Source organism: Acomys minous (assembly GCF_964271855.1).
Source record: "Acomys minous genome assembly, chromosome: 13".
In the NCBI taxonomy this organism is placed as follows: Eukaryota; Metazoa; Chordata; class Mammalia; order Rodentia; family Muridae; genus Acomys; species Acomys minous.
In genome coordinates this window covers 90,211,583-90,319,562 of record NC_140495.1, presented here as the reverse complement: position 1 = coordinate 90,319,562, position 107,980 = coordinate 90,211,583, and the positions used below count along the sequence as shown (strand labels likewise).

General features: G+C 45.2%; 3 protein-coding genes across 5 annotated transcripts in view; all 3 read left to right on the top strand.

Moving 5' to 3' along the window:
* The first annotated feature begins 24,323 nt into the window (after positions 1-24,323).
* SRGN (serglycin) lies at positions 24,324-59,900 on the top strand. Of its 2 annotated transcripts, none has more exons than XM_084751986.1 (4): positions 24,324-24,342; positions 44,542-44,742; positions 55,763-55,910; positions 59,217-59,900. In XM_084751986.1, exons 1-4 carry the CDS (start codon positions 24,339-24,341, stop codon positions 59,461-59,463), a joined length of 600 nt encoding a protein of 199 aa, XP_084608112.1. In that variant the 5' UTR covers positions 24,324-24,338; the 3' UTR covers positions 59,464-59,900. The 2 variants fall into 2 exon arrangements, with proteins under 2 accessions (XP_084608112.1, XP_084608113.1); XM_084751987.1 differs by lacking the exon at positions 24,324-24,342 and adding an exon at positions 43,408-43,548.
* Positions 59,901-65,502: 5,602 nt separating this feature from the next.
* On the top strand, positions 65,503-93,351 carry VPS26A (VPS26 retromer complex component A). 2 transcript variants are annotated; one of them, XM_084751967.1, is made up of 9 exons: positions 65,503-65,637; positions 70,816-70,965; positions 80,695-80,770; positions 81,751-81,907; positions 82,705-82,869; positions 85,832-85,938; positions 87,326-87,394; positions 89,670-89,812; positions 91,798-93,351. In XM_084751967.1, exons 1-9 carry the CDS (start codon positions 65,635-65,637, stop codon positions 91,909-91,911), a joined length of 984 nt encoding a protein of 327 aa, XP_084608093.1. In that variant the 5' UTR covers positions 65,503-65,634; the 3' UTR covers positions 91,912-93,351. The 2 variants fall into 2 exon arrangements, with proteins under 2 accessions (XP_084608093.1, XP_084608092.1); XM_084751966.1 differs by lacking the exon at positions 65,503-65,637 and adding an exon at positions 65,698-65,912.
* A 9,749-nt stretch (positions 93,352-103,100) lies between these two features.
* SUPV3L1 (Suv3 like RNA helicase) overlaps positions 103,101-107,980 on the top strand; it is a 21,697-nt gene continuing 16,817 nt past the window's right edge. Inside the window, exons 1-4 of the mRNA XM_084751945.1 lie at positions 103,101-103,437; positions 105,081-105,158; positions 105,877-105,984; positions 107,757-107,871. Coding sequence (XP_084608071.1) covers positions 103,167-103,437; positions 105,081-105,158; positions 105,877-105,984; positions 107,757-107,871 — 572 coding nt within the window. The 5' untranslated portion in view covers positions 103,101-103,166. The remainder of the gene's footprint in view (positions 103,438-105,080; positions 105,159-105,876; positions 105,985-107,756; positions 107,872-107,980) is intronic.

Genomic DNA, 107,980 nt, shown 5'->3' with positions numbered 1-107,980 from the left:
CACAACCATCCGTAATGTGATCTGATGCCCTCTTTGGCAGGTTAACCACTCATATACAATTAAAGTGGGTTTTTGTTTTTGTTTTTGTTTTTAAAGGGAATGGAGGAAGCTCAAAGCAGTCAAAGAGGGCTGGGTGGCTCTTGAGGACAGAGATGTGACAGGGAATCTCAGCCCCTCTGTCTCTTCACCTCTGAGAGAACAGATAGTGAGATGCACCTCCTTGTTCCCTGTCTCCCTTTCACAGATGATGTGTGTGGATGTACGTCTATGCGCACCACGTGTGTGCAGTGTCCTGGGAAGTCAGAAGAGGGTATCATATGCCCTGGAGCTGGAGTTGCGAATGGTTGGGAGCCACCATGTGGGTTCTGGGAGCCAAAGAGTCCTTTGTAAGATCAGCAAGTGCTCCTAACTGCTGAGCCTTCTCTCCAGCTCCCTCCACCCCCAAGGCTTTCTTGATATGGTCATTTTTTTTTTTAACTTCATTTCAGTGTTTATTTGTTTAACAGGTACCTGCTGAGCTTTGAGAATGACTTTGCCTTTCTTCTTCTGAGTGGTGTTAGCTTTGTTTGGAAGGACAGAACTGCAGCTCTGCTCACTGTCACTTGTTCCCTGTGGCTTTTCAGACTGTAGTACTTGCTCCTGGCTCGTGCCTCCTGAAGGCACTGGGGGGAGCACCATTGCATGGGCTCCCTCTCAAAGCTCCTTGATCCTAACATTACAGAGGACAGCAGAGAGCTTGTGTTTGTATGGTTTAAAACCGCGTGCCTGGCGGTGGTGGCGCACACTTTTGATCCCAGCACTTGGGAGGCAGAGGCAGGTGGATCTCCATGAGTTTGAGGCCAGCCTGGACTACAGAGCGAGTTCCAGGACAGCCAGAGCTGTTAAACAGAGAAACCCTGTCTCAAAAAAAAAAAAAAAAAAAACCAAAAAAGAAAAAACAAAAACAAAAAACCAAAAAACTTACCTGTGGTGGCGCACGCCAATAATCCTAGCAGAGGCAGAGGCAGGCAGATCTCTGTGAGTTCAGGCCAGCCTGGTCTAGAAAGCGAGTCCAGGACAGCCAAGGCTACACAGAGAAACCCTGTCTCAAAAAACAAACAAAACTAAATCCAACAAACAAAAACCCTATTCTATAACAATTGAGCAGTCATTGAGTGGGAGGCCTGTTTGAACCATGGATCTCTTAACAAAACTAAGCTATTGCTCCTGTCCGGTTAGTGAGAGCAGACTAGCAGACTAGTAAGCGCCTAAGAGTAAAATTCCTCACAGACACTAAGTCAGAAGTGAGAAGGGGAAAATTGGCCTAAAATTCCACATTATCTAAACCATAATTTTTCAGTTACTAGTTTTGTTTCTTTTTTTCCAAGACAGGGTTTCTCTGTGTAGCCTTGGCTGTCCTGGACTCACTTTGTAGACCAGGCTGGCCTCGAACTCACAGCAATCCACCTGCCTCTGCCTCCCAAGTGCTGGGATTAAAGGTATGTGGCACCGTGCCTGGCTGTAATCATGAGTTGTGAAGACAGAACTCTCAAATGTTTGAACAATATTATTTTTAAATGGCCCAGCGTATATGGATGCATTTGTTTTTCTTCTCTCTCTCTCTCTCTCTCTCTCTCTCTCTCTCTCTCTCTCTCTCTCTTTTCTTTTTTCTTTTTTGGCTGTTATTGGCTAAGCTATCTCTCCAGCCCTGTTTTTTCTTTTGTTTGTTTAGTCTGGTTTTAGTTTTTTTGAGACAAGTTCTCTCTACATAGTCCTGGCTATTCTGGAACTCGCTATGTAGACCAGGCTGGGCTTGAACTTACAGCTGCACCTGCCTCTGCGTTAGAGTGCTGGGATTAAAGGTGTGCGCCACCATAGCCAGCTAAAACTACTTTCCATCAGCATTTTGATACCCTAGAACCTTGTGTGCATTAATCACGGTGTCCATTGCACTGTGACTCCAGGCCCTACTAGTAGATTTTGCAGAACCCTAGGATGGGAAAACAGTTTCTAGAAAGTAACCCAAAACTGGACTGGGAGTGGAGGTCCTGCTATGTTCAAGGCCCTCGGTTCAATTCCCAGCACTGCACCTACCTAGTGTGAGGGCGCATCCCTGCAGCCCAGCACTTGAGAGTTGGAGACAGGGGAAAGGAGGTCAAGGCCACCTTTGGCTGCACAGTGAGCTTGCACATAGCTATAATCCAGCCAGATTCTTCAGGCCAGTCTTCCCTTCTTAGGAAGGTCATGACCCAATGTGACATGCTTATCGACAGGAAATAAGGTTTATAATGATGTTCTATGTAAAAAACAAAACAAAACAACAACAAAAAAAACGGGGCTCAAGAATACAGTTAAAACCTGAGGTGCCTGCTGGGTGTGGTGAGCTGCTGAGTGCACTGTGACCTGCAGCCGCCACCACCAGCGCTCTCTGTGCAGAGTTCTGCCTCGCTTCTGTCTAAAAGTCTTACTTGGGGTTTCTGGATATCTTGTCTTTCCTGTTGTCAGCAGACTTGTCACTATCAGTCATCTCTGATTCAGTCGCCCTACAGCTGTTCTGCAGAGACTCAGGCAGTGGCATAATAGTAGGAAGTCTCTCTCTCTTTTTTTTTTTAAAGTATGGTTTTAAGTATGGTGTAGCCTTGGCTGTCCTGGACTTGCTTTGTACACCAGACTGGTCGGGCCCTGAGTGCTGGGATTACAGGCATGAACCACTGTACCCGGCAAAAAGTGTGTAGCCCAGGTTGGCCTCAAACTCACGATCCTCATGCCTCTGCCTCCTTCAGCAAATCCTATGGCATACGTCACCACAGCTAGCCAGTGGGAAGTCTTAATAGTGAAAACCCAAATAATGCTGTCGGCCTGCTGATATGCACGGTGCTGGGGTGGCTTTGTGTTAAGAACCTTCTGTGTGGCAACTAAAAAGATGATACTTCTGCTTCTGTGCAGTTAATCTTTCTTTTTTTCTTTTCGTTTTTTAATATGCATTGGTGTGAGGGTGTGAGATGCTTTGGAACTTCAGTTCTAGACAATTGTGAGCTGCCATGGGGTTGCTGGGAATTGAACCCAGGTCCTCTGGAAAAGCAGCCAGTGCTCTTAACCACTGTGCCATCTCTCCAGCCCTCATTCATTTCTTTTTTAATATTGTGCTTTAAAAATCTAACTCCCGCCAGGCGTGGTGGCGCATGCCTTTAATCCCAGCCCTCAGGAGGCAGAAGCAGGTGGATCGCTGTGAGTTCGAGGCCAGCCTGGTCTACAAAGTGAGTCCAGGACAGCCAAGGCTACACAGAGAAACTCTGTCTTGAAAAACAAAACAAAACAAAAATCTAGCTCCCTCGTAAGGGGAAGTGACTCCTGGTTTGTCAGAAAGTAGCTTAAATTTTGCTCATTGAAGATACATCAGAGTCCCAAATTGTTAAAAAGTAGATAATTCTGGGAGCTGGAGAGATGGCTCAGTGGTTAAGAACACTGGCTGCTTTTCCAGAGGACCTGGGTTCAATTCCCAGCAACCACATGATGGCAGCTCACAACTGTCTATAACTCCAGTTACACATATACATAAAGGCAAAAGCACCAGTGCATGCTGGGCGTGGTGGTACAAGCACTGGGGAGACAGAGGTAGGCAGATGGCCATGAGTTTGAGGCCAGCCTGGTCTACAGAATGAGTCCAGGACAGCCAAGGCTACCAGAGAAATCCTGTATTCAAAAATCAAAACAAAAACACCAATGGACATAAAATAAAAATAAATAAACCTGTAAAAAAAAAAAAAAAAAGTAGGCAATTCCAAAGCCCCACTCTTCACTTTCTTAGTTAAAAAATAATGTCTTAGGCTCCTCAGTAGGCCGAACTTGATGACTGGAGTTCAATCCTGGGACCAGCTCCTGCGAGTTGTCCTCTGACCTCCACATACCCTGCCCCATACACTCACATAATAAATAAATAAGTAAATATCAATTTATCTTTTTTAAATGTGAGGCATACAAAGTAATGAGTTTTATTATGGCATTTCTATACATATATAAAAATAATAGATTTGGCGTGTAAATTCAACAAATGTTTAACAAATCTAAAAGCTATGTACGAATGCTCTGACTTGAAATTTGCTTGTCTTAAAGGAATTGTCACTCTTATTGCTTCAGGTGCTTATAGAAACAGCCAGGCGCCCAGGTGTGGTGGCGCATGCTTGTAATCCTGGCCATGGGAGGCAGAGGCAGGTGGATCACTGTGGGTTCAAGGATAGCCCAGTCTACAAAAGCAAGTCCAGGACAGCCAGGACTGTTATACAGAAAACCCTGTCTCAAAAAACCTTTAAAAAAAGTAAGAAAGGCCTGTAGCAGAGGCTGTTGCTTGCCTCACAGCACCCATCAGCTCTTTCTCTCGCTTCCTTCTGAATTGTTTCGTTCACCTTTTTTCTACTTGCTATATTAATAACTGTGCCTTTGTAGGGAAAACAGATTTCTTGTCTTTCTTTTTTTCTTTTTTTAAAATTGAGACAACAGGGTTTATGAGTTTGAGGCTATCTTGGTCTACACAGTGAGTTCTAGGACAGCGAAGTCTAATAAGACCCTGAAAGAAGGAGGAGGAGGAGCAGAAGGAGGAAGAGGAGCAGGAGGAGGAGGAGGAGGAGGAGGAGCAGGAGGAGGAGAAGAAGAAGAAGATCTGTTTTCTCTACAAAGGTAAAGGAATTAATATATGACTGAAGAATTGTTGGGCCAGGCATGCTGGCACACATGTGAAATCCCCACACCTGGGAAACTGAGGCAAGAGGATTTTGAGTTGGCGGTAGCCTAGGCGCACACACAAACGAACATTTCCAGGCTTGGACTCTGATGGGAAACTCTGGGACTGGGTCCAGGATAGGCCTGGTAGACTTCCGTGTGATTCAGATGTACAGACGCCACAGCCCTGAGCCCCTGCTCTTGGAGTGAAGGAAGCTTGAGCTTTTACAAACAGGGACCTGGAACCAGAAACTCCTTCTGTGCTTTTGGTTCCCAAAGGGAACCTAGCCTGGGGACAGCCTGTGGTAGCCTAGCGGCTACCCTTTGTACTCAACTGTCCCCCTTTATACTCCCTGTCCTGAGAGGATTCTGCCAGTGGCACATCACAGCCGTCGGTCTCAGCACCCAGCACCTGAGGGAAGGTTTCCCGGGTGATAAGTCTCTAGACATTCCGTAGAGACTCCTGAAGAATATTCTAGATTGCCTCAGGGAGGTGAGGAAAGGAAAAGCGAGTTACTTAGAAACACAGCACACAAGCTGCATGCCTTGAGTCCTGGAATGGAAAAATGCAAACCATTGCCCTAGCGGTGGCACTAGCCATTGGCTGCAGGTAAAGCTGTCTCTCAGGACTTGACATAGTTGAAATGGAGCAGATAGTGTAGGATTGCCCAGTTCATACCTCACATAAGAAGGGCTGTGTTCTGGTGAGGCCTGGCCTGGAAGAACTCCCCATAGAGTAGTTGGTGCCAGTTAGCACATGCAGTACCACCACCATCCTCAGGGTGGAGCTCAAGGGTGACCATGTCTTCTGAGAGCTGCTGGAGGATGCAGCACCAAGCTGTTCTCCAGGCTGGAGGATTGAAGCCACCAGCGGCTGCCAGTGAGACAGCTGCCAGACTGTAGAGAAAGGATCACCAGTGGGCTCTGCTGCTGAGGCTCACACAGAGCAGACTGTGTCACATACTCCTGAGCACCTCACATATGAGCCCTCCAAAATGTTATGAAGCACACCAAGGGCCCAAGCCAAAGCCCACTGGGTATCTAAGATGGTGAACCTTGTGTGTTGTTCTGGCTTGGCGCTGGCGTCAGCTGTTGGAGCAAACATTGTTCCAAGGCTGAGGCTGTAACTTAGTGGTTAACTTGACTCCAATGTCCAAGACCCTGAGAAACACCCTAACTCCTCAAAAGGAAACAAAACCCAAACATTGTTTCCATGATGCATTTGGGAGATAGGATTTTCTTTTTTTAAATCAGTAGACTTTGAGTAAAGCAGATTACCAAGGTGGACCTTGTGGTACATGCCTGTAATCCCTGCAGAAGCTCAACGTCACGTTGATTACATTTGAGTTTCAAATAAGCAACAGCAACAAAACAAAACACAAAGAAAAGCAGACTCCCTTCTCAAATGCCATGGCCCTGGTCCAATTAGTCGGAAGGCTGCAGGTCCCCAGGGGGAGGGAGGAAGGGCTTTGTTCCCAGATTGCCTTTGAACTAAAGACTTTAATAGCAGCTTTGCTAGAGTATCTGTCCCTCCCTAACTGCCCTGCAAGTTTCAGACTCATCAAGCTCCACGATGGCATGGCCCTTTCCCCTCAAAAAGTTAAGCTGTCCTAACCAAGACCCAAGCCAAAGCTGATATAGAAATACAGATCCAAACACTGCGCCATACACGTAGGATCCCAGCCCTTTGGAGGTGGAGGGAGGAGGATCAGAGAAGGTCAAGAGAGTTCAAGGCCAACATCTCACTGGATTGGAGGGGAAGTGGATCCTATGGGAGTGAGCTCCTTGCTTTCTTAACTGTTTATAATTGAGGCATCACAAACCGAACACTATTCTCCATTTGTGCTTAAAATGTTAGTATAAGCAGGGCGGTGATGGCGCACACCCTTAATCCCAGCACTCGGGAGGCAGAGGCAGGCTGTGAGTTCAAGGCCAGCCTGGTCTACAAAGTGAGTCCAGGACAGCCAGGGCTACACAGAGAAACCCTGACTTGAAAAACAAAAACAAAACAAAACAAAACAAAAAAGTTAGTATAAACTGGGCTGTGATAGGGCATACCTGTGGTCACACGCCTTGGGTGGCTGAGGCAGGAGGATGGTGAGAGGCCCATGTCATGAACCATCAGTACACAGGAAGAAAGACCCCCTCCCCACCCCTAACTCTCTGGTCTGGGAATCCATCCACTGATATGTTGGCCTTGTGGGTGTGATATTATAAGTCCAAACTTATCACCTGTGCCTGTATCTCAGCCATGTCAGTCAACAGCTGGGACCTTGGCCTCATGACTTCTGCTCTCTCAACCTCCTATGCCGTGTAGTTTTTATGTCTACTTGACATAAGATAAAGTCATCTAAGAGGAGGGAACCTTAAGAAAATACCTCCATAAGAGCCATCTGAAAAGCATTTTCTTAACTAGAGATTAGCTAGGGAGGGCCCAGGCCATTGTAGGTGGTGCCATCCCTGGCCTGGTGATCCTGGGTTGTCTAAGAAAGCAGGCTGAACAAGCCAAGAAGAGCAAGCCAGTAAGCAGCACTCCTCCATGGCCTCTGCATCAGCTCCTGCCTCCAAGCTCCTGCCCTGTTTGAGTTCCTGCCCTGACTTCCTTTGATGTTGAACAGTGATGTGGAAGTGTAAACCAAATTAACCCTTTTGTCATCAACTTGCTTTGGTCATGGTATTTTATTGCAGCAATAGTAACCCAAAGTGAGACACCTCTTTTTCCTTGTCTGTAATACTAATATCTAGAAAATAATAATTCTGAGCTCTGGTGGAACAGGTGATGGTTTGGTGGGAGGCACTGACTGGGGAAGGGCTATGCAGATGTCAGCCTCGGCCATGTTGTCTGCCATTTAGTTACCTAGTGCTGAGCACTTGAGAGCAGGGACCATTTCACTCCTCTTACTCTCCACCTTGCTCTATTTGTTTTGCTGTTTTGAAAAGAAAGGTCACTGTGGCGGCACATGCCTTTAATCCCAGCACTTGGGAGGTAGAGGCAGGAGGATCGATGTGAGTTCGAGGCCAGCCTGGAATACAAAGTGAGTCCAGGACAGCCAAAGCTACACAGAGAAACCCTGTCTCGAAAAAACAAAACAAACAAACAAACAAACAAAAAGTCTCATCTAACCCAAGTTGGTCTCAACTCTGTCAGCCAAGGATGACTTCGAACTCCTGATCCTCCTTCTTCAACCTCCCAAAGGCTGGAATTACCATCCCGAGCCACAGCACCCAGCGTTCCCTCATCAAAAGAGCCTAAGGCAAATCCCAGCAAGTTAGCAAAGGAAAACAGAGACATGAGCCTGTAACGGAGCCAACCGAGAGGGATTCAGAAACAAACTGCTCTCAGGCAGTAGGGCTGCCTCAAAGCTTACTGTAACTGCTGAGAATGGGGAAACTGGACAGTGGTTACACAAGTCTGCACTGTTGTCAGTGAGGTAAAGGCAGCTAACGGCTGTGAGAGAAACCCAGCCTGGCAAGACCCTCCTCTTCCTCTGCTTCCTTCTCGACCTTGTGATTCCAAGGAAATGAAAGTGTTTCTGAGTCTGAGGGAGGCTCCGTCCTCTCTAGAGGCTCCCCCCCCTCCAGTTGAGCCAATAGAAAAGGCTTCTGAGGAGAGACCTAATCTCAAAATAAGGCTATAACCTTTAGTTTCTGAAACTAAAAGTCACGGGGAGAGAACGGACAAGACACGGGGGGCACTGTGGTTAGACTGCTTGTAACCACGCTTGGTTCCGCTGTGTCTCCATTTCATGATCAGAAGGACCTTGCCCAGCACTTGGGCTGCCTCAGCTTCCGGCTGGGCCTCCAGTCAGTGTCAGCTCGCATTGAGGCCGCCCAGGTGTGCTTTATCCAATCCAGCACTCAGCAACAGTTTCCCGACTGTTTCTCTAGCGCAAGTCTCCAGTACCGAGCCCTGTCCGGGAACCCATGCCCTCCGCCTCTGGGAAGTCAGAGGAAGCTTGCCAGCTCATGAGTTGGAGAAGCATGGACATTTCAAGGGAGAAGTGGGACTTTCTGGTTAAGAAGGAACCAAGGGACCAGGCGAAGGAGAACAAGTATGATGCAATCGAGCCTGGGGTCAGACACCAGGGGGTGCTTCCCTGCTCCGGGAATGGAATTTAGCATCCTTTGGGAGGTACAGGGACCTTCAGGCATCTTCCTTGCGCCCAGCATTCAGGGAATCTCTAAGAGTTGCCAATCTGGGACTTTTTGAAGCAGGTTGTCACTCGAGAATTCATGTACTTTCTTTCTTTTTCTTTTTTTTTTTTTTTAATTTTTATTTTTTGGATAGGATCTCAGTTTATGGCTCTGGTTGGCCTTGAAGTCACTATGTAGTCCAAGCTAGCCTCAAACTCACAGAGATCCACTTGCCTCTGCCTCTGTGGTGCTAGGATTAAAGGTGTGTGCGACCCTGCCGTGCTGAATTTATGTACTTAAAAATCTTTGTTATTTAGTGTAAACAGTGTGTTTTTTGCAGCACTTCCCTCCATGTCTCACATTTGTCCTGGGAATTGATGTCATTTTTAAAATGTGTCACCAACCTGGTAATGTAAGCCAGTTGGTGGAGTAAGTTTGAGGCCAACCCAACATTCAGGACCTGAGGCAGGATGTTCACAAGTTTGAGGTTAGCCTGGGCTAGACAGACTGTATTTCAAGAGCCATAGAATGGACCATCTCTCAGAGAAGAGGCACGGCCACGGGCTTTGCGGAAAGTCTGCGGGGCCAGCATTCAGTGCTTACGCTGTAGCTAGGGCTAGACCATGCGGCTTTGTCAAAGCCTCCAGGTTAAAGCTGTGGTTTCCTGTGCCTTGGCAATCTTGGAGATGTGTGTTATGGTTTTGCTCTCATATATTCCCCCAAAAGCTTATGCACTGAAGGCTTGGTACCCGTGCAACTTTAAAGTAGGCCTTTGGGAACCACCTGGATCCTGATGGCTCCAACTGTGGAAGTAAATTCATCCGTTTATGGGGTTGTAGCTTAATGGACCTTAAGGGACTCCCCCCCCCCCCACACCTCCAAGCTTCTGAAACTGCACTTCCTAGCCTTCCCAAAGCTGTGACCCTTTTATACAGTTCCTCATGTGGTGAGCCGAAACCATAAAATTACTTCCATTGCTACCTCATAGCTATATAACTGTGCTACTGCTGTGAATGGTTATGTAAATATCCATGTTTTCCCAACAGTCTTTGGGAGTCTCGACCCACAGGTTGAGAACTGCTGTTCTAGAAGGCGAGCAGTTTTCCAGTGCTCCACACTTCCACAGTGACGTGCTGTAGTGCAAAGCCTGAAACTGTCAATCAAAACACTTTCATCTTACGTGTTGTCAAAATGTAAAGTGCGTACTTTGTCCCAGTGAAACGCAAGACCTACAAGTGATAATGTCTGACACATCTGGTCTCTCTTCAAACCACCAGGACGCACTCCCCTGTCACGTGGGAGAGGCTGAGGTAGAGAGGAAAAGGGGAGGGGGGAGGTTCTGGGGGCTGGGACCTGTGAAAGCCACACCCCAGCTCCTCTTACAGCTGTGAATAATTTAATTCACATCGACGACAATCTTCGTGGAAAGAAATAGTTTCAAAAGGGTAAAGGAGTCAGGCGGTGGCGGCGCACGCCTTTAATCCCAGCATTCAGAAGGCAGAAGCAGGAGGATCTCTATGAGTTCGAGGCCAGCCTGATCTACAAAGTGAGCTCCAGGACAGTCGAGACTACACAGCGAGACCCTGTCTTTTTTTTTGGGGGGGGGGGGGCGGTTTCGAGACAGGGTTTCTCTGCATAGCCTTGACTGCCCTGGGCTCGCTTTGTAGACCAGGTTGGCCTTGAACTCAGAGCCATCCGCCTGCCTCTGCCTCTGCCTCCTGAGTGCTGGGATTAAAGGTGTGTGCCACCACACCAGGCTGAGACCCTGTCTTAAAAAAAGGAAAGAAGGAAGGAAGGGACTCTCCCCCGTCCCTACAAAGTCCCAGTGCTAGATAGTGGCAGTTCTCTGGCTCTGTGGAAGAGATGGCAAAGCCAGGCTTTCTTCCACCAGGGCCATCTCTCCTAGGAACCTGCAAACCAGACTCCACATCAGAGGCAGGAAAAGAGCCAATTCCATGATTGGCCAGGTGTGGGGGAAGGGCCTTCCTTGGAGAAGGTGGGGGGGTTTCCACCTGGAGCCCATCTCTCTCTCTCAATGCTAGATGCAAGCTCACAGAGAGGAAGGCGGCCTTGGTGAGTAACCGTGAAGAAAAGAGGAAGCCACTGCCTTTCTGTGGAAACTTCTCTGAGAACTGTTGGGTACAGGATGTGTGTCGCTGGTCAGTGCAGGGGTTGTGACAGCGGCACCACGCTGACTTCAGTGTCTCCCCAGCCCCTCCAGCTGCTGATGTCATGTTGACAGCCTCAGCCTTCCTTGGTCCTGGGATCTGAGGGGCAGGAGCAAGCCGGCAACAGAGATGCTGAAGCATCACTTCCGGTGCAGTGTTCCCTGGGCGTGGTGCCTGTCCTGGCCAGGGTTTCTGTTGCTGCAAGGAAACTCTATGACCAAAAGCAAATTGGGGAGGAAAAGGTTTATTTGGTCTATGCTTCCACGTTCATAATTCATCACTGAGGAAGTCAGGGCAGGAACTCAAGCAAGGCAGGAACCCAGGGGAGCTGCTTACTGCCTTGCTTTCTCATAGAACCCAGGACCAGCAGCCTAGGGATGGCACCACCCATAATGGGCTGGGCCCGCCCCCACCAACCACTAATTAAGGAAATGCCTTACAGGCTTGCCTACAGCCCAGTCTTGAGGAATTTTCTCAATTGAGGTTTTCTCCTCTCAGATGACTCTTAGCCTGTGTCAAGCCGGCATAAAACTACCCAGCATAGTGCCCCAGTCCCTGGTGACAAAGGCCTGTCACACAAAAGGAAGGCTCTTCCAGTGTATTTGCCTGTAGCCACCGTACTGATTCTCTGGCTTTTCAAAAGCCCAGACATCTTTGAGAATTTTGTAAAACTGCCCACCCTTGCCCAAGGAAAAAGTTAGGGCCTCCTAGTCTGGGTCAGTGATTTCGGAGAAATTCATGGGATTTCCCCCCAGAAATTTCAGGAAGCCCCAGAGCCCTTGGGCTTATGGTAAACCCCTGCTAGCACTCCTGGAAACCCCTGTTTCTGAATGGCCCAGTGTGGGAGCTGTAGCTTTGAGAGGCCCAGGAGTGCTTGAAACTCCACACTGAGAGGTGCTGTGTGCACCAAGTGGCTTTCAAGGGTTAGGGTGAACGAAGAATGTATCTGTTTAACTCCCAGTGCCAAAAGAAAAGCCAAATGTGAGGTGCGCACCTGGCACCCCAACCCTGGGAGGCTGAAGCCAGAGGACTAGCACAAGTTGGCCGCCAGCCTGGGCTGTACAGCAAAATTTTATCTCTAAGAAAACAAAATAGAACCATTTTTTAAAATTGTTACATAATAGTACAAACGTAATTCTGGGGATTTAGAAGTGGAGGCAGGAGAATCATGAGTTCAAGGTCACCCTCCACCGTGAGCAAGTTCAAGGCCAGCCTGGGCTATATAAGACTTTTTTTTAAAAAATATATAGAATGCTTAATGTTTTTTATTAATGCATTAAAATATAAGTTGACGCTGAGCCAGGAGGTGGTGGTGCACACCTTTAATCCCAGCACTTGGGAGGCAGAGGCCGGTGGATTGCTGTGAGTTCAAGGCCAGCCTGGTCTACAAAGTGAGTCCAGGACAGCCAGAGCTATTGCACAGAGAAACCCTGTCTCAAAAAAAACAAAAACAAAAACACCTTTATTCCCAGCACTCCAGAGGCAGAGGCATGTAATCTCTGTGAGGTCAAGGCTGGCCCAGTCGACACAGTGACTTTCAGGACAGCAAAGGCTACATAGAGAGACCCTGTCTCAAAGACAAAATGAATAAATGGAAAAAATGCGGCTGGGGTGCAGCTCAATGGTAGAGTGCCTGCCTAGTACGCACAAAGCCCAGGGTTCAACACACACACACACACACATGTACACACACACGTACACACACACACACACACATGTACACACACGTACACACACACACATGTACACACACACACTTTCATCTATTTGTTTGTTTGAGACAGAGTTTCTCTGTGTAGCCTTGGCTGTCCTGGACTCACTTTGTAGACCAGGCTGGCCTTGAACTCACAGCAATCCGCCTGCCTCTGCCTCCCAAGTGCTGCGATTTAAGGTATGCACCATTATGCCTGGCCCTTTTCATTAAGAAAAAAAAAAATGTGTCTTGAGCACTGGAGCGTTGGCTCAGCAGTTAAGAGCGAATGTTGCTGTGGCAGAGCACTAGGGTTTGATTCCCACACAGAGGCTCACAACTGTCCACTTCCAGGTCCCCAGCACCCTCCTCGGGCATCAGGTATGCATGTGGCGCACAGGCATACATACAGGCAAAATGGTCACACAGGCAAAATAAGACAAATATGGTGAGAACAATTTAAAAACATATAAAACTGTGTCTCGCCCATTTGCACGGCAAGCTGTGACTGGCGTTCGGTGGCCGTGGCCTCGCCATGCTCCTTGATGGCACCCCTCCAGCAGCGGGGACCACAGCCCTCCCCGCTCTGCGCTTCCGTGCGCCTTTTGCTGTTAGCTTTCACTTCCTCTTTTTGGAGTAGGAAGCTGTGAGAGTGCACAGGGAGATCATTGCAGAAACCTGCCGTAAGTCACGTGTTTGCAGCAGGCTGCTAAGTTCCCCAAGAGCAAGATGTCCTGATGTTCCAGACTGTGGGGATGGACAGCTGGTGGATGGGGTGAGCCAACTCTGGCCATTGAGGAAAGAGTCACGCCCCAGGGGACATCAGGGCGTTGGTTCCAAAGTTGTTCAAGCACGGTCCCATAAGCTGGACAGCTCACCACCATAGGAATTTACTCTCTCCTTATATGCAGGCTGGAAGTCCAAAATCAAGGTGGCACCAGGCTGTGTCCCTGTGCTCAAGGAAATGAATGTCACTCCTCAGGCTTTTTAGCCACAGGTCCTGACTTACATCCCTTCTCTCTGCACAAAATTTCCTTTGTTTGTTTCTTTTTGCTTGTTTTGTTTTGTTTTGTTTTCGAGACAGGGTTTCTCTGTGACCTGGTTGTCCTGGACTCACTCTGTAGACCAGGCCGGCCTGAACTCACAGCGATCCGCCTGCCTCTGCCTCCCCAGTGCTGGGATTAAAGGCGTGCGCCACCACCGCCCAACCTCAAATTTCCCTTTTCTGACAGAGATTAGTCAATTCATTGGGGCCATCCTAGTCCAGTATCACTTCAATTTTTTAAAAGAGATTTATTTATTGTTATGTATACATTGCTCTGCCTGAGTGCCAGACGAGGGCGTCAGATCACATTACAGATGGTTGTGAGCCACCGTGTGGTTGCTGGGAATTGAACTCAGGACCTGTGAAAGAGGCCATCTCTCCAGCCCAAGCATCACTTCATTTTTACCTTGACTACATCATGTAAAACCTATTTCCAGATAAGGTTACATCTTGGGGTCCCAATAGCCATGGCTTGGAGTAACATGCAGCTAGCTCCCTTTCGTATAGCTAATGAGTATTTTTATGAAAAGCAAGCTGGTGTGTGCTTGGGTAATTTCCCCGCAGCTTCTAACCCAAAGAACGGGAGTGTTGGGTGTGCAGTGGGTGCTGGGAGCAGCTCTAGAAGCCAGGAACACGAGGATACAGCCTCTGCCTCCCCGGGGCCCACATTGTAGTGACAGAGGCAGGCCGCTGATGGGTCCACCTCGCCGGGTAACTGACACGCGAGGCTGTAGGAAATGGCTGGAGCAGGCGGGGAGAGTGGTAGACTGTTTTGGTAGGGACAGAAGGGCTCTCAAGAAGTAGGAGGAGTGGCAGGAGTGGCAGAAGTATCTGAGGGCAGAGAGCCAGGGCAGAGGAGCCAGCAAGATGGCTCAGTAGATAAAAAAGGCACTTGCTGTCAAGCCCTACAACCTGAACCTCTATGGAAGAAGGGGAGAACCCATTTCTGAACATTGTTCCCTGCCTTACACACACACACACACACACACACACACACACACACACACACACACACACACACACTCTTAATAGACCTAATTAAAATGTTTAAAGCCCTGGGCAGAAATGAAAATACAAATACCCAGGCGTGGCCTTCCCAGCAATGGGGACAGAGCCAGGAGAGAGGAGAGAGAAGCCCAGGCTGGGAGCTGGGCATCCACCTGGCTGCGTAGCCAGCGATGCTGGCCTCAGATGGGTATGGCACTGAAGGATGGACTCCCAAGCTTCTGCAAGTGGCGCAGGAACGCATCTACTTCCTCCAGCTCCCGGTCCCTCATTGTTTGGTGGGGTGGAGGCTCCCTTGGCCCTTGCCTAGCATTGGAGCGGTCACACACCATTGTCCTCATCTCCTCCAGACAGTAAGCACGGAAGTAGGGTTTCTCCGCTGATACCTTTTCCCTATTTCTTCTTGTTTTTTTCCCAGAACTGTACCTGTCTCCTGGTGGGGTAGAGGCTGGCTTCTGATGTCCTCCGAGAAGTGGCCAGCAGTCTTAGGGCTCTTGCCTCTGGTGGCAGAAGGACAATTCTTTTTTTTTTTTTTAAGAGAGTTTCTCTGTGTAGCCTTGGCTGTCCTGGACTCACTCTGTAGACCAGGCTGACCTTGAATTCATAGAGATCCTCCTGCCTCTGCCTCCCAAGTGCTGGGATTAAATGTGTGCACCACCACTGCCCGGCTAGGAGGACAATTCTTTTTGAGGGGCAGAGGACGAGACAGGGTTACCCTGTGTAGCCTTGGGTGTCCTGGAACTCACTTTATAGACCAGGTTGGCCTCAAACTCACGTCAGTCGGCCTGCCTCCGCCTCCCGAGTGCTGAGATTACAGCACCTATCCAGCTCTGATGAGCCCTCTGCCCTCCTTATCTAAGAAGCAAGCACTCCACTGCTGAACACCGGTTTTTACTTTGTTCACATCCCCATAACACAATATATAGCTTCTTGTTTCTTGGTTTGTTGAGACAGGGTCTCAAGTAGCGGCCTCAAACTAGCTATGTTGTTAAAGATGACTGAACTCCTGATCCTCCTGTTGCCACCTCCCAAGTGCCAGGATTATAGGCCGTAAGCCAAAACACACAGTTCCTGCCGTACTGGTGATTGAACCCTAGGGCTTTGTGCATGCTGGACAACTGGTCTACCAACAGACTCCCACCCCCAGCCTCAGGAAGAAACTCTTCAGAGGAGCAGGGGAAATGGGTTTTCACAAGGGGCCTGTGGTCAAAGGGCTGGGGCAGGCAGTGCTGTCTTCTCATGCAACTCTGGGAACTCTGTTTTTATGGATCACAAAGTCAGTGGCACTTTTACAGCTGTGTCTGGGGGTGAGGTAAGTGGGGAGGTGTGTGTGTGTGTGTGTATGAGAGAGAGAGAGAGAGAGAGAGAGAGAGAGAGAGAGAGAGAGAGAGAGAGAGAGAGAGAGAGAGAGAGAGCGCACAGCTGCTCAGGTGTGGCAGCTCCTGGTTACCTGGCTGTCACCTCTAGCTGTTGTCCCTTCTCTCTGGCTGCTTAGAACCCCCTAGTGAATTTTGTTGTTTCCATCTAACTTTTATTTTATTTTATTTTTGAGACATGGTATCACTGTGTAGCTCTGGCTGGCCTGGAACTTGCTATGTAGACTATGCTTGCCTAGAACTTGTAGAGATCCACCTGCTTCTGCCTTCTGCCCTTGTCCTCCTGATCATCTTGCTTGCATCTCCTACGTGGTCATAGGCAGTGGGCCCACACACCCTCTATGCCATGCTGATGACTGAACCCTTGGGCTTTGTGCTCGCTAGACAGCTAGACAGTGCTTGGATAAAAGGCATGTACAGCCACATCCAGCTTACGTCAGTTTTTGGTTTTTCAAGACAGGGTTTCTCTGTGTAACTCTGGCTGTCCTGAAACTTACTCTGTAGACCAGGCTAGCCTTGAATTCACAGGGATCTGCCTGCCTTTGCCTCGCCCCACCACTGCCCAGCTAAGTTTATTTTATTTTTAAGTTTACATGTGTCTATGTCTTTGTAGATGCCTGCAGGAGTCAGAGCTGTTGAATCCCCTGGAACTGCCGCTATAGGTGGTTGTAAGAAACTCAGTGTAGGTTCTGGAAACCAAACTTGGGTGCCGGTGCTGGTGCGGGCTTAGTTTTATGTTAACTTGACACAAACTAGAGTCATCTGAAAGGAGGGAGCCTCAATTAAGAAGCCCGTAGGGCATTTTCTTTTCTTCTCCCACCCAAGGGCATTTCTTAATTAGTCACTGATGGGGGAGGGCCCAGCTCCTAAAAAAACAGGCCAAGCTAACCATAAGGAACAAACCATGCTGAACAGCTTATAGCTCCAGTCTTGTTTTCTTCTACAGCCACTTCTTGGATCTGACACTTGACAGAGTTTTGTGTACACTGTTCCCTCAGGCTTGAAGTTTAAACATTTCCTATGACCCCTATGACCCAGGACCATCTTCTTCTTCTTCTTTTTTTTCTACTTTTTACTTTTTAAAGCTTTGGGCCTGAGATGGCTCAGCAGGTACAGGTGCTTGCTGTTAAGCACCTGACCAGAGTTCAATCCCCAGGACCCACGTGGTGAAAGGAGAGAATTAAGTCCCACAAGTTGTCTCTGATGTGCACAAACATTCTGTGGCACGTACATGCTGTTCTTCCCTTGGGGACACTGGTTTTAAATACATTCATAATAAGAATAAAATACATAATTATATTGTAATAGTTATATAATTATAATAAAGCAATAAAACTGTTGTTGTTATTATTGTTTTTTAAAAGGGTTTTCCTTTCCTTTCCTTTCCTAGACTCGTTTTGTAGACCAGGCTAGCCTCTAACTCACAGAGATCTGCCTGCCTCTGCTTCCTGAGCACTGGGATTACAGGCATCCTCCGTCCGCCAGCACTGCCCAGATACATTTATTATTAAAATAACTAAAACATAAACAAAATGTAAACAATAAATAAAGGAAGCCTTGGTTGAGTTTCCTGGCTAAGGGGTTACGTTCCTATAATGAGGATGTTGCTCTTCACTGGTAGGACACAAATGTGAGTCAGGACAGGAACTCAAACAAGGCAGGCACGTGGAGGCAGGAGCTGATGCAGAGGCCATGGAGGAGTGCTGCTTATTACTGGCTTGCTCCTCATGGCTTGCTCAGCCTGCTTAGAACCCAGGCCCTCCCCTATGAATCATTAATTAAGAAAAATACCCTAAAGCAAGGCATGGTGGTGCACACATGTAATCCCAGCACTTGGGGGGGCAGAGGCAGGCAGATCTCTGTGAGTTCAAGGCCAGGCTGGTCTACAAAGCAAGTCCAGGACAGCCAAGGCTACACAGAGAAACCCTATCTTTAAAAAATGAGGAGGAGAAGGAAGAGAAAATGCCCTACAGGCCTGCCTACACCTGGCATTTTATCAACTGAGGGTTCTTCCTCTCTCATGACTCTAGCGTGTGTGGAGTTAACATAAAACTAGCCAGTCCACCCACTGTACCATCTCAGCAGCCCAGACTCAGGGATTTAACAAGAACCAAACCACAATAACCTCAGAATATCCATCTTTGCTGAATCTGAAACTGGGCCAGTGGTTGACATGTGCACCAGGAAGTGGTGTCCCCTCAGAAGGACAGGCACCTCCCAGGACTCCTCTTGGCCTTCCTAGAAGGGCTGCTGGGAACACAAGGAACCTAAAACTAATGGATAATATTTCACAAGCTCTCAACTGCCTCTACCTACAAATAAGTGGAAAAATCGGGCGTTGGTCCTTTCTCAGAACTGGGCTGACCCACATCCCAGAAGGGTTCTTGAGTGATCAGGGATGCAGAGGTTCCAAGCTGCACCCCAGGGATCTGTGTCTAGAGGCCCAGGGTGTTCTTACTTAATATCCTTGTTGTCTAAGCTGTCACCCTTCAGGTAGGGATCTGGGGGTCTGGGACCCAGCCCTGGGGTTACCTGGCATGGGCAGGACCTGGGGCAGCCCTTGTAGGTGTGGCCTGAAGATTCTGTCCCAGCGGCTCTGCCATCTGGGGCCTCCTTGCTTTCTGCCAAGCATCAGCTCAGTCTGTCTTCTGTTTTCTGTATTGCTTCTTTGCCTTTCCTTTTTATTATTCAGTTTTATTTGCTTTTCACCATCAAAGGGAAGCCAGCTCTTTCTTCTTGCCTACAAACTGTTGTTTTCTTTCTGTTTTGTTTTTATTGTTGTTTTCAATTCTGGAATAGAACCAAGGACTTTGTTTATGCTCAGCAGCCACAGGCCCACACTCCCAGCCTCTATCTAGTTTTATTACTTTTTTCTTTTGGTTTTGAGGGACAGGATTTCTCTGTATAACCTTGGCTGTCCTGGTCTCTCTTTGTAGATCAGGCTGGCCTTGAACTCACAGTGATCCTCCTGCCTCTGCTTCCCTTAGTGCTGGGATTAGAGGTGTGGGCCACCGGGGCCTGGCTGGGCACTGCTTTCGAAACCACACCCCCACCCTAGAGAAGCTCGCAGGGTGGGGTGGGGTCAGGTGGTCGGTCCCTAGCTTCTTGAAATTGCCATAGGAACTGGATGGACTTGGCTCACACCTGTTATCCTAGCCCTTGGGAGGCTGAGGCAGGAGGATTACCACTGATCTGAGGCCAGTCTGAGCAATATAAATTTGCAGGTCAGTCTAGGCTACAAAAATTTAAAATAAGGAAAGGAAGGAAGGAAGGAAGGACAATAAAAGAAAGACCAAAGACCACATTTACCACTGGAAAAATATGGGAAGCCACTTAAATATTAATGTGTGGTGCTTCTTCTTTTTTGTTTTTTGGGGTTTGTTTTTTTGTTTTTTGTTTCTGGGGACTGGGCTTCTCTGTGTAGTCTTGGCTGTCCTGGAACTTGCCCTGTAAATCAGGCTGACTAAAATGTATATTATAAGGCAGGCCCAATCACAGCAACAGGTGACAAACTTTACTACAAATGAAGAGACACACACATACACATTTATACACACATAACACACATACAACATTCACACACTTTCACTCACATTCACACACTTACACTTATTCACATACTCACAACATATTTATACACACACATTTACACACTCATACACTTACACACATTTTTACATGCACACACTCACACGCACACACTCACAGAGCAAAACAACCCAGAGACAGAGTCCCTGCAGAAGAGAGACAGCCTGCAATACATCCATCCCCCAAGGTCCAGGGGGTTTTAGGTGTTCTTGGTGGCCTGGGATTGGTTCCCTTCCCTAGTCTGGGGTTGGTCCACTGAGACTAAGAAAGGGGAGCTAACGGGCTCCCAGCTTCAGGTACACAGACTCAGCACTGGTCTTGCTTATGGCCAGCTAGCCTGGACTGGTCAGCGGCAAGGGTCCTGCTGAGGGGAGAACGGGCTCCCCAGGCCTTCAGCGGGGTGAGGGGGAGGAAGAAGCCAGAGTTCACTATCTTTGTTATCTGTGTGTCCCCTACCCCTATCTGTCACCCTGCCTAGGATCTGTCACCCTCCTGGTTCCTTGGGATGACCTTGAACATCAGATCTGCTTGAACCCATCTTCTTATTTCTGGAGTCACAGACCCACACCACCACAGTAGGTTTTATATCAGACTTTTAGCTTTTCTGTTTTTGAAACAGTCTCATGTAGCCCAGGATAGCCCAACCTAGAACTCATCCTATAGCTGAGGCTAGCTTTGAAACTCTAATTTTCTTTTTTTTTTTTTAATTTTTTTTTGAAGCTCTACTTTTCTTAAGTTTTTTTTTAGGTTTGTGTATTTTATATGCACAAATGTTCTTCCTGAATGTCTGTATGTATACAACCGTGTGTATGCCTGGGTTATGGGGAAGGCAGAAGAGGGTGTCAGGTGCTCTTGGAATCAGAGTTGCAAATGGTGGATGCTGGGAACTGCACCCTAGGAGATTGCTGATCCACTTCTCCAGTCCTGCTTTTCTTTTTATTTTATCATCATCATCATCATCATCATCATCATCATCACCATCATCATCATTTTGGTTTTTCAAGACAAGGTTTCTCTGTGTAGCCCTGGCTGTCCTGGAACTCACTCTGTAGACTAGGCTGGCCTCAAACTCACAGAGATCCATCTGCCTCTGCCTCCCAAGTGCTGGGATTAAAGGTGTGCGCCACCACTGCCTGGCCTGCTTTTCATTTTAAATAAATGTGTTTTTAAATTAAGTTGTATTATTCAGATTACATCCCAACTGTTATCCCCTCACTTGTATCTTCCTGTTCCCCCCTCCCTTTTTCACCCTATTCCCCTCCCCTAGGTCTGTGACCGAAGGGGACCTCCTCCCCCACTATATGATCACAGCCTATCAGGTCTCATCCTTATAGCCTGCCTCCCCTTCCTCTGAGTGCCGCCAGGCCTCCCCACCAAGGGGAAGTGGTCAAATAGGGGCCACCAGAGTTCATGTCAGAGTCAGTCCCCACTTTCCACACAACTGTGGAGAATGCGCTGTCCATTGGCTAGATCTGAACAGGGGGTCTAGGTTCACTGCATGCATTGTCCTTGGTTGATACAGGAGTTTGTTCAGGCCCTCCTGGATCCAGATCTGCCAGCCTTGATGGTCTCCTTGTAGGCAGCCCTGTTTTTTATTTTCAGATTCTTACTTGTAGAAAACTTCTGTGATAGCTTTTCCCCCCGTGTGTGTGTGTGTGTGTGTGTGTGTGTGTGTGTGTGTGTGTGTGTATTTCAAGACAGGGTTTCTCTGTATAGCCTTGGCTGTTCTGGACTCACTCTGTAGACCAGACTGACCTAGAACTCATAGTAATTCTCCTGCCTCTGCCTCCCTGAGTGCTGGGATTACAGGCCTGCGCCACTGCGCCCAGCTCAGTAATCTCCTTTTAACACAGACAGCAACTAATTCATCCTTAGTGAAGTTTCTGAGAAAGACCCCTCCAAAAACATGTCTCCAGTCCTCCCACATTAGAGAAGAGAAAACACTTGATGGGCACTTCTGATGCCTCGTGGCTTCCTGTGGCAAGGATTACTATACATATACTCTTGCTCATAGCTCTCAAATAATGCAGGAGAGTCAACTCTGGAAATTTCTTAGGAACTGAGGACTGCTTCGGACACAGATTCTCGGACGAGTGGGCTGCTGACAAGGCACGGCTGCCAGGGAGTTACTCTTAGCTTGTATGGGTTTTATAGTAATCATCGTATAATTCAAAGAAAACTTTCTGTTCCTGTTCCTACTTAATAAAAATAGCAAGAGAAGCATACGTGGGACTAGGAGAGGAAAAATCTGAACTGCAAATTCCGTTCCATTCACATCTTACATGATAGCCATCAAGGGACAACTCCCAAGAACCTTTTCCTTCTGACCCTGTGTCCTTCCTGTTGGGTGTGTGGTCTAGGCAGGACTCTGTCTACCATCATCACTGCCCACCAAGTGTCAGTGCTTTGTACAGCGCTGACTCTCGGTGTTTGCACTTTGTGCACTGATGACATGATTGATGGGGGTGGGGGGTGGGGCTTGGACAGTCTTCGGAGGATGTGTGGGTCAGGCAGCCACTGCAAGCAGAGTGGGATTTGTAGCCTCAGGTCCTTCTGTCCCCAGACCTGAACCACCGTCAGCCTTCCATCCCACTCTCTGCTCCGACTTTAGGAGCAAAAGGACTTCAAAAGACTCACAATCTGGTTAAGGGGAGAAGATGAATTACATAAAAGCCTTTCCTTCTCTGCACATTACGGGTTCTAATCAGAGCATCATAGCAGATGCCCTTAAATGCAGGGATTTTGAAAACAGAGTGTCTTGGCTAATGTCAGAGCTGTCTGTGTGCCAGGTGGTGTGCTGATGAGAAGCTGGACCATCCAGCACTTCTAAACTTGAGCTGTCAGCAGTGGTGGCGCACGCCTTTAATCCCAGCACTCGGGAGGCACAGGCAGGAGGATCGCTGTGAGTTCGAGGCCAGCCTGGTCTACAAAGTGAGTCCAGGACAGCCAAGACTACACAGAGAAACCCTGTCTCAAAACAAAACAAAACAAAACAAAACAGAACAGAACCAACTTCAGCTGGGCGTGGTGGCGCTCGCCTGGCAGAGGCAGGAGGATCCCTGGGAGTTCAAGGCCAACCTGGTCTACAAAGAGAGTTCAAGGACAGCCAATGCTACACAGAGAAACCCTGTCTCACAAAACCAAAACCAAAACCAAAAATAAGAACCAACTTCAGCTGGGTAGGGCATGGCGCATGCCTTTAATCCCAGCACTCCGGAGACACAGGCAGGTGGCTTGCTTTGAGTTTGAGGCCAGCCTGGTGGTCTACAAAGCGAGTCCAGGAGAGCCAAGGCTACACAGAGAGACACTGTCTCAAAAAAACAAAAAAACCAAAGCAAAAAAAAAAAAAACAAAACAAAAACCCAAACATTTTTACCAGGCACAGTGGAGCACACCAGTCATCCTAGCACTCAGGGAGGCAGAGACCGGCGATCTCTGTGAGTTCGAGGCCAGTCTGGTCTATAAAGTGAATCCAGGACAGCCAAGGCTATACAGAGAAACCCTGTCCGGAAAAACAAAATATTTCATTTAAGTGTTTATGTTTGAATGTATGTGTGCACAGACGCATTATGATCCTAAGAAGTGGAAGTTATAGGCTACTGTGAGCTGCCATCTGGGTGCTGGGAATTGCACCGGGGGCCCCTGGAGGAGCAGCCAGTGTTCTTAACCATCAAGCCATCTCTTCAGCCCTGGTGTTATTTATTAATCTGTCCAGTTTCCATGTTGGAAATGGAGATCTGAAAGAAGTGAGGGTTTAAAGCAAGGCAGAGACCAGTAAGATGGTTTAGCAGGTAAAGGTATTTGCAGCCTGGTGATCTGAGTTTGATTTCCGGGCCCCATGTGGTGGAGGGAGAGAACCAATTCCTGAAGGCTCTCTTTTAACTTCACACACATGCCTCGTGTGTATGTGTGTGCACATACATAAATAGTATAAAGATAATAAACATTGATCTTGGCTTACTGCCTGCAAACTTGACCTATATTTTTGGAGACTTTGTTGTTGTTTTTTAAAACATGGTTTCTCTGTTTAGCCCTAATGTCCTGGAACGCCCTCTGTAGACCAGGCTGGTCTCAAACTCAGACCTCATTTTTCAGCCTCCCCAGTGTTGGGATTAAAGGTGTGCTCTACCACTGCCCAGCTTTTATTACGAAGGAAGGCTTTCCTTGGGCGTGCAGTCTGGAAGGACACAGTCCATTACAGGGAGGCATGTGGCAAGCAGTTCCACAATGCAGCAGTGTCACTGACATTTTTCACACTTGTCAGGACTGCTCTAAACCCAACACTTTAATCGCTACACAGAGGTCAGGATTGGTTGTCATTTACCTCTCAAAGACTCCCCACCACCCTGGTCAGAACTGTCATCGTTTTTTTTTTTTGTTTTTTGTTTTTTGTTTTGGTTTTTCGAGACAGGGTTTCTCTGTGTAGCCTTGGCTGTCCTGGACCCACTTTGTAGACCAGGCTGGCCTCGAACTCACAGTGATCCACCTGCCTCTGCCTCCCGACTGCTGGGACTAAAGGCGTGCGCCACCACGCCCGGCTTGTCATCGTTTTCTTGTTGTGTGTTCTTTCCTACAGAATGTATCTTCAGGAAGTCAGAGAAGGCAGGACTACAACTATCTTCCTATCACAGGTGCTCATGGGTAATTCCAGCACCCACGCACTTAAGACGTTCTCAAAGGCTTTCAGAACAGATGAAATGCATGGAAGGAAGTAGAGGTTTCCTTTTCGTAAACAACCCCCAGCTCCATAGCCAGTGAGTATAAACTAATTGTCACACACACACATACACACACACACACACACACACACATATACACACACACACACATACAGACACACACACACATACACACACATACACACACATACACACACACATACACACACACATACACACACACACACACATACACACACACATACACACACACATACACACACACATACACACACACATACACACACACACATACACACACACACATACACACACATACACACATACACACACACACACATACACATACACACACACATACACACACACATACACACACACACATACACACACACACACACACACACACACACACACACACACACACAATCTTTATAAACAAAATGAAGAGGATAACGGAATCTTCCCCAACTTTAAAAAGTGAACATAATCCCAGTACTCAGGGGACAGAAGAATCAGAAGTCCAAAGTCATCCTCAGCCACACAGTGAGTTTGAGACAGGCTTGTGATACCTGAGACCCTGTCTCAAGAAAGGGCAAGAGAGTCGGGCGTGGTGGTGCATGCCTATAACCCCAGCACTCAGGGAGGCAGAGGCAGGAGGATCGACCCTGTGAGTTCAAGGCCAGCCTGGTCTACAAAGTGAGTCCAGGACACCCAAGGCTACACAGAGAAACCCTGTCTCAACAAACAAACAAACAAACAAATAACAAAAAAGACAGGTGGTGGTGATGCGTGCCTTGAGTCCCAGCACTTGGGAGGCAGAGGCAAGCTCATCTCTGAGCTCAAAGCCAGCCTGGCTTACAGTGCAGGTTCCAGGACAGCCAGGGTCATACAGAGAAACAGTGTCTTGAAAAACAAAACAAGGGAAAGCAAAGCAAAGACAAAAAAAAAAAAAAACAACAACAACAACAACAAAACAACAAGAACAAAAAGAAAGAAAAAGGAAAAAACATAGATCTGCTCAATGGTTCAGAAGTCATGCTGGAGAGATATAAGTAGCGTATATCCATATAAAACCACATGTGATGAGTTCATAGCGGCAATGCCCACCAGCTGGTGAACGGATGAAACCATGTGGTACAGCTGTGTGATAGCGTATTTGCCCATAGAAAATAAATAAGGGGCTGACACAAGCTACACCCAGAGAACCTCAAAAACAGTAAGCCAGGGCCAGCGAAATGTCTCAGCTCTGACAAAAGATGCTTCCTGTGCAAACCTGCAACGGATCCCTGGGACCCACATGAGGGTAGAAGGAGAGAGCCAGCCCCCCCCCCCCAAGGTTGTCCTCTGGGATCCCAGTATTTGTGACCCCACAGGTTAAAGGGAAAGTTAGGAGAACTGCAGCTGGAGGCTTGCTCAGCCTAACATCTCAGCGTTTGGGGGCTGGGTCTCCTCTGCTACTACCTTCCCCAACCCCACCCCCTGAACTCGCTATATAGACCAGGCTAACCCCAAACTCACAGAAATCCACCTGCCCCTGTCTCCTGAGTGAGTGTTGGGGTTAAAGGCATCACTACTGTGCCCAGGTTCCTTTTAACTTTTTGAGATAAGGTCTCAGGTGGCTCAGCATGACCTCGGACTCACTATATAGCCAGAATGGCCTTGAACTTCTGATCCCCTGGTCTTCACCTCCTAGACAGTGGAATTTTAGGCATATTCTCCTACACCTGGCCTTCCTCCGTAACCATCCTCGTCACACCTCTGTCGTCTTGTAGCTGAAGAGCTACGCTACCAGGAATTGTTCACTTCCCTGCAAACACTGGGCTGCTCACTATTCCAGACAGTAAGCAATCCATCACTGATCTTGTCCTCTTAATTTGTGACTGCCACACTGGGGGGGAGGGGTGTGGTCCAGTTGACCCTCGTGATGTCAGCAGCCTCTGGGCTTTTGTTCACATCCTCAGAGTTTGCCTCAGTTGTTATTTACTGGTTGGACTTTATCTCCTCTTGGTCATTGTCTGAGGGAAAGGCATGGCTTCTGGCTATCACCCACAGCCCAGGCCTGACAATGGCACTTATTTCTCTGTGATCCAGGCAAACACTGATAAAGGGAAGGCTGACAGTATCTGGTGTTGGGACAGGCGTTCTTTTCTCTTATCTCCTCCAAGGACCTGGCTTGGTGCCTTTTACGTGTTTGCCCACCAGGACTTCCAAGACCTCCTGAGCACCTCTTTCGTATGTGACTTCTGAGAACTGGGGCACGCAGGAGAACTGTGGAACTGCCATCTTTGAGATTGCCAGTCGGCTGAACCCAGAGACTTCCTGTTACAGGTGGGGAAACTGAGGCCCAGACTGGAATAAGGATATACCCATGAAAATTAGCAGATGCGCGTGCAACCCTGCGGACCGTGGAAGCAAACTGCAAGTTCAATAGTGCTGCTACATTACAAATGCTACAGATAATTTTATGGGTGTGGTCCGTTTTCTGGGAGTGTTTTCTTTTGTGAGAGCTGGGAACTAACTGGCTTGGTAACGTGGTAGAAAAGCATGGTGGCATTGAGCTCCCCCTCACTGTCTTATGGGGGCTTCTGCTAGGTCTGAGGGCTTAATAGCAAACTGTGGGAACAGGGCTCTTGTGATAAGATCATAATTGAACTCCTTGACATGTCAGGGTTGTGGTAGATGCTTAACACCCTCCACCCCCACACCTGTCCACGTATTGGGTGTGGCTTGGGCCCCAGAATGAATGAGAAAAAGAGAATGTGAAGTGGATAAAAGGATTAAGAATTAGGTTACATGCTGGGCGTGGTGGGGCACACCTTTAGTCCCAGCACCCGGGAGGCAGAGGCAGGAGGATCGCTGTAAGTTTGAGGCCAGCCTGGTCTATAAAGTGAGTCCAGAACAGCCAGGGGGACACAGAGAAACCCTGCCTCAAAAACTAAACAAACAAAGAGAAAGAAGTACTTTCCATCCTACTTACATTTGGTACCACTGCCTTTGTGTTTTTATTTATTCGTAATGCTGAGGATTGAACCAAGTTCCTCCCTGACGCAAGGCAAGTGCACCAAGCTGCATTCTGAGGCTTCTGAGGTGTCCAGGACTCTTTAAAACACCAAGTCCCCTGGGGGACTGAAGACATGGCTCAGTGGTTAAGAGCACTGTCTGCTTTTCCAGAGGTTTTGAGTTCAATTCCCAGCAACCACATGATGCTCACCAACCATCTATAATGAGATCTGCTGCCCTCGTCTGGTGTGCAGGCAGAACATTGTATATGTAATTTTAAAAATCTTTAAAAAACAACAACAACAACAACAAAACACCAAGTCCCAAATGTAAGAAATAAACCCTAGCCAATAGGGTCTGTTTCCTGACTGCTGCCTCCCATCCCCCAGTTGGGTAGGCCTTGAGACATAATCTCTGAGCCCCTCTGTAGGGTCAGAGGGTCAGCTGACCAGAAGACAGCCCTATTGTATGTAAAAGACTCTTAGGCTTTGTCTATTCCAACTGTGCCCAGGGGCAGACAATTTAAGATTCCCCACTCCCCCAAGGAGAAGTGAGGCAGATCCCACCTTGACTGCAGCCCAGGAAGGTCAGGCACGAGGCTAGGCTCGGAGACAGGTGAGTAGCTGGAAGTGTAAACTTTCTCCTGGAGGATTCTCCTGGGGGATGGATTGGTTTAGGCTAAAATTGGGTCCATTTTCCTTTATAAGAGAAAACATTACCAGGTCTTAGGCCTCTGTGTTTCAGAGTTCAGTCAGTCTGCCTTAGATACATCCATGGCTGCACCATATTGTGAATGAAATGTGGGCCCTACAGAATGCTGTGCGGGCTGAGGGATTGAGGTCCGGGGTCATGGGCCTCTCCTCTCCTCTCTCATTTTTGTTGTTGTTGTTTTGTTTTTTTGTTTTTGTTTTTGTTTGTTTGGGTTTTTTTTGAGACAGGGTTTCTCTGTGTAGCCTTGGCTATCCTGGAAACCTCTTTGTAGACCAGGCTGGCTTTGAACTCAGTTCCACCTGCTTCTGCCTCCCAGACACTGAGACTGAAGGTGTGCACCACCAGGCCTGGCTCAGGCTCTTCTTTTTCACTGTTGCTTCTTTCTTCTGAGGAGACCTTGGCTGTAACTTGCATAGTGCTCTGAGAACATCTGGCTTTGCCAACAGCAGAAAGAGCCCCTGACTTGGAGTCTGGAAGCATGGGTTGAAACGAGCGCCGCCCAAAAAAAAAAAAAGAAAGAAAGAAAGAAAGAAAGAAACGAGCCCCGCCTTTGTAGACACGTAGAATTAGACCCTGGCTTTACCCTTCCTAAGTGTAATCTGGGACAGGATGCTCTCCTTTCAGCACCTCTGTTTCCTCACCTAAAGAGGAGGCCAGTCCATTTTGAGCCCCATCAGTCTATTCACTCTTTCTAGATATTTTGTGACAAGCCTGGGGGTGGGGGGAGGGGAGGAATATCACTTTGTCCATTAGAATGCCCAGGAGGCAGCACTCCTGGATTAGGCAGGGGGACCACCTCCAGTTCCAGATTTGAGGGAGAGATTGATTTGAGGTAGAATTTGAGTTAAACTATTGAAACTACATAAGAAACACATTTCCCTTTTTCTGTTTTTGGTTGGTTTGGTTTGGCTTGGTTTTTCGAGTCAGAGTTTCTCTGTGTAGCCTTGGCTCTCCTGAAACTCTCTCTGTAGACCAGGCTGGCCTCGAACTCACAGAGATCTGCCTGCCTCTGCCTCCCAAGTACTGAGATTAAAGGCGTGCACCACCACTTACCCGCACTGTTTTGTTTTTCAAGACAGGGTTTCTCCATGTAGCTCTGGCTGGCTTGGAACTCACTCTGTAGACCAAGCGGGCCTCAAACTCACAGAGATCTCCCTGCCCCTGCTGGGATTAAAGTCATGGTACTGCCACTGCCGCTGCCACTGCCACCACCACCACTCTGCTGGATGCTGTTTTCTTACACTGTTTTACAAGCAGTGCACTAAGGCATGTACATGCAGCCTCACCTGATAGGTGCAGAAAGAGAGTAGTGGCACAGCCAGCAGCTAGCAGATACATTAATGAGGAGAGTGCTGCCGCCGCTTAGTTCTAACAGGCCAGGGCGCTACAGCCCAGCTTTCCTAGGGGCTGGGATTCAGTGCAGCTTGTAGCGTGACCAACTAGCATGTACAGGGCCCTGAGTTTGATTGCCAACCCTGAATAGACCTGGAGGCATGCCTGCAATCCCAGTACCTGGGAAGTAGAGGCAGGAGCTTCAGGGGTACGTGGTTGTTCTTAGTTGCATAGCAATTGAGTTTGAGGCTAGCCTGGGCTACACAAGACCCTATCTCAAAACTTCAGGAACACTCAACCCTTTTAAAACAGCTGTGAGGAGGAGGAGAGGGGGGAGGAGGAGGAGGAGGAAAAGGAAGAAGAAGAAGAGGAAAACATCCTATTTTTATAGGTGTAGACACTGAGATCAAGTAAATTCACTAGGCTTCCCAGGGCATTCATGTGACAGCTGGGGACAGGTCACTCTGCCAAGCTCTTTGTGCTCACGCTGTCCGTAGTCATGGATGCAGCCATGTCGGCGCCCCAGGCACACTCAGAGAGCCTGCTGTATGCCAGGCCCATACAGCTGTCCTGGATTTGGACAGCCCTTGCTCTAGCGCAGTGGTTCTCAACCTTCCTAACGCTGCGGCCTTTTAATAGAGTTAGTTCCTCATGTTGTGTTGTGGTGACCCTCAAACCATAACACTATTTGTGTTGCTACTTCATAACTGTAATTTTGCTACTGTTATGAACCATAATATAAATATGTGTTTTCCGATGGTGTTGGGTGACCCCTGTGAAAGAGTCTTTAGACACCCCCCCACACACCACCCACACCCCCGACAAAAAAAGGGTTTGAACTGACGCTCTGGTGGGTCTCATGTGCTGACATGTGGCATTAGGTGAGGTGGAGGATCGTGGACATCTATGAGATACTGGGCCAACACACAAAGCTACCCAGCTCCAATCTCCCCTGCCTGGGAAGGCCAAGCAGGGTGACCCTAACTTTATCAAACCTCTCTGCCCTGAGGTAATGATCACCCCTATATGGGGAACTGACACACTCCATTAGGTGTCTGAATGCCTTCCTTATCTCTGGACTTGGACCTCTTTGGGGCCTGTGTCACACAACCTCTGGGGGACTTTCCCTATCTCTGTTTCACATAATCAAGCTCAGGATAGGAGATGCCATCCCAGGGTGTTACCAGGATAGCTGATCCCACAGCATTGTGCGCAGGATTAGGAGATCTACCTGGAAATTTCTGCACAGGTATTTGGGTTGGGCTAGAAGCTTCTGTTTGTGAAGGGTTGGGAGATGGTAGATAAGACCTCCCCTACCCACTGTGTGTGTGTGTGTGTGTGTGTGTGTGTGTGTGTGTGTGTGTGTGTGTGTAGAGGTCAGCAGGCTCCATGAACAGTTTTGGAGATAGTTTGCCATTGGCTTAGAACCTGTTGATTCAGATAGGCCGATCAGCCAGCGAACCCCAGGAATCTGCCTGTCTCTATTTTCCCAGTGCTGGGGGTTACAAAACACATGTTACCAATCCCAGTTTTTTTGTTTGTTTTGTTGGTTGGCTTTGGTTTTCAAGAGAGGGTTTCTCTGTGTAAGCCCTGGCTGTCCTGGAACTCGCTTTGTAGACCAGGCTGGCCTCGAACTCAGAGATCAGCCTGCCTCTGCCTCCTGAGTAGGAATTTTTTTAAAACATGTGTTTTTGGGGCTCATACTCACCCTCATGCTTGTGAGCTGAGCTGTCACCCCTGCTCTCTGATTGCTAGCTGACTTGGTAAGTGATGTGTGTGTGTGTGTGTGTGTGTGTGTGTGTGTGTGTGTGTGTGTGTGTGTGTATGTGTGTGTGTGTGTGTGTCTGGTCTAGACTCTCCTCCATTCACAGAGGCCCTGAATGAAAGGGGTTCTCCCCTCCCCCAACACTCCATTTTATCACCATGAAGATCAAATAATATCCTTAGCTTATTTACCTGTACAGTCCCAGAGGACTTCAGAGAGAGTCAAATGCACTCACCTGAGGAAAATGCAGAGATAAGCAAGGGCTGCCCATGTTTTCTGTGGCTGATCTTAATTACACCCAGCCTCCAGAACAGAACAGAGCTGGGCACACCCTAGCTTGCCCCCCCCCCCACTGTCAGCCAGCCTCAACCCGCCCCCTTCACAAGCACGCGGAGATGTGTGGTCAACTTGGCAGATGTGGCTGAGGAGTACGTGAGATCTTCCCTGGTACATAAAAGGCCCCTCCTCACTTTCCTTCAAAAAAGAAAAAGAAAAAGAAAAAGAAAGAAAAAAAGCTTTTAACTCCAGTACTCAGGCAGCAGAGGCAAGCCAGCCTTGTCTACAGATCGAGTTCCAGGACAGCCAGGGCTATACGGAGAACTCTTGTCTCAACCCTACCTCCCCCCCCCCAAAATAGAAGACGGTTTAAGATTTCTTTCTTTTGGCTGAGCAGTGGTGGCACACGCCTTTAGTCCCAGCACTTGGGAGGCAGAAGCTAGTGGATCACTGTCAGTTCGAGGCCGGCCTAGTTGGTCTACAAAGGGAGTCCAGGACAGCCAAGGCTACACAGAGGAACCCTGTCTCAAAAAACAAAATAGCTCTTTCCCGGTCCATGTGTCTTCTTAGAGTTCTGTCTAGCTGTGGGTGTCTCTTTAGGCCCCTGTTCTCCACTTACCTCTGAGAACGGTGAATTACTTACAGAACTTTGGGCTTTACCTCTGTGTATGTGGTAACAGTGACTGTGGGGGTGGGGGGACTGAGAGGATGGGGTGGGTTGGGATGGGTGAGGCACAGCAGCCGACTCACATGGCTTGTATCTGTTTGGTCCTTACAGGGTTCACATGAGGGTAGATTATAACCTCTGTTTAAAGGATGGGAAAACCAGGGCTGGGGAGATAGCTCAGAGATTATCAGTACTTATTCATCTCCAGAGGACCCAAGTTCTATTCCCTGCCCCAACAGTGGCATCACTCACAACAGTCTAACACCAGCTACAGGGGATCTGACACCCACTTCTAGCTTCTATAAGCACCTGAACACATATGTATCTGCGTGCGCGTGCGCATGCACACACACACACACACACACACACACACACACACACACACACACACACATACACACACACACACACACACTTTAATGTTTTTATTTTTTGTTTTTTTTAGATTTATTTATTTGTATATGTATATGTATATAGTGTTCTGTCTGCATAGAACGCCTGCAGTCCAGAAGAGAGCATCAAATCTCATAATAGATGGTTGTGAACCACCATGTAGTTGTTAGGAATTGAACTCAGGACCCCTGAAAGAGCAGCCAGTGCTCCTAACTTCTGAGCTATCTCTCCAGCTCCCTTTTTTTTTGGCTTTTTTGAGACAGGGTTTCTCTTGTAGTCCTGGCTGTCCTGGACTTGCTTTGTAGACCAGGCTGGCTTCTAGCTCACAGAGATCCGCCTGCCTCTGCCTCCCAAGTGCTGAGATTACAGGTGTGCACCACCATGCCCAGTAAAAATTTTCAAGAAATTAAATATTTAAAAAGACAGGGAGTTAGCTGGGCGTGGTGGAGGGAGCTAGGTCGAGAGATGGTTCAGTGGTTAAGAGCATTGTCTGTCTGCTCTTCCAGAGGACCTGGGTTCAATTCCCAGCACCCGCATGGCTGCTCACAGCTGTCTCCAGTTCCAGGAGATCCAACTCTCTCATAAATGCAGGCAAAATACCAATGTACATAAGAGAAATATATAAACAAATAGTTAAAAATAAATAAATAAAAAGACCGGGAGCTGGGCCTAGTGGCACACACCTGTAATCCCAGGGAGGCAGAGGCAGGTGGATTGCTGTGAGTTTGAGGCCACCCTGGTCTACAATGCAAGTCCAGGACAACCAAGGCTATGCAGAGAAACCCTGTCTCAAAAAAGAAAACAAAATAACAACAACAACAAAAAGACAAAGAAACAAAGACAAAAAAACGCCTGAAATCACAGAGAAGCCAGGAAGTCTGCCAGGAAGCTCCCATTCACATACTCTGCCTGTGATGTTACAATTCACAATTTAGAGAAGGACTGAAGTCTTGGCTCTGTAAACCGCAGTGCTTTTTGTGCAAGCAGGTCCAGGAACTCCTGACTCTTCCTGCCTTCCCCACCCTGATGAGGGATTGCAGGAGGGAGCCACCATGCCTGGACTCCTCTCTTTTCTAATTAGAAGATCTGTTCCTGGGAGGCAGGAATTCCAACCCGTGTCCTGGTTACACTGGGCTGCAGGTTCATCTAAGTGAGGCATCACTTTCACTTTAACCTCTGATCCGAACTCTCCTGTGCTCCAAAACCAGGCATATCGTCTCCTGCTCCATCACCTGTGGAGAGGGCAAACTGCTGACTGGGATGTTGCTTTCAAGGCTTGAAAACAATCTCTTGGTGGCTGGGAGTCTGTCCAAACTATTCTTCTCTTAAGGTAGGGGACCTGGCTCCTTACCTGGGCTGGTCCTGTCACCAGCCAGAGAAAAGCATTAGAGTTGCCTGGTGCTTTCTCCTACTGCACACAGACTGCACACAGCTTAGCGATCGCCAGCTTCTGGAGCACACCACACTCACCGGGCTCTTCTGTCCCTGTTTGGAATTTTATTTGGGTTTACTATTTTGTTGTTGTTTTGTACTTCCTTCCCCTCTCTGTGTCTCTGTGTCTGTCTGTCTGCCTGCCTGTCTCTCTATCTGTCTATCTGTCTGTCTCTCTGTGTCTCTGTCTATCTGTCTGTCTGTCTGTCTCTCTCTGTCTCTGTCTGTCTGTCTCCTTTCTTTGCTTTTTGTATGACAGAGTACGGCCATGTAGAACAGGCTGACATGGAACTTGGAGTGATCCTCTGAGACTGAGATAATAGGGTGGGCATCACCCGACACCTTATTGTTTTTATATTCCAAATTTTGGGATTAAATAAAAGTATAAAGAACTAGGGAGGCTAGGAACAGAGGCCTTGCCTAGCTGCTTAGGCCCTGAGCCCGATGCCCAGCATTACAAAAAAATAAATAAATAATAATAATAAAATAAAAGATGTTTGAGAGAGGTTGACAAGATGGCTTGGTGAGTAAATGTTCCTGCTGCCAAGCCTGGTGACCTAAGTTCAATGTCTGGGCTCCATGTGCTGGAAGAAGAAAACCGAGTCCTCGAAGTTGTCTTCTGTCCTCCACATGCATGCATGGACTGCTCTTTAGAAGATTCCATTTCAGTCCCCAGCGTCTATGTCAAGTGACTCACAATCATCTGTACTGCCAGCTTCTAGAGACAGGATGCCTACACAAACACAAACACAAACACACATATATAATTAAAAATAAAATAAAAGGTATTTTTGTCTAGGATATAACCTATCTGGCTCAACGTGTGTGTGTGTGTGTGTGTGTGTGTGTGTGTGTGTGTGTGTGTGTGTGTGTGTATTTGCAATAGGGAAAACTGATCTCTAATCCCCCTACTTGGGTGCTGGAATCAAACCCCAAGTCTCAGGCACACAAGACAAGCACTCACCATTAAGCTATAGGCCCAGGTCCTCCCAGCATTTTAAACAGATTAGAGTTTATTTTGAACCCAAGGGCCTAACCAGCCTGCCAGGTACTCAGGGTGTGTGGAAGAGACACTCTCCTTGATCTTACCCTGAGGTCCTTGTGGTAGGAACTTTTGAACATTAAGCACAGGCTAGACCATTTCCATGTCAGTGCTTGTGAGCTCCTGGGGCAGGAAGGGACTCTTCTAGGCTTTTGAAAACATACCAGCCGGGTGTGGTGGCGCACACCTTTAATCCCAGCACTTGGGAGGCAGAGGCAGGTGGATTGCTGTGAGTTCGAGGCCAGCCTGATCTACAAAGTGAGTCCAGGACAGCCAAGGCTACACAGAGAAACCCTGTTTCGAAAAACAAAACAAAACAAAACAAAACAAAAAAAAAAAAAAAGAAAACACACCAGTGAGCATAGATTTCTCCTTCGTGTGCTTGGCATCCTGTGGGTTTTGTGTGTGATGGGTTAATGCTGGGGAGGAAAGCTAGGGGGCTATGGCTCCCTGAAATCAAGGTTGTGGAGGACGTCAAAGCGTTAGTGAGGTGCCTGGACCTGCTTCCATAAGATACCAACCATTTCAGCCAAGATCTGGAGATGGTGTGGGACCAAACCCTGTCAGGATAATGGCGTGAAAGCTTTTCAGGTCTGGGGAGCAGCCAGAGTCTGCAAGAAATAAAATTCAACACAAACAGGAGGAAGGGGGCCACCCAAAAGATAAGGAGTCTGAGAACGGGCCAGAGGAAGGGACGACGGTGCTTATTGTGTTGTGGCTGCCCCATGGGTGGGGTGATTTACTCCATCCTGGGCCAGCTCTGTGCAAAGCCCCGGGCTAACGGAAACCAGAGCCCTGTGGCTTGTGGAAATGGCTCGCATCCCAGATCTTTCACAAGCACCACTCGGCCTTGAGTAAGCAGCTGGCTCTCTCCTGGACCTTAGTGGTCTTGATGTAAAAGAAGATGCTCAGAGTCTGCAACCCCAGCTTTTGGGAAGCCAAAGCAGTTAGGTCTAGGCCAGCCTAGGCTACATAGTAGCCACACAAGCCCTAAACGTAGGTCTCAAAACAAACACTAGGCCGTTCATTGACCTTGTGCTTGCTGACCTTGAGTGTCCTTAATGATGAAAACAGTGCTATTAATAAGGCAACATGTGGAGCATCTATGTGTGTGTGGGAGCTAAGCATAGGACCCTACACTTGTTAGGTATACATGCTACCACAGGATACCCCCAGCCCTTTGTTCCTCTGAGACACCAGGTCTCCCCAAGTTGTCCATCCTAGCTTTAAACTCACCCTGTAGCCCAGGCAAGCCTTGAGCTCTCAGTCCTCCTCCCTCAGCCGCCTGGATCATTAGAATGACAGGGATTGATGATGCTGTATCTCGCTATTGACGCTCTTCTGTTTTGCTTTCTTGAGACAGGGTCTCACTGTGTAGCCCGGGCTAACCTCAAACTCATTATGTAGCTTAAGATGACCTGGAACTCTTTTATTTTATTTTATTTTATTTTTGAGACAGGGTGTCTCTGTGTAGCCTTGGTTGTCTGGGCTCACTTTGTAGACCAGGCTGGCCTTGAACTCACAGCAATCCACCTGCCTCTGCCTCTTGAGTGCTGGGATTAAAGGTGTGTGCCACTACACCTGGCTGGACCTGGAATTCTTGACCCCTTCTACTTGTACCTCCCAAATGCTGGTGTTATAAGTGTGTGATGCCGTATTCAGCCTGCTAATATTGAGACTAAAAAAGTGTATGTGTGTATGTGTGTATGTGTGTGTGCATCTGAGTGCATGTGTGTTGCATGTGGTGTGTGTGTGTGTGTGTTTCTCAGAGCACAACTTGTGGGAGTTGGTTCTTTCTGTCCACCAAGTTGGTCTCAGGAGTTGACTTAGGTCATTAACTCTGGTAGCTGGTTACCTGCTGAGCCACCTCAGTGCCCTGTATTGAGACTTTTTAACTTTAAAAGCAAAACCAACTGACTTGGTTTGGTAAGGGGAAAAAAAATAATCTATGAGAGCCAGGGGCTCTCTGGGGCTCTCTGGAGAGGACAAGGCCCTGGGGTGATCCTATAACTGAAATTTAATAAATAAAAGGTGAAAATCCCCTTCCCACTGCACCACAAGGTTTGCATTGTGGGACGGTTCCTCTGCAAACAGCTAACTGTCTGTCTGTCCGTTGGGAAGGTTTAGAAAGTATTGTGTAAGTGGTGGTGGTGGAGGGTCTTTAACAAAAAAAAAATTTTTTTTAAAGCAGCAAATGTCTTAACCTTTAGCTAATAAGGAAACCAGTGTGTACAGATACTGCCAAAGAGGCACTGGTGACATTGTTTTGGCACAAGCTCCACTCTGTTTTTCCTTGCCCATGACAGAGGGAAGCATTTGGTTTTCTTTGTGTTGTTGTTTTTGGTTTTTATTTTTAAGATTTATTTTTTATTTATTACATGTACAGTGTTCTGCCTGCACACCAGAAGAGGGAACCAGATTTCATTATAGATGGTTGTGAGCCACCACTCAGGACCTCTGGAAGAGTAGACAGTGCTCTTAACTCCTGAGCCATCTCTCCAGTCCCTTTGTGTTGTTTTGTTTTGGAAGGGTCTTACTTTGTGGTCCTGGCTGGCCTCTGGCTTACAGATCCACCTGCCTCTGCCTCCTAAGTGCTAGGATTAAAGGTGTGTACCACTATACTAGGTACATGCTTGGTTTTTCACTACCAGGACAGAAGTGAGGTGGACTTGCTGGGAAATAGGCCTAATAAAGAAGATCCCTTCCCCCTACAAAAGAGAGCTCATTGCAAGGGCCACAAAATGTGCCGTATGAGGTCTGGAGACAGAGTACCAGATATCAAATCCCAGTCGTATGTAAGCCTCTTTGTGACTCAGTTTCCTCGACCGTATCATAGGTATGAAAATGATGCCTAAGGGCTGGGGATGTAGTTTTGTTGGTCAAACTTGCAGGGAGCTCTGGATTCCGTCTTCAGCTTTGCACGCACTCTGTGTGTGTGTGTACATGCCTTGCAACCCCAACCCTTGACAGGTGGAGGCAGGAAGATCAGAAATTCAAGGGAATCTTTGGCTACATAATGAGTTGGAGGCTAGCCTGGGCTAAGCTACAGGAAACACTGTCTCAAAAAAATTTTTGTAGGTTTTTGTTTTTGTTTAATTTTTAATTTAATTTTATTAATTTATTCTTATTACATCTCAATGGTTATCCCATCCCTTGTAACCTCCCATTCCTCTCTCCCTCCCATTTTCCCCTTACTCCCCTCCCCTATGACTGTGACTGAGGGGGACCTCCTCCCCCTGTGTATGCTCATAAGGTATCAAGTCTCTTCTTGGTTTGTTTGTTTGTTTGTTTTTGAGACAGGGTTTCTCTGTATAACAGTCCTAGTTGTCCTGGACTCACTTTGTAGACCAGGCTGGCCTCGAACTCACAGAGATCCACCTGCCTCTACCTCCCAAGTACTGGGGTTAAAGGCGTGCACTTTATACATATAGCTCATCCTAAGTTGGACTTTCATGCCCTTGATAGCCATAAATGGCCACCATGTTAAAAAGTGCAGTTCTAAGTGGTTGGGCTGGCTCTTAGCAGCAGGCTTGGGTGGGCTGCTCAGCAACACACACTCCCCAGTCACACTATGACCACCAGAAAGGCCTCGGAGGGAAAGGTCTGATGGTTGTATAAAATATGAAGGATGCTGCGTGCGCTCTACGATCCCAAGGCTGAGGTTTTAAACTAAACCAAGTTGAACGAGATTTCATTCCCTCAATGTTCTTTTTCTTCCGTGGTGTTAACCCCAGCCTTCTACTTCCACCTGTCTTGGCATTTGTTGTTGTTGGTGTTGATGATGATGTTGTTTCAGACAGGGTTTCTCTGTGTAGCCTTGGCCGTCCTGGACTTGCTTTGTAGACCAGGCTGGCCTCGAACTCACAGCGATCCGCCTGCCTCTGCCTCCCGAGTGCTGGGATTAAAGGCGTGCGCCACCACGCCACCGCTTCAGTTGAGTTATTTCATGGTGCAAACATATTCCAAAATGTCTCTTTGATAAGTAAAGATCTTTTTTTTTTTTTTTCAGAAAAAAAAAAAATCCATGGTTTAGTGGGTAATGGAAAAAGAAATTTAACATTGTTTGTCAACCTGAGTGCAATTCCCGGACACACATGGTAGGAGAGAACTGACACCTGAAATCTGCCCTCTGATCTCCACAAGTGTGCTGTGGCACCCATACCTGCATGTGCTCTAACACTAACACACACACACACACACACACACACACACACACACACACGCAGACATGCACCCAGGCATACACAATGGAAATTATGGGACTATGCCTTCAGTGACTGTCCGCAGAGACTAAAGTAGTGGGGTAGAGGTTATAATGGGGGTAGGGAGAATATTTTGGGTTCAACGTGGAAGCTGAGAAAAGCTAGCATTGACAGAAAAGCTGTCAGAGGAGGTTCTTCAGGGTCTGAGTCTTGAGTGAGCCCCATGACCTCAAGTTGCTTAACTAACAGTGACCTTCTTAGCCAAAGGTAGCAGGCGTGAGTGTGAAGAGCATGTGCCGGCATTCTGGGCACGCTCAGTACACATTTTTCTGCCTGAGTGACTCTGTATTTGGAAGCTATCATTCCTCGGCACATTTAGAAATCCCACAGACCTGTCCTGCTTGCCCACCTTCACCAGGCCAGGAGAGCCGGCTCACCCACTCTCTTTCCAGAGCTGCCCTTTGAGCCGACACAAACGCATCCCTCCTTGGTCTTCTGTGAGGTAAGATGTACCTTGGGGAAGCCTGGCTCCCCAGGCTTGAAGATGGGGCCTCCTTCTCATCCCTTCGTCTTCCTAGCTATCATTTTAAGATGTGTTTCCGCATCTATCTTGTAATCTCTTATGAGTTTGTTGAAGTAGGTCTCATTTTCCTATTTCCAGGTTCTTGGCAGTGGTGGAGCACGCCATTAATCCCAGCACTCAAGAGGCAGAGGCAGGTGGATCTCTGAGTTTGAGGCCAGCCTGGTCTATAGAGGATAGCCAAGAGCTACATAGAGAAACCCTGTTTCAAAAAAAATAATAATAATAATAATGAAAAGCAAGTCTAACCTCCCTTGAGGCTCAACGAGACTAAAGAAGTTAGTTAGGCCAGAGACCAGGTCTTATTTTTGTTTTGTTTTGGTGTTTCCAGACAGAGTTTCTCATTGTAACCTTGACTGTTCTGGACTTACTTTGTAGACCAGGCTGGCCTTGAACTCACAGAGATCCACCTGCCTCTGCCTCCCAAGTGCTGGGACTAAAGGCGTGCACCACCATGTCCAGCCTAAGATAGCTTTTTTTAAAGTTAATTTTTTGTACACTATCAAATGATTTGGGGAGAAAGGGAGGCTGGGGTTAGTTTCCAGCACTCACATGTTGGCTCACAACTGTGTAACAACAGGCCCAAGGGATCTGATGATGTAGTGTTCAGATCTCCTTGGGCACCAGCCACACATGGAACATATACATACCTACATCACTGAAATTAAAAAAAAAAAAAAAAGGATGAAGCTGGGGGTGGTGGTAATGTACCTGCAATTCAGTATTCAGGAAGAAGAGAAAGTTCAGGGCCAGCCCTGGCTACATAGCAAGTTTAAGGTTCGTATGAGCTACATGAAACTGTCTCAAAACAACAACAACAGTAACTGCTGTGGAGTCTAGACTAGAGCATGTGAGACCACAATCACGCAGGCACAATTCATCCAGTATCTGGGGGGTGGGGGGGGAATAGACAGAGGTACCCTAAGGCCACAAGCAAGCTTAGTGTTTGGGGGAACCTGAGAAGGTGGCAAAAAAAAAAAAAAATTAGAGAAGTGTCAGCAAAATTCACATCATTTTATTACAACTAGAAGAGAGGCAGGTATTTTCATATTTCCTTATTGTTTAATGGGCATTAAATTTTAATGTACCAGGAACCGAGCGTGGGACTGAAAGGCCAGGTTGGCCTGCTGTACAGCAAATTTGAATCTACCCTGGCTGCCGTCTAAGAGACTGGGGACACGATCTCCTCGATTTTTGGTCTGTAAACTCAGGCCCCCTCCATGCCAGGCAGATGAGACACTCTTACATCTCGAGCCCCAGAAACCATTACATTTCTAAGTAGCGTTTCGCTAAGTGAAGCTCCTTTTTAATGTTTGCAATGAAGACAGAGGGAGAAAAAAAAAATCCTAGAGTCTAGCATAAAATAAGACCCAACCAGATGGGTGTGGTGGGTGCGTGCCTGTAATCCCAGCACTCGGGGAGGCAGAAGCAAGCGGATCACTGTGAGTTCGAGGCCAGCCTGGTCTACAAAGTGAGGCCAGGCCAGCCAAGGCTACATGGAGTAAACTTTGTCTCGAAAACCAAGAAGAAGAAGAAGAAGAAAAAAAACCCAACCAACCAAAGTGTAGTAATTTAATTGGTCAATGCGGTCAGCACCTGGGGTTGGAAACAAAAAGGCCGTTGAAGAGCTACTCAATGTTCTGTGGTTTACTCATTAAGGAGAGAGCTTCCTTCTTCCTTCGTATCTGGCAGCTCCAATATAATGCCCGGTACTATGAACTTAATTTTGGGTTCTTTTGGGCAGAGAAGGAATCAGGATGAGGTTGCGTTGTGAGGTCTAGACAGTGCTGCACTGTGAATGAAGCTGGGTATGGCTGGCATATGCCTGGTAATCCCGGCACTGGGGAAACTGAGGCAGGAGGACCAGCAGTTCAAGGTCATTCTCAGAGACATAGTGAGTTCAAAGCCAGCCTGAGCTACCAAAGACCCTGCCTCAAAGAAGATAAAAGACCGGGTTTGGTGGCCCATGCCTTTAAGTCTCGGAGTTCAGGAGGCAGAGGTAGGAGGATCTCTCTCTCCAGTCTGGTCAGCCTGGTCTGTGTAATACATTCCAAGCCAATCACTGAGTTGAAAACTTGAACTTGGGTAGATTGCAGATCCCAGAGGATGTTTAGAGTCTGAATGAGCTACAGCACTGGCTGGGCCCCACAGGGTATCAGTGGGGCTACACAGTACCCCAGGGTATACAGAAAAGCAATGAAAAGCGATGAAGAGGGGCCCAGTACGGTGGGTTCCGTCAGGGACAGCAGCATAGTGAAGCTTGGTTTGCCAGTAAGTCAGCTTCAGCCATGATCAAACCAGTGCGCGCACCAGCCGCGGACTATTTAGAGCAGATCTGTCTTTGATCACCGACGTTTAGCAGATACCCCTAAGCAACAATGACTAGAAGGAAGCCTTCCTTTTCCCACACCTGCCTTGTTTCCTTTTCATCGCTCATCTGTCTTTGGACCATATGGGTTAGGCCGCTTGTGTTCTAGGCCAGGTCTGGCCACTCGCTCCAATGTGTGAGCAGAGGGGGCTAGAGACGAGGGAGCCTTCCATATTATGGGAAGTCACTGCAAGAGGCTCAAGGCCATCCTTTACTATGCAAGTTCAAGGCCCGCTGGGGATTTGTGAGCCCTGGAAGGAAGTGAAGAAATACCATTCCTGTGACTCAGAGAAGCAGAGGTGGGGAAAAAAAGTCTCCAAGTGAGAAAATCCCCCAGTGACCATTTTCAGGTGCAATTTCTGTTTCTTTCAAGGTTTTCTTTCTGTTGCTATGATTAAAATACCAAAAAGCAGCTTAGGGAAGAAAGAGTTCCTCTTAGCTCACACTTCCAGTCCGTTACTGTGAGGGGGTCAAGGCAGCATGACCTCGAAGCAGCTGGTGGCACCACAGCCACAATCCAGGTCCTTACACCAGGCCACCACGCTGCCTGCTGTGGGATGGGTCGTCCCACATTAAAAAAAAAACAAAAACAAAAATGAAAACAAAAACAAAAAGCAAAAGACAATCCGGCCGGATCCCCCACAGGCCTGCCCTGACCAACCTGAACTAGGCTGTCCCTCACTGGGACACTCTTCCCACGCGATTATAGGTTGTGTGAAATTGACTGATCTTCATCACTACTTTAACTGCCTGGGAGGGGCTGTGGGAAACTTACTCACGCTATTAACAGGCTCTTCTGTTTCCCTATCAGGGCTTTAATTGAAGGGTAGGGATGAAAAGGGACTGGAGAGAGAGGACTGAAATTCTGACAGATGCTAATATTCCACACAGGGCGGGTGCGGTGTGTGTGTGTGTGTGTGTGTGTGTGTGTGTGTGTGTGTGTGTGTGTCTGTGGTTTGGGCTCTACAGTTCAGGATTCCCTGGCTGGGGGCGGGAGGGGGCAGTGGGAGTCTGAGGAGAAGCTGTGCGCCATTATCGCTACCCGGGTTCCTGAGCGATTAGATTCTGAGGCCTGTCCTTAGCAGGAAATGGTAAGGAATCAGCAGGAAACCCAACACAAGGGAAGGGAAACTCCTCCCTCCCATCAAAGGACCGCCAAGGGGTGGTGGGGGTGGGGGTGGGGGTGCATGAAATGGAAAGTGGGCCAGGATCTGAGTAGACCCAGAACAGGCTCCCTGAAGTGGATGGAGAGCAGTTGAACCTTCAAAGCAGAGAGGAAAGCTGCCTGGGTAAAGATCCAGTAGAAGCCGCCTTACCGCAAGACTGGTACAGAGCGGTCATCCTCCCGAGGGCTGCCCTCTCCCCAGGATCAGGGAAAGGCTAGTCCTTTATGTGCAGGTGTGTGTGTGTGTGTGTGTGTGTGTGTGTGTGTGTGTGTGTGTGTATGTCTTGTGTTTTCACATCCCACAGCCCTCTGAGAGGGGAACCTGCCCTTGTTCCTGATTTCTGCCTTACTCAAGGCCAGAAAGATCCAAAAAAAAAATACAATGTCAAAGTAAACAAACAAACAAACAAACCAGGAGAAAACATGCATGGGACCAACCCCTGGGACGCAGTTGAGGTAAAGGGGGAATGCTAAGTATTAATTACTGATTACTGGTTTACCTTTTTTTTTTTTTTTTTTTTTTTTTTGGTTTTATGAGACAGGGTTTCTCTGTGTAGCCTTGGCTATTCTGGACTCGCTTTGTAGACCAGGCTGGCCTCAAACTCGCAGCGATCCGCCTGCCTCTGCCTCCCGAATGCTGGGATTAAAGGCGTGCACCACCACGCTCGCTCGCTCCTTTTACTTTTAAACCCAAAGTCCTTAGCTATCTGTGAGGTAGAAGGAAAGCTAGGGATCCAGTGAAAATACTGAGTCCCAGCAGAAACTGGATGCTAACCCACGGTTCATCCCGGTGGCTAAGACACCAGCAGGAAATGTTCCCAGACTCCTTGTGCCAGGCTTCCTTTTGATGTGCGATGTGGACCAGCAGGTGGTACCGAAGCTCTCTAGCCTGAGCTTGGACTCGCTGAGTTCTCATCTGTTTAGATTTGTTACCTGAAGAAAGGAAAGGGGAAAAAAAAAGTGTTCTTCTGAATGCTGACAGAGCTTTTTTGATGGAGAAAACTTTTTTAAGTTAAGGGGGAAAAAAAAAAGGAAAAGAAAAACTTTTTTAAATGGCAAAAATTTTTGAAAAACAAAACCAACACAAAACAAGAAAAAAGCGCCTACAACAACAAAGGCTTGGGGAGAGTCCGTGGTGTTTCATCATGGGTATGAATAGGTTTTTTTTTCAGCTTGCTTTCCTCTTCTTTCTGGGTGTTGATGTGGATCTCTTTCTATTTGTTCAGGAAACTGTGACGTGTGTTCTTGGGCAGGGTCTGAGGTTTTGGAACCTTTTTCTAAAAGGGACAGAGAGAGCACCCTGCTGCATTTGCTAATCCAGAGGCTGGCGTGCTGGGCTGAGCTGGTCAGGATGCAGCAGGTTCCCGTGGGCAGCAGGCTGGTGCTGGCTCTCGCCTTCATCCTGGTTTGGGCATCTTCAGTTCAAGGTAAGACCCAGGAACTTTACTCCTCCACTCTCTGCCATGAAGGCATCAGCAAAGGGATGTCTTCACTTGAAGATGCAGGTTGTCCTATTGTGGGAGAGAGGGATTTGAGGTGGATGAGTTCCCTAGTTCACTTGAATCTGGTCTAAAATATATATAAATAAAACAAACTCTAAAGCACGTGACAGCCGTAAAGCCTATTGGAATGACCGAAAAGTGCTCTTACTTTTGGAAAAAAAGATGTGTGGTTTATTCATTTGAAGAGTTCAGGAAATTAATCCCAGCACTCAGGAGGCAGAGGCAGGCGGATCGCTGTGAGTTCGAGGACAGCCTGATCTACAAAAGTGAGTCCAGAACAGCCAAGGCTACACAGAGAAACTTCTGTCTCCAAAACAAAAACAAAAACAGAGTTCAGGAAATAAACAGAAAATTACCCAAGTGATTTACAGAGATAATGGCATCTTGGAATGTTCTGGAATATCATCCTATCTGTGAGTTGTCTGCATGTATTCCGTCTTTGTTTCATTTTGAGGTAGGGTTTTATGGAGCATAAGATGGTCTTCCACTTGCTATAAAGCTGAAGATGACCTGGGATATTTGCTCCTTTTGCCTCCACCTCCCATGGCCTGTGTCGCCGTGCTGTGACCCAAGTTAGAGGGCATTCTGATGGCATTGTTATTTTAACGGCAGGAGAGGCTTTTTTTTTTTTTTCAAGACAAGGTTTCTCTTTGTAGCTTTGGCTGTCCTGGACTCACTTTGTAGACTAGGCTAGCCTTGAACTCACAATGATCTGCCTGCCTCTGCCTCCCGAGTGCTGGGATGGCCCAAAGAAAAATTTAAAGACAGTCCAAAAAATGTTAGCATCTGTGGCTCCTGTTCAGAAAATAGCTCATTTGAAAAACCTCTCCTTCATTTTGACTGTCATTAAGGCTGTTTAGTCACACTGAATCAACCTAGAAAGAAGATGAAAATGAAAAGTTTACATATGAAAAAAGGAGGACGGTGCCTTCTTTGATATATAAGTAACTGTGTAGACGAGGCACAAGGTCAGGGCTTGATAAATTGGCAGCAGAGTTTATGGCTGAAATGGTAAAGGAAATGTTGAGTCACAGTGACACACAGGTCCCAGGGTTGTTTCTTCGAAGTGACTCCAAGCCACGGTGTTTTACTTCCGGTGGAAGTGAAATCTCACAGGTAATCGGAAATCCCTTATATATTGGAAGCTTATAAACTCATTTTATCTGGTTATGCTAATGTTGGAGGAAAACAGGAAGTGACCTTGCCAAGGCTTGGGTCTGTGCATGCAGCTTTATGATGAGGCTGGAGGGGCCTCACGCACAACTAGTTCTCTACCTCTGAGCTTGAGCCCCAGTTCCCTCTTTGACAGAGAGTGCAAGTTTACTCAGATCTCTTAGGGGAAAACCTTTGGCTTGATGTAATGAGTCCCCGTAACCACAGGCTCTGACAAGTTAGACAAGCGTGAATTCCGCATTTGTGATACGCTGGTGACCGGTTGGCTCTGGGCACATCTCTAATGGAGACTTGTATGTAAGCCTTGCTGTTGCAAAAGTTCCCAGAAACGTCACGTTGACTCTGACTCTGATGGTAAAAATAGGCTGGACACAAAATTTCATCATTAGCAAGAAATGAAGAAGGAACTGGGGTGGGTGGCTTATACAGCGCTCAAGGGGCAGAGAGAGGAGAGAAACTGTGAATTTAAGGGCAGCCTGGTCTGTGAGGCTCCAGGACAACCAGAGCTACATAATGAGACCCTATCTCAAAAGCTAAAAAGGAAAGAAAGCACGGGAAGGGTAGAGGTGTGGACAAGGCTGTCATTTATGTTTCCGGCTTGTTGATTGAGCTTCTCAGTTGGAGAGGGAAGAGAAGAAAAAAGAAATGAGTGAACCAAAACTCTAGGGTGTTTCCAAGGGGCTCTTGGCTCAACACCTTATGCTCATATCTGAACACGAAGGGAAATGGGTGCTTGGCCGTGAGTTAGTGAGACAAACTGCTAACAAACAGCAGTGACACTACTTGTCATTTCTCTGTGCAGTGTCAGGAATGATTCACTATGATTCCCTTTCTGTATTTGCCCCCCCCCCGCCCCTGTCCCCCCCCCCACTTTAATGACACAGGGCCTCAAATCACTTAGCCCAGGCTGGCCTTGAACACGTTATTAGCAAAGGATGGCCTTGAACTTCCGATTGTTCTTCCTAAGTGCTAGGATTAGGTACGTATGCTACCGTGCCCAGTCTGTGGAGTGCTGGGACCAAACCCAGGCCTCTGTGTATGCTATATACCAGCACTCTACCAACTGAACCACGTCCCCAGCTCCTTATCTTAAATATATGCATATGGTTTAAATGTGTTTGCAGCTTTCTGGCTTGAATGATCAGATACAGCAGGCTTTCATCTTGTCCATCTTAGGTTACTGCATTAGTTTTCTTAGTTTGCCATAACAAAACGCCAAGACTAAGTAACTTAAACAACAGAAATTTAAGCCGGGTGTGGTGGTGCAGCACTCGGGAGGCAGAGGCAGGCGGATCTCTGTGAGTTCGAGGCCAGTCTGGTCTACAGAGTGAGTCTAGGACAGCCAAGGCTCCACAGAGAAACCCTGTCTCAGAGAGGGGGGGGGTGGAAAAGAATGATGGCTAATCTATTTAATATAGGTTCCATGGAATTGTTGATGAGGCCCGTGACTCCTATATTGCACTATCTTTTTTATTTATTTATATATTTGTTATATTTCTTTTTTAATATTTATTTGTTATTATGTATCCAGTGCTCTATCTGCCTGCATGTACATCTGCATGCCAGAAGAGGACATTAGATCACTTTATAGATGGTTGTGAGCCACCATGTGAACTCAGGACCTCTGGAAGAGCAGTCAGTGTGCTTAACCTCTGAGACACCTCTTCAGCCCTTATTTATATTTCTTAATGCCCATAAAACACTTGGGAGGGGGAGGCAAGAGGATGAAGAGTAAAAGGTCATCCCCAACCGAATAGTGAGCGAGCCCTGGGCCGTATGAGACCCTGCCTCAAAGAAAACAAAAATACTCACAGAGACAAAATGAAAAATGCATGAGCAGGTGTGGTCAAGGGGCTGAGGCTAGACCTCACATTCACACAGGTCCACTCATGGGCACAGCTGTTGGTAAAGTGATTTCACAATCACTACCCAATAACGATCATCCCTGGCCACGAGGCGGGATTATGACAAGAAGAACTAACTGGACGCCACGTCACCGTCTCACGTGGTCCTTACGTCAACCTCTTGCCAAAGACGTGTGCGTCTTGCCCAAGGTCTGTTAGAGTGAGCTAAGAAGTCAGTTTCAAGGTCAGAATTAAGTTTCTAGTCACATTGAGGAGCGGACACATTCTTTAATTTTATTATTATTATTTTACTTTATGGACAAAAGGATGTCTGTGCACCAGCTGCATGCCTGGCACCCAAGGAGGCCAGAAGAGGGTGTCAGCTCTCCTGGAACGGGAGTTACAGACAGCTGTGAGCTGCCAAGTAGGTGCTGGGAATTGAACCCGGGTCCTCTGCAAGGGCAGCCAGTATTCTTAACTCACAGAGCTGTCTCTCCAGTCCGTTTTTTTTAATTTAAAACAAACAAACAAACAAACAAACAAACAAACAAAAAAACGTTTCTTTTACTGCAGCCTTTGCTATGTTTCCTGTGGAGGTGAGGGCAAACTGAAAGTAAACTTGGAGCTTTTCATAGCCTGTCAACCCAAGCCGTGCAGAGAGGGGGAAGCTGGCCCATCTTGTGAAGCTGATAGGCTAATAGGAAATAGTTGCTCCAATATAGATAATAGCAGCTGCCTGAATGCTACCACTTTTTTTCTACCATTTTCTTTTTCTTTTTCTTTTTTTTTTTATGAATCAGAATGGTCTTTTTTTTTTTTTTTAAACCTCTCCTTTTGACAATTTCTGCTTAAGTTCTTCTCATGCGTCTGTAGCAAGATTCCATTAAGAATAGGAAATTAAGCTGGGCGTGGTGGCGCACGCCTTTAATCCCAGCACTCAGGAGACAGAGGCAGGCAGATCGCTGTGAGTTCGAGGCCAGTCTGGTCTACAAAGTGAGTCCAGGACGGCCAAGGCTACACAGAGAAACCCTGTCTTGAAAAACCAAAAAAAAAAAAAAAAAAAAAGAATAGGAAATTAGTTAAACTGTGATCTGATCTGGTGGGAGGCATGGAAGGCAGACTAGGAAGAGATAGCAGAAGGCTTGTAGAGAGAGTTGCCCTCTTTGTTTCCTCACAAGCAGTATTGAGGGAGGCAGGGCTACTGAGTGTGTGGAGAGGGTCTGATGGCAGAGGAGGAGGCTCTCCCTTAGACTCCACTATGTCATCAGCTCACAGGGCCACCATGCGTGGGACCTTGAGGAAGTGAATGTTTCTGCCCATATGTAGACTCTCTTTCATTTGAAAAATTATGATCCTCACATACATAGTAGTGCCTCCCTGGAGGCTGAGGAAGGATTGTAAATTCTTGGCTAGCCTGGGCTATATAAGGAGACTCTGTCTCAAAAGACCAAAATGGCTGGGTGTGGTGACACACACCTTTGGTCTCAGCATTGGGGGGCAAGGGCATGTAGATATTTACGATTTTTGAGGCCAGCCTGACCTGCATAGTGAGCTCCAGGCCAGCTAAGGCTAAGTAGGGAGATCATGAAGAGAGGAGAGCTGAGGATATGATCAATATATGTTAGATGGAAAAAAAAAAGTTGCCTTCAATCCCATCACTCGAGAGACAGAGGCAGGCAGATCGCTGTGAGTTCCGAGGCCAGCCTGGTCTACAAAGCATCCAAGTCTACTCGGAGAAACCCTACCTCAAAACAAAAACAAAAACAAACAAAAGACAAAAGAAAAATGTTAATAAATTTTTTTTAAATGGCTGGTAAGGTAGTCCAGTGAGTAAAGACCATGGGCACCAAGCCTGGTGACCTGATTTTGACCCCTGAGACATGGACACGGACACACACACACACACACACACACACACACACACACACACATCAATATAATAAAAACAAAACAAATAGTGATGATCATTAGAGATTTGTAGTCTCTCAAGCATGATAAAGAGCAGACTCTCAGGGCTGCAGGGGCCAGAACTTTGTCTTTGCAGCCTTCCCACACCCGGGAGTAGTTATGTCAGGAATTTGTTTTTCCATAACTGTGTTCTTTATTTTAATGTACCTTTAATTTCATTAGCGTAAGAGTTGGGTGGATTTTAGGATGGGACGACTTCTACTTGTGATCTCTTTCTTTCTTATTTTATTTGTTTTCTTATGAGTATGTGAGCATGCACACACCCACACACACACACATGGAGGCCACATGACAATTTCAGTGTCATCCTCAGGGACACTGCCCATCTCCTTTGAGATGAGTTTTTTTGCCAGGCAGTGGTGGCACACGCCTTTAATCCCAGCACTGGGGGGGGGGGCAGAGGCAGGTGGATCTCTGTGAGTTCGAGGCCAGCCTTGTCTACAATGGGAGTTCATAATAACCAAGGCTACACAGAGAAGCACTGTCTCAAAAATCAGAGCAGGAAGGGTGGAGGAGTCTCTCATTTGCCTGGAGCTCACCAATTAGGCCAGGCTGGCTGGTCAGTGAACCCCAGGGATTTTCCTGTTTCTACCTCCCCACTGCTGGGATTAAAAGTGTATACAACCAGGCCTCACATTTGTAGGTTTTGGGATAAAACTCAAGTCCTTGTGCATGCAAAGCAAGCCCTGTAGAAGCAGAGCTCTGCCCTTTTGTTTGTTTGTTTGTTTTTTGAGACAGAACCACACCATGTATCCCTGGCTAACTTTGAACCTGCTATGTAGACTGGACTGGCCTCAAATTTGGGACCACTCTTATCAAGTGCTGAGATCTCAGGCATTTGCAACCAGCCTGGTTTTGATTTCTTATTATTTTTGTTTATTTGCTTCCCCCCGCCCCCGAGACAGGGTTTCTCTGTGTAACTCTGGTTGCTCTGGAACTCACTGTAGACCAGGCTAGCCTTCAACTCAAGAAAAGGGCTCTGCCTGCCTCTGCCTCCTGAATGCTGGTGTACACTTGGCTGATTTCTTCTTTATTTTTAGACAGGGTCTCATGTGGCTCGTGATGGCCTTAAACTCAGCAAGTTGAGGATGACCCTGGACTTCTGATCCTCTTGCCTCTGTTTTTAGATCTGTGGCAGCAGTCTGTTTTGTGCAGTGCTGGGCTTAGTGCATGCTGGGCAAGAACTCTACCAACAGGGGGCGCTACCTTCCCTGCCTGTCATTAGTTCTGAGAATCAGTTTATGCACCACATAGTTCCCTCTCCAACTTACACGACTGTGGGTTTTAGTGTAGTCACAGATTGTGTAACTATCCGCATCAACTTTTAGGAAACTTTCCCACCTCCCAAATGTTTTGAATTCTGGGGGAAATATGTTTTGCTAATCTGCCAAAGTGATGTTTTTGTTTTTCTTTCCACTAGTGGAAAGACGTGGCTGTTGACTGGGGTACCTCTTGTTTGATGGGCTGAGGGTGTCACTCAGTGACAGAGGATGCACGAGGCCCTAGGTTTGATCTTGACCCTGTAGGAGAAGTAAACACATTCGGTTAGCTTTCAGTAGAACTTTCTAGGCAAGCTCACATTTTCTCTGTTCATTAGCTACTTGCAGAAGGGCCTGCCCTATCCTGTCCAGGAGCCAGCAGCCACACTAGAATATTCTGAGTCAGCCAGTGGCTCACGCCATTAATCCTGACACTTGGAAGACAGATTTCTGAGTTTGAGGCCAGTGTGGTCAGGGCTACACAGAGAAACCCTCCCTTGGAAAAAGTAAACATCATAGCCGGGCGTGGTGGTGCACGCCTTTAATCCCAGCACTTGGGAGGCAGAGGCAGGCGGATCGCTGTGAGTTCAAGGCCAGCCTGGTCTACAAAGCGAGTCCAGGACAGCCAAGGCTACACAGAGAAACCCTGTCTTGAAAAACCAAAAGAAAAAAAGAAAAAAGAAAAGAAAAATCAAACAACTAAAAACCAAAACAGACAAACAGACAAAAAAAAAAAAAAAAAGAAAGAAGGAAGAAGTATGTTGAGTCTAGATTGATACATGAGCTTTAAATATGCACAATTTGGGAGTGTTGGTTTAAAACAGTTTAAAATATCTTATTTATAACTTTAATATTGATTACATGTTAAATGACAATAGTTTACTATGTTCAAGCAGCACGTACTTAAATTTTACATTTTTAGGTTAAAAAATATGTCTGCCAAAGAAGAAAAGAAGCAAAAAAGGCAGGGCAAGGCTTGAAACATTGAACCCAGTAGAGTTGGCGTCACGATTGTATTGGGTATTTGTATCAGGATGACATCGCCCCCTGCTGGACAACAGGCGCTTCCTCCCTCCCAAGTACATGATACTCTAAGTCAAAGCTAAATGCCTCAGTAAAAAAATCAAGAGAAAGAGAGAAAAGCATTAAAATGTGTTGAACTTTGGCTGTATGCAAAGTCTTGTGTTGTCTGGCTTTACAGACCTTCCTCCCATTTGAATCGGGAGCTCATCACCGTAGTGTTATCCACATTTGAAACGCCGGAAACTGAGAACCAGAGTGGTACTAAGTGGCAAACCAGGTCTCCCTTCAAGTGGGTTCTTCTCAGAAATGATCAATGCTGTCCTCATTGGAGAGACGAGCATTTGGAGGGCTGTGATCACGGGGCTGGTACCATTCAAAGAACCTAGCTTTTCTTTTTAAGATAATTTCCTATCTTTCAATTTAACTTAATTATAACTTTTAAAATTTTTAAATTTTAAATTTTATTTTTATGTGTATGAGTGCTTTAGCCTGCACTTAAGTTTGCACAATGTTTATGCCTCCTGCCTGCAGAGACCACCGGATCCACTGCGACTGCAGTTAGGGGTAGTTGAGAGCCACCATGTGGGTTCTGGGTACTGAACCTGGATCCTCTGCAAGAACAATAAGGGCTCTAACCACTGAGCCATTTCTCCAGCCTTATATTAGAGTCTTTAATTTTTTTTTTGAGTTGGTGAGATGGCTTAGTGGTTAGAACACTGTCTGCTTTTCCAGAGGTCCTGAGTTCAATTCCCAGCAACCACATGGTGGCTCCTGACCACTTATAAAAGGATCTGATGCCCTTTCCTGGCATGTGGGTGTACATGTACTTCTACATTAAAAACAAAAATATTTTATTTATATATACAGTGTTGCGCCTGGGTGCCAGTAGAGGGCACCAGATCTCATAGATGCTTGTGAGCCACCATGTGGTTGCTGGGAATTGAACCTTTGGAAGAGCAACCAGGGCTCTTAACCTGTGAACCATCTCTCCAGCCTCATATTAGAGTCTTCTAAACACTTATGTCTTAGAGGAATGTTGTTTATTATAGCAGTTTAGAAAATACATTTTTAAATTTCATTTTCTTTTTCTTTTCTTCTTTCTTTCTTTTTCTTTTTTTTTTTTTTTTTTTTTTTGGCTTTTCGAGACAGGGTTTCTCTGTGTAGCCTTGCCTGTCCTGGACTTGCTTTGTAGACCAGGCTGGCCTCGAATTTACAATGATCCCCCTGCCTCTGCCTCCCAGATGCTGGGATTAAAGGCGTGCGCTAACACACCCAGCCAGTTCGGTATTTCTTACTGGCGGCCTCCACCCCATTAAAGTGTGCGTGCAGCTACAATCCAACAACTGAAGCAATGGTGGGAGTCAGAGGCTGGAAGACCTCCACGGGTTCCATGCCATCCGGGTTTTCATGGGAATTTCCAGGCCAGCCATGGTTACAGTTGAGATGCTGTCTAAAAACACAAAACAGAACAACAACAAAAAGTCCAAAAGAGGTGGCAAGAAACTCTGCCCATCTGTGAACAGAGGAGCCGTGTTTCCTACGAATTCTAAGCACAAAGAAAGAGAATGAGCTTTGATCTACATTTCATTCTTAAGAATGCCATATTGGGGGCTGGAGAGATGGCTCAGCAGTTAAGAGCACTGGCTACTCTTCCAGAGGTCCTGAGTTCAATTCCCAGCAACCACATGGTGGCTCATAACCATCTATACTGGGATCTGATGCCCTTTTCTGGTGTGCAGATGTACATGCAGATAGAGCACTCGTACACATAAAAATAAATAAATAAATAAATAAATAAATACCTGAAAAAGAAAGAAAGAAAGAAAGAATGCCAGGTGGTGGCGCACGCCTTTTATCACAGCACTGGGAGGCAGACGTAGGCATATGAGTCTCTCTGAGTTCGAGGCCAGCCTGGTCTACAAAGCGAGTCTAGGACAGCCAAGGCTACACAGAGAAACCCTGCCTCAAAAAACCAAACCAAACCAAACCAAACCAAACAAAAATTCCCATTGTCATAAGGTCCAACACACAAGCGGTTGGATGCTGTATTGTTTGGGGTCATCTCAGTGTACCCAACCATTTCCCGTGCTTTATACTAGGAGTTGAATCTACCTACCACTCTGTGCGTTCTGTGTAAGTTCTCTACCACCTAGTCTTTTACACTGGGTGGCTCAGGCTGAGCTCTGACAGGCCTTGAACTTGGGACCTCCCTACCCCAGCCTTCTGAGTAGCTAGGCCTGCAGACCTGTGCCACCAGGCCTGGTTTCCTCAGACTGTCTGAACCATCTATGGATTCGGCTCCATGCAGGGTGTGGTGGTGCGGAGCTGGCATCCTAGTACTGAGGAGAGGGCGTGCAGAGGCTCTCCTCGCCATTCGAGGTTGACCTGGGCTACATATAGCGAGACCCCATCTCACAGCAGCAACAACAAAAGCATGGGATCTGAATTGTCTCTATAAAAGGCAGGCAGGCTTTGGGATCAGGTACAGGTCCTGACTCCCCAACTGAGGACCTTTGTGGCTCACGTTTCCTTTGTGTAATGTGGAGATAAAGATACAAACATGGTATTAGTACTGGACAGTGGTGGTCCACACTTGGGAAGCCAGCACTGGCAGTACTGAGGCAGGAGGATCAAAAGCTCTAGGACTGTGGTCGCCACACACGCCTTTAGTCCCAGCACTCAGGAGGCAGAGGCAGGAATCTCTGAGGTCGAGGCCAACCTGGTCTACAGAGTGAGTTCCAGGATGGCCAGGGCTACACAGAGAAACCCTGTCTCAGCCGTTGTGGCACACGCCCTTAATCCCAGAACTCAGGGAGGGAGAGGCAGGTGGAGCAAAGTGAGTTGAGGGCAGCCTGGTTTACAAATCGAGTCCAGGACAACCAAGGCTACATGGAGAGATGGCTCAGAGGTTAAGAGCACCATCTGCTCTTCCAAATATCCAGTTCAATTCCCAGCAACCACATGGTGGCTCACAACCATCTGTCATGTGATCTGATGCCCTCTTCTGGCCTGAAGGGGTACAAGGTGGCAGAGCACTGTAAACATAATAAATAAATATTTTTTAAAAAAGAAGTCAATATCACTAAATAGCTGCTACAATGCCTGGCATTATCTTAAGGTCTTCATATGAATCTTCTTATTTAATTTTTGCAACAAATTTAGGCTAACGCTGGGCTTTAGTTTATAGTGCAAGTTCAGAGGTCAAGGTTTCAGAACTGATCGGAGGCAGAGCTGAGCCTCCTCTTGCTGTTCACTTCCAAAGTTATTGTATTTAAGCACTTTCTTTTTTATTCTTTGTTTGATTTTGTGTGTGTGTGTGTGTGTGTGTGTGTGTGTGTGTGTGTGTGTGTGTTTAGTGTAGTGTGCTCATGTGTATAGATCAGAGGGCAACTTGTCAGTTCTCTCTTCCTACCATGTGGGTCTTGGGGATCGAACTCAGATCACTGGGCTTAGCAGCAACACCTTTACCCACCGAGCCACCACCTCACTGGCCCTGTTGTAAAGCAGTACCTTGAGAATGACAGTGTCCATCACAGGCACTGTTGGACACAAACCAGGTGGCCTTCTGCCAAGTTTAGAATCCATTTAATTAACTTGTTAGACACAGAGTGTAGCCGATCCTAGCGAAGCTGTGTGAGACATATACTTATCACCCATGTGGGTTCCTTGTTCGGACAGGTTATCCTGCGCGGAGAGCCAGGTACCAGTGGGTACGCTGCAAACCTGATGGCATCTCCGCAAACTGCATTGAGGAGAAGGGACCGCTGTTTGACCTGGTTACTGACGACTCCAATAACATTGGCCGTCCAATGACTGATACTGTTTTGTAAGTGGACTCTGTCTGATGTCACAGGAGTGGCTGGGCGTTTCTTTTCAGGTTCTGGCCGTGGTAACTCTGTTTTCTACTTCACATAAGGCATGAGATGCGCCATCACACACGGGCTCATCCATGCTTTCCTAAGGTTTTCTTGTGGGTGGCAGGGACCGTTGGGGACTGTTTGCCCAATGTATGTTGGAAAAGGTTGAAATAGGTTTAGTTATGCAAATAAAGTGGGATTTTTTTGTTTTGCTTTTCAAGACAGGGGTTTCTCTGTGTAGCCTTGACTGTCCTGGACTCACTCTGTAGACCATGCTGGCCTTGGAATCACAGAGATCCACCTGTCTATGCCTCCCAAGTGCTGGGATTAAAGGCCCCCGAACACAGCTAAATAAAGTGTTTATATATTAAAAATAAGTTAGATTTTTTTTTTTGAGACAGAGTTGTTTGTTTGTGTTTTGATTTTTTCCAAGTTAGGGTTTTGTTCTGAAAAAACAATGGTATATTAAAAAAAGTTAGGGGCTCATGTGGTGGTGCACACCTGTAACCCCAGCCCTCAGAAGGCAGAAGCAGGTGGAGCTCTGTGAGTTCCAGGCCAGCCTGGTCTACAAAGAGAGTCAAGGACAGCCAGGGCTACACAGAGAAAACCTGTCTTGAAAAAACAAAAATAAAACAAAACAAAACACCCAAACAAACAAACAAACAAAAACCTATTAGGACCTAAGTCAGCTAGACATGGTGATACATTGATAAACTAAAATGGATAAACCAAGGCAGGATGGTCATGAATTCAAGTCCAGGCTGGGCCACATACCTTGTCTCAAGTCATCTACAACGCAGAAGCAGCCTGCCTTGGTTGTTCACTTGTGTGCATTTATTTACATGCATGAACATGTATGTGCGGAGGTCGGAGGACAGCTTCCAGCAGTGAGTTGTCTAGGAGACTGAAGTTCTGTCATCAAGGCTTGGCAGCAGGCACCTGGATGTGACGAGCCATCTTGTTGGCTAGCGTGGAAAGATGCCAGCTGGTCACCTCTGGTTACTTTGCTGTCTCTTGTTGACGTCACTTCTCTACTGCTCCATGTTGAAGCAGCTCCCCTTATGTTAAATATTCAGAGTTTTCCCATCTACTATACCCGCCCCCTTGTCTCGGACTCTGTTCTACAGGTGCCTCTCGGGATCCAGCATCTTCTTCTGCTTCCTGATACTGGATAGACTCCCTTACTTGACTCTGCACCTCTATAACTATTTCCCCACTCTTCTCCTCAGTATATCAGACTTATTATTATTGTTGTTGTTGTTGTTGTTATTTGAAACAGAGTCTTGTCTCACTATATAGCCCTGGCTGGCCTGGAACTTGCTGTGCAGACCAGGCTGGCCTTGAACTCATAAAGATCTACCTCCCTCTGTCTCTGCCTCTCAAATGCTGGGATGAAAGGTGGGTGGCGCCATACTTGGCACATCACCAGTTTGTAGAAGGGATGCTGGTGCTTGCTTTTGCCCCCGACCCCAACACGCAATTAGATTTCTGCTGCCACCCTCAATCCTGAGTATCTGGTGATTGATACACATCTATTGATTGTCTCTACTTTTAGGATACTTGACCTCTTCACTGCCTTTCAAAACGACTAACCCACCACTTGCTTTGAAGCGGTTCCTTCTGTGGGCTTCTCCCATCCACCTGATGCTGGTTACGGGATTTCCACAGCTGCTTTCTCTTTTGCTCATTGACTGTTCCACACCTTTCAATTCCATCTGTATGTCAGTTACTGACAGTCCGCACCCATCTTCCTCTGATTTGGGGGCTGAAGCATCCTCCTGGAGCACACTTGATGACATTTGTTTGTTTCCTCTCTGCACTGTCTACCATTTTCCTAATTGATTTTTTTTTCCACTAGGTCATTAACTTCCTGAGCAGGGACCTCACATTTTTGTCCCTGTTGTAGCTCAGGTAGCGATGACAAGGACATTCAACAAATATATTTATTGAATGTATGCACGACTGGCTATAACTCCAATCAGTTTTATAGCCTACGGTTTATGGTTTTCATGGAGAAAATGGCCCACAGGCTATAACATTCAACCTTTCCTCCTACCTGCTTTTTGAGACAGGGTCTTGATATGTGTAGACCAGGTTAGCCACAAATTTATGGTCACCCCTTGCCTCTGTCTCCCATATGTTGAGATGACTAGTTTGTGCCACCAATCTGGGCTTGAACTCAACTTTTGCCAAAGATGCTTTACTGTCCAGATTTGTCAAGGAAGGGTGGCGCTGTTTCTCTGTTCTGGCTTTTGTGTGCTCATGAGAAGGAGCCATGTGTCTAGCCAGCCAACTCAGCCCTGGCAGCTTTACCTTTCAGCTCGCGACTACAGGTTCAAGTTTTATATTTTCAGAAAGAAAGCTTGACGTTTCTATCTTGGTAAGGCTAATAACCTTTTCCAGGTGTAGTGGCGCACACCTGTAATCCTAGCACTCAGGAGGCAGGTGGATCTATGTGAGTTCAAGGCCACCTGGTCTACAGAGTAAGTTTCATGACAGAGCCAGGGCTACACAGAGAAACCCTGTCTCAAAACCAAACCAAAATAAAAAACAAAATGACAACAAAACAAACAACAACAACAAAAAGAAAAAGGGAAACAGGGTTTCTGAAGTGACATGAACAAGGAACGCTGTTCTCCTGAGTCTGCTTTAGGTAAATGTGGAATCAGGGAGCGCAGGGGTTAACATGCTAAATAGAACAAACATGGAGACGGAGGGCTTGGCTTACCCTTTTCCTGTATTTGTTTTATGTGCTTGTGTGTTTGCTTGCATGTATGTGAATGCACCACTTGCATGCCTGGTGCCAGAGGAGGCCAGAAGAAGGTGCCAGATTATCTGAAACTGGAGTTACGGGTGATTGTGAATCACCATGTGGGTGTTGGGAACCAAACCCAGATCCTTGGCAAGATCAGCAATAGCTTTTAAATTAATGTCTTTTCAGCCTGCCTTTTTCTTTTGAAGCGCTGAAGAGGGCTTTAGCTCTCTGAATTTGAACAAGTGGTTGCCTAAATTTGTTTCTATGTTGTCCCCTACTCTGCCTACCCTCCTCCCCCGCCCCCGTATCCACACCTCATTTTTATTTTGTTTTTAGTGAAAGGGCTCAGGTAGCCCACGATGGCTGCAGTTCAACTACGGATCCAAGGATTACTCTAACTTCTGACCCTACCGCCTCCACCACTCAAAAGCTGCCACACCCAGCTTATTTCTTTCTATTAAAATATTGGGATTACATTCTTTATGAGTAGAACTTTACTTTTTTTTTCTTTGTATTTCAGGATGAGAGGATTCCCAAATGATTTCTTCCCCATTTCTGAAGACTTTTCTGGGTCAGGCTCGGGCTCCGGTTCAGGTTCCGGCTCTGGGTCTGGTTCCGGTTCCGGCTCCGGAAGTGGCTTCCTAGCTGACATGGAGTGGGAATACCAGCCAACAGATGAAGGCCGTGTTGTCTATTACGACTATAGGCCTTTTGATAGGATGCTCTCAGAGCAAAACCAAGAGCAACCAGAAGATTTCATTATATGAAAGTGACCGCTCCCGTTTCCCCACCGCCACATGGAACAATGTGTTCAGTATACTTTGTGTACCACGTTTAAATGATCGGTCTCAGGATAAAGAATTTTACAGAAAATTAAAAATGCCTGGCAAAGACTCTTAAATCCTGTCACCCTTTCGTCATTAATTCGTAAGGAATTATGCTTTAATGCTGTTATCTATCTTATTGTTCCAGAAATACCTGCATGTATATGTGTATTGAGTCAACCTTATGAAATTAACATACACTTCCATTATTATATGATAACTTGAAAAGCCCATGCTGTTGAAAATTTCAACTTGAATAGCAAATTGATGAACAGCATTTCATACCTAAAGTGTTCAGGAACCCGACTCGCATTGTGAATTACAGATATACTTCTTTATATGATTAAAAATAGAATAAAATGAACCACAGTGACTCCCTATAGTGGCTCTGTGACATGGTTTGCCATGAAGGCTTCTTTCTGTTATGCTATGGCCATTGGATGTGATGGGGAAGCAGTGAGTGTTGCTTACCTAAATAGTCTGTGGGTTGTACAGGCAGAAAAACCTAACACCTCAGCCGGGAGGTGGTGGTGCAGAGGCAGGCAGATTGCTGTGAGTTCGAGGCCAGCCTGGTCCACAAAGTGAGTCCAGGATAGTCAAGGCTACACAGAGAAACCCTGTCTTAAAAAAAAAAAAAGAAAAGAAAGAAAGAAAGAAACCTAACACCTCAAGCAACATACAGCTGTGGTCTCAATGCCTCAATGCTTCGCCTTTTCCTGGATGCCTGTTTATTTTCAACATCACTCCATTAAGGCAAGGATATAACCAAAGGGGGCAAACTGTCTGTGATTTCTTTATCTAATCCAGAAAAGAATTACTTTTAAAAAGGTTATATATTTTTATATACAATTTTAAAGGATTTAAAATTTTGTTATGTATACAATGTTCTGCCTGCATGTGTGCCTGCCCACCAGAAGAAGCACCAGATCTCATTATAGATGGTTGTGAGCCACCATGTAATTGCTGGGAATTGAACTCAGGACCTTTGGAAGAGCAGATGGTGCTTTTAACCTTTGAGCCATCCCTCCAGCCCCTTTATATAAATTTTTATACAATATATTTTATACACATATACACACATATATACAATATATATTGTGTATATATATTATAATATATATATATTTATTTCTTTATTGGGCTGGAGAGATGGGTCAGTGGTTAAGAACACTGGCTGCTCTGCAGAGGACCCTGGTTTAGTTCCCAGAACTCACATGCAGCTCACAACAGGAGATTTGATGTCCTTTTCTAGCTTTCATGGGCACCAGACATGTATGTGATGCACCCATATACATAAAGGCAAAGATGCTCATACACATAAAATAATAAGTTAATAAATCTTTTTAAAAACAAATAAAAATACCTCCCCAAACTAATTCAATTGCCTTCTCTGATTCTGTGTCCTTAATATGTAGTATACATGGGTCTGAGAATGAAGGAGCAGAAATAAGAGACTCATTTGCTTCGGATGTAACTTGGGGACTTTGTGCTTTCCATTCCTGAGACCTTTTCAGATTTACATGTTACCTTGGTTAACTTTGCCAACTTGGCAAGCCTCAGGTCATCTGAGGAAAAAGAATCTCCATTGAGAAGTTGCTCAGAGCAGATGGACCTGTGGGGGATTGTCTTGCTTGCTAATTGATATTGGAAGGCCTAGCTCACTGTGGGTAGCACCACTCCTAGGCTAAAAGAAAGTCCAGGGCTATAAGCAAGCTAGCCTGTGAGTAAGCCAAATTCCTTCTCTAAATTGATTCAGTCAGAATATTTTAATACAGCAACGGACAGGAGGCTAGAACAGGTGTTAAGGCTCTCTGGGGGAACTATTTCCATTAGGGTACATTGTGAGAGTTCCACTGAACTTAAGCATGACATTTTAAGCAGTCTATGCTAAGGGACGAGAGCCAAAACTAGGGCTCAGCTTGAGAGTAATGGAGCGAGTTACGGACAGAAGCCCTGCACAGCTGAGCAAAAGGATAGGTGACACTCTGGTGATCTATGGAGGTTCCTCTTAATATTTTTATCATGTTTAGCCAAGCATTAAACCATCAGGAATAATATTTATAATCATTCACGATATAGTGGTAGAAAGACAAATAACTATATTTTTATTATGTTTTTTCCAATATCCATAATAATTGTAAGCAGAATGCTAAGACAGCAAAGAGAAGGGGTGACAGATTATGTAGAAGCTGTTAGCTGTTATTCTCTCAGTATATTTCTTAGTATTTCAATCACTGTTTAAAATATTAATATATTTTTCGGTATTCTGCCGCCTTTTATCTATGCCAAACTGGGGTTTCTCATTCTTGTCATCATCGGCGCTTTGGGAAGGATTTCTTTTTCTTCTTCTTCTTTGTGTGTGTGTGTGTGTGTGTTAGAATTGGGGATTGAATCTAAGGCCTCATGTTTGCTATGCAAGCACACTGCCACCAAACTATATCCCAAGCCCCTGGACAGGATTTCTTTGTTGCAGGGGATGCCCTGTTTATTGTGGAAAGTCCCTTGTGGAATGTCCCCATGAGATGCCCAGTAGTTCCATTCCCCTAGACACCAGGAAAATACCTCCAAACATTTCCAGATATTCACTGAGGAGAAAATCTTCCCCTCTTTAGAATTTCTGGGAGGAATTGATGCTCACTTAAAGGCTAGTGGCTCATCAGTAACATTGTTACCTTTACATTTGGTGCCTATTGCATGACTCATCAATGGTTTACCTAGCCGTTCAGGCCTTTAATCCCAGCACTTGGGAAGCCGAGGCAGGTGAGTTCAAAGCCAGTTTGGCTACATAGTTTCAGACCAGGCAAGGCTACATAGTGAGACTTTGTTTCAAAAAACATAAATAACAAAAAACGTCTATAGAAAGTAAGACATTAGTAGCATAATCATTCATTTCCTTGATCTAAGATTCCTTTTAAAAATATTTTAATATGTATGAGTGTTTTGCCTGTAAGTACCCATATACACCATGAGTGTACCTAGTGCCCAGCAGGTCCTTTGAAACTGGAGTTACAGACAGTTCTGAGCCACCAATTGCATAGTGAAATCAAATTGGGTCCTATTCAAGAGCAGCAAAGTGCTCTTAACTGTTGAGCAATCTCTTTAGCCTATGACATGATTTTTTTTTTATTTTTTTATTTTTCAAGACAGGGTTTCTCTGTGTAGCCTTTGTTTGTCTGGACTCTCTTTGTAGACCAGGCTGGTGTTGAACCAACAGAGATATGCCTACTTCTGCCTCCTGAGTGCTGGGATTAAAGGCGTGCATCACCAAGCCCTGCTGATACGAAATTTATAATGGAAGAAATTACTTCATTTGTCTTCACAAGGACAGAATAATAATTATAATAGGAATTCCAGAAAATAAGAGCTCTTGGCATTTTAAAATATGTTTCCATGCATTCGTTACTTATTGCTACATAATTAATCACCTTGACACTTTATGGCTCACGCACATCCTTAATCCCAGGAAAGAAAGATTACAAGGTACACAGTCAATACAGGAAAGCCACACATCTCACAATGAACAACTGAAAAATGAAAATTTTAAATTCCATTTACAATAGTGCAAAAAATTACAGGTACCTAGAAATAAATTTAATAAATGACGTGTGTTACTACAAACTACAAACACTGGTGAAGGACACTAAAAAATATCTAAAAACTAAAAAAATGAAAAATGTTTATGACTGGGAGACTCAATATTGTTTTTATTTTACTTGAGTCAAGGCTTCCTCTAGTGGTTTAGAAGTCAAGACAGTATAGATGCAGAAAGTCTAGAAAAAGACCAATCATTATACAGTCGATTAAAAAAAACCTTTTATGTATATGGATGTTTTGCTGAATGTCTGTACAAAACATGCACAACAGAGAGGCCAGAAGAGGGCATCAGAGCTCACCCTCCACTTGAGGCCAGCCTAGTCTACATGAAACTGTCTTAAAATGGAACAGGGGCTGGAGAGATGGCTCAGCGGCTAAGAGCACTGTCTGCTCTTCCAGAGGTCCTGAGTTCAATTCCCAGCAACCATGTGGTGTCTCACAACCATCTATAATGAGATCTGGTGCCCCTTTCTGGTGTGCAGGTGTACATGCAGGATATTGTATACATAATAAATAAATCATCTTTAAAAAAAATGAAACAGAACAGTATACTCATATCCAGTGTTTGAATTCTGTCGGGATTAGAGACCACAGTCTCATTTTAACCTTTAAACATTTTAGACTTGCAGGCTTGACACTCTTGCTTCCCAAGTTGAGTTGTGAGCCACTATTTGATGCTGGGAAGCAAATCTCACTCCTCTGGAAGTGTAGCCAGCAAGCACTCTTAGCTTTGCTGAGCCATCTCTCCAGCCCAATCAATAGATGTTTTTGACAAGCACACCAAAGCAAGTATTTGAAACAAATGGTGCTAGAGCCACCTGAACACAGTTAAGCTTTCAGATTTTAGGACCGTGCAATTGTTTTTCTATCTTTTGTTTCTTTGTAACAAGGTCGCCCGCTGTAGCCCAGGTCAACCAGGGGACTAACTGTGTAATCTTTGGGGGCCCTTTTAATTCACTGCAATTCTTCTACTTTGGTCTCCAGAGTGCTGGGATAATAGCCATGAACCTCTATCCTGTCCTTTCCTTGTTTATAGAGTGGCTGATGTTCCTTTGTCCAAGCCATCTGATCCACAGGTTTTTAGTCAATAGTATTTTGAGCTATAACTCCCTTCTCTGTCCCCTTACTGTTTTGCTTTTTTTGTAAACTTCCTGACCAGTGGCAACACTGGCAGGCAATCTCCAGTACTGGGAAGGCTGAAGGTAGGAGAGTTCTTTCTTGACAAGCCTGGGCTACACCAGACAAGCCTGAGATACTTAGTGAAGCCCGGTCTCAACAGTAAGTAGATATAGAAACATCCGTTTGTTCCAAAGCTTCCTAGCATAGAAAGCTTTAAGCTTTGCTTTCAAATAATATCATTTTAGGCTAGAGATTTCCTTCCCCTCTATCACACTGGAAGCTCAGTGTTCCATCTGCAGCAGTGCATAAAACCGGATGTGACTGCTGCAATCCCAGGATTGGCAAGGCACTTTGGAGGTGGAGGCTGGACCAAAAATGTAGGCTCACCCTCCACTTGAGGCCAGCCTAGTCTACATGAAATTCTGTCTTAAAATGAAACAGAACAGTATACTGATATCCAGTTTTTTAATTCTGTCGGGATTAGAGACCATAGTCTCATTTTAACCTTTAAACATTTTAGATTTGCAGACTTGACACTCTTGCTTCCCAAGTAGAGTTTTGTTATGATGGGATGATGATTCCACCCCACCCCCCGCCCCCGCCCCCGCCCCCGAATTTGAATGAAAGGTTCAGCTGGGAAGCCTTAGTATTTAATCCATCCTCAGGTCTGCCAGGCCTCCACTACAGCGATTGGGTCAAAGTTGTTGTAGAGATGTATTTTGCACTCTTGCGAAACTTTTAGGACGTGGTGGGAGGAGGGCTGAACCTATTTGTGAGCATCGCCTCTCCGGTTTGGCGATGTGGGTCACGTCACGAGCTATCCCTGGACTGCAAAGGATGTGCTCTACGGTTAGTTTTTCTCCCTATTGGTCTCTTTGGAGGTGAAAAAGCCAACAATTCCCAGGGCTGAGGCGGGAGACGGCTTCAGGTGAGATCAAGTGAGAAGATCGGAAACGCAGCAAGCCGGCAAGGACATGCTTCTCGCACAAGCCCTAGCTTTCTCCGGAGGCCCACAAACTTCCCTAGGGAAGAGGAAATGGGTGTGCCCCAGGAGCAGTTCCACAGAGCCTTGCTCATCATGTGACAGCTCTAGGGTTGAAGGACTGGAAGACAGATTCTTTCGACCCCTCCTACTGGACGTCAACCACACTGGCCACGCCCTCCACCCAAGGGCGGGGCAGAGACGCCCCGTCTCTAAACGGCCTTCCTCGAGGGCGGGGCCTCCGAGGGGCGGGGCCGGAGCATGGGGGAGGGGGGGAGGGAAAAGAGGGAAAAAAAAGGGGTGGTCACGTGCGGCTGGTGGCCTACGGTCACGTGACGGGCGGCGGGGCGCAGGCAACCCAGGCTGGGAGTTCTCCCGAGGGAAAGCCGAGTGAAGTGGGGGACCCGGAGGCGGTGACAATGGTGAGTGCGCGGCGGCCTGCGAGGGCCGTCTCCCGCGGGGCCTCGGTGCGCGCGGCTGGAGCCCAACGGCGGGCGCGGCGCCGAGCTGCAGGGAAGGGGCGCGGAGCGGTGAGGCCTGACGGCTGCCCGGTCCCGGCCTGGCCTGCGCACCTGCGGCCGGCGGCACTGTCCGGACCATGTCAGAGCCTCTGCCCGCCTTCCTCGACCGCCTGTGGGGGCCGTGGCTGGGCACCCGCAGCCCGCCCAGCCGGAATCCCGCGGCCTCGCCTTCCAAGGTAGCGGAGGACAGCCGGTGCCCAGACCCTAAGTTCCGGACTCTGGCGAGACCTGCTCACCTTCCTCGCCCCGAGCTCGATAAAGTCCGCTTATTTTCTTAAAGCTGGATGTGTGGGGACGTTGTGCGATTTCATGACCCGGGTGGAGGCTTTTTGGCACTTGTAGAATAGGAGAGAGGGAAAGAGAAAAGGGTGTGGGAACCGAGAACCCTCATTTATCTCCAGACACCGATTTAAGCACTTGGTTTCACTTCCTTCCCGAAGTGGTTTCTACAACTTAGCTCTTTGGGATGTTGCAATGTCTTGGGAGCCCAGGGAGGGATGAAAATTAGAGCACTTAACCAGACTTAATGGAAAGCACTTTTGGGCACGGCAGTGTTTAACTATATGTGCCCGCAGTCTTCTTTAGATAGGAGGGTGTTTGGCTCATGTTATTTAGCATGTACACCTCGAGAGCCTTACACTACCTGATCTCCGAGCTTCAGTAAACCGCCTGAGACTTTTAGCTTAGACCAAGCTAGCCAGGTCAATTTTTAGGACGTTGCGTTCATTAAATAACTTAAAACCAGAAATCGTGTTCGCTAGAGGTTGGGGGAGGCGGGATTTCATTCTGGGAGCGTTTTTTAAAAACATGTATTTTGGGTGAGCCCAGCCACAGATAAACAGGCAAACTGCCTGCTCTCTTGCACTTTATAGACTAAGGAGAGTTAACCGTTTGTTTAGATAAATTAGTTTAAGGTGGGAGTTACAATCGCAATAAATACCGAAGAAGGAATTCTTTGGGTGTTAGAGAACCGTTTTTTTGTTGCTTATAATTTTATACTTTTTGGTTACATTTTTGTAATTAGACCTAGTTTTGTTGAAGAGTAATTTACTTTTATTTTCAAGGCATTGGTTCAAACCAATGAAATTGTAAAGCTTTGAGACCTTGATGTGGACACACGTGTATGTATGAGAATTTGCTGTTTCATTGTGTGTGGGCTCACTGAATACATTGTGGAAGCCTTGGTTTCCCTGAGCTCTATTTCTTTTCTTTCTCTCTTTCTTTTTTTTCATACATATTTTGACTATGTTCTTTCCTTTCCCTCAAGTTCCATTTCTTTAAGGCTACCAGACTTAATTTTCTTAAGTGGTGGCCCAAAAGTTTGTTACATTTTTATGTATCCACCTGTAATTTTGCTAGGTGGTGGTGCTCAATAATGTATGTCTTGGCACCACGTGCTTGTTGGGTGCTTGAGGGGGGTCTCAAGAAGGCCTCAGGCCCCCTGGAACTGTGATTACAGACAGTTGTGAGCTGTCGTGTGGCTACTTGGAATCTAACCCTGGATCCTCTGGAAGAGCAGCCAGTGCTCTTAATCACTAAGCCATCCTCTGGCCTGTTATTGCAGAACTGTGTCTACTTGTGTGTTTTGGCAGCTTTAGCGGCAATTTAATTTTGTTAAAATAGTATTTAATTTGCATCTCTAAATGTCAAAATTTCAAATTGGAAAGATCATTCTGTGTGCTATAAAAATATATGTAGAAAAAATTTCCATATTCCATTTTATATGTAAAACAACTTTTATAGTCCCTGGGTCTTAATTTTCCTTTAAGTAGCTTTGAGGAGTATTCAGTTAGCGGAGAAAATTAATTTTAATTTCTCTGCCTTTGTTTTGTAACTACATGAGCTAATAATGTTGACACTGTTGGAAGGGGAGTCTTCCTTATTGTCTCTGCCACCTGCCCTTGTTTAATGTATCTGATTTCGTTTCCCTGTTTAAAATAGTCAGCCACTTTAGAATATTGCCTTTCCACCCTCCTGTCAGTTTTTCTTTCTACCATCACCTTCCTCCTTTGCTGCCTCAGTGAGTTGTACAGAGTGGATAATTACCAAATGCCAGGTAGTCAGTTTTGAGCTGCACACACATATAATTATTGTGTAATTGGAGGAAATACACTGTCTCAAAATGTACTGTTTTTAGAGGTTTTGACTTTTAAGACTTGGTGTATGAGAGGTAACAGGTAACCAGGACATGGGGCACAGTGTTGAGTGTTGCTTGGGAGTTGAGACAAGAGAGATTGCAAATTTAAGGTCAGCCTGGGCAAATTAGACACAGTCTCAAGCTGGGGGAAAGGTGGGCGGAGAGGGTATTACAACTCATTGGTAGAATTCAAGCATAGGCCCATGTTCAGTCCTCACTGCCTGATGAAAGCAGAACAGCAGCTGGGTGTGGTTTATGCAGATCACCTGTCTATCAGTCGCTCTTTTCTAAATATTTAACTAATTACAAGTTTTCTTATTGAAATTAGCTCAACAGTTCAGAGCACTGGCTGCTCTTACAGAGGACCTGGATTCAATTCCCAGCACTCACCCAGTGGCTTACAGCCACCTGTGACTTCTGTTTCAGAGGATCTAATACAGGGTCCAGGCGCACACATGACAAACAGACATACAGGCAGGAAAAATATTTATACATTACAAATAAAGATATAAGTATAAAAGAGATTTATAGAAGAGGGAAAAAGACACTGTCTCTGCTAATATAGAAACAGTGAAAACAGCTTGGTCATGTGTCACCACCTGTGGCTCCTTGGGTTGTTGACTGTCATTATCTGTCCTCAGCACAGAGCTGATGCTTAATGAGTTCCAGACCTAGACTTTGCTACCTCACTGACTGACCCTGATCCACCAACAGTTACAGATTGCAGTCCGTTTTCTTGTGTGTAGTCACTTAATTCATATTATTAGAGTGGTATGTGTATATTGAAGATTAGCACTCCACAGGTATTTGAGAGCCTTGTATAAAATACTGTACACTACTTTTAGGCTCTTGTTTTCAGTGATGAACAAAAGAAAAAGTCTTCAGAGTGCACAGCTCAGAGAGAGAGAGAGACGCATACTTCCTCAGTCTGTGAGACCAAAGCTTGGAGAGTCCAGTTTGCATTCGGGTGTTAGGTAAAGCCCTTTCAGAGATGAGTCAGTCATCAGAGGGTGAACGAGTCAGGTCACAGTACTTTGCCTGACTGTGGGACAAGGGGGAGATGGCAAACCTACTGAACTTATGTACACGTCGTTACTTCCATCATTAAGGTTATTATATCTGGGTGTTGGCTTTCTCCTTCCATCATATGGATCCTATGGACTGATCTTAGGTTATAAGGCCTTGCTCCAGGTACACACACCAACAAGCCCTCTCGCTGGTCCAGACTACTGTCTGAGGAAGTTCCAGTCTATAAGCTCTCCGGACTTTTGGGGTATTTAAAAGAAGTGGTTTGATCAGACGAGTGTGTATATGTGCCCAGTGTTAGTGGTATGGACACAGGCAGTCACACAGTCATCTTTTTTTTTCTTTCACATGGGTCTGGGCATCTGAACTCAGGTCTTCTCCCTACTCCCATATGGCATTTCTTTTTTTCCAAGACAGGTTTCTCTGCATAGTCTTGGCTGTCCTGGAACTCTCTCTGTAGATCAGGCTGGTCTTGAACTCACAGAGATGCACCTACCTATGCCTCCCAAGTGCTGGGATTAAAGGCACGTGCCACCATGCCCAGCTCCATTATGACATTTATATATAAACGTGTCCTTGCACTTTGCTTATATTTAACTTAACTTGCTAACTCTGCTTTGTTATCATTCCCCTCTCTTCCTTGCCGGTCACCTCCTCTCCTCCAAAGTTCTTCCCCTCAGCTTGCATTGTGTGTGTGTGTGTGTGTGTGTGTGTGTGTGTGTGTGTGTGTGTGTGTGTGTTTGCATATGTACACATGTAGTTAATCTATATTTTATATATTAGAATTTAGTGGTATTTGTCTTTTTGAGATTATTTTATTTAACATGATGATCAGATGAACGTTTTTAAAAAGTCACTTTGGTGTTTGTGCAGGACAGAGTAGGAAGAAGGGATCTAGACATTGGTGTGAGGGGTGTGCCTGTGGGTCTAACTGCCTGGAAGGCTGAGGTCCGAGGACTGCTTGAGCTTCCTAGATAAAGACCAAATAGAGCAACACAGAAGGACTCCATCTAAGAGCACACACATAAGAAAGGATATAGGCCAGTTTGATAGGAAGCTGTCATCTTTATATTTTATTTTATTTTATTTATATGTGCTGGTGTCAGATCTTGGAGTTACAGACATTTGTGAGCTGCCATGTGAGTGCTGAGAATTGAACCTGGGTCCTTTGGAAGAGCAGGCGATGCTCTTAACCGCTGAACCATCTCTCCAGGCGCCATCTTTAAAATTTAAAAACTAGAGCATTGCTGTTGGTGATCATATCACTCCATAGCTGTATGTCAGTGTCAGAATCATCAGTGGTGTCTGCTTACTGTTCATTGCTACATTGTCAGCTAGTGTGCTTTGCTAAAGGGAAGCAGTTATCTGAAGTTACAGTGCTTATATATTGTCTTTGGAAATATTTATTGGCTTTATTTGGAATTTTATTGGCTTCTAATGTTACTGCCAAGTTTACTCAAAAGTCTTATTACCTGGTATGACACATTCTGTCCAGACCTGATAGAGCAGAGATTTGATGGTAATTAGCCACTGTGATGGCACTGGAGCTGGAAGATGGGGGACAGCTTGGACTGTGCAAATTTTTCTCTGTTGGAAGCACCTAGTATGGGTGTAATAAGCTTTTCAAACTTGGTTGTAAGAAATTGAGGCCCAACTTGTAAGCGTGAACCTCAGGTTAACTCTGTGGGCTCAGTCGGGCTGGTGCTTTGATTTGTAGCAGTGCTAGAGATCGGATGCATGTGTGTGAGGCAAGCCCCTCAGTACAGTTCCAAGTAGAACCTGATAGTTTTTTTTTATTATTGCTAACTCATAGATTAGTGATCTGCTTGGCTTTACGTTAAAAGTAATTAAATTTGAATTTCAAATGTAGTGACTGTCTAAACATGATAATCATAAGCATTTTAATTTTATTTCAGAGTTTTCTTGGAGGCTTTTTTGGTCCTATTTGTGAGATCGATGTTGCCCTTAACGATGGGGAAACGAGGAAAATGGCAGAGATGAAAACTGAAGATGGCAAAGTAGAAAAACACTATCTCTTCTATGATGGAGAATCTGTTTCAGGAAAGGTAAGCTTTTGTTTGTCAAAGTTACTTAATTTTAGAACATTAGAATTAGTTATCAAAATAGTCTATGCTGTAACTAAATTTGAATGGTTGTATTGGAAATACATTTTTCCCCCTGAAGGTCAACTAAAATATTTGATGGATTAAAAACAGTGATGGAAGATTCTTCCCATGGAAGGATTTTAGGGGTAGGGTCTTTGAATTTCACAAATTTTTTTTTGCTGATGACTGTATCTTAAGCTTTGTAGAGTTTTTCACTAATACAGAGTTGGAGAGCTGTGGAGTAGCTGTCTGGTGTGGCATAGGAAGGGTTCTTTCTGACTCTTTGTAGCTTGCTCTTCTGCGTGGTCACTATGTCTCATTTGCTCCCTTTCTTCATACTGGTGGAGGGCCTCAGCTCTTTTGGAATGTGCCTGTGTGGCTAGATATAGTTAAGATACCTTCTTCTGTAATATTCACACCTCTTTTGCTTTTTCTTTCCTCAGTAGTTTGTAAAATTCTTCATCTCCTTCTTTCTTCTTGTCTCACATAGCCCATCGTGGCCTCAGACTCCCTGTATTAAACTTGTGGTGGTCCTCCTGCCTCCACCTCTGAAATACTGGGATTGCAGGGATGCACTACCATGCCTGGCTAACTAGCCCTTAGTTGTTTTAGAGCAGGTCTATATTTTCAGGGGAAAAAGGGGGTGAAATACAAAGTGCTTTATATTGCCTTCTCTTCACCATGCCCTCATAGATAGTTTAACAGTCTAACATCTGCCTGTTGTTGTTATATATTGAGGTAGGGTCATAACTCAGGCTGATCTTAGACTACAGTGACTTAGTCTTCCTGCATCAGCCTCTGAATTCTGGAATTGAATGTATGAACCACTAGGCCCAGTTTAGTTCGGTAGATTTAAAAGTATATAGTGATGATGATGATGATGATGATGATGATGATGATGATGATGATTATGATGATGGGGCTGGAGAGATGGCTCAGTGGTTAAGAGCACTGCCTGCTCCTCCAGAGGTCCTGAGTTCAATTCCAAGAAACCACATGGTGGCTCACAACCATCTATAATGTGATCCGATGCCCTCTTGTGTAGATAAAGCACTCATATACAATAAAAATTAAAAAAAAAAAAGAACCAAATCCAGGTGTGGTGGTATGCATCTGTATTCCCAGTGCTTGGGTAGTGGAGGTAGGAGATAAGAGGTTAGGGTCATCTTCAGCTACATAGTGAGCTCAAGGCTAGCCTGGGCTACATAAGACCCTATCTTAAGACAAAAAACAAAGCAAAGAAGTGATGAACCAGTCTGGTTCATAGTTTCAGTTAGGGTTCACTGTGATATTATATGTTGTATGGGTTTTGACAGTTACACAGTGTTATGTATCCTTCCTTTGAATATCATGCAGAATGCCTTAATCATCCTACAGAGTCCCATCTGCCTCACCTGGGCTCATGCCTCCCCGGCACCTGGGCTCATGCCTCCCTGGCACCTGGGCTCATGCCAGTCTCCAGAGCCTGTGGCCACTGCTGATCATTTTACTCTTGTGATTTTACCTTTTCTAGAATGCCATGTAACTAGAATCATACATTTTGTAGCCTTTTTAGATTAGTTTTTATGTCTATTTGATGTCCCTCAATAATTTTTTGTGAGTTGGTAGCTCATTTGTGTTTAACATTAAATAATTCTCTTTTGTGCTGGCCCTGGCCTGTGTCTATACTTCTCAGCATTTGGAATGCTGAAGAGGCTTGGTGGGTTGCTTCAAGTTTGAGGCTATCCTAGGCTACATACATAGTGATTTCCAGGCTAGTCTGAGCTACAGAACAAGGCTGTCTCAAAATGTGTATATGCCTTTTGTATGGATACCAGCATATTTATTTCTTCCATTCACCTACTAAAGACTGTTTTGAGCTGGGCGTGGTGGCACACGCCTTTAATCCCAGCACTTGGGAGACAGAGGCAGGCAGATCTCTCCGTGCTACAGAGCAAGTTCCAGGACAGCCAGAGCTGCTACACACAGAAATCCTGTCTCCAAAAACAAAATAAAAAACAACAACAACAACAACAAAAAAGAGGAAAACATATTTTTATTTATTTGGTTGTAGAGTTGTTTTCTTTATTTTTATTTTTATTTCTGACAGGGTCTCACTATGTAGACTTTATTGGACAGGAACTCATGTGTAGACCATGCTATCCTCCTACTCAGAGATCTACCTTCCTCTGCCTCTACCTCCAGAGTGTTTGAATTAAAGGTGTCTGACATCATGCCCAGGTTGGTTTGGGTTTGTTTTTTGTTTTTAATTTCTGCCTTCTCCTTAGAAGTTGTTTGATGTTTCCTTTTTTGTTCATTCACATCTAGTGTAGGCATTTTCTAGCTACAGCCAGGACTGTAGCTGTTTTCTTTCTTTCTTTATTTTATTTTTATTTATTTATTTATTTATTTATTTATTTATTTGAGACAGGGTTTCTCTGTGTAGCCTTGCCTGTCCTGGACCAACTTTGTAGATCTGCCTCCCAAGTGCTGGGATTACAGGCGTATGCCACCGTGCTAGGCTTGTAGCTGTTTTCTTTCACCAGAGTTTTTATAATATATGCCCTGTTCTGTTCCTTAGTTCAGGCCATCCTTTCTCTCATTGTGCTATAATGTCACCTCTGTCATAAAGCATGTCATGAAGTCTATTCTGGCAGCGGCTGCTGCTGCTGGTGCTTCTTCTTCTTCTTCTTCTTCTTCTTCTTCTTCTTCTTCTTCTTCTTCTTCTCCTTCTTCTCCTTCTTCTCCTTCTTCTCCTTCTTCTCCTTCTTCCCCCCACCCCCACCCCCCAGACAGGGTTTCTCTGTGTAGCCCTGGCTGTCCTGGACTCGCTTTATATACCAGGCTGGGCTTGAACTCACAGTGATCCACCTGCTTCTGCCTCCCAAGTGCTGGAGTTAAAGACACACACTACTGTTCTCATGGCATATCTGTGGCATGAACCTCCTTCTTCGTTCCTTTTGAATATTCTAATTAAGTTGTAATTTATACCCCATAAAATTGGCTCTTAGTTCATTGCTGTTTACTGTATTTGCAGAGTTGTGCAGCCCTCATCATTCACTTCAGAACATTTATTCCTTTGACCAAGAAACAGTGTCCACTACCTGCAAATCCCTCATCTACAGAGATCCTTTGTTTCCTGTTCCGAACATTGCATATACATGGAATCACACTGTGGCCTTTGTATGTGGTGCCTTTTACTGAGCTATCTATTCAAGGCTCCCATAGCAAGTATATATACCTCATTCTCCTAAACTATATTTTAAATGTTAAAGTATTTTAGCCCCATTCAAGAAAGATGTCTTCTTGTCCTCTTTTATAAAAGGTACTTGTTTTGCTTATCAGTATATTATTCCTAGATATTCTGAAGTCTTTTATGGTCTTTAGATTAGTAACTCATTGTAAAGTTAGTAATAATAATTATTATGTTTGTTATTATGACTTATAACAGAAAAAAATTGCCTATTTAATTTTTGTTGTTATTGATATATTGTTTAAAATATAGATAACAAGGATTTAAAGGCATTTTTCTTTCTTTCTTTTTTTTTTCTTCTGTGTAGCCTTGGCTGTCCTAGACTCACTTTGTAGACCAAGGCTGGCTTCCAACTCACAGAGATCCACCTGCCCTTGCCTCCTGAGTGCTGGGATTACAGGCATCCAGCCTTCATGCTCAATTTTTTTTTTAACATTTGTGTGGAGTAGAGAGAGAGAGTACGTGCCACAGCATGTGTACAGAGGTCATAGGACAACTTGTGAAAGTTGCTTCTTTCCTTCCATCATGTTAGGTTCTACGGCTCAAACTCGGGTCAGCAATATTGGTGACACATGCCTTTACTTAATGGATTGTCTTGCCAACCCTAATTTGTCATTTTAACCACACAGCCTAATGGCATTACTTGTGTTTTTAAAATCCTTTTTGTTTGTTTGTTTTTCGAGACAGGGTTTCTCTATGTTATCTTGGCTGTCCTAGACTGGCTTTGTAGACCAGGCTGGCCTAGAACTCACAGAGATCCTCCTGCCTCTGCCTTAGTGCTAGGATTAAAGGCGTGCGCCATCACGCCCAGCTTGTGTTTTTAATCTTAATCACACTATATATCTAAGTTTTCACATGACCCTAACAGAAACTTTATATCCTAGTAGTAGTCACTGCTCTTTCCCCAGTGAACTTTAATCTGCTACCTGCCGCTTCACCTGCACTAGCTACTTTGTGTAAGTAGTTGCATAACATTTGTCCTTTTATGACTGCATTATTGAGCATGTTGTCAGGATCCTCTCTTGTAATAGCAAATGCTAGAAATCCATTCTAAGCTGGGCATGGTGGCTCATGCAGAAGCAGGTGGATTGCCATGAATTCGAGGCCACCCTGGTCTATAAAGTGAGTCCAGGACAGACAAGGCTACTTTGTCTCAGAAAAAACAAAAAAGAAGGAAAAAGAAATACATTTTATTCTGAATATTATTCCCAATATATCATATCCATGTGGTAAAAAATATTCCAAGTTAGTTGTACCTTAGATCTGTAATCCCAGCACTAAAAAGGTTGAGGTAGGAGTATTGCTGAAAGTTCAAGACTAGCCTGAGTATAATGCAGTATAAGGAGAGTATGAGTCAGAGACTCTGGCTTACCCTCTCCTGCAGCTGTATTCTTAGGAGCCAGCCTGCTTCCCTTTGGAGGAACTGACAGCGTTTGTTGAGCAGCTGCAGCACTCTGTTTTCCCCAGCACTGATGAGAACTCTTAATTTTTCCATATTCTTTGGGACGCTTGTATTTGTTTTGAGACAAAGTCTATTACAGCGCTGGCTGGCCTTGAACTCACTTTCATCCTCCTGCTTCCACCTGTCAGGTGCTGGGATCACAGGTGTGCGCCACTGTGCCCAGATCAGGTGTAGTTTTTCTTAGTATGTCGTCTTAGTGTACAGTGTTAGCCCATGGTTCTAAAGTTCTTTTCTTTTTCAAGACAAGGTCTCGATAGCCGAGACTGACGTTGTGCTGCTGGTCTTCTTGGCTCCACCTCCTAAGTATTTTGTTTATAGGTGTGCATTGCCATGTCAGCTTTCCAGTTTTTTGTTTGTTTTTTTGATTTTTTGGGTTTATTTTGGAAACGGGATTTATCTGTGTAACAGCCTTGCCTGTCCTGGAACTCCCTTGGCTGACCTTGAACTCACAAAGATATGCCTGCCTCTGCCTCCTGAGCTGGGATTAAAGGCATGAGCCTGATGGTGTCTCTACAGCACAAAAAAATTAATTTTGATGAAGTTTTGTTTATCTATTTTTAAATTTAATTTTATTTCTTGAGCTTTTGAGAAACCACCGCCTAAGTAAAGGTCATGAAGTTATATTTGTGTCTTGTTGTACTTACTTAGGCATTATCCATTTTGAGAACATCTCTGTTGGATGTGAGGTAGTCTTTCAGTGTTGTTCTTTTGAATGTTAATACCCATTTGCCCCAACACCACTTACCAAAAAGAGAATAGCTTCCCTGTTGCATTGGTTTGGTGATCTTGTGCAAATACCTTTAAAAATTAAAACTCTCTGTTAAAAAAAATTAGAATGTTTTTTAATTGATGCAAAAATCTTGTTTGCCTATAGCTTAATTTCTTTCTTTGTTTTTTTCTTTTTCTTTTTTTGGTTTTTCTGAGACAAGGTTTCTCTGTGTAGCCTTGGTTGTCCTGGACTTGATTTGGAGACCAGGCTGGCCTGGAGCTCACAGATCTGCCTGTCTCTGCCTCCCCATATGCTGGGATTATAGGTGTGCATCACTGCACCCAGCCAACTTAATTTCTTTTATGTTCTGTTCTGTACCTTGTATGCCAAATTTATAAAGAAGGACACGAAATAAAGACTGAACCAAGGAGATCATTCTCCTTTATTTGTGAGGTTTCAGATAGCAACCTTAAAAGAGAATGGTTTTTCCTTTTGCACTAGTTGTACATGTAAAAACTATTAGTATTAGTTATTAATTTTTTAAACAGAGTGTCTATGTAGCCCAGCCTGCCCTGGAACTCGTTATGTAGACCAGGCTGACCTTGAACTCAGAGATCCACCTGCCTTTGCTTCACAAATGTTGAGCTTAAAAGGGTGTGTACTACTACACCCAGCTTAAAAACAATTCCTGTTAAGCAGTTAGATACTATTGTCCAAATTGTTGGTTCTGTAACAATGAGTTCTATCATAGAAGGAGAAATTGAGACCTTGTTAGATTTCATCAAGATAAAACAATTATAATTAGAGGGCAGGGTGTAAAAAAATACATAATTAATATCATTGGCAATTGTTTCAAAGTGACATTATTACAAGTATTGGTTCTAGCCTGCGTTTATAGGGCATTTTTTTTTACTATTTTATGTTTAGACAAGGACTTGATGCTTGATGATAGTAAAATACATTGACCTGGTTGCTTTATTGGTTTGAGTGAATGTTGTGTAAATAGACCTGTATTCCCTATATACCCGCCTCACCTGTTTCTACGGAAAATCCTTATTTGTCATAAAGGGGAAGTTATCAACTTCAAGTTTTATTCTAGTCAGGCATGGTGGCACACACCTTTAATCCCAGCACTCACTAGGCAGAGGCAGGCAGATCTCTGTGAGTTCTAGGCCAGACTGGTTTACATAGTGAGTCCAGGACAGCCTGTCTTGAAAAACCAAAAGAAAAACAAAAAATTGGGCTATAGTGGCATACACCTTTAATCCTGGCACTTGGGAGGCAGATGAAGATGGATATCTGTGAGTTCAAGCCTGGTCTACATAATGAGTTCTAGGATACCTAGAGCTACATAGTGAGACCCTGTCTCGAAATAAAAACAAAAAACAAGCAAAAAATAGATAAGTTGGATAAATGGCTTTAACTGAGTGATTGGAATTAGCTGTACTAATGTTGAAACAAGCTGATGTAATAGGAGTGGCAACACTGTCTTGTGACACCAGTACCTGAGGGTTAGAGAAGAGTGACGTCATCCTTGGATTTAAAGATGCTGAAGACCAGCCTGGGCTACACGAGAGACTTTCTCAAACAAACAAAAGCATACATTATATGCTTCCTAACCCTAGTCCTACACTGAGAAAAACACAACTTCATTTCTATAGTCTTGCTAAAATACATGCAGAGTGGAATTGTAGAAATATCAGACAAAACAAAATTAAGGGTCATTATTGACCAGTATTCTTAAAAACTTTAATTGTAATTAGTTTAAACCTACCCCAGTCCCAAACAGTTTAGTTTTGTTTTGTTTTAATTTACTTACTTTTGAGACAGTGTGTATTTGTAGTGTAGGGTGGCCTAGAACTTGTTATGTAATCCATGATAGGCTTGAATTGTCTCAGCCTCTCCAGTTCTGAAATTGAAGATGGCTGCTACCATACCTGGCATGAACCTGACATTTTTGGTGTATGTGAAGCTTATTTACTCACCCTGTTGGCCAGGCTGGCCTCAAACTCAGAGATCTGCCTGCCTTTTTCTCCTGAATGCTGGGATTAAAAGTGTGTGCTACCACCACCTGGACTGTGAAGCTTATTTAAATCTTTGTCTTTAAAAATTATTTTTCTTTTTTTTTTTTTTCCAGAGTGAATGTAGACTATTATGGAAAAGTGAGAAATTATGTTTTCTGGCTTTTGACAGGATTATTTGCTTATTATAAAATCCAAAACAGAGCTTGGACACTACAAAGAGGATCTGGTTGTGGTTTATATTTGCAATCCAGAGGCTGAGGCAGGAGGATTCAGATGTTGAGATAAGTGTGGGCTCGATCGAGCGTCTCATCTCCACAGCGGCCACTGCATGGGCAGAGCAGATGTGGGCTGTGGTGGTGGCCAGCTAGCACAACAGCCCCCACGTTTCTCCCCACAGAGTTATTCAAGCCACAGGTTGTTGTGCCTCTGTCAAGTGATTCTTCCCAGAATACCCTGCTGCCCCAGATCCAACTAATGGTACCACCAGGGTAGGTGACAGTGTCCTACAGTCCACAGCAAGACTCCTCTGTTTTGCACCTCTCTCCTGTTAGATTTAGGCCAAGAAGTATCTGTTTGCCCACCTTATAAATTCATTCTCTCTTTCTGTCTCTCTCTCCCTCTCATTTAGAAAAAAATTTTTTAAGAGACAGGCTTTCTCTGTGTAGGTCTGGCTGTCCTGAAACTCCCTTTGTAGACTAGGCTGGCCTTGAACTCACAGCTCCTTTTGCCTCTGCCTCCCAAGTACTGAGATTAAATGCATGTGCCACCGCTGCCTGGCTAGCATATTTTTTTAATATAGAAAAGATTGAAAGTTCTACAGTTGATAGGTTGCATATTCTTTCTTTTTTGAGATTAAATTTCTAAATTTAAGCCAGGTACAGTGCTGCACACCTGTAATCCCAACACTAGAGTCAAGGGAGGCAGAGGCAGGAGGATCTGTGAGTTCAAGGCCAGCCTAATTATGAAGTGAGTCCAAGACAGCCAAGGCTACATAGAGAAGCCGTGTCTTGAAAAACTAAAAAGAAAGAAAGAAAGAAACAAAAAAGATTTAGCTGGGCATGGTGGCACATGCCTTTAATCCTAGCACTCGGGAGGCAGAGGCAGGTGGATCTCTGTGAGTTAGAGATCAGCCTGGTCTACAAAGTGAGTCTAGGACAGCCAAGGCTGTTACACAGGGAAACCCTGTCTCAAACAAATTTTTTTGTTCTAAGTTTAAAGGGCTGAAGATATTTGAAGCTCAGTTGGTAGAGTGCTCGCATGCACAAAGCTTTGGGTGTTTCAGTCCACAGCACCACGTAAATGGGCCGTGGTGGAGTCCCAGTACGTGGCAATAGAGGCAGGAGAATCAGAAGTTCACTGTCATCCTCAGCTGTATAGAAAGCTGGAGGCCAGCCTGGGTTAGAGGCCCTGTCTTAAGAATAAACAAAAGTTTATAAGTTCAGTATTTTCACTTGGCAGGTACATTGATCTAAGGATTTGAGATGATGCAATTCAAAAAGTATGACAGGACTGGAGAGTTAGCTCAGTGGAAGAACGTTTGCTTAGCAAGAACAAGGCCCTAGGCTCAATTCTTAGTGCTGAGATAGGAATAAATGGGCTCATGCAAAACAGTCATACCTAGAATTAATTTAAATCTCAAAGCATTTTAGCATGAATTATAAGCTTAGGGTAGTAAGTGTTGCTTTAACTTTTTTGTTTGTTTGTTGATGCTGGGTCTTATACTGGCCTCAATCAAACTCATTATGTAGCCTTGGCTGGCTTCAAACTCACCATCATCCGGTTTTAGCCTTCCAGCTGCTGGATTTCAGAGATGAGCCATTGTATCTGGTTAAATGAGCATTGATTTTAAGGCTAGAGTTTAGAGCCAGCATTTCTTGGTTATAAAAACCTGAAAATTCTCTTTTAGGTTAATTCTCGAAGTTAGTGGTTGTTTCACATTAAGACGGTATTAGTCTTAGATCTGCTTCATTATCTGGCCAGAAAATACATATGAGTGGTTGGAGAGTTTCTCTGTTTTTGGGCTTTTTAATATTTCTTTATCTATGAGAGGATCCTTCTTAATAAAGTGAATGCTTTGTTTGTGCAAGTAATGGGTTCCTTAGTGGCTGCCTGTGAGTTGCCCTTCCGGGTGCAGTAAGGTCACTGCCTTTCACACCTCAAGAATGAATGCCTCAAGGACTTACAGATTACACTCATCTGGGAGGAATCTGGTAGGCGCACTCAAAGGACTGTTAACATCTCTTACAATTTCATGTCTTGGCAGGTAAACCTAGCCTTTAAGCAGCCTGGAAAGAGGCTAGAGCATCAAGGAATTAGAATTGAATTTGTAGGTCAAATTGGTGAGTTTTAAAATAGTATTACTTTTTCCTTTGACTGAAGAGGGTTGGATTTGGCAGTTAAATAATTGAATTAGAGCTGAGCTTTACGATTATGTGTAATAGAAGAGGATGAAGTGTAGTAAACCAGGCATCTCAGTTGTACTCAGTGACATGTGGCTCATTCTGCCTGTGTGCTTAGACTCTGAGAAGTCATGTAAACCGCCAGCCTTGAAAGATGGTCATATTGTCTCCCATCTGCCTCGTTACTCATCACCTCACTCACAGTCACCACCTCCACCTCCATCTTCATTTTCTAATTTCCCATGTCATTTGTCTCCTGAGCTAGTGTCTACCTATAGCCGACTCCCTCCTGAACAGAAATTCACGTAAAAGGGAAAGGATAATTTTCTCTTAAGTCAGATTGTATACATTTCCATGTGGGAGTTTTGGAGACACTCTTGAGTTAGCAGAAAGCAAAACTACATATACATCTTTTGGTGTTGAAGAGTCAAGAAAGAAAGTGTGTCTTACTCAGACTCTCCATAGCTAGGTTTAAAATCCAGCTAATTGTTACTGTATGTTTTTAAAGTATCAAAGCTGGAACGGTGGATATTTACATATCTAATTAACTCGTAGTTGGTTTTATTCTTTTTTGCATTGTAGTTTATGAAAGTAATATATTTATCTAACAAAACACAACAGAATTATTCTTAAAGGGAAGTGCTCCAATAACTACTGGGGTGTGCCAGCTTCATTTAGGAAGTACAGCTACGTGAAAGGAAGGAGGACATTGCCGTCAGGTTGTCACTGTGCCAGGCTGGAGGTTATCATGTCCAAGGAGATGTAATGAGAGAATAACATTGAGATCAAGCTCTAGATTATTAAAGTAAAAGTATATTTAACTAATTTTTTTGGTAAATTACTTTAGGCAATAAAAGCTTGGGTTTTATTGAATTGGATATTAAATATAATTGGTCTTTTTGCTGTTTTACATTTCTTAGAACTTTTCAATGACAAGAGTAATACTCATGAATTTGTGAACCTAGTGAAAGAGCTAGCCTTACCTGGAGAACTGACTCAGAGCAGAAGTTATGATTTTGAATTTATGCAAGTTGAAAAGCCATATGAGTCATACATCGGTGCCAATGTCCGCCTGAGGTATGGATGTGCTTCAGAAACTATCACAGAATCAAAACCAGAAACCCATGCTCCTGCCAGTGTCTTATATAAACTTATAATTACAATTCTGCAATGGAAGAATTAAAATTTAAATATTCTGTTACTTACCTTGTTTCATTTGACTGATAATGATTTGACATAGTCATGGCTGTTAACATTATAGATTCAGAGACATTTCTGTTTGATAATTCCCTTGTTTGAAGTATCATTATTAGTTACTTCAAATCTTTAGTTCCCTAATGAGTTTCATTCAGCATTTGTTTAAGAGATAATAACCCAGAGGCTTAGTGGTCAGGGCTACACAAGCAGAACTGAAGTAGAATTCCAGTTTTTTTGTAACCTTTGCTTCTCTTTTCATTTTGTGTGTGGGCACCTGCATGCCACTGTGTGCACACATGGAGGTTGGAGGACGGCTACAGTTGGTTCCTCCTTTTTCCCATCTCACTGACCCAGCATCCCACTTTCTAATTCTCAGTCTTGTGTTCTTTCCTGTAAGGCTCTATGCAGGAGACCCTGGCTGCCTCCAAGACCAGCTGCAGGCCAAGAGCCAGAAGTGTAGTGTAGGTAGAGGACATGCTTAGCTTGCAGGGGCCTGGGATTCACTCCCTAGTACCAAAGCACCCCCAAATTAGAATTCTTTATGTGTAAACTAGTGGAGTAAGTTGACACTTGGGAGTCCCAGCAAGGAGAAAGCTGAGTTGGTTTACATTTACCTATTAAAGTACCTGCTGAATTTAACATAGGCGGTTCACCTCGTCTTCTCATTAACTTTGTAGGTATTTTCTTAAAGTGACAATTGTGAGAAGACTGACAGACTTAGTGAAAGAATACGATCTTATTGTTCACCAGCTCGCTACCTATCCTGAAGTCAACAACTCTATTAAAATGGAAGTGGGCATTGAAGATTGTCTGCACATAGAGTTTGAATATAATAAGTCAAAGTAAGTACCCAAGGGGTCACTTTTGCATCCTTGTGACCAGAGTACCTGACAGACAGTGCAGAGCAATAAAGATTGCAGGCTTGTTTTCTGAGCACTGAAGAGATACATGTGCATTGCTGAAGATTTAAAGTATGTAAACATGAAAGGGAAAACTGTGCCATACTTCCTATCCTTACCACCAAGCCACTATTAATGTCTTGTGTGTCTTCTCAGCGGCAGAAAGGTATGGTATAGATGCTCTTATATATTGTACTTTTAGAAAACGTCTCTTATTTATTGTATAGTGCCTTTTTGTTAGTGGTGGTGCTGGTGCTGCTGGGTTTTTGAGACAGGGTCTTACTATGTAGCCCTGGCTGTCCTAGAGCTCACCACATAGACCAGTACAAGGCTGGCCTTATACTCATAGAAATCCATCTGCCTCTTTTTCAGAATGCTTGATCTTGTACTTCTGGTCTTGTACTTCTAGTCTTGTAAATGCCTTTTAAAATTGTATTATGGCCGAGTGTGGTGGTGCATGCCTTTAATCTCAGCACTCAGGAGGCAGAGGCAGGTGGATCTCTGTGAGTTCAAGGCCAGCCAGGGCTACGCAGAAAAACCCTGTCTCAGAAATAACAACAACAACAACAACAAATTAAAATTGTGTTATGGAAGATGTTAAAGATGTGAAGATGCCAAGGTACATGAATAATATAGTGAGCAATAGAAGAAATCTTTATATATATGTATGTATTGCCCCCCCCCCCCAATAGTTTGTTTTTAATTTTTATTTCTGGGACAAAAGTTTGCTATATAGTCCAGGCTGGCCTGGAACTCATGGTGCTCCTATTTCAGCTGGGTTTTTAGGCATGTAACTACCATAGTCAGTGCCATAGGAGTTACTTTCTTTGTTGTTGTTTTTGTTTTTGAGACAAGGTTTCTCTGTAGTTGTCCTGGACTCACTTTGTAGACCAGGCTGGCCTGGAATTCTGAGAAATCTACCTGTCTCTCTGAGTGCTGGGATTACAGTTGTGCACCACTGTGCCCAGCTAGTAGTTACTAACATATGGTCTGGATGTGTTTTAGCCATACAAAGTTCTGCATTTCCCATAGATATATTTCTCTCTCTCTCTCTCTCTCTCTCTCTCTCTCTCTCTCTCTCTCTCTCTCTCTCTCTCTCTCTCTCTCTCTCCCCTCTCCCCTCTCCCCTCTCCCCTCTCCCCTCTCCCCTCTCTTTTATATATAACCCTTCCTGTCCTGGAACACATTTTATAGACCAGGCTGACCTAGAACTCACAGAAATCTACTTATTTCTGCTTCGCAAGTGCTGGGATTTAAGGAATGTGCTACCATGACCAGTTTCCTACTTGTCTTATAAACATACATGATTTGTTCAAATCATCATCCAAACAAGGATATTCTACAATATACTGTATTTGCTTGTTTTTGTTTGTTTTCTTTTGTTTTTTGAAACATGGTTTCTCTGTATAGCTCTGGCTATCCTGGACTCGCTTTGTAGACCAGGCTGGCCTTGAACTCTTGTTGATTTGCCTGCCTCTGCCTCCTGAGTGCTGGGATTAAAGGCCTGTGCTCCCACACCCAGCTTGTTTTTTTTTTTTTTTTTTGATTTTTCCTGTCACTCTGTAATTCAGGTTGTTCTTGAACTCTTGAGATCCACTTGCCTCTGCCTTCTGTGCGTCACCATGCCCATCTTCCCATCTTTTTAAAAAAAGATTTATTTATTTTGTATTATGTATACAGTGTTGTGCCTGCATGCCAGAAGAGGGCACCAGATCTCATTATAGATGGTTGTGAGCCACCATGTGGTTGCTGGGAATTGAATTTAGAACCTTTGGAAGAGTAGTCAGTACTCTTAACCTCTGAACCACCTCTCCAGCCTTCCCATCTTTTTCTTTAAAGTTTATTTGTGGGGTTTTTTTTTTTTTTTGGTTGTTTGCTTTGGTTTGGTTTTTTAAATAGGGTTTTATTGTGTAGTGCTGGCTATCCTGGAACTAGCTCTGTAAACTAGGCTGGCCTTGAACTACAGAAATATGCCTGTCCTGCTTCCCAGTGCTGAGATCAAAGGTGTGTGCCACAACCCCCTGGCTTAAAGTTTATTTGTTAAGGAAGCAGTTGTGCTGTTTATCCTCTTTGATTAGGTGATTTTTTTAAAAATTAGCTGTCACTCCCAGCTTTGCATCACTAAAGTGGTCATTTGAAACTGTCTGTAAAATTATCAGGCAGTGTGCTTGCTTCGGCAGCACATATACTAAAATTGGACGGATACAGAGAAGATTAGCATGGCCCCTGCGCAAGGATGAAACGTTCTATATTAAAAAAAAGAAATAGAAAAAAATATCAGGCAGTGTGGAAACTAAAAAGCTGTCACTGAAGCCTTCCTTCATATTTCTGTCTTAATTAGTGCATGGGTTCCTGTGTTAATATCTAGTTCTGGGAAGAAGCCAAAAGTACTCCCGAGTAGAGTAGGGATTCTCAAGTTCATTGCTTCATGATTTCATGGTTTAATTACTAAATACAACACAACAAACTTAGCCCCTAAGTGTAACCCCTTGATCTCTTTCTTTTTGGTTAGCCGCACTGTCCAGCCCATATAACACTAATAATGCTGAGCTCTTAGGTAGGTGCTTTAGTGTTAAAAACATATTAGTATTCTGTTAAATAACGTCAAGCATAGGATCTTAATTTCCTAGTCAGTTAAGTGTTGGAGTGCTCTGAAAATGAACTTTTAAAGTGAGATAATTGTGCTAATCAGTCCCTCAGGTATATTTGATAGTCATATAAAAGTTTGATTTTATATTTGCATAATGAACTGATTAATACCGTTTTAGAAAAGACACTGAAGAATATGAATAGTCTCAATGGTATTTTGAGATAGTTATTTTCCTTGAGGTTGTCTGTTACCTTTTTTGAGTTTCTCAAATTTTTTTTGAAACCGATAATTAGTGTGGACATTCTTTCCAAATAGGTATCACTTAAAGGATGTGATTGTTGGAAAAATTTACTTCTTATTAGTAAGAATAAAAATACAACACATGGAGTTACAACTGATCAAGAAAGAGATCACAGGAATTGGTAAGTTGAAGAAAAGTTTTAATTAAAATTAAAATTCCTTGTTAGTTGAAAATTTAGAAATCTTAGAAAGTTAAGATAAATTTGGAATCCACCTTGTATATTAGCTTTGTTATTTAATAATTTACTTTAATCAATGCTTTAAAAGAACCTTGAGCTGAATATAGGGGCAAGCCCCTGTAGGCTGAAGTCAGAGCATCACTTGAACCCAGGCATTGAGACTAACTTGATTCTTCTTGTTTTGTTTTGTTTTTCGAGATAGAGTTTCTCTGTGTAACCCTGGACTCCCTTTGTAGACCAGGCTGGCCTCAGGCTAACAACAATCCACCTGCCTCTGCCTATCTGAGCACTAGGATTTTTAGTTTTTACTTATTATTTGTACAGTAAGTATTCTGCCCATATTTGTGTCTGTACACCAGAAGAAGGCACCAGATCTCATTATAGATGGCTGTGAGCCAGTATATGGTTGCTGGGAATTAAACTGAGGACCTTTGGAAGAACAGACAGTGCTCTTAACCTCTAAGCCATCTCTCTAGCCCAAGTGCTAGGATTAAAGGTGTGCACCACCATGCCCGGTTCCAACTTGATTATTTTATTTATTTATTTTTATTTTTTGAGACAGGGTTTCTCTTGTAATCCTGGCTGTTGTGGAACTCATTCTGTAGACCAAGCTGGCCTCAAAGTCACAGAGATCCTCCTGCCTCTGCCTCCCGAGTGCTGGGATTAAAGGCGTGTGCTACCATGTGCAGCTCCAACTTGATTCTTAAAGTAATTTTGTAATAGGTACTTATAAACATCTGATTTTCTTTTCTTTTAAAGACAAGGTATTGGCTTTTAACTTCTCTTGCTTCAGTTTCAAAGTGCACAGACTATAAGGAGACTGAAAAAAAGGATCATAGCCAGATCCAGTCTCAACAAAACAAAACAAAACAAAGCAACAACAATAATGGGCCTGGTGAATGCTACACTGCTGAACTGCACCCGTAGCCATCTTACAGTTGCCTTCATTTCATAGATTTCTGAGTTAAAATGTCCTAGGGAGCTAATCCCAAAGTTTTGTATGCTTGACATTTTCTTTATGTTAAAATTAACTCTATGGGAAGATACTTTGGAAATTTCAGAGAAAACCATCATGTGGTGTGTGTTGCTACTTTCTCTTTTAGCATATATAGAAATGATGGCAGGAGCCATGTGAGGCTGACTCTGAGCTGCATGTACCTGGGGGGAGACTGAGGCACACAGTTGAGTGACGCGTTTAAGAGTAGAAGAAACATTGGAAAGGAATGGCCAGCAGAGCCTAAGGCAGCACTGAAATGATCTAGCTGAAAACAGGACAGAGATTTTACTTCTAGGAATATTCAGATCAATGTCATTTCTATTGTTACACTAGGGCCCAGCACCACAACAGAAACAGAAACAATCGCGAAGTATGAAATAATGGATGGCGCACCAGTAAAAGGTAAATCAATTTCATTCTTTTATTTTCTCTTTGATATAAGCCTTACTGTACATCCCTGGCTGGCCCTGTAACTTTCTCTGTCAACCAGGTTGTCCTTGAATTAACTGGTGGTGATCCTCCTGCCTCTGCCTCCTAGGTACTGAGATTACAGGTATGTACACCTGGCTTCATTTGCTTAAATAAAATTTCAAATTTACTTTTTATGTGTATGGATGTTTTGTTTGCATGTATGTACACACCATATACATGCCTTGTATCTGCAGAGGCCGGAAGATCCCTTGGAGCTGGAGTTATAGACCCTTGTGAGCTGCTGTGTGGGTGCTGGGAGTCAAACCTGGATCCTCTGGGAGAGCAGGCAGTGTTTTTAAACCATTGATCCAGCTCCTAAAAATCTTTCATATGTTACTTATTTTTGTAGGGGGAGGGGTATGTGTTTGCAGTGCCGTGCATGCACCATGTCCTCAGCTTGGTGGCAGTGTCTTTACCTGCTCAGCCTCTGGACGGCGCTGAGCCACTGCTCTTGTAGGTGTGGGCGGCAGCGCTGAGCCACTGCTCTTGTAGGTGTGGGCGGCAGCGCTGAGCCACTGCTCTTGTAGGTGTGGGCGGCAGCGCTGAGCCACTGCTCTTGTAGGTGTGGACGGCAGCGCTGAGCCACTGCTCTTGTAGGTGTGGGCGGCAGTGTTCATGGCCGCTGAACTTCACTGTCCATTTAGTGTGGAAGTGCGAATCCTTAAGATGTATAATGGCCGTGCATAGTTGTTTTAATTTTTAATGAATGAATTAATTTTTTGACATACACCTTTAGTTCCATCACTCAGGATCCAGTAGCAGGTGATCTTTGTGAATTCGAGGCCAGCATGGTCTACGTAGAGATCTTGGGATAGTCGGGCTATATAGAAAGATCCTGTCTCAAACAAACAAAACACAATAAAGCTAAAACCAGCAAAACAAAAAACCAAACAAAAACAAAAACTTATACTTTTTTTTCTTTCAATGCTAGAGTTTAAACCTAAGACCCTCACGAATGATAGGTAAGCACTGTATCACTGGGCTATGTATTTTAAATTTTTTTCACTTTCATTATTATTATATGTGCGTTTCAGTGCAGGCCCTTTTGCCATGGCTACCTGTGGAGGTCAGAGGACAGCTGTCAGGCTTTCCCTCCTTTTACCTGGGGTCCAGGATGGAACTTAGTTTGTCATGTTGCCCAGTCGGTGCCTTTACCTGCTAAATCATCGTCTCACTAGCCCCTTTATTTTTGAGACAGAGTCTTACTAAGTTGCCCAAGGAGTCATTGAATTTTATGGCGGCATGTACCACCATGACCTGTTTACATTACTTTGTAATCTTTAGGGTGTAGGCCAATAAAACCAGGATTCTGGTTGGTTTTGTCAACTTGATACAAACCTACATATATCTGGGAAGAGAAAAATCTCCCTTCCTGCTCCCTGAGACAGGATTTCTCTGTGTAGCTTTGGCTGTCCTGGACTCACTTTGTAGATAGGCCACCATGCCTGGCAGAGAAAATCTTAATTGCAAAAATGCCTTTGTAAGGTTGGTGGCTCACTCCTTTAGTCCCAACACTCAGGAGGCAGAGGCAGGTGGATCTTTGTGAGCCGGAGGCCAGCCTAGTCTACAAAACTAGTCCCAAGGACAGCTAAGGCTACACAGAGAAATCCTGCCTTGAAAAACAAACTAAACTAAACTTAACAAAGATTGGCTGGTGGTAGTACACACCTTTATTTTATTTTGAAACAGGGTTTCTTATGTTATCTTGGCTGTCCTGAATTTGCTTTGTAGACCAGGCTGGCCTTGAACTCACAGTGATCCCCCTGCCTCTGCCTCCTGAGTGCTGGGATTAAAGGTGTACACCACCATGCCTCGCTCATGAGTGTCATCATTATTGTCCATTTCACAGATGAGGAACTTGAAACAGTGGCTAAGTCTCACAATTGAAGGATTTCTGGCTTGATCCAGGTTGCTCTAGGACAGTGGTTCTCAACTAGGGTCAACTCCCTGAGAGACATTTAACATTGTCCTAAGAAATTTTGTGCTATCTGCTGCTGGCATCTGGTAGTGTCACAAGGGAGTAGACCTATCCCACTAGAAGGAGTCATCTGTCCCCTGATGCCCCAGTGACAGACTAGACACTGCTTATCTCAGGTGCTGCATCTTAGGTGAAACCAAAGAACTGTGCCCATGAGTTCCTAGTCCTAAGTTTTATATGATTATATTTAATTACTTGAGAATTAAATGGAAATTGCTTTTCTTCCAGGAGAATCTATTCCGATAAGACTATTCTTAGCAGGGTATGACCCAACTCCCACAATGAGAGACGTGAACAAGAAGTTTTCAGTAAGGTACTTTCTGAACCTCGTGCTTGTTGATGAGGAAGACAGAAGGTACTTCAAGCAGCAGGTAAGATGTGACAACACCTAGAGAGCATTCCCTTTTCTAAAGCTTATTGTGCTTAGCAAGTGAGGTTCGCTACAGAAGTAGGCTTTCTAAGAGAGCTTTCCAGCCATTCCACATGACTAGAGATGAGTTGTACTTTGTCAGCCCTTTTATTTTTCTCCTAAACAGTTTTTTGTTTAAGAGAATAAAAACATCTGCTGTTTATGGTATCAGAGTAAAAAATAGAGAATGGCTATAAGCCAACAAAAACTTTATCACCACTGTGATTAGTTTTTCAGGTGTGTTTTATATCATACCTTTTGTTCCTTGTTTTTTGTTTTGGTGTTTCTGGGATGGAACCTGGGCCCTTGGGCATACTAGGTAAGCCCTGCACCCTACCCTTACACTTTTTTTTTCTTCTGATTGAGAGAGGCCTTACTAAGTTGCCCAGACTGGCCTTATTTTTACTCTGTATCCCAGGAAGGCCTTGAATATTTTGTTCTTCTACCATAACATGTATCACCAGCATTTAAGAGTGTCTTGAGTGTGTTTCTGTTACCAAATGTAGATTCCTTCCTAACACTTACGTGCTCCATTAGTGTGTCCCTAACCACCTCAGTCCCTGTGCCCAACTATCAATTATTCTAATATCTATAGTTGATAGATTTTTTTGAGGTTGTCATTTTATCCTTAATAATAAGTATCTCTTTTAGAATACCCAGTTCTGATACCTTTTCTTAAGTATAATACAAAACCTTTTTTTTTTTTTTTAAATACAAAGCCTTGTATCATTTGTGAATTAAATAGCTTTTGGGGCATCGTGAGTCAGACTGGGGTAGAATGGTCTTCCGCAGTGTGAAGTGGATCAATAAGAGCATCAATCGAGTGTTCTATAGTCAGGTTAGAAGTCATCTTGTGCTAGCTCGGCAGAAGCCCCCATGAGTCAGGAGAAGCGCAGACTGGGAGACTAGCCTGAACTATGCAGCAAGATCTCATAAGAACTAAATAAGGCGCTGGAGAAGTGGCACTTGTGCTGACAGAGAACTGAGGTTTGGTTCCTAGCAGCCAGAGTGTGGCTCATACAGCCTCCTTAGACACCAGATACACACATAATGCACATACATACATGTAGGCCAAACACTCACACACAGATAAAATAAATAAATCTAAACAAACAAGCAAAAAGCCCAGGTAGTTATGACCTGAAGCAGGAATTTAGGAGAGATTTGGGATTAACTGGTTAGGATACAGTTTAGGTAGATAGCACCACAGGAATTGGAAGGTGGCATTGGTGCAGAGGTAAGGCAAGTTTTTTGGTGTGCATCAGAGCAGAGAATAACTCAGTTTGGGAAAAGCATTTAGGGAGGAAAGGGAGGTAGATTCTGTAAAATAGCATGAGGCATGGCGGGCCTCACATGTTTGGAGATGTATCCTAGAGGGGCTGGGAACTATCAAAAAGCAACACAAGTAATGTTTATAAACAATAACGTGGGGTCCAGTGAGATGGCACATTGAGTAAAGGTGCTTGCTGCCAAACCAGAAGACCTGATTTCATTGCCCAGAACCCACAAGGTAGAAAGAGAAAACCAACTCCCAGAGGTTGTCCTTTAGCCTCACATGTATGCTGTGTCACACGAGTGCACACACAAACACACACGAAATGAGCAAATATGTACAAGAAACATGGCAGTGATAAGAAGGATGAATTAGAAATGGATATTACAACAAAAGCTGATTCCCAGGAATTAGGTTCAGTGCTCTACAGCCATGACCTTGGATAGAGGCAGTGGATCCCCAGACTTGGGGCATTTTTTTAAGCAGTAGCAGCTAGGACTTGGTGCTAGGTTAGATTTTTGGTGGTGTTGAACATGATTGCAGGTAGAGGGAAAGTTGGAGTATGGAGGAATTGAAATTGCTTTACAGCTCAAAGTTGAATTTGCAGCCAATATTTTCATGGTAAAAATCTAAGATGTAACAGAAAACTCCATTTCTATCTGCATCTCCCCTAGGAGATCATCCTGTGGAGAAAAGCCCCTGAAAAACTGAGAAAACAGAGGACGAATTTTCACCAGCGATTTGAATCTCCAGAATCACAGGCATCTGCAGAACAGCCTGAGATGTAAGCCAAACAGGACAGGGTGGCCAGAGCAGGAACTGGAGCCAAGAGGTGACACCCAGCAGATTGAAGATGGTTGGTCGCAGCGTGGGCAGAGTCTGACTCCGTGTCTGCTAGTCTTCCTTAGCCTAAGTGCTGCGTTTATTTTACAGTATGATTAAAGGTCTTTGTGTATATACATTTTAAACCGTGCTTTCTTGGAAACACTGGAGAATTCTTATGCTGCCTTTTTTGTTTTCTTTTGTACTGCACACTGATAAGCACTCAGATGCATCAGCATAAACATTAAGGATTTTTGTGTGAGTCGGCTGGTATTTGTAATTTTGCTTTCTTTATGCAAAATGTTGAAAAGCTTTCTCTCTTTTTTTTCATGCTAATGATTACCTCTTATTCTCTATGTGCAAAAAAATTAAATATTTTTGTTCAAGTAAAATGAGAAGACCTGGGCAGCCCTTATGTCCTGCAAAGTTTTAAGGTGTGGCTCCTCAGTATTTTTGAGAATTGTGTTTGTTTTTACATGTGTATCAGAAACCAAGCTGGTGTTGCATGGTAGGTGCTTCTGATCTACCATTTCACAGCCTCATGAATTTTCATCTTTGGGGTCTCTGAGGTATATTAGGTTTTTTCACCCAAGGGATTACATGGCATGTTATTGTGGCCCTCTTCCCACACTATTACTTTCTGCATCACCATGTAGGCTCTACAATGTGAGTTGACACGTCGTTAAACCTGGATCACTTCCCATAAATACTTTGAAACATGTATATATACTTTAATTTAAAGACTTTCCCCATGTGAATGCTTGTATTCACGTGGGAATGCGTGGGCTCAGGAGGACCTGTGAAGCATCTGCAGTGTCCAGATCCTGGTCTTGTTAGCTGGAGTGTTGGCTAGTTCACACTCACGTTCAGATTTCACCTAGTCTATTTAAAAAAAAAAAACAAAACACTAAGTTCAAATCAGTTGTTCAGTGTCTCTAAAGAAGGCTGCAGTCATCTGAGCACAGACACACTACTGTGGAATACGGGGGCAGGACAGAGCCTGCTGTGTGGGAGCTATGTTCACTCATGGGCCATTGGTTTTATTGTTCCATTATTCTTAATACATCTCAGTTAACCTTACTTTCTGAGGAAGCTGAACAGCACAGTTATGTTTCTTTAACCCTATTTTACTATGATGGCACTTTGATAAAATGGCCAGCAACCAGCCCTGGCCAAAGGTTCCACGTTCCATGTCCTGGAGCAGCTACTGTAAATGTGGATTTCTAAGATGGCCATGTTTTCCTTCATGTAAGTGCCTGTTCAGAGTTTCAAATTTTCAAGATGCCAAATATTTTCATGGTCACTTGCATGTTCTAGGAAATATTCAGAGATTTTGAAAACCAATTGTATTTAACCAGCCTCAAGTTGTGCAACTATGATATATAATAAATAATTTGAAACAGAAACTAAGCTTGTAGTTTAAATAAAATGACTTTATTCTCAAATCTTCTCATTGTTAGCAGGTTAAACACAAGATTACCCAATGTTTTAGGAGGACACAGTCATAACATTGAGACATTGAATTTTATAAATGGTACTAACTTCAGGTTTGTTTAAGTCTTTTTCTCTTTTTAGATTTTAAAATTTTTGTATGTATTGGCATTTTGCCTGCGTGTATGTCTGTGTAGACATGTGGGCAGGGCCCAAGGAGGGCAGAATAGGGCACTCGGTCTCCTGGAGCTGACCTTGGAGGTGGTTCTGAGTAGCCCTGGGTGCTGGGAACAGAACTCAGGTCCACTGGAAGGACAGCCAGTGCTGTTAACCACTGCACTTTCTCTCCAGCCTCACCAGCTTCAGTTGTAAGCAGTTATATAATGCTTTTAGTGAATTTGCTTAAAACGCTTGTTCACTCTACCCGAGATTTTTGTGGTATATAACCAACTTAAACTTTTTTCTTAATTCTATATTTGGGGATTTCAGTCAAAATTTGGTAAATACAAAATAGCAACTGCAGGCTAAATTTGTCTCTACCGAAGAATATAATATCACAGAGGTTCTCAATCTTAGTCACATGTCAGGATCACTTCAGGAGCTTTAAAAATGGTCGTCACATCTAGATCTCACACAGGAAAACCAGAATTTTTGGTTTGTTTGTTTGTTTGTTTTGAGATAGGATTGGCTGTCCTGGAGTCCCTTTGTAGACCAGGCTGGCCTTGAACTCACAGTGATCCACCTGCCTCTGCCTCCCGAGTGCTGGAATTAAAGGCGTGCGCCACCACTGTCCTGCCTTAAAAACCAGAATCTCACTGGAGTGCTGGTGTATACGCATAGTCCCAGGAGGACGCCCACAAGTTCAAGGGAAGCCTGGTCAACACAGTGAGTTCCAGGGTAGTTAGACCTATATATAGAGACCTTATTTTTAAAATTTTTTTTCATGTGTTGGGGTATCAAGAAAAAAACAAAACTACCCAGGGTTGAAGAGACCCTGGCCATGCTTCTTGTTTTGTTTAAGACAGCCTCTTACAGCCAGGGCTGATCTCAAATTCATTATAGCGATGCTGGAGAGGTGGCTCAGAGGCTAAGAGCACTGTCTGCTCTTCCAGAGGTTCTGAGTTCACTCCCAGCAACCACATGGTGGCTCAATTTCACTATAGCTGAGGGTGACCTTGAAATACCTTTAAAAAAATAAAATAAAATAGGGTCTTATAGCCCAGGCTAGCTTTGAACTCCTTATGAACCAAGGTGATCTTTAACTTCTCATCCTTCTGTTTCTTTTTCTTTGCTTTTTTGTTTTTGGTTTTTTGAGATAGTTTCTCTGTGTAGCCTTGGCTGTCCTAGACTTGCACTGTAGACCAGGCTGGCCTTGAACTCACAGGGATCCACCTGCCTCTGCCTCCTGAGTGCTGGGATTAAAAGTGTGCACCACCATGCCTGGCAATGTCTCTCCCTCCCAGTGTTGGTATCATAGGCGGGCGCGATGCCTGGTTTATGTGGGGCTTGGACTCGGTGGCCCACAGCCTTGAGCATGCTAAGCAAGCAGTCTTACCACTTCCATCAACCTAGCTCTAACCTGTCCCTCTACGTCTTGGCTTATAAAATGCCAGGCAAGTACTCTCCTAACTGAACTATATTCCCAGCCTCATTTAAAGTTTTGTTTTTCTCATTAATGACATTTTTGTGGTTTGTTTATTATTTATTTTTTGTACATAGTTGGGAAAGAAAAAGGCTTTTCCTCTGTTGTTTGAGACAGGGTCTATGCAGCTAGGATGGCTGTGAATCCATCACCCTATCTCAGTCTCTTGCATGCCTGATTCTCTGGGTTGTAGTGTAAGAATTGCCACGCTAACCACCTGAGCCCCATCTCAGGGAGATGTTGATGGTTTATTAAATGCAACACCTCAAGACTGACCACGGCCAGGGCAGTGGACTCGGGAGCCAAGTTTCTAAAGCTGGCCTGTTTCTAAAGCAGGCCTTTTTTGGTTTTTTCGAGACAGGGTTTCTCTGTGTGGCCTTGGCTGTCCTAGACTCGCATTGTAAACCAGGTTGGCCTCGAACTCACAGGGATCCACCTGCCTCTGCCTCCTGAGTGCTGGGATTAAAGGTGTGGGCCACCACCGGACAAATGGGCAAGCGGGCCTTTCATAAGAAACACTGTAACCAGGTAACCAGGTAGGGAGCAAGGGGAGGTCAGCACTACATCATTTTTTTTCTTTTTCTGGTTTTTCAAGACAGGGTTTCTCTGTGTAGCCTTGACTATCCTGGACTCACTTTGTAGACCAGGCTGGCCTCGAACTCACTGCTTCCCAAGTGCTGGGATTAAAGGTGTGCACCACCACTGCCCAGCGCACTACATCATTTTGACTAGCTAAACAAAAGAATCATTTTGTTCCACATTGTATCTGGTGTCCAGGTGGCCAGACAAAGCATTTTAAGCTGATTGGCTAGGATATAGGGTTGGGGGCTTTCCAGTTCTCCACTGTTCCAGGAGAAGGGAACATAGCAAGTATTGTGGTTTTGTTTAAGTAGAGCATATATCATTAAAGCAAGCAGAAGATTCAGCTAGTACTGAATTGTAAGTAAAAGGCTGTTCAAGCTCCAGGGAGGCAGAGTCTGAGAACTTGACCTTAACTTCACCTTATGATCAAAATAAAGACTTGAAAATAAAATGATTTCTGTTATGCTAAAGACAAAAGCAGGTATTAATAGGAGCCTACAGGTTTTTGTTTTGGGGGAGAGGGTGGTGTTGAGACAGGGTTTCTTTGTGTAACAGCCTTGGCTGTCCTGGGCTGGCTTTGTAGACCAGGCTGGCCTAGAACTTGGAGATCCGCCTGCCTCTGCCTCCCAAGTGCTGGCGTGCACCACCACCGCCTGACTAGGAGCTACAGTTTTAAGCAAGTTATAACACCTGTACTTCTACACTAAGTGGAAGTCAAGAAAGCCCATGAAATCACATACTTATGAAGGTTCCCAAAAATGTAACTCAAAAGGAGTAGGTAGAGGGGCTAGAGAGACGGCTCAGAAGTTAAGAGTACTGGCTGTTCTTCCAAAGGTCCTGAGTTAATTCCCAGCAACCACATGGTTACTTGTAACCATCTATAATGATATCTGATGCCCTCTTCTGGCATGCAGGCATAACACTATAAATAAATCTTAAAAAAAAAAAAAAAAAAGGAGTGGGTAGAAGTGGGTGCTTGTGTACTGGAGAAGGAGTAGGAGAGGTATCTTAGGTGAGATGTACAGGTCTTCCCTTGTTGCTTCTGGCGAGGGTCAGCTCTAAGATAGGGGGTCAGTGGCATATCTGAATCTCTGTAGTGTGGGCACAGTAGCTGTGATGCTTACTTTCAATATAATGAGCAAGATTCTGTGTTGTTCCATTTACATTTGTTGATGCTGTTGATCGTGTATGATGGCTTTGAGACAGGATTTCTCTCTGTAACAGCCCTGGCTGTCCTGGAACTCTCCCTGTAGCCTGGCTTCTGATGTAAAAAGGATCCCCCTGCCTCTGCCTCCTAAGTGCTGGGATTAAAGGCCTGCGCCAACATTCAGCTTTTCTTTTCTTTTTTTCTATGAGTTTTTAAGTTCAGTGTTGGGGGAGGTGAGTGAGGAGAAAGGCAGAGGAAGAGGCGGGAGGTGGAGTTAGTTGGGGAGAAGTAGGAGAGAGCGCCTGGGAGCAGAGTGAGCATTATAAGGCAGAAGAAGAGAATCGTCAGTTTCCAAAGGGGGAAACTGGTTAAAGTGAACAAGAGTCTTCAAAGCAGGTACACTGGGCTAGGAGAGGGTAGTTTTAGAAGGCATAGATTTTGACCTGGGGATGGGGATTTTGTACAAGTAGCCAGTGGTCAATATAAGGAGACTGAGGGAGGTGTTCTGGGGTCCCTGTGACATTAGCCGGATGGCTTGGGCAGTGGTGGAGTCCAGGGAGCCTGTTGCTGGCCAACCCACTTTATATGAGGGCCAACTGGCCTCACAAAAAGCATGCATTTTTCCCTTAGTGAGGGTAACACCATAATCCCCAAAACTGTGGGGAAATTTAATGTGCAAATTAGGGGAGATTTGGAATAGCTGGTCACCATTATGGAGAAAGGTTTACAGAGCTTTAGGAAGCAATGGGCAAAAGGGACCAGACTGGAGAAGGCAACAGTGAAGGTGAGGTGACCTAAGGGGAGATCTTGAGTTAAGGACAGAGAAGAGGAGGTAGGCCCACCAGAGCACTTGTTCATAAAGCTGGAGAGCTCCTGTCCTTGGAACAAAGGAGGGAAGGTAGGTTTGTAGACAAAAGGGCAGAACTTACTGGAACTGTCAATATTATCCCAGGAAAGGGATTAACACTGCTCATGTAGCAGAGCTAAAAAGGGTAGTGGGTTGCTCCCTGAAAGGTGAGCAAGCTTTGGGTTGGCTTCTAGTTGTCCCTAAGTGAAAGAGCCTGGAGGACTGACCAGCTCTTCTATCCTTGAGACAGACAACAAAAGGGACAATACACAACAGATATCCAGAGAACGAAGATCCACACCCTCCCTGCCCCCCCCCCCCACCCCCACATGGACAAGCACTGTCCAGAGCAGAACTTGCCTTTGGTCACCAGTTGTCTCTCCATCTTGGGAGTTAGGGCTTCTTGACAATAGATGGATTCTGAACTGACATCAGCCATCTGAAGTCACCATCCATTAGGACCCATTCAGACTCTGTAGCCTCTGCCAGATTCCCAGCTCTAGCCATGGAGCAAACTGGTGTATCACCGAATCAGCACACATTAGTTGGGCTGGCCACTTGCTCAGACTAAACCAGAAAACTAGGTCTGTCCTGAGTGACACTGCAGTATAAAGCAAAAGTATAGGCAAAAACACTTCATCAGAAGTGCTCTTCTTGACCCGGAACTGAATTTACAATACAGATTTACCTTCCAGAAGTAGCAGCTGGACTGGATACATTTTGGTATCTCAGAAAGTTGAGTCATAGTGGACCTCACCAGACTCAGTGAGAGGAGTGGGGTTCTGGAATATCTTTAGGTCATGCCTCCCTTTAACCTCTTGTCCAGAGTAAGACTTAGTCCCAAGCATTCTGGGATAGGCCACTAGGGCTTCCATATGAGATGCCCACATGAGTAATTTATGGACCACCATGAATATAAGGCCAAGTAAGGGAGTCCTTTATTTAAGCTGACAAGTGAGAGCAGGCTTCTTCCACAAAGAACTCTCAGCCCTTACATAAGAAAATAGAATTACAGAGGCAAAACCAAGCTTGCTTTCCCTGTAAGGAAGGAGGAAACCCTTTGTTCTGTCAAGGGGTGCGTGGTTTTGAAGTGGAGGAGGGTCAGGGATGGAGGGTTAATGACCTAAAAGCTTCAGGCAAGGTAAGAAACAGACAGGAAAGCTAATGCACTGATCACATCTGCAGGCAGGAAGTTAACACACTGCTAAGAACCCCCACCGCAGCACACAGATCTGTAGATGGGATTTCCACCCCAAAAGTTCCCTTTTCTGCTGTATAAAACCGTCAAGCCCTGCTCACCCCCAGCACATTCTCCAATCCTGCGGAGAGATTGCTGCCCTCCAGTGTCCTAATAAAGGACAATCGGCTCCCTTTTATTTGCAAGTCCCCTTGATAAATGCTGCTCTAATAAGATCAACCTGACTTCTGGACCATTTCATGTACACCTGTCTTTGGACTAGATTTTATATACCACTTCTCTGTGCCTCGTTTGCTTTTAAGTCTGCAGAAATCTTGTTATAGTTTTGAAATTATTACCTTGACTTGCCGTCAGCCCATCAAAAAACTAAATACTTGCATTATTCAGTGGTTACCATTATCACCAAAACAGATAAAAAATTGAGTGTAAAGGACCTCCCTAAATCCCTAGCCTTACTTTTGTAAATCAAAAGCACTTAGCAAACTGTTTCTAGACTCTTATTTGACACAATGTTACTTACTATATAACATGTAACTTAGTTACTAAATTATAATGTAAGTATGTAGCAGTATGAGGAACCATCTGACCAACATGTTTTTAATTTAATGTTTCAGTCTCGGGAGAAAACAGTATCCAACTGCCTAGTCTCCAATTTTGGATCAAAGTATTCTGGGAGGCAGCAGTGTTGCAAAGTAAAGATCTTTATTATGGTGGCTGGGCCAACTTAGTCTCCATGGGAATAGGAGAAAAGTGGCCCACATATCAGGACACACAAACAATTTGTAGCCCATACAGAGAAGTTGGAAGATATTCAGGAGGGCTTGGATTCCTCTGACCCTAAGTGAACACTTATGCCTGAGGTAGGTGACAGTTCCTGAACAGATCTGTGTGGGAAGCCGTGCTCACATTCGCCATTACAAGATGGCGCTGACATCCTGTGTCCCATGCTGACAAACAACTAATCTGCGCATGTGCGAAGGGATTTTCCACTCGTTGTGCTCTGCCTCTCCCGTGGCGTCATCTCGCCCGATGAGCAACAGCCAATCAGGGACTGACACATCCTAAGCGGAGGACAGTTTCCTATATAAGGGATGGGTTTCTGCTGTTTGGTCTCTCTGTCTCCATTTTACTTGTGTAAGCTTATGCTCTCCCTCTCAAGATGCATTAAAGCTTTACTGCAGAAGGATCCTGTTTGTGTGTGCAGCGTCGTTCTTGCTGGCGAGATGGTAACGCTAGCCACAGATCTGGGCCTCCTGAAAGGGAGCTTGTTGCTTTGCCAGCCCAGGGGGCTGGTCTCAGCCCAGACTGTTGGAATCTCAGCCTTCCATTGCTTCAGCAGTGAGGACTCTATGTCTGGCTATGTCTGTGACTGCATTTGTGGGGCCCTCATGAAGTTGATATTTTGAGAGAAGTGTTACCAGAATTGTAGGGGTTGTACAGTCAATTCCATTGAGTCCCCAGTAAAGGTAACCTGAGCCTTTAACTTATGTAACCAATCGCTCCCCAAGACAGGATATGGGTAGTTGGGCATCAGAAGAAAAGAATGAGTCATAGGCCAGGCATGGTGGCACATGCCTTTAATCCCAGCACTTGGGAGGTAGAGGCAAGTGGATCTCTGTGAGTTCGAGCCCAGCCTGGTCTACAAAGTGAGTCCAGGACAGCCAGGACAAGAGAAATCCTGTCTCGAAAACCAAACAAATTGCAAAGAATGGGTCACAGTTCTGTTAGCTAAGTCAGTGATCCAGGTCTGGGGGTAGTTCTTGGATCTTTCCTGTGGGAAATTATAGCGCTCCCCCCCCCCACCCCCCGCTGCCCTGCCTTTCCACAAGGTTCCTCTGTGTAACAGCCCCAGTTATCCTGCTTTGTAGGTCAGGCTGGCCTCAGACTCAGAGATCCACTTGCCTCCACCTCCCCAGTGCGCTTGCCACCATGCCTGGCTCCCTTCTGCTTTTTAAGAGTCACCATCAGCTCCATAGTGCATGTATACATGCTTTTGTTTTAATCCCAAGTGTGGGATGTGAAACAGACTTGTGTGAGGGTTTGCGGTGTTTTTCCACTGGAAACAGACATGTGAGAGAACAGGTGATGTTTGTCCACTAGAAGAGGAACCACCTCTTGTGGGGCCATGGTCTTTGCCAACTCCTAAACATCCTAGTATAGACTCTGACAGGAATATCTGTGAGCCCAAAACAAGGGAATGGGCTTCTGGTCTTGGCATCATTTCCTATTGTTCATTGCTCCCCTTTGAGACGCTCCAAGAACTGTTCCAGCGAACGCTTTGAGGTTCCAGCTGCTGCGGTTGCAGTCACCTTTGCTGAATTGCTGGTTTGCTGTTTAATGGGTCTGCTGGTGTCCTGCCAACTATGTGGAATTGCTCCAAGGAACTGAGTCTAAAAAGGTCTACTCCTGTTCCCATTAACCTCTTTTCCTCTCTTATCTCGGGTAGGCAGGATGAAAGGGAGCTATAAGCATTAAAGAACCCCAAATAAAGCCGGGCATGGTGGCGCACGCCTTTAATCCCAGCACTCGGGAGGCAGAGGCAGGCGGATCGCTGTGAGTTCGAGGCCAGCCTGGTCTACAAAGTGAGTCCAGGATGGCCAAGGCTACACAGAGAAACCCTGTCTCGAAAAAAAAAAAAAAAGCAAAACAAACAACAACAAAAGAAAAGAACCCCAAATAAAGTAGGTTTGAAAAAGGTCAAAGCCTACAAGTGATGCCCAATAGAGGATCCAGGGAAAAGCCTTGGTTTCCTCATGCGTTGGTGACAACTAAGATGTAGGGGTTGCTTTTTTCCTTCTGACAAGGACAACCACTCTTCCAGTGTCCCTTTTCCTTGCAATAGATGCACTGATACTTTTCTAGCCTGGATCTTTCCTTGGCCTCAGAGAGGGTTTTATTCTTTTGTGGTGGTGGGGCTTCTGAGATTTCCTCCTATGGCTGTCATCAGTACCCTTGCCGTTTCCTTTCCTTGGGCTTGGGCTGGGGTGTCCTCCCTACAAACACTCTCTAAGCTATCGCCATTAATTCAGAAATCAATTTTCCTTCGAATTCTTCTAGTTTTTATAATTAAAGAAAATGGGAATGGGGGGGGTGTTTCTGAGTTTTCCAGTTGTAAAGACCAGTGCTTGAGAAAAGGCCATAAATATAGACTATCTTAGCTGAGTGTAGTGGCACACACCTTTAATCCTGGCAGGTGGATTGATGTGAGTCCAAGGCCAGCCTGGTCTACAAGGTAAGTCTAGGTTAGCCAAGGCTACACAGAGAAACCCTGACTTGAAAAACAAACAACACACACACACACACACACACACACACACACACACACTATCTTGGCCCTGCTTTCGTCCCTTGTCCGTGGGTGGACAACCTGTCAGTGGAGTTCCAGCTGGGAGATGAATTTGGTGCGGGGATGATCTATTTCGTCATCAGGAGTCTGTATGCTTGATAACTTTTCTGATTAAAAGAAAATGAGCTGGGGGTGGGGGGTTGTCTTCAGAGTCAAAGCCCCTAAACTTCGAACTCTTCGTGAGCTCGAATGGTCTTTCTTCTTTAAGATTGCGTCCCCCGCCCCCAGGGATAACTCAACCTTATATTGTTACACGGTGGCCCTCCTTGATAACCACCTTCTTAGGTTAAGAATCGTCCCTTAAAAAAAAAAAAAAAAAAAAGGATCGTCCCTTTAACCCGGAGATGCGGTTCACCCAGACCCTCCTTCCCTTCCTCGGTCTTTATTCCCTGTTTCAGAACGTTCAAGTCCTGCAGCTCAGTGGTAGAGCACATGCCTAGCATGCTGATGGTCCCTACATCGAGCCTTAGCAGGGAGAAGCACGTGTACTTACACACGTGTCACACAAAGACTTTACTTACTGTCGTAAAACCAAATTTCCCTGCAACCCATCTTGATCTGTAACAGCTATGTCCTCCAACGTTATCCTGTCAGAAAGCTAAGGATAATAATTCACCAATCTTTCTGGAAATGCACTTTGGCGTTTGAAGCCACATGCTGCAGGATGCTTGGCTCACCGGAGTGGCCAGTTTGGTCACCTGATAACGCTTGCAAAGTTCCCCGGGGCTCACGTGTGACATCCGTACAGACGCCTGGTTATTTCCCCTTCTTTGGAGAAAGATGTTGTCAATTGCAGCAAAAAACAGTGAGAGGATTTTAGCTCGTTTCCACCAGTGTACCGTACGGAGGTCATTTTCTCCTGAAGAGAGCAAACTTCAGGTCTTTCCATCTCCTTTTCGGTCAGGCTCGGGCGGAAACAGCCCTACGCTCTCTGTGGGTCCTTTCGCTCCGCGGGCGCCGGTGCTTACGTCATTGCCCGGTGCCCAGTCGGCGGGCTTTTCCCCGGCTCGTTTAGAGCCGTGGCCCCGATGTCCTTGCCTCGGTGTACCCTCCTGTGGGCTCGGCTCCCGGTGGGGCGCGGGGCTGGGCCCCGGGTGGCCGCCTGCTCCCCACTTCGCGCCTTTGTGGGGCCGTTCCCCGGAGCTCCAGGACGCGTTCCCTGCCTAGCCGCCTCCTCCTCTGCCTCTGGTGGCTCCAAAGCCCCGAATACATCCTTATTCGTGCCGCTGACAGTGAAGCCTCAGGGCCCCAGCGCCGACGGCGATGTGGGTGCCGAGCTCACTCGGCCTCTGGACAAGAGTGAGTTCTGGAGCCTCGGGGCGAAGCGGCAGGATCTGCGGCCAGAGCCTGCAGAATGCAGTGTCTGTTCCTTTCTGGAGACCTCGGCACCCGGGATCAATTCATTCTTAACCTCCTCCATAGGGACACCGACCCTTCCTTTCCCTCTTCTGAGCGATTAAACCTTAACTCTTGTATCGAGGTGATTAGGGGAGAATTTCGTGCTTAAGTGGTGCACCGCTTGAGCTCCTCGGGTCCTCAGAGGGTCTGAAGGGATTAGCAGTGAAGGACTTCTCAGGATTCTTCGCCCTTGCCTGGACTCGGATGTCTAACAAAGTTATGGTTCCACCTAGTTGTCAAAACATCGGGTCTCAGATCCCGATTCCTCCTAAGTTTATTTTCCCACGAGGCAGACCTGAATGTAAATTCAAGATAGAAGTTGAAAAAGTGTCCTTTCCAAAAGTAGTATCGTCCCGGGTCCCAGAGATGAAGAAAAAACCCTTAGCATCACTGGATGAGTTTGCAGTGGGTTTTGCTCTACCAAACTGACAGTCGGTTAATGCTTTCAGTGGGAGGGGGCTTTAGATTATATGGCTGACTGTACCTCTGTATGATTAGGAGGGTGAAAGGTTTGTTTGTTTGTTTTTCCAGCCGAAAGACATTCTTGGAGATAGAAGAAATGTCATAGGTCGTGGCACAGCTGCCTTCAATAAATAAAATTGATGCTTCCTGTTGTGACCTTAGAATATAGACTTCATCTTGGGAGTGTGAGGCAGAGAGGTGGCAAGTTCAGTGCCAGCCTGGGCTCCAGAGTGAGTGCAGAACCAGCTAGGGCAACTTAAAGAGATACTGTTTCAAAATCAAAGGGTTTTTGTTTGTTTGTTTGTATGTTTTAAGATTGATTTATTATGTATACAGAGCTCTGCTTGCATGTAAGCCTGCAAGCCAGAAGAGGGCATCAGATCATATTACAGATGGTTATGAGCCACCATGTGGTTGCTGGGAATTGAACTCAGGACCTCTGGAAGAGCAGTCAGTGCCCTTAACCTCTGAGCCATCTCTCCAGCCCTTGTTTTTGTTTTTTGTTTTTAATGGGCTTGAGGATATAACCCTGGGATAGAGCACTTGCCAAGCACGTGCAGTGAGTGCCCTAGGTTTGTTTCCAAGTACTATATAATCAACTAATCAACAAAATAGTACTCCTCTCCTTTTCTCTTCCTTCCCTTCTACCTTTTCCCTCCTCAAAATAAGCCCAGAATGTTCTCAGATTGGGGATTGTCATCAGTTATTGTAGGGACCACCATGGCGGACACTCCTGCTAGCAGAGAAGTTCATCTGCCTCTGGTAGCAGGACCCACCTCTTCTTGGAAGCAGTGGTTACTTGGGAAGTTTTGCGCACAGGTCGAGGTTGGAGGGCAGCTCTGTGGAGTTGGTCCTCTGCTGGTGTCTGCGGTACAGCAGGGATGTTGAGTTGTTTTACTCTGCCATTTTCCTTTCACTCCATCGCACATTAACTCACCAAGAGGAAAAAGCCCAAAGCATCACGTTCCTGTGGCATTCCTGTGGCTGCTGCCTTTGGGTGTTGTGACTTCAAGTTCCTTTTGCTTTTCCTAGATTTGTCTGAATTGGGAAACAAATGTTAACCTTTCACATCTCTCTTTTAGATGAAGTAAAGAAGATCTTAGACAAGTTTTATAAGAGGCAAGAAATTCAAAAGCTGAGTGCTGACCATGGGCTTGATGGTAAAGGCAACAACTTTTTAAAAATTCACTTTTAATTATCTTATCGTTTAATATTTGTGAGTATTTTGCCTGTGTGTGTGTCTGTATACTGCTTTCATGTAGTACCCATGGAATTGGACTTAGAGATGGTTGTGAACCACACTGGGTGCTGAGAATAGAGCCTGGTTTATGTGGAGGAGCAGCCAGTGTTCTTAACCCCTGAGCCACCAGCTCTGCCAGTAACATCTTTATAGAGGTGTTGCATTTTACTTTGTACTTTGTTTTTTTGAATATTTATTTATTTAAGTATACAGTGTTTCATCTTCATATATGCCTGCAGGCCAGAAGAGGGCACCAGATCTCACTATAGATGGTTGTGAGCCACCATGTGGTTGCTGGAATTGAACTCAGGACCTTTGGAAGAGCAGGCAGTGCCCTTAACCTCTGAGCCATCTCTCCAGCCCTGTACTTTGTTATATGTAGTTATAGTACATGGTTGTAGGCTGAAGAAATATCTCTCCTTCCAGGCACCTGCAAGCCTTCCTTGCATGCCAAACTCAGTGCAGGAACTGCGCTCAATGTGGTGTTTAGTTTTAGTTTTAACTCTCTTGTGAAAACGAGCTGTGCTACCAAAACGTTGCTAGGTAGCTGGAGTTTGCTGTGCTGTGTGTGTGTTTCAACAACGAGAGTGGAAGTGAAAACTAAAGTCTTACATGCTTTGCTTTTGTGTTTTCCACAGCTCGTCTCTTCCACCAAGCTTTCATAAGCTTTAGAAACTACATTATGCAATCTCAGTCTCTGGATGTGGACATTCACATTGTCTTGAATGACATCTGCTTCAGTGCAGGCAAGTGCTTAGGGAATCTTTTGTTGTTGTGGTTGTTGTTGTTTTTGAGACAGGGTTTCTCTGTGTAGCCTTGGCTGTCCTGGACTTGCTTTGTAGACCAGGCTGGCCTCGAACTCACAGAGATCCACCCACCTCTGCCTCCTAGTGCTGGGATTACAGCCGTGTGCCACGCCATGCTGTGAGGAGCACACACACAGCAGATGATATTATGTGGTGCGTGTGTGTTGTATGTGCCCCTGTGTGTTCCTTTGAGAACATGCAGAGACTAGAGGAAGACAGCAGGGTCCAGCTATCCCTGGGTCTCACTGACCTTTGAGCTGGCCTGGCAGCTAGCAAGCCCCAATGATCCTCCTGTCTCCCTGCCCTTTCCCCTTCCAAAGCTGGGGTTAAACGCTCACTCAGCTTTTTAGGTGTGTGCTGGGATCTAAACTCAGTTCCTCATGCTTGCACAGTGAACACTCATATGCCCTGAGCCATCTGTCTTTCGCTCTTTCTCTTTCTCTTTCTCTTTTCTTTTCTTTTTATTTTGAGACAGTTTCTCTGTGTGGCCTTGGCTGTCCTGGACTCACTTGGTAGACCAGGCTGGCCTCAAACTCACAGTGATCCTCCTGCCTCTGCCTCCAGAGTACTGGGATTAAAGGTGAGAACCACCACGCCCGGCTCCTGAGCCATTTTTTAATCCCTGAGAATTTTAAGAATCGTAATGGATGTGCTTTCCCGTACTTAGTGTTTATTTTTCTAGCAGGGCTTCCTTGTTTTAACAATAGGTTCTGGCAATGAATAAACACTCTATAAATAAGTCACTGTGCGTTTATATCAAATCCCTCCAGTAGTAAGGCATGCATAGACTGTCTTTGATCCCTTGTCATCTGTCCTCTGTTAACATAGATGAGCCCCATGAATGGAATTGTGCCAAATAGAATTAGTGCATGGCACCTTTCATCTGTTTCTACCATTGGCTTTTCTCTCCTGCATGAAGTTCTTGTCCTAAAAGAAAAACAAAGCACTAGCTATGGTGGCTCACTTAGTCCTAGCCCCCTGGTGGCCAAGGCAGGATTTCTTTGAGTTCCTGGTTAGCCTGGGCTTTAGTGTGGCCCTGTCTCAACACAAAATGAAAAACATAGTAGGAACATTCTTGTTTGACTTCCATGGGTATCTTCGTCTTAATTATAATGTTGAATGTGTTTGACACTTCAACCTTTAGCTTGTGCCTGACACCGAGGGAGAATCCCATATGTAGCCAAATGGGGCATACTCCACTTTCTCTCAGAGCCGCTAAGGTGCGGAGAAAATGTATTTGGTTCTCTGTGGTCTTTGGGGTAGAAGTGTAGCTTGGGGTTTGATCATAGGCGCAGTGTGCACAGATCCCTGGGTTCGAGCCCTGACAGTTTCCCTACCCAACACATTTCACAAAAAAAAGTTGGTATCTTTAGCATCTGTCCAAGCTCTTCACTTTTAGTTTAATCCCCACTGTGTTAATCTTTGCATGTTCACACTGGAGAGAGAGCCACAGCATGGCAGTGGACAGCTAGTTTTTTTCTTTTGTCAGAAATGTGAGTGAAGTTTAGAGAGGGAGGAATAGAAAGTGGGGTCCCAGGGAAAGATGGAGCCTCTTGCTCCAGAACTTGCTCTGAGGCTCTGGCAGTGTCCAGCTTAAAAAAAAAAAAATGGTTTCGTAGCTCTGGGGTCTGACCTGGGAGGACTGCAAGTTTACGGTTCAGTTTTGAGGATCATGCAGAGCGGGCGTGCTAACGCACTGTGCTATTTTACAGCTCATGTGGATGATTTATTCCCATTTTTCTTGAGACATGCCAAACAGATATTTCCTGTATTGGAATGCAAGGAAGATCTACGTAAAATCAGCGACTTGAGGATACCGCCCAACTGGTTAGTTCTTGTATTTACTAATAGAGAATTTCTTAATTTGGGAAAATAAATGTTGATGCTTTTGTTTTATACTAGAAACAAAAATAGAGTCTAAAATTTGTTTTCCTAG

Bases quoted from the DNA above. Each gene is read 5' to 3' on its own strand.
- VPS26A (XM_084751966.1), top strand. From the start codon at position 65,814: ATGTCAGAGCCTCTGCCCGCCTTCCTCGACCGCCTGTGGGGGCCGTGG. The intron at 65,913-70,815 runs GTAGCGGAGGAC...ATTTTATTTCAG, and splicing joins CCGCGGCCTCGCCTTCCAAG to AGTTTTCTTGGAGGCTTTTT. The intron at 89,813-91,797 runs GTAAGATGTGAC...CATCTCCCCTAG, and splicing joins GAAGGTACTTCAAGCAGCAG to GAGATCATCCTGTGGAGAAA.
- SRGN (XM_084751986.1), top strand. The intron at 44,743-55,762 runs GTAAGACCCAGG...TTGTTCGGACAG, and splicing joins TTGGGCATCTTCAGTTCAAG to GTTATCCTGCGCGGAGAGCC. The intron at 55,911-59,216 runs GTAAGTGGACTC...TTTGTATTTCAG, and splicing joins CCAATGACTGATACTGTTTT to GATGAGAGGATTCCCAAATG.